This window comes from Eubalaena glacialis, chromosome 12 (assembly GCF_028564815.1).
Source record: "Eubalaena glacialis isolate mEubGla1 chromosome 12, mEubGla1.1.hap2.+ XY, whole genome shotgun sequence".
NCBI classification, from domain to species: Eukaryota; Metazoa; Chordata; class Mammalia; order Artiodactyla; family Balaenidae; genus Eubalaena; species Eubalaena glacialis.
The window spans coordinates 59526768-59648663 of NC_083727.1; the positions used below are offsets into that span (position 1 = coordinate 59526768).

The 121896-nt window shown below is 36.8% G+C and overlaps 3 protein-coding genes across 4 annotated transcripts; 2 read left to right on the forward strand and 1 right to left on the reverse strand.

Annotated features, from left to right (window-relative positions):
- Positions 1-13800: 13800 nt before the first annotated feature.
- Positions 13801-39719, forward strand: CCNC (cyclin C). 2 transcript variants are annotated; one of them, XM_061207006.1, is made up of 12 exons: positions 13801-13973; positions 19580-19686; positions 20882-20966; positions 21168-21237; positions 23922-23973; positions 30262-30317; positions 31209-31244; positions 31920-32011; positions 32781-32848; positions 35955-36034; positions 36869-36987; positions 38484-39719. In XM_061207006.1, exons 1-12 carry the CDS (start codon positions 13942-13944, stop codon positions 38536-38538), a joined length of 852 nt encoding a protein of 283 aa, XP_061062989.1. In that variant the 5' UTR covers positions 13801-13941; the 3' UTR covers positions 38539-39719. The 2 variants fall into 2 exon arrangements, with proteins under 2 accessions (XP_061062989.1, XP_061062990.1); XM_061207007.1 differs by lacking the exon at positions 38484-39719 and adding an exon at positions 37848-38005.
- Positions 39720-41711: 1992 nt separating this feature from the next.
- On the reverse strand, positions 41712-47265 carry TSTD3 (thiosulfate sulfurtransferase like domain containing 3). Its single transcript, XM_061207008.1, has 4 exons — positions 47151-47265; positions 43936-44109; positions 43680-43839; positions 41712-43375 (listed from the first exon to the last, which is right to left on the reverse strand). The coding sequence occupies exons 1-4, from the start codon at positions 47221-47223 to the stop codon at positions 43303-43305; spliced, it is 480 nt and encodes a 159-aa protein (XP_061062991.1). The 5' UTR covers positions 47224-47265; the 3' UTR covers positions 41712-43302.
- Positions 47266-53640: 6375 nt separating this feature from the next.
- Positions 53641-119767, forward strand: USP45 (ubiquitin specific peptidase 45). Its single transcript, XM_061206900.1, has 18 exons — positions 53641-53949; positions 55879-55988; positions 59409-59581; positions 60834-60937; positions 64770-64870; positions 77345-77484; positions 77877-77972; positions 83150-83280; positions 90790-90877; positions 100385-100466; positions 102342-102433; positions 103921-103977; positions 104685-104828; positions 112373-113045; positions 114672-114769; positions 117861-117947; positions 118475-118628; positions 119217-119767. Exons 2-18 carry the CDS (start codon positions 55889-55891, stop codon positions 119345-119347), a joined length of 2451 nt encoding a protein of 816 aa, XP_061062883.1. The 5' UTR covers positions 53641-53949; positions 55879-55888; the 3' UTR covers positions 119348-119767.
- The last annotated feature ends 2129 nt before the right edge of the window (positions 119768-121896 follow it).

The window sequence follows — 121896 nt, forward strand, 5'->3', positions numbered from 1 at the left end:
AATTTGTGGGGTTGTTGGGGGCTCCGCCGCTGTTCTGGTTCGCAGCCTGGGGATGGGGGGAGCATCGCTCCCTGGAGTCCCGCAGGCCTGAGCCGCAGCTGGGACGACAGGTGTGTGCTGCCGAACCCCGGAGCACCGGGAAGCGTCTGGGAGCGAGAGAGGAACGCCCGGGCGCTAGTCCGTCGGGAGGAATCATCTGGCATTCAAGCAGCTCCCGGGTCTGTTGCTGGCGCTGCAGATCGGTCCGCGCCGCTGGAGCCAGAGGAGCGCCAGGCCAGACCCTGCAGACGCGCACGCCACCCAGCGCCGCCTTGCGCTGGTCTCAGCCCGGAGTTCTTTCCCTCCGTTAGGCAGAACACTTAGCGCGTCTGTTTTTGTTCTCTAGTGCCCGCCTCCACAGGAACCGCAGTGTAGTCGTTACCTCCCTGTTCGTAGCTCCTAGAGTGGTACCGGCACACAGAAGCTCAATAAAATGAATGGTTCATTCATTTAACAAGTATTTGTTGAGCGCCCACTATGTGCCCATGTGCCAGGTACCGATACAGAAGTGAACAACACAAACGAGGCATCTGGCCTCAGCAAGCTTTTATTTCCAGTTGGTTGAATGAATGAAAAAAAAAATCAGGTATCAAGAGCAGCGCCTCTGAACAACCTTCCCATTGACCACCTCCAAAAGGACAGGAAAGGAAAACAGGACCAGGGAGATAAAACCAGAACTATCCCCCCCCCTCTTGTGTCTCTAGGGATGATTGAAGGGATCTTCTTTAATGTGTTCAATGGGCAAATTACCTACTTTCTCATGGTATTCAGTGCTATGGTCTGAATGTTTGCATCCTTCCAAAATTACTATGTTGAAACTTAATGTCCAATGTTATGGTATTAGGAGGCGGGCCTTAAGGAAGTGCTTAGGTCATGAGGATGGAGCCCTCATGAATGGGATTGGTGCTCTTACAAAAGATGCCCCAGAGACACCCCTTCCTCTTCTGCCATGTGAAGAGAGACACAGGGAAAAACTGCTGTCTATGAACCAGGAAATAGGTTCTCAACAGACATCAATCTGTCCCCAGTCTTGATCTTGGACTTCTCAGGCTCCAGAACTGTGAGAAATAAATGTTTGTTGTTTTTAGGCCATCCAGCTTATGGTATTTTGTTACAGCAGCCTAAGTGAACTAAGATGTTCAGTATATTTTCCATACTGAGGAGAGAGCTTTGTCTTTTAAGTTCTAAACATAATCTGTCATTCTAGTCTCATGGAAGAACACCCAAAGAAGACAAAGACTTAATAAATAAGGTGAATAAAAGGGGGGTGAGTACCCAAGCAGTTCAATGATTAGAGACAAACAAAAAGAATATTGGGGTTAATTAACATCAAGTCCTATTTTCCCTTCTCACAAAGAAGCACTGTGAGTTTAAGGCATGTGAACTCTGCACTTTTTTTTTTCTTTTAACATAGATCAAAATCTGCCAAGTAAAGGAATTAGAATCATAAAATAAATATATCCTGATAACCTTGCCCTGAAGTGGAAGTCATTATTTGATAATACTAAGTACTCTTCTTCCTCTTAAGGTACTTTAGCTTCTGGCTTTGAGAAGACCTGCTGGCCTGTGTTCTGTGCCTAGGTCTTATTTATAAAGGGGACTGAGTGACACCACAGAGAGGTCAGTGCCACTGAAAGAAAAGTTTAATGTTACTCACGATTTCCCTAGAAATAAGAGGGGCAGCTCACCACACAGGGCCACAGAAGCAACACCAGATCTTGATCATGAAGCAAAGGCAGGAGTGAGCAATATGTTTAGGGCAGACTTTTTATTAGGGTTCCTGTGAGAAAGGTAAGGCAGGGCAGGGTGAACAATTTAGTTTTGGCTAGTTTGAATAGTTTCCTTGAGTTTTAGGCTATAGCTGAAACCACAGAATGCATTTCTGGATTCACTTGAGCGTAGGTTCTGCTGTGTCGGTGCAGAAAGAATTCGGCGAGTGGCAGAGTGACAGGTAAGGAAATAGTTTATTAGTATAGGACACTTGTGAGATTTACAAGCAGGCAGGCAATGGAGTGCTGCCCTGAGGACCAAAGGAAAAGTGGGGAGGGGAAGAAGACCACCTTCCTCCTCATTCTTGAGTAGACATCAAGCTTCCATCATCAGTTCCTCCTCCACATCGGGCAGGGGAGTTTTCTTGTCCCTACATGGTCAAACTGGGGCTGTCATGGCGCAATGGAAATGAGCAAAAAGGCGGTAACATATACTAAAATGTGGTAAATCATCTCAAATTTCAGTATAACGTCACCTTTCCCTTATATTTTTGTTTTTAGTGTGTGCAGAGGAACATGTCCTAGGAATCATTAACTTACTGACCTCGCTGGGCAGGATGGGGGTCTCATTCCACCACTGTTTTATTGTTTTGGGGCATGTCTCATGCTTCTACTGCACAGGTTTTGTTGCTAAGCAAGTCTGCTTGGTTTTGTTGTTAAGCAAACCTGCTTTCTTGAGTGATCATTAACTTACAGGGGTCTTCCATACTTTTTTCTTTACTTACGATTCCCTAGGAGGATTAACTATTTAATCACTACCTTGTCCTTTACTCTGTCCCTATCATAGGGGTGGTCCCTAGTTGCCTGGCACCTAGCCCTGTGAGGATTAAGGCAGAGGAATATTGCCTCTGGGGGTGTATGGGCCGGATTGCAAAGGTATGATGGCTCTGGATTCGTTAGTTTACATATCAGAGGCATACATCTCGTTGGACCCTTTGCATTCTCTAAGAATTGGCTAGCCCTGATAGGGGCAGTCTCTCTCCAGCCAGAAAGATTTTTTAAGATGTCAGAATGTCATAATATACTTTCTTCTCTTCAGCTCCAGAAAATAACTTTGGAAAAGAAGCTGATTAGTTTGTGTGGAAGGGTCATAGAGTCAAATAAAAAATTCAGAGAAATAGGTTCAGAGAAGTAGAATCCAATGAAGGGATGAAGTTATTAGCTAGGCTTATGGTGGGCTGTTGAGCTTGGTTTACACCATAATCAAGTCTGTGTAGCAGTGGTTGAGCTGACTTTTCCAAAGGAGTGGGTTCGCTATCAAATGGGCCTCTTTGAACTTAGAATTTGAGACTGTAAAGACTTTCATTTGTTCAACAAATCACGTTTTCCAAAGACTGCCTCCATATGTGGTCCCAACATTGGAAAGTAGGCCCAGCAGGTATTGATATTCTGGTTTGTTCCTTCTTGGCAATGTTGGTTTAATACTGAAGTCGTACCCACTCTAGACTCACAGACTGGTATTGCATCCTGCCTGGCTCCACCATACCACATTTGTAGATCTGGGCTCATTGTTTAACCTTTCGGCCCAAGTTTTCCCATCCATAAAAAGAGCATAATAATACCTACTTAATAGGCATGTTAATAGGATTAAGTAAAATATGTACATGTAACTATTATTAACTATGATTTCAGGTAGCTGAATTTGATTTTATGGAGATAGAAGATCAAGAATTGATTACCCAGCAGCTGAATAAGGATTTCTGTATTCAAAAATGTGCATTTAAAAGACTGCTCATATTAAGTGTTTCTAATCATTATTAAATGTACAGCATGTACGGAGAGATAGCAATAGAGCATGTGCTCACCAAATTCAAGTATTTTACGATACTGTGTTAATTTCTGCTGTATAGCAAAATGATTCAGATATAAATATATATCTTTTTTATATTCTTTTCCATTATGGTTTATCACAAGGAAAACTTTTTTGGCTGTGTTGGGTCTTTGTTGCTGCGTGTGGGCTTTCTCTAGTTGTGGTGAGTGGGGGCTACTCTTCGTTGCGGTGCGCAGGCTTCTCATTGCGGTGGCTTCTCTTGTTGCGGAGCATGGGCTCTAGGCGCGAGGGCTTCAGTAGTTGCAGCACGTGGGCTCAGTAGTTGAGGCACGCAGGCACTAGAGCACACGGGCTTCAGTAGTTGTGGCACATGGGCTCAGTAGTTGTGGCTCGTGGGCTCTAGAGCGCAGGCTCAGTATTTGTGGAACACGGCTTAGTTGCTCCGCGGCATGTGGGATCTTCCTGGACCAGGGATCGAACCCGTGTCCCCTGCATTGTCAGGCGGATTCTCAACCGCTACACCACCAGGGAAGTCCCACAAGGAACACTTTTAAATCAGCTTACCCAAGACATTTCTCTTACTGGCCATGGATGCCTGAATCTCTTGCCTCCAGTGTTGCCACTAATCATCTCTTATTAAATAGATAGTTTCCATAAGATCATTTAAAGCTTTTCACTATGCTTTGTATTCCTTGATTTCCTCCCTCCTATCACATTAGAAAGAGAAAAAGGAAAAGAAAAATATGGTAATGTTTTTCTTTCTCCATTTTTTTCCTGCTCCCATTGTTTTAATAATTAACATAAAAAATTATTTTCCAAGTTCAGTTCGTACAATTTTTCTAAGTTGCAAATTTAAAGAGATCATGCTATTTTTTCCCCTTTTCAGCATTTTAAATGTCTTTGAACAGAAAAGTTTTGGAGCTGTTTCCTCAGAGAATATATAAAAAGTATAATCCATGCCTCCTAATTTCAAGTCACAAATAAGTTTTATTCTATTTTCTGAGAAGTAGAACAAATAAAATCAGTGCAGTTTAATGTGATGGAAGTGCCCAACTGAGCATCTGAACGACAGTTGGAACTTGTTTTGGAGGTCTTCCCAGAGCAAATAAGATTTCAGAGTCAGAATAAGATTGGCCATTTCCTCCTGCCCTGGGAAACTCTGTGCTTACAGCCACACCACATTTTTTGTCCTAATACTTCTTCTCTCTCCTTCAGTGTCCATTAGGATAATCTTGTCTGTGGATATCAGAAATGGCAACTGAAAGTTGTTTAAACAATGAAGGGACTTATTATTTCCACATAACAAGAAGTCTGGAGGCAGGTTCTTGAGAGTGGGTTAATTCCACAATGAACCAATTTTTTCCCCTGTCTTTTAGTTTTGTCATTCTCAGTCTGACAGCCTTGTCCTCATAAGCATAACACACCTGCCACACATTCTTCACTAAGGAAGACATCTCTTTTTACCCATTTATTTATTGAAGTAAATATTTGTATCAGTATGGATTCAGGATATTTACTTTTTTCTTTGGGTTATAATAGTACACTATTTTGTTGTTGTTGTTGCTCAAATATTTCCACCTTAGGCTATTGGGGTCTTTTTCAGGTTGACTCCTGTGTCCTTTTGATATATTTCCATCCTTCTGTATTTTTGAGCTTTTCCTTCCTTACTGGTAGTGTGACGGAGGATCATCTTGTATCTTCCCTGCTCAGCCTTAGAATTAGCCATTTCTCCAAGGATCCTGCGTTCCTTTTATTGGAGAATAGTATTTAGAAACCAAGATTTGGTGTGAGCGAGCTCCTTGCAATTGGAGTGTCACTGCTTCTAGCTTCTCTCAGTAGGCAGACTAGGAAATATATATATGCATACTAATCCATGTGTACAAATATATATCTGTCTGTGTATATAATAAGCTAAACAGAGTTAATTCTGTGATCTCTGACTCTCATTCATTACCATAGAGTTCAGTCTAGCCTTCCTCCCTTGACTGTGTGTAACTTCTTTCTCTGACAGTAAGAAACCTGGCTCCCATTATCTACTATCCATTTACTTATTTGTTCAACCTCAGCATACATGTAAAGCAGGTTCAGAATTGTTAACCTATATTCTTATGAGAAACCAATTTACAAACCAGAGTACAATGTTTCTACAGTTCTTTTTGTTTTTAACCTTACAGTTTCCAGTGGAGAACATCTTTTAATCAGAATGTTAATATAGAAAGAGGCCCCACAAAAAATTTTGCCCAAGACCCCATATCTTAGCAGTGGCCCTGTTCTAACTATCCCACTAATCCCATTATCATTTTAATGTCGATGCATATTCTTCCACGTTTTTCTCCTTGCTCAAACATAAATAAGTACACAGGAGTATAAATATATGTATGTGTACATTCGTTCTACAGAAGCTTTTGGTCTGGAAGTAAAGTTTGAGAAATACAATGTTTTAGAAACCCCCCAAGTAACTCTAAAATACAGTCAAGATTAAGGACCATCCTCCAAGCCAATCATGGTAATTCTAATCAGGACTGCCCCTAGCTGTGTAGAGTCCCAGAAAAATATTTTGTGTGTGTGACCGCTATCGATATAAACAAACAAATAAACAAAAGAAATAGAGAATGAAGTAGAGTGGAAGTGAAGCTCAAAGTTCATGATGTAGAGAAAAGCTGAAGAGCACAAAAATTAAAGTTACAATGAGCAGAGACTAGGAAGTAGACACAGAATGGGGAGATAATACAGGCTAGCTGGGAACAAGGAAACAGAGAAAACATACAGAAAGAAGTATGCCTCCATGAAAATATGTTCAACATTGCTTTTATTAGAGAAATGCAAATCAAAACTACAATGAGGTACCACCTCACACCAGTCAGAATGGCCATCATTAAAAAGTCTATAAATAACAAATGCTGGAGAGGGTGTGGAGAAAAGGGAACCGTCCTACACTGGTGGTGGGAATGTTAAGTTGGTGCAGGCGCTATGGAGAACAGCATGGAGGTTCCTCAGAAAACTAAAAATAGGACTACCATATGATCCCACAATCCCAGTCTTGGGTATATATCCAGACAAAACTATAATTCAAAAAGATACATGCACCCCTATGTTCATAGCCGCACTGCTCACAACAGCCAAGACATGGAAACAATCTAAATGTCTGTCAACAGATGAATGGATAAATAAGATGTGTTACATATATACAGTGGAATACTACTCAGTCATAAAAAAGAACGAAATAATGCCATTTGCAGCAACATGGATGCAACTAGGGATTATTATACTATGTGAAATAAGTCAGAAAAAGACAGATACCATATGATATCACTTATATGTGGAATCTAAAATATGACACAAATGAACCTATCTGTGAAACAGAAACAGATTCATGGACATAGAGAACAGATTTGTGGTTGCCAAGGAGGAGGGGGTTGGGGGAGGGATGGAGTGGGAGGTTGGGGTCAGCAGATGTAAGCTTTTATATAGAGAATGGATAAACAACAAGGTCCTACTGTATAGCACAGGGAACTATATTCACTATCCTATGGTAAACAATAATGGAAAAAGTATTTTTTTTAAAAAAGAATGTGCATATATATGTGTGTGTATACATATATATGTATATATAACCGAATCACTTTGCTGTACAGCAGAAATTAACACAACATTGTAAATCAACTATACTTCAATTTTAGGAAAGTATAAAATGAAACTTAGCTCAAAAAGGCAATAAAAAAAATGCCTCAATACTGTATAGTTTTCTAGTTACAATTCTAGTGTCAATCCATATTTCTTTTTATAGTGAACTGTAAATTTCTGGAAGTAACATTAGCAATCAAAAGCATCTAATTAAAATATACAGATTTGAAATAAGAATGACTGAAAAGATGGAAGGAAATTGGTCAGTGTTCCAGGGATAAAGTGTGTGATGGGAGCAGTTAGGAGAGCATTCAGTCCACAGCCAGATAATGAGATCCACTTTGAGTATCAGTTTGAAGAGAAAAGTATATTAAAGTCAGATTTCAATCATTTGGGAAGACCACTGAGACAGATGGATTTCCTCAGGGTCTGAGGATCTGCCTTTTTTTTTTTTTTTATAAATTTATTTATTTATTTTTGGCTGTGTTGGGTCTTCGTTTCTGTGCGAGGGCTTTCTCCAGTTGCGGCAAGCGGGGGCCACTCTTCATCGCGGTGCGCGGGCCTCTCACTAGCGTGGCCTCTCTTGTTGCGGAGCACAGGCTCCAGACGCGCAGGCTCAGTAGTTGTGGCACACAGGCCTAGCTGCTCCGTGGCACGTGGGATCCTCCCAGACCAGGGCCCGAACCCGCGTCCCCTGCACTGGCAGGCGGACTCCCAACCACTGCGCCACCAGGGAAGCCCAGAGGATCTGCCTTTTATTCTTACAGGTTCAGAAACCTGAGCTGCCAGCTTACCAAGTCTAGACCATCTCTTAGGTTTGGACACACACTAATCAAGCACACAGAAATTCATATATTAAAAGGCCAATATAAATTTATTAATCTGTGAGGATAATAATAATTACCAAATTGACCAGATACTTTTGTTCACTGCTCAGAGTATTATATTTCTATAGGCAAATCCATGTGAAAAGCCAAATTATTATTGGAAGATTGCTTGGTAAGTATACAATCAGATCAATAGGAGTTAGCGCTATCAAGCTATATCACTCTGAGGCATTCACTTCTATTCTAAGCACATACCTCTTGAAGAGCCTAGATATTTAACTCCGTGAGCCAGAGCCTTTGAACAATCTGAAGGCACTGCAGAAGTCAGAATAACGCACCCCCTCCAAAGATGTCCACATCCTAATCCCCAGAACCTGCGACTAGGTTAGGTTACATGGCAAAAGGAAGTTAAGGTTGCAGATAGAGTTAAGGTTGTTAGTCAACTGAATTTAAAATAAAGAGATTGGGACTTCCCTGGTGGCACAGTGGTTAAAAATCCGCCTGCCAACGCAGGGGACACAGGTTCGAGCCCTGGTCCAGGAAGATCCCACATGCTGCGGAGCAACTAAGCCTGTGTGCCACAACTACTGAAGCCTGCACACCTAGAGCCCGTGCTCCGTAACAAGAGAAGCCACCGCAATGAGAAACCCGCGCACTGCAACGAACAGTAGCCCCCGCTTGCCACAACTAGGGAAAGCCCAAGTGCAGCAACGAAGACCCAACACAGCCAAAAATATATAAATTTATTAAAAAAATAAATAAAATAGATTATTCTAGTTTATCCAGGTGGGCCCAATGTTGTAATCACAGGGTACCTCAAATGTAGAAAAGGGAGGCAGAAGAGTCAGTGTCAGAGTGATGCTATGTGAGAGTCAACTGGCCATTGTTGGCTTTGAAAATGAAAGGGGACCATGAGCCAAGGATTGTGGGCAACCTCTAGAAGCTGGAAAAGACAAGAAAAACAGATTCTCCTCTAGAGCTTTTAGGAAGGAACACAGCCCTAGTGACACCTTGATTTTAACCCAGTGAGACCCATGAATTTAGGACTTCTGACCACTGGAACTAAGATAATAAATCTGTGTTGTTATTTACATCACTAAGTTTATGGTAATAAACAAACAGACACCTTGCTAAATTTGATCTTCCTGACCTCCAGTTATATATTCCACAAATTTCCCTTCCTTAAATACCTTCTTTTTTAAGCAAAATGATACAATAACTTGGTGTAAACTTTTAGTTACAATCACAATCCAGACAAGCTTCCCTAGTTGGCTCACCTTGACTGGGCTTAAAATGTTTATTAATTATTCGGCCATTTTTTGTTCTGGACGATCTTCCTGGAAATGTTCCATTTCCTGGTCCTGGGAATTTTCAGACAATAGGGATATTTGGGCTCTGACTCTAACATTTATAACTGACACATTGTGTTCTCTCAAAAGCCATTCCAGACTAACTGAAATCAGACTAACTGAATTCCAGAATCCCCCAAATTGTTTGGGTATTCCAAACCTAGGAGTGTACAGGGCAGAACAAATGACTAATGGTATGAGTAAACTGGCACATTGTAAATCAGCACATTTGGTTATTTTCCCTGTGGAGTACAAATGCATTAAAGTGTTAAGGGTTAGTGTTAAGAGATAGAGTACATCTTTCTTTGCATCAAAGTAGCACTATTTTCCTTAACTCTGAAAACAAAGTTCTTTATAGTCCAGCTTGTAGAATCTAAACTTATTTTAAATAATAAAAACTGAGTTTAAAAAAAAGGTAAAGGGTAAGAGTTATTGAGCTCTTACCATGTACCAGGCACTATTCTAGTTTCATTTAAGGTTCATTTAAACCTCATCAGAACCCTATGACTTAGGAACTACAATTAAACCTGTTTTCACAGATGACGAAACTGAGGTTAAAGTGGCTAAGTAGTTTGACCACAGTTACTTTTATAGACTGAACATATGTGTCGCCCCCAAATTCACATGTTAAATCCCTAATCTTCAGTGTGATGGTATTTGGCAGAAGGGCTTTGTGGAGTTAATTAGGTTTAGATGAGGTCATGAGGGTGGGGCCCCCTTGATCGGATCAGTGTCCTTTCTTTCTCTGCTATGGGAGGACTCAGAAGGTGGCCACCTGCAAGCCAGAAAGCTGGTTTTCACCAGAAACTGAATCTATTCGCAGCTTGATCTTGGACTTCACAGCCTCCAGAATTATAAGGAATAAATGTCTCTGTTTAAGCCATCCAATCTATGGTATCTGTTATAGCAGTCAAAGCTAAGACAGTTACACAACTAGTTTGTGGCAGAGTTATTACTTGAAGGTTCAAGTAATCAGTCTAGTTTAGAGACTGAGTTCTTAACTAGTATGTTTACCATAAGTTAGAGGTTTAGCCGTCGTCAACAAATACAGATATCCATGAATTAAAATAAAGGGAGGCACAGTGAATGACTAGATAGAGTAGAGGACATTTTCACAATAAAGACTGTTAGTACCAAAGCAAATTACAATAGTAATTTAATTAAAAGTGAGCGGATAGTTTCCAATAATAGTGTTTGGGAAGAGAAACCTCTACTAGGAACCTGGAATAATGTGGGTTTTTTTAAAATATAAATTTATTTATTTTATTTATTTATTTTTGGCTGCTTTGGGTCTTCGTTGCTATGCATGGGCTTTCTCTAGTTGCAGCAAGCGGGGGCTTCTCTTGTTGCGGAGCACGGGCTCTAGGCACGTGGGCTTCAGTAGTTGTGGCACATGGGCTCCGTAGTTGTGGCTCGTGGGCTGTAGAGCGCAGGCTCAGCAGTTGTGGCGCACGGGCTTAGTTGCTCCGTGGCACGTGGGATCTTCCTGGACCAGGGTTCGAACCCGTGTCCACTGCGTTGGCAGGTGGATTCTTAACCACTGCACCACCAGGGAAGCCCCTAGAATAATGTGTCTACAGTACTTTTAGTCATCACAGTTTTATTGACGCTGTATATTTGGGTGAAAAGCTCATTGCATTGGGAATCAGAACTGTATTCTAGCTGTTCTTGACACTAACTAGCTAAGTAAGCTTGATAAAGCTGCCAAATTTCTAGGCTCTAGTTTCCAAGAAATAGTATTCATGCTGCTGGAGAAAGCACTGCAAGATAAATGATAAATACTTTCTTGTCCCAAGATAATCAGTATTAGTATCAAGAATTTACTGTTCACATCCCTATGTGAAAAGCACAAAGCATAAATTAGAAGGGACAAGATTGATTGATTTCAGTGAGTTTAAATTATGTGGGTAGCGAGGACTGAGAAATAATACTCCTAAAATCATAAAGAAAAGTTTTTTTTTAAAGTATCAGAAAACAAAAAAGCAAACTAACATGGCTCATCATCTTTTGCATCCAGGTAAGGTGAGGTATCTAGGCATTCTAACAGCCTTTGTAAATTGCTGTATTCCACGAGAGATATCCTAAAATGAATTAGCTTTTGGTTCAAGTCAATTCAATTCAACCTACATTTATAGGGTCCCTCAGAGACGATTTACTTTGAAACTAATGAAGCCTAAGCTTCATGCCCCTGACTTGCACAGCCACTGTGTGCACTGCAGGCTGCTGGACATTTGGAGTGCTGGGGAGGAAGCAGAAACCAAGCTGCACACAGGAAGCATTTCTATGTAGCATTTCTGGTAAATTGCCTATAAGTTCACAGAAGGAAGCGACCTGAATCTCCAAGGCTCTAGTACTTTGTTGTGATTTCTTTTTCTTTCATTCTTTTGCACTCACTTTTCAACCTAATTTTGTCCATAATATTATATTCTTTTTTCTTTAAGCACACAGCGCCCGCCCCCCCCACCATTGTATAAGTCAGGTTCAAATACCAGTATCTGCTGTGCCTAATAAGTGTTATGCCCAGAACTAATGAAGATACAAAAATGAAGGGGCTCACAGTTTTGTGGGAAGAAGAGTGCGGAATTAGTTATGAAACAGAATGCTAGTCTAGTGGTAGAAACCAAGTGTTACAGGGGCACACAGGAAAAAAACATTGAACTATGCTACTTTGTTGCAGTATCCTTATCTTCTGAAAGACATCAGGCTGACCAAAAACTCAGAGAGTTTAAGAAATTCTGAACTTCTGTAAGTAGCCTGTGGCCTGGTGTTTCTTCAGCTATTGCCTTTCAAACTTTCTTGACTATGATTTGCAGTGTAGCAGACAGTAGTGTTAATCAGTCATGCTACATGCTCCCTACATCTCTCAGCCTACTTTGAAGTTAAGTTAGAGGCAGCTGCCTATTCTGGTCAACAGGTCATAAGAGGAGGTGACTGCGTTGTTTCAGGTTCAAGTCTCTTATCATTGATTAAAAGCCCCAGTAGGAGTCCTCTGCACTCTCTCTAGAAAGATTTTAAACCTGGAATCAAAGATCCAAGATGGAGTATTGTTGACCCTTGAAGAACTCAGGGGTTAGGGGCCCAGAGCTTTCCCACCCCCAGCCCAGCAGTTGAAAATCAGCATATAACTTTACAGGAGGCCCTCTGTATCCTCAGTTCTGCAACTGAGGATTCAACCAACCTCGAACAGGTTCTGCATCAGAAACTTGAACAAACTGCAGATCGTGTAGTACTGTAGTTTGTATTTATTTTTTAAAAAATCCACCTATAAGCAGACCCCTGAAATTCAAAGCCCTGTTGCTCAAAGATTAACTGTAGTTGAAAGATGGAAATATACTAGATTCTTGAAGATCTGGAGGAGAACCACCAATGAGAGCAGTCTAATCCACATCAGACTTTATGGGAATGACATGTGACATAAAATACTTTTATGTTAAACTACTAAAATGCATTTCACATCTTGATCTAGTACACATATACATATATAACTGAATCAAAATTTTAAAATAATACCCTTGCTATTTCTGACATACCTGATATTTTATTTCATTTAGTAAAATGCGTATCATACTCAATTTCACAACCTAATTGGTTCCCCCCCCCCGTGTGGAAAATACTCTTAAGCTACCTCAGAACACTGATCGTCTGTGAACAACTTTCAGGTGTGTCAAATTATTAGATTAGCAGCTTTACAATAAATGCAATGTTACGATAATAGAAATGTTAAATACAGATTTCATCGCGTAAAATTAAATTACTGCATTTTTGGCTCTATGTTTCTCCATTTGGTACACATATGTGAATATACACACATATATATGTAATAAAGGAAAAATGTTTTAGGCTGTTCTGCAAAACTGCAAAACTGTTCTGCAAAAAAAAATGTTAGTCTGTAACATTAAAAGAAAACATTGCTGCTCTAAAAGTTTGCGCTTCATTCCAAAAGAACTCCATTAAGAACGTATTCGGCTTGGTGCCGGTAGGTTTTGGTAGGTCTTTGAGGCCAAAATAATCTTTCTCTCTCTTTCCAAACACAGGAGGAAGAACTGAAGTCGGGAAATCGTATACTTTAATACAAAGCCATTGTGCTGCTTTGGAAGCCTGCAACCACGCAATAACCAAAGCCCGAACAGGGCGTCGACCTTCCCCATTTCACCCCTTCTCGACGAATTGGAGCTCCAGCAGAAGACCGAGCCGCGCGGGGTCCCGGTCGAAATCCACGAGAAACTCTCGCGAGAGCCTCCCGACAGCCACGAGCCTTCGTGGGAGCCAGTTCCCCTCTCCTTTCTCAGGCCGCCCGAGGGCTGTCTCCTCCCCGTCGGCTTCCTCCGCTACCGCGGGGCGGGCCGGAACTTTTATGCATAGGAACTGATTTACACAGTAGAGTGTTGCCGGCCGGCGTCAAGGAGAATAGGGTGCCCTCCTCTTCCTCTCACCGTCGCCGCCGCGGAGCGGAGCCGTGCAGATCAGATCGAGGAGCGCGGTTACCGGGAGGGCTGGGTCTATGGTCGCTCCGCGGGCCGCTCCGCCGGCTGGTGCTTTTTTATCAGGGCAAGCTGTGTTCCATGGCAGGGAACTTTTGGCAGAGCTCCCACTAGTAAGTGATCTTCCGTCTTCTTGTCCGGGGCTGGCTCTTGGGGGTGCTGTGTGGACGGGGCCTGCGACTCCCCTTGGCCTGGATCCCGGCCCATGTCCCGAGCGCCGCGGAGTCTCCCGGGAAGCGGCGGCGGCCGGAAGCGGGATGAGCTTTTCTCGGACGAATCCCCTCACCCCGCCCCCTGGCCGGGTTTCGTTGGGGGGAAAATGTGTTGCGGGGAGGGAAGGGGGTTCAGTCTCCGGAGAAGGAAGGCTCGGGAGTTGAACTTCTGATTGTTGGTTTAGCTAGGCCGGGGGGTCGGGGGAGGAGGAGGAGCGGAGCCGGTGAGGGTTGGGATGGGATGGGCACAGGTATGGGAAATGTGACACAGTACGGAACTGTGAGGCTGGCTCTTCAGGACAGTTGTGGTTCGCTTTTGCCTGGTATTTCTAAAGTTGGTCGGCATCGTAATCTTTTGTCATTCATCTTCTGTCTTGTGCGGATTTAATATTACTCCGAGGAGAGAAGGGAGTCAGGCTTGTTTCTGCTCATGAACCGCTTTCTGCCACTACCTTAAACCTAGATGGAGTTTTATGTTTGTAAGGTATAGGACAAGTGCTCTCAACATTTGTCCATTTCGTTAGTCTGTGTCTCATATTTTGTTTTAAAAGTGTATTTTCCAGGGACTTTGCCAATATCTTCAGCGTTTTTTCATGAATTTTTGTTTCTGTCAGTACCATGGAAGAGCTAGAGTAATATTGAAAACATTTCTCCCTAAATACATCTGTTTAAGCAGGTAGGAAGGTGGGTGATGGGACTAGTTGAACTTTGGGTAGGCTGTACACTGTATACTTGAAAGACGAACAGAACCTGATAAAGATGCTATCTTAGTGTAAATAATTTTTAATGCTAAGAGAGCATTAGTAACTAAATTTTGAGTGTGAAGAAGATGGATTCCTATAGTGTTCATTCGGTTTTTTAGCCTTTTGCACTAGAAAAAAGAAACAATGGGCTTTGAAACCTGTTTTCAGAAAAGCAGGTTTTCTTCTTGCTATAAATGATTCTGTGGAGATGTGGTGCTATAGAAGCTTCACTTCTGATCATATTTTCATTTTGCACTGTGTTCACTCACTGAAATATTTGCTTGGGCAAAATTAAAATATGGAAAATTTCGGTAGTGAAAAAGAAGTATTCTGGTAAACTTTAAAAGAAGCTGAGAGAATTGACAGGTAGCCAGCTGTTGATTATCAGAAGTTACAGCCCTTTTTCAACTTAAAAAAAGATCCTGCCCCCTTTTGATAAGCATTCTCATTATGCTTTCATTTACTGTCAGCTTATCAAAAGGGGGCCAGGATCTATTTTATAAAACCAATTGTTTTTTCCCTTGTCAAATATAAAATACTATAATATTAAATGTGCTTTTTTTGAAAACTGTCCTTGCCTCCCAATTCAAATAGCCCTGGAGGAAGGAGCCACTTTGTCTTGCTCAGATCCCTTGAGAATCACGGAGTCCCTCATCTGCAAAAGGTGACAAATATGAAAGATAAGACAATCAAATATGAAAGACAAGACAAAACAAAAAGATTATGAAAGCCATTGTTTTAGGTGGTGATTTTGGTGAAAGAGGAAAATTGACATGAAATATGCTGTTTTCATGGCTTTAAATTGCCCATTTTAACATTTCTGCTATCAGCATGGCAATTTTTTTCTTAGTAACATATGAAATAATGGTGAGTCTTACAATCAGTGTAATCTTTTTTTTAAAATAAATTTATTTCACTTATTTATTTTTGGCTGCATTGGGTCTTCGTTGCTGCGCGAGGGCTTTCTCTAGTTGCGGCAAGCGGGGGGCTACTCTTCATTGCAGCCCGCGGGCTTCTCATTGCGGTGGCTTCTCTTGTTGCGGACGACGGGCTCTAGGCGCGCGGGCGGGCTTCAGTAGTTGTGGCTCTGGGGCTCTAGAGCGCACGGACTTAGCTGCTCCATGGCAAGTGGGATCTTCCCAGACCAGGGCTTGAACCCGTGTCCCCTGCATTGGCAGGCGGATTCTTAACCACTGTGCCACCAGGGAAACCCAATCAGTGTAATCTTAAATTTGATGATATATGGTGTTAATTGGTTTATCTTCCATACTGCGTGCTGTGAGGAAAAACTTTAAAATATTTGTGAAATTTATCTTTTTAAAAACATAAAATGACTGTGGAGAAGAAATTGATGATAATTCTGGAACAGAGAGAATCCTAGTATTTTCCAGAAAGTTAAAGTAGAACACCACACATTCTTTGATCGTGATGCAGTAAAGCTAGAAGGACACTAAACATTTGCTGGTCGACTGAAGTAATGAACAGGTAACAAAAGTAAAACTACAAAAGCAACTCTGTGTAGTTTATTGTATCAAAGAGGAAATTGAAAACAGTTACATATTATCTAGGAAATAACATAATGAAATCAATGTATATTTATGTCTATGGGAGGTGGCCAAAGCCAAATTTATAAGGAAACATCTTGAATAACTGAAAAAGAATAAAAATTAAATATTTTACTTAAGAGTATTAAAAGGAAACTGAAATAAACCTATGGAAAACAGACTTAATAAAGTTAACACTGATATTAATATATTGAAAGGGAAAAAATAGTCAGAAATTATAAGAGCTGGTTCTTTGGAAGGGAAAACCAAAACGGTAGACTAAACTATGCTAGCTGAATAAAGGAAAAAAGGGATGATACAGAAATACAAAATTAGGAATAAGAAAAGTAAATAATCGCAGATATACCTTTGGGTTATCTCCATTTTCAAAATAAATTTGAAAGCCAAAACAAAGTTACCAGAGAGCTACTTCTTTAAAAATTGCTCCAGGCCCACATTATTTCATGGGTAAGTTTTTTCCCACTTTCAAGAGAATCTGCTATTAAAGTTGTTCTAGTTCACACACAAAGTTTTCCAGTTCCTTATGAAGTCACGATAACACTGATAAAATCTAGCAAAGATAGCACTAAAAACAGTCACTTTTGAATATTGATGTAAATATAAATTACTATCAAACGGAGTCCCAGATTACGTTAAAAGTATAAAAAATGACATTGATTTTGTAGAAATGTAGCCAATATTGGGAAATCTGTTAGTAAACGGTAAAGGAATTAAGAGGACACCTAATAAAATTCGACATCCATTCTTGACTAAAGCTCTTACTAAAACAGTAATAGGATGATTACTTAACATCATAAAAACATATCAGAGCACTAACAAGAGATATTTAATGGTGAAACATTAGGAAAATTAGGATGCTTCTTTAACATTGTTCTGAATATGCTACTCTCAATGTAATTGATAGGTTAATGAGATATAAAAATGACAAAATTATCAATATATGGAGATAAAATTAACTAGAAAATTCAGTTAATTGAAAAATTATTAGAAATAGTAAAGGTTTGATAAGATGACCAGTTGCAAAATGTAAAAATAGGAAACTTTCTTTTACTGTTGATGGAAAAAAATAATTTACAATAGCAATGGAAAATATGAAATACTCAAGAATAAACTTAAGAAATGTGCAGGACCTGTAGGAAGAAAATTTTTATATTCTGTGGAGAACATAAAGATCTTAATAAATGGAGTTTGAATTCCAGCATTGTAAAGATACCATTTCTCCCTAATTGATCTTTAAATATAATGCAATCCCAAAGAAAATTTTGGATGAATTTCCTTTTTGGGGACTTGATATAATGATTCTAAAGTTCAGGTCTTAGAATAATAATTATAATAGAATTGCCAGAAATCTTCTGAAGAATAGTAGCAAGGGGGTTTTTCCATACCAGTTTTTAATTACTCAATTTTATATGTTTTAAAATAGCATCGCAGCGACTTCCCTCATGGTCCAGTGGTTAAGACTCCACGCTCCCAATGGAGGGGGCCTGGGTTCGATCCCTGGTCAGGGAACTAGATCCTACATGCCACGACTAAAAAGATCCCGCATGCTGCAACGAAGATCTTGCATGCGGCAACAAAGATCTCGTGTGTGGCAGCTGAGACCCGGTGCAGCCAAATAAAAATTAAAAAAAAAAAAAAAAAAAGGATGGCATAGGAACAAGAAAAACAAATTAAAAATAGGAAATTATAAAGAAGATCCAAATATAATGATAGAATTATACTTCTTGAAATTCTTTGGTGACATTTGGATAACCATTTAACAAAACATTTAGCTGGATCCCTACTCTACCCTGTATCAAATTCCAGATTGATCACAAATTGAAAGAAAAAAGCCTTAAGGGTATTAGAAAATATGAGGGAATTTTTTTTTTTTTAAATCATTTTGTGTCAGGGAAGGCCTTCCCATGTGTGATAAACACAAAATCAAAGTAAAATATAGATTTGAATAAATACGTGATTCAGATTTCTGCATTGCAAATCATTAAATATTGAGAGATCATGCTAAACTTGGAGAATGTCTAGAGCATATTTGACAAAGAAATGATTTTTTTATCCATAATACACAAATTTTAGATCATAAGATTATCTTAATCATAAAAAAGATGACCATCCCATTAGAAAAATGGTCATATTATAGTTACGATGTACCAAAGAACTATATTTGACCAATAAAGGCGTGGAGAAATGTTTAACCTTAGAAGTAAATTTAAAAAAAGAACAGTGAGATACTAATTTGCCTTTAAGTTGTAAAGTATTTAAAAGATTGGCAGTGACCTGTAAGGTTAAGTATTTTAAGACACCCTCATGTGTCACTCCTGTGAATGGAAATTGGTTTGCAAGGCAAGCTGACAATGCATATCGAAATTACCAGCAAAACTGACCCATTAGTTCTAGGAAATGATTCCAAATATTAATCAAATATACAAGGGTGAATTACAAAGATGTTCATTAAAGCATTACTTGTAATAGTGAAAAAGATGATAACTTACATGCCTATCACCAGGGATTAACTAAATAAATAATGATCCATCCATAATGCTGTGCAGCAATTTAAAAGGATGCTGAATAACAAATTCATTGATGTAAAACTTCCAATACATACTGAGTGACAAAAGCATGATGCAGAATATTTTTGGGGATCACGTCAATTACGTGTCTGTTTAAAAATAGACTAGGCAGGAGGAGGAGGCTATTGGTAAAATAAATTCTGAAGCAGCTTTTAACATGATTGGAGTTTGTGAAGTAGGAATATTACTCTAGTTACTCATGAACATCTGAGAGAAGATATACTTCAAATCTAAGGCATCGTCAGTCAGTGTCAATTTCACCATTATTTATCACTAAGAACGTGTAAACATTACTGCCCATTAAAATGCTAGGCATCACTGAAGATGCATCTTGATTTCAGTCTTAAAATCAATGAAATACACTATGATAGTGACAGAGGTGGGGGTGGGGAGAGATAGACTGAGAAGGAAGAGAGAAAAGATTAGAGCAGATTTTTTTCAGGGCATATTTACATTTATTAGTGAGGTAATTCTCAGTGTCAAAGTTTCAAGAAATGTGAAAAATATTGTCTTTCAAGGTTACTTGTATTTTGTACTTCTCAGAATATTAACAACCTCTTCAATCTTAGAATGTTTCCTGTAACTTTGTTAGTTGATTTTCTGTAGGATGTCTGAATCTTTGCTTTTTTTAGTTTGCAGTGGATTTTGGATAAACAAGATCTGTTGAAGGAACGCCAGAAGGACTTAAAGTTTCTCTCAGAAGAAGAGTATTGGAAATTACAGATATTTTTTACAAATGGTAAAGTTTTTTTTTTAATTGGTTGAATTGGTACAGTTGGTTACCTCTGAATTAAAATGCTTTTCTGTAGTAATTTGTGATGAACTGTTTTATTCCCTACTTTACATTTTTATTTACATGTGTATTCTTTTTACAACTTATATATATATTTTTAAAGTGATTTAAAGTCTTTTGTGAATCTTACATGTCAGAGACACTCAAGACGGTTTAAAAGTATTAATCTCCCTAAGCTTTGTAGTGCATCATTAAACCCAATTTAAGATTGGCTAAAGCAAAGTACTTTGAGGATAAATGATTTTTTGGATTGACATCCTGTATTGGTCACTTCTAACAAGTTTGCTTTGGACGGAAGAGTTTTAGAGTTAAAAGATCCTTGCTCTGCCACGTGGTAACTTTGTCACAGGATCTTTCTCACCCTCAGTTCACTTTTATGCAAACCTACCTCTCTGTTGTTTTGAGGATTCATTTTGGATTTTTTATAAACTTTATTAAGCAGTAGTTATAACGCTGATAGGGGTCTAATAATAGTAATAATATGAAGAGCATTGAAAATACTTAGAAGATAGAGGGGAAATACCTATCATTCAACCTCCTTGATTCAAGAATAGATTTTACTATGAGGCAGTTTCTGTTTTTTTGTTATTGTTTATGCGTACCTATATATATATATATATTTTTTTTTTTTTTAAAGATTTTTTTTTTGATGTGGACCATTTTTAAATTAATTAATTAATTAATTTATGGCTGTGTTGGGTCTTCGTTTCTGTGCGAGGGCTTTCTCCAGTTGTGGCAGGCGGGGGCCACTCCTCATCGCGGTGCGCGGGCCTCCCACTAGCGTGGCCTCTCTTGTTGCGGAGCACAGGCTCCAGACGCGCAGGCTCAGTAGTTGTGGCTCACGGGCCCAGTTGCTCCGCAGCATGTGGGATCCTCCCAGACCAGGGCTCGAACCCGTGTCCCCTGCATTGGCAGGCAGACTCTCAACCACTGCACCACCAGGGAAGCCCCCTATATATTTTTTAACAAATTTGCAATCCTAGTACTAGACCACTGTGATCCAAGTAGAGCTTTATAGCATGTGTAGGTTTTTCTCTTTGTTAAAAATGAATCTAGTCATGATTTAACTGCATGGAAGTTATTGTTAAATGTTAATATAATGATATCAGAAATACATTTAACTTTATTATTTTTCTTTTAGTTATCCAAGCATTAGGTGAACATCTTAAATTAAGACAACAAGTTATTGCCACTGCTACGGTCTATTTCAAGAGATTCTATGCCAGGTAGGGCTGTGTTATTTTGGGAATATGTTAATGCTTATTTGAAACTCTTATCTAATGTTGATGAACCTTATATAAGTGAATCGTGTGTTTGCCATAGAGTTGTCCTGATTTTTTTCCATATAAATGTTTTCTATATGAATTCTATTTTCATATATGTTTTTCTATATGAATGACATTTAACTTTGTTTAATCATATTTTAGGTATTCTCTGAAGAGTATAGATCCTGTATTAATGGCTCCTACATGTGTGTTTTTGGCATCCAAAGTAGAGGTATGAAATAATTTTCTGGTTTTTTTTAAAAAATTAATTAATTAATTTATATTTGGCTCTGTTGGGTCTTCGTTGCTGCGCGCGGGCTTTCTCTAGATGCGGCGAGCAGGGGCTACTCTTCGTTGTGGTGCGTGGGCTTCTCACTGCGGTGGCTTCTCTTGTTGTGGAGCATGGGCTCTAGGCGCGCGGGCTTCAGTAGTTGTGGTGGTGCGTGGGCTCCAGAATGCAGGCTCACTCATTGTGGCGCATGGGCTTAGTTGCTCCACAGCATATGGGATCTTCCTGGATCAGGGCTCGAACCCATGTCCCCAGCATTTGCAGGCTGATTCTTAACCACTGCGCCACCAGGGAAGTCCTAGTTTTCTGTTCTTTATCAAAGTATAGTCAACGTGTATTGGTTAATCTGCCCCAGTTTTCACATTAACTGTGTAAAAATAGTAACAGATGGTGATTTATATAAAATATTGAAATTTATACAAAATCAAAGAAATATATACATATCTCTATATATTCAATTAACAAAAACTTATGTAGCACTTTACTATGTACCATGTGCTATTCTGACTCCTCTTACAAATTATGACTTAATCCTTATAACAAACTATGGGCTACATAGTTGTAATCTCATTTTATAAGTGACGAAACTTAGACACAAAGAAATTAAGTTCATATAGCTGATAAGTGACAGCCAGTATTTTAACCCTGGGAGTCTAGTTCCTAATCCCATGCTCTTAACTGCTTTGCTCTTCTGCCTCTGAGGCATTTACTGTTTGGCACTAAGGAGTATTCCATGAATGCCACAGCTTGTCTACTATAACCTGAGAATGTTCTTCCTTCTCCTCCTTATGCTTCCTGTGTTCTGCTGTCTTCCCTTCCTGCCTCCTGATGATTGGCTGCCTAGCAGGCCGTAGGGAAAGCAAGAGGGAAAGCAAGGATTGAGGTGGCTATAGCAATATATGTTCTAACGAGGAATGGTTTGGGTAGTGAGGGTTGAGAAATTAGGTGAGGGAGAGAGAAGAGAGATGGGAACTTGCAGCTGAGACCAAATCTCTGCCCACCTTATTTACCTTTTCAGTATTTTTGAGAGAGCTCAGCTAAATCCAGATAATAATAGCAGATATTATTAACTGGTCTTCATAATAATCCATGTAATCTTCAGTAATATGAATCCTTTGTATTATGTTTCTATTTTTAGATGATGTCTTTAGATTAGTAATTGTATTCCTGAATATTAAATGTAATTTAACTGTAAGTGGTAATTTAAGGAGGCAGAACCAGCTCTGTTGTTTTTAAGTTCTTTAATGGAAAAGAAGGTGTTTATAAAAGGCCCGTATTATGGGGTGGCTTTTCCAAATATTACCATGTAATTTTATGTATCTGAAGGACAACCAGTATGAGAAACCAAGACAAAATCTTTATAAACTTCTCGTGCAGATTAACTTGGAGTTTTAATTTGTCTTGTGTGTTAAATATCTTTTCTTACATGATTTACTGAATAGAAACCTATTTTATGATTTATTAGGTGAAAGTTTTTCCTTTAAGAATTTGGGGTAAAGAATTATTCCTGGAAAAAGGTGTATCCTTTCATATTTGGTTATAGCATTTTTAAAACTCTTTAGCTATGACCAAATCTTTCTGTGTTTTGTCCAGTTGTGTGAGAATTGTATTGAAATGGCATTTAAGAAGATGTCTCAGGCATTTAATTTTCAGTATCAGTTATTATGGTGCGAGGTTTAAATGTAAATATAAATACATACACAGGCATACATATCCCACCCCCACCCCCAAACACACACAGTTAGATAAGGATGTAGGTTGAAGGTTTTTGAACAGACTGTATTCAGTTTAGTTTCTTCTGTTGGCTAAGGAACCAATTCTTGATTTTTCAGCTTTAAAAATGAAGGCTTTGGGGAAATCCCTAGTGGTTCAGGGGTTGGGACTCCACACTCTCACTGCCAAGGACCTGGGTTCGATCCCTGGTCAGGGAACTAAGATCCTACAGGCCACACCACACCGCAAGGCCAAAAAAAAAAAAGCCTTTAATAACTTTATAAGGTTAATCAAATTAAACGAGACTATATGTAAGGTGGATCACCTCATAAATTTTTGTTATTTTTACAGTGGCAGTATATTAAGTTCAAAGAGGAAATGGGAACTGACATCTGAAGTCTTATGCTAATCATTCTTGTCTTCCTGTTCCGAAAAGAAAAATAATTGTTAGTACAGTCTTTTGAGTTCTTTTGGTGATATTAAAGTTTATTTTCTTCAGAGAGTCAACTGTTTTATTACTAAATTCCCTGAAGTACCTGTTTGTTAGTCCAGGTTCAACTGAAAGGAAGCATACTTAATACTTATTCTGGCAATTAAGTGTAGAATCTAAAAACTCTTGGAAACTAACTTGAGTGCAAAAAACTGGCACTGTCACTTTAGGGTCTGGTTTCTAATTTGGTACCTTCCAATAATATTAAATTATAAAATTATTTAAGCATTTGTGTTAAAGTGTAGTAATTTTAAGGAAAGGTCATAAATTTAGAGATTTAAGTACATCATTCCTCAAGTAGGTAGATAAACAGACTGCAAACATCGGAGGAACATAGGAAATGCTCTGTTTTGAATAGACCTCAGATATACTTAGGTTCATTGGGTTACTATGTACCTAATCTCTTTTACTTTTCTTTTTCTAGGAATTTGGAGTAGTCTCAAATACAAGATTGATTTCTGCTGCTACTTCTGTATGTAAGTGCAAAAAATATATCCTGCTTTAAGATTGTAATTCTAAAGAAAGCTCCATAGGACATAGATGTTTTTCAGTTTATGAGACCTGTGAGAGATTAGTTGGGTCTATTAAATCTCCTGAGATGAGATCACCTTTATGCCTAATGTATTCGGCTAAAAATTTTAAAATACAAAAAATTTGAAAACCACTTAAAGTATTATCTCTAAGACATTACTTTTAATGCTAAAAATGGGTAGTAACTATTGAGCCAAAAACATCAACTCTGTGGCTCTTAATTTTATAATAAGGTTAAGAAAGAATTTTTATTTTTCTATTTTATTATACTTTATTGCTTCATAACTATCTATTGTGTCATTCTTGTGGGTGAAATAAACTCTTTCTTTAACAATTGTAATTATGTCTTTGATGGGGATTGTGTTTTTTCCCTCTTTATGGAAAAATATGGCACAGAAAAATATGCTGACTCTTTAGTCTGTAGAGCTGATTCTAAGCACCAGTTCTGTCTCTAAGCAGCAGCTGTATAACCTTGAACAAGTTGCTTTACCTTTTGGCCTTAGTTCTTTACCTAAAAACATGGGGTTTACGTGCCTGTGAATCATGGCATTAAAGGAAATAACATTGTAAAGTAGCAATCGTAAAGTATTGTACACAAGGTAATAATATTATGCTGTGTTCCATCTTCATAGGTTAAGCAAAAAGATATCACCTAACAAAAGATAATTAAAATTATTTTTTTTTACTTCTGTGATCTTACACAGAAGAGGCAGAGGCATTTTGTATTGTTTCTGAGCCAGAATTTCATATTTTTGGGGTCATTTCCCTTTCTGAAAGGAGTGTAATAATCTAATTCAATCTTTTTCATGTCATATCTTATTTTGAGGATAGAAGCGTAATAATCAGTTTTGCCATAGAATTTAATATGTCAAATATATCCCATTGGTGAAGTATTGAATTGCCCTCTGGAAAATCAAAATTATTAAAAAAATTGAAAAATGACTTCAAGGAAATCTACCAGAATGTTAGCAGTGCTCATTTCTGAGTAGATTATAGGTGCCTTATTTTCTTCTTACTTCAGTCTCTGTTTTCCAGATTTTTTAGAAGGTGTATATTTTTGAAAATGTAAAATACCTATTACCAAGGTTTGTTTTTTATTTCTCATGCAAAGGCTAAAAGGCACACTCATATTCATTTTACCAATGAATAGGGAACTTTATAGTAGACTGTTTTACTTATTTCATAAATTTTATGGTGTATTATATGGCCCAGACAGCTTATGTTTCAAATTTCAGCCCCAGTGCTTTCAACATGACAAATTAAGCAAAATATAATCTCTCTGTTATATGAGGATATTAATAACATCTATGTCATACGGTTGTTGTGAGAATCAAATAAGTTAATATCAATAAAGCTCTTAGAACCGTGCTTTGCTCAGTGTGTTAGTTTGCTAGGGCAGCCATAACAAAATGCCAGAGCCTGCATGGTTTAAACAACAACAATTTATTTTCTCATGGTTTTGGAAGCTGGAAGTCCAAGATCAGGGCGTCAACAAGTTAAGTTTCTCCTGAGGCCTCTCTCCATGGCTTGCAGATGGCTGCCTTACTGCTGTGTCCTCTTATGGCCCTTTCTCTGTGTGTGTGCATCCCTAGTGTTTCTTCCCTTCGTAAGGATACCAGTTCTGTAGAATTAAGGCCCCATGCTTATGACCTCATTTAACCTTAATTGCCTCTTTAAAGGCCCTGTCTCAAAATACAGCCATATTGGGGGTTAGGGCTTCAACATGTAAATTTGGGGGGGGGCATAATTCAATTCATAATACTCAGTAAACTGTAGTGGTTACTATCATTGTCATCAACAACAGCATCATTATCACTGGAAAACACCATACTGGATGCAGTGGTGGATATAAAAATAAATACAAAGAATTTAAGGACAAGAAAATAAGACATCAATATACAAATATTAATACAGAAGAAAATAAGTGGCGTAAGAGAGTAACAGAGAATGTAATGAATGTTTTGAGTGGGAAAAGTTGATTTGTTAGATGAATCCAAAAAGGCTTAAATGGAATTTGGTGAAGGAAGAATTTGAACCTGGGGAAATGCAGGGGAAAGATAGTCTAGGAGCATTGAACAGTTTGATCAATATAAGGAAAAGCTACTGAGTTACATTCAGTGAATGGTGAGTAAGGAAATAGTGGGAAATAGCCCCCCTACCTGGCTAAGGCCAGATAATAGATGGCCTTCCGTGAGGAATCTGCAGCTTGTTCTGTTGTCAGTGGCGGTACCTATGAAAGCTTTATTTTTCAACATGAGGGTGATGCCAGAGTTGTGTATTAGGAAGATGATTCTGGCAGAATTATGTAAGATGAATTGGAGGAGAGTGTGAGTCGAAGTAGACAGACAAAGTTTGAAGTTTTTCATGTGATACAGCATGGATGAACCTTGAGGATATTATGATAAGTGAAATAAGCCAGTCACAAAAAGGTAAATACTGTGTGATTCTACTTATATGAGGTACTTAGAGTAATCAAATTACTAGGCATAGAAAGTAGAATGGTGGCTGTCAGGGGCTGGAGGGAGGGGGAAATGGGGAGTTGTTGCCTAATGAATATAGGGTTTCAGTTTTGCAAGAGGAAAAGAGTTCTGGAGATGGACGGTGGTGATAGTTACATAACAGTGTGAATGTAATTAATACTACTGAACTGTATACTTAAAAACGGTTAACGGCAGAAACTAACATGCCATTGTAAAGCAATTACTCCAATAAAGATGTTAAAAGAAAAAAATAACGGTTAAAGATGGTAAATTATATGTAATGTATATTTTACCACAATTTAAAAACCACCGGGAGTTCCCTGGTGGTCCAGTGGTTAGGACTTGGTGCTTTCATTGCCGTGGCGCTGGGTTCAACCCCTGGTCGGGGAACTAAGATCCCGCAAGCCACGTGGCATGGCCAAAGAACCCCCCAAAAAACAAACAAAAAAACTCACCGAAAAAAACCCTTTCTGAAATAGTTTTATATATACAGCAAACTGTAGTGAGTACTGTCACCACTGGGTGCTGTAAGAAGTAAAGCTAACAATTTTAAGGTAGGAAAAAACTTTTAAGTTATTGAAATAATGAGGTAAACACTAATGAAGCCTTAAAATAATGTTTTGGTAGCCAGCAAGGAGAACAAGCAAGCTAGGTTTGAATGATAGAGTCAGCAGGACTTTTGAAAAGAAAAGATTTAAGAAGAGTCAAAAATGATTTTTGAGGTTTCATGCCTGGGCATTGGGAGGTGAAGGTGGTACTGGAAGAGGAGAATGAGTGGGTTCTGAAAAGAATTAGATTTACTCTTCAACATTCTGAGTGTAAATGTATCAGTAGAACATCCTCTTAGAAATGTGAAGCCAGTGATAGAAATTTGAGACTTGATACCTTTTAAGAAAGAGAGCTGCATAGTGTCTTTCGCTGCAAAGAAGATGTATACCAAATAAAAAAACCAGACCTTTGGGTTTGTGATCAGGCAGGAAATATACAAGGTGGACCCAGAGCATCTTATAGTGCCAATAAGTAAGTAAGTACTCAAAAAAAAAAAACAAAACCCAAAACCAAACCCCTCATTAATGGCGGTATGTCGAAGACATATAGGAGCCAACTAAAAGAGCTTTCAATGGCCAAAGCTGGAAGAATTTGAGCAACAAAATAAAAAAGATTAATACTGCTTTATAACCCAAAGTATAACCCAAGTATAAAATAAATATTCATGTGTCCATACTGATATAAATAAATGATAGCATAAATAAATAAATGGGGGGGGAGACAAATCTCCCATATAGAAGAATTTCAAATAATTTATATAGCTAACTCCCCCCTCAAGTAGAGGAAGCATAAATTCCTACTCCTTAGGTGTTGGCTATGCATAGTGACTTTTCTTCTAATGTGTACATTATGAAAGAAGGTGGGAGTATAATTTTACAGTGGAGAAACCTGACAAACACTGTCTCAGCCAGGTGATCGAAGTCAGTATCAACAATGATAAACGACATTAATAGTATGTACTTTTGCTGTAATATAATGAAATGGCACTTCACCTCTGTGGTCTTCCTTCTGAAAACCCCAAACCCTGGTCTAATCATTAAACATCAAATTCCAATAGGGAATCAACCTACGGAATACTTGACTGGTTCTCCTAAAAACTGTCAAAGTCATCAAAAATAAGTTATGTCTGGAAAACTGTCACAGCATACAGAATCTAAGGAGACGTGACAAGTAAATGTAATGTGGCGTCCTGGAAGAGAGCCTAAAACAGAAAAAGGACATTAGGTTAAAAACTAAGGAGATCGGAATAAACTATGAATTTTAGTTAGTAATAATGTATCTATCTTAGTTCATTAATTATAATAAATGTACCATACTAATGTAACATGTTAATAACAGAGGATTCTGGGTGAGGGGGCGTCTTGGTCTGCTTCAGCTGCTATAGCAAAACACTAAAGTCTGGGTGGCTTAAACAAGACATTTATTTCTCACAGTTCTGGAGGCTGGGAAGTCCAAGATCAAAGTGCCTGCCTTGATCAGTTCCTTGGTTGGCCATGATTAGCTTCCTGGCCTCCAGACAGCCTCCTTCTCAGTGAGTTCTTACATGGCAGCCTACTCAAGAGTCTACTTTTAAAAAGTAGAGGAATATAATTTGGTAGAGGTTTCATTTGTTTTGCTTTAAAGGGAAATTTGAGCATATTAGTAAGTGATAGGACAGATTTATTGGAGGAGGAATAGTTAAAGGTACAAAGGAAAAAAGGTGACTGTCAGTTGAGTAGATGAAAGCAAATGCACAAGTGGTAGGGGTAGCAATAGAGAGGAGAGATGCATTTTCCTCCAGGTCAGAAGAAAAGAATTAGGAAGTAGAAAATCAAAACGCAGAGCAATTTTATCATGGAATAGGAGAGAAGTTGACAGCATCAGGTAAAATCTAATTCAGTAAGTTAGGTGTCAAGGTCCAGGGGTTAGGGATGTAGATTTGCTTTATATACAGAGATAATTTTACCTTGTTGATTGGTTAACATTATGTAAGTACCTGTTTTGCTTGTACACTTCATATCTTGCTTACATTAAATGGATTTGTGGGGACTTCCCTGGTGGTCCAGTGGTTAAGACTCCGCGCTTCCACTGCAGGGGTGCAGGTTCGATCCCTGGTTGGGGAACTAAGATCCTGATGCCCCCGCGGCATGGCCAAAAAATAAAAAAATTATAAAAAGGGGGGGATTTGTAAAACTCAGTAACCTTGATGGATACATTTTTAAATTAACTAAAAAGAGAGGAAAGGAAAGGTTAAGTAGACATTTCCTAATGTCAAGTTTAAATGGCTTAGGTTTCGAATCTTGGCAAATGTTACCTATCTAAATTAGCTGTTAGAATAGTCAATTCCTACCATTTTTGAGGAGATAGAGGATTAGCAGTTTTTTCGTTTGTACTTTCTTAGTGACTAAGAGTGTGTGTGTATATATTTGTGTGTGGTATGAAGAAAGTCCTAGAGACCTTTGCACATATATTCATGATTTTATTAAAATATGTCTTTTGATAAAGAAATACCTATTATAAAAAGTTTAGAAAGTTCAGATTAGTAAAAATCCTTAAATCTCAGAGATAACTACTGTTAACATTTTTTGGTTGTATTATCCTTCCAATATTTATATATATAGTTGACCCTTGAACAACACAGGGGTTCGAGGTGCTGACCCTCTGACCCTCTGCAAAGTTGGAAAATCTACATATACAACCTTGGTTCATGTAGTACCTATTTATTGGAAAAATTGTGTATGCGTGGACATGCACAGTTCAAACCTGTGTTGTTCAAGGGTCAACTGTATATATTTACAAATATAAACATATATATATATACTTGTGAACACATATATAACCCATGTTCCTTTTAAGCTAAATTACTAAATAGAGCAACACCATTCTAGAGCTGGAAAGATTTTAGAAATGATAAAAGCCAGTGATTTTTTTTTTCCATTTCCTTTAGTTTTTAAGCAGCAGAACTCTTTCTTAATATATTAAATATATCATTGAAACTCTTTAATTGTAATATAGATGGGGGCCTAGGGCTTTCTGCTACTTAGTCTTTCCCCTTGCCTGAAAACAAAAAAATCTGCGTCCCTAAGCATATTCAAGAGCTCCTACTAAAAATTAAAAATGATTTAGCTCTACCTCTAATATTTTACATTGTATTAAAGAAGTTTTGTGTTCATTCACTCCCCATTTTCTCAGTTTAAGTTTTTTTTGTTTGTTTGTTTTCTGCAGTGAAAACTAGATTTTCATATGCCTTTCCAAAGGAATTTCCTTATAGGATGAACCATGTAAGTATATTGTAAAAAATAAAACTACTTGTTAAAGCTGTATGTAAACTAGCTACATTTTATATTAAAATAAACGGAATAGTCTCCTAGAAATGGCAGTTTCAGATTCTACGAGAATATGGATTTTATTTCTAAATTAAAGCTAAAGTGCTTCTACCATTTAAAAAAATACTTTGTAGCAGTGGTTATCAACCCTGGGTGCCCATTAAATCACGTTGGGAGCTTTTTTAATAACATTGATGTCAGGGCCTCTCTGGATCAACTAAATCAGAATTTTCAGGCTTGAAACCTGGACACTGGTATTTTCTAAAGCTCCCAGGTGGCTACTAATGTGCAGCTGGGGTTGAGAATTACTATAATGGAACAGAATGAAAACCATACTTGAAATTTTACATTATTTTAGAAGATGCATTTCTATTGCCATTTTAATAGGCATGTTTTTCTTTTTCCACCTTGCAAGGGATTTTTTCATTCTATTTAAATTGTATTTTTGTTTCATTTTCAGTATTCTATTATTAATTTGTAATAGAACAAGAATAACAGTTAAGTGGAGATAATTACATTTTTGCATTTGTTGAGTGGGAAGTATATTGGAAAATCTGAAGTTTATACAGGATTATTTTAAATAAAAAAAAGTAATAAGAATACTTATATGAGGCTGGCTTTTCCTTACAAGGATTAAAATGTTTCATAATCCCAGTTGCATGCATTGTATAACAAGTAATTGTTTATAGCATATGTTCATTCTGATATAAGCTATTGTGTTTTCTTGATTTAAAAAAATTTTAGTAAAAATTTTTGATAAATGTCTAATTACATTCTTAGGTTAGACTAAGTAGACTCATCTAATTTGGTTTCATGTTGACATTTACAATCTTTTTTTTTTAACAGATATTAGAATGTGAATTCTATCTTTTAGAATTAATGGTAAGTATATTTCTTCCTTGTGAGTAATAGAGTAAAACTTACTTTCAAATTTAGTGAAGTCATAAATTTAAAGAAATAATTGTAGGGAGGTGCATTTTAAAACCATCCAAGTGATATGTGATGGTAAATCATAGTACCTAGTGGCATCATCACCTATATGCTCTTGGAAGCCTGTAAAATAGTTTGTAAATACTACTTAGGATGGGAAATTTTTTCTGTTCTATAGTAACTATAATAAGAGGATTACAAGCAAACCAGTCAGGACATTAAACCACTGTAAATTATTTGCACAATTTGTGTATGTGTGTGGTGTTATTTAAAGATAGATTATGTCTTTGGCAGAATTCTGCTCCTCCAGTTGGGAATTACGGATTTATAGGCTAATAAGAGGTTTCAGTGTGTTGCAGATGTGACACTTTGAGTCTCTAAGGGAATGGATGCTGACTGACTGCCAACCGATTTACCAAGGTATATTTCAGAGAGAGCACTGCCTTCACTATTACAGTAGAGTTTAGGGCTGCCATACTGCTTGCTTAAGAGAATAAGAGGGAAGCAAGCATGAGTTAGAAAAATACATTTTGAAATACACAATTAAAAATCAGTTGGGTAATGGTAAGGTTTTTGTGTTATAATAAATCTGTTTTTATACATACACATTTTTTAAACTGTTTCTAGGATTGTTGCTTGATAGTGTATCATCCTTATAGACCTTTGCTCCAGTATGTGCAGGACATGGGCCAAGAAGACATGTTGCTTCCCCTTGCATGGTAATTAGAACAGAAGTTATTCATAGTGTAACATGTTATTAGCTAGGAAGGTTGACAATTAAATATGAAGTTTAGTCTTTTTAAAGTAATTAAACTAGTGCCCCAAGATATTTTATGTTGAGTGAAATATCTGCTTGTTGAATTCTAATAACTATACTGGTATAAATGCTAAAATGATAGATCTTTAAATTATCTATTTGATGAATATTTCCAATAAAATTTGATTCTTATGAAAAACAGACTGTTTACATGAAAATTAAGATTGTTATCTTTAAATTATGATGGAAAAGAATATGAAAATGTAATATATGTATAACTGAATCACTGTGCTGTACAGCAGAAATTAACACAACATTGATTTCAACTATATTTCCGTAAAATAAATTAAATGTTATCTTTAAAATAATCAGAATATTTTTGGTGGTATTCAACATATATATTAATTCATTGTATAATTTATGGTTTCCTATCTGATTTTCTAATTTTTGGAAAATTAGAAAAATGTTTATCTTATATTAAAATTTATTGTGAGGTTTTAAAATTTTAAATATATTTAGCTGTAATTTTATTCATTAAAATATGCTTATTCATTGTCACATTCATGTATCCATCTTTTTCCTTTGATGTTCACCTTTATATCTGTGTTACGGTAATATAAAAGAGATATAAATATATACAGATATGGGAAATCGGGCCCTCTCTGGAGGGTAATGTACAATCATATGAGGTAGTTCTGCTTTCAGTAATAATATGATTTACATTTCTATAGGAGGATAGTGAATGATACCTACAGAACGGATCTTTGCCTACTGTATCCTCCTTTCATGATAGCTTTAGGTATGTAAATGTGGTGTACCTTTAGTAGCTAAATTGTTGTATACCTATTTAGGTCATCCTAAAAGAAATTTCACCCTGTTGTACTTTATGTTTTTATGTTCCTTGAAGTAATAGACTATTCCTTGCATGTGAACTTTCAATAATATGAACTGCAAGTATCACAAATCAGGATTATTGTCCCCCCACCCCCCTTTTTTGGTAAGTTTTTTTTTGAAATCGTTTAAAATAATTTTAACCAGTGTCTGAATAGAACATTTTTGTTTGTTTAGCGGGAGAAGTTTGGAATTAAGCCTTCTAATACTGGTTGTAACTTATATAAAATAACTAGGTCTTCTTTTATTTCCTGAGCCCAATTAGGTCCTCAGCAGTCAAGTAAAGGAGCCTTTTGTGGTCCTTAATGCCTTGCTAGAGGGAAAGTTAGCCACCATTTTATTATCTGTGGAAGGCAGTACTGTCATGAGTTAGAACAGATGGTCCTAGGTTTAAACTTTTCTTCCTTTACAATTGTGGGAAAATTATCTAACCTTTCTGATTTTGTTTCCTTAATTGTAAAATTGGGGGAGGGTACTAAAAACTCAGTATAGAGTTGTTACAAGAATTAAATGAGTTATCTTTCAAATAATGCCTGCCATATGTTAGGCACTTGTTAGTTTCTGTTCCCTTTCTGTCTTGTATTCATTTCTATGACTCTGTCTTCTTGATTTTCCCCCCATTCTTTTACCAGTCCAGACTAATTTTTGTTGGTTTCTCTTTATTCAGTTACCCCTTAAATGTTAATGTTTCTCCGCCTTCTTACATGAGGGGTGGTAAATAGGTTATACTTTTGTAGTACTGGAGGCTCCCTGGAAGGATTCTCAAGTGGCATCTGGGTTCAGTGGGAAGGAATACTGGGATCTGCATGGGTACGAAGGCCATGTGCCACATCTTTGTCATCCCTGCTGTTTTTGTTCTTCCCGGGTAGCCTCACTGAGGCCCATGGCTTCTGCTATCTCTATGTGTTGAAACATTTAAATTTCTTTATTTAACCAAGATCTTGCTCCTGAACTGGTGTTTATATCAATCTCTGCCTTTTGGATAGCTTCCTTTGGCATCTCACTGGCCTTCAGACTCGTGATTAGGACTGAACTCATCAGTTTGCCCCCAAATATACTCTTTTTCATGTCTTTGCTATGTTGGTGAATAGCACTAGTTACCTTAGTTGGAAACCCAGTAGTTAGGCTCTTTCATCTTCCTTGATACCTACATCTAGTTGGTAACCAACACCTGTTGTGCCGCACTCTTTAGTAATCTCATAGCCACCTCATTTTTTTTAAATTAATTAATTAATTTATTTATTTACCTTTGGCTGTGTTGGGTCTTCGTCTCTGTGCGAGGGCTTTCTCCAGTTGCGGCGAGCAGGGGCCACTCTTCATCGCGGTGCGCGGGCCTCTTACTGTCGCGGCCTCTCCTGTTGCAGAGCACAAGCTCCAGACGCGCAGGCTCAGTAGTTGTGGCTCACGGGCTTAGTCGCTCCGTGGCATGTGGGATCTTCCCAGACCAGGGCTCGAACCCGTGTCGCCTGCATTGGCAGGCAGATTCTTAACCACTGCGCCACCAGGGAAGCCCCACCTTCTCATTTTTATCCAGGTTATCACAGCAGTCTCCTTCCTGGCTAGTTGGCCTCCAGCATCCCTGTTCTCAGAGAGCCAGTCTATCCTGCACACTTGAGCAAGGCTAGCAGTTCTCAACCAGGGATAATTTTGTTCCCCACAGGATTTTTGGCAATGTCGGCAGATGGTTTTGGTTGTAACAACTGGGGTGGGATGCTACTGGCATCTAGTGAGTAGAAGCCAGGGATGCTGCTAAGCATCCTGCAGTGCATAGGGCAGTCTCAAAGAATTGTCCAGTTCATAATGTCAGTAGTGCTAAAGTTGAGGAACTCTGAGCTAGAAAGAGCTTTTTAAAATGCAGAATTTGTGCTTCAATTAAAATCTTTCAGTGCTCCTCCCAATTTCTGGATAAAATCCACAGCTTCTTTTTACCATTTATGTATATATCATTCTCTGCTCCCACTCACACCTTTTTTAAAGACTTGGCTCAGATATCATCTCTTTAGTGACACCGTCCCCAACTCCACACTCTCTGCATCACCTCAGTCTGGGTTTAGGATGTCTCTTTCCCTAATTTACTCTGTGTATGCCCTGTCATGGCATTTTCCACTGTATTTTTATTACCTGTTTTTATAATTTGTCCTTTAGCCTCTCAATCCTTCCTGAACCTAAGCCCTACTTTATAAATAGCTTTCTTTAACTTGGGGCAACCAGAATGTCCGTGCACGTTTGAGTTGCTGTTTGCCTAGAATGTCATTCTTAGCAAAGTCATATAGGTAACCAGACCAGGGAATATAACATTTAACAAGCTTGTGTGGGATCAGGGTAGGCAGGCTGCTTGGGAGGAATTATATTAGGCAAAGTTATGATGTAGACTGTTGTCTTTGGGCTCTTCCACTATCTTTGTTAGTTTATATTGTAAGTAATGTATATAATTACATTGTATGCGGTGCATTACGTTTTTTTTTTTCTCAGCTCTGTTTGATTACAACACTGAACTCTGTACTAGGGTGCCCAGTTTTCACCTAACTTGATCATGCGCTAATAACTTTAAAAAGCAGAGGCAACACTGCTTTTAACTGAAATACCAAAACACAGTAGTGTTGAAATTTATCAGTATATTGATTGGCTGGTTTTTTGGTTTGTTTTGTCACTCTGACTTTTGGGTGCATTTTGACCACTACTGTGTACTGCTATGCCGGGATCCTTTCCCTGCTCTGATTTCCTCAGTGGACTTCTTCCTCTCTGATGTGCCCTCTCAAGGCAACTGCATCATGGCTAGCTCACAGTGAGGAGCAGATGTCAAGGACCTTAATATATATATAGCCCAGTAACTTTTCCTCCCTGTAAGATTAAGTTGATGGGATGGTCAGTGATAACTATTATATGAATCTATATAATTTTTTAAAAGAATATAAGAAAATACACATAAAAATTTAAGTGAATATCTTATTCTGAGTCCATACATTCCATGTTTGCAGTTAAACATGGACCTTTGTCTCTCATTTCCTCTCCAGCTTGCCTGCATGTAGCCTGTGTTGTACAACAGAAAGATGCCAGACAGTGGTTTGCTGAGCTTTCTGTGGATATGGAGAAGGTAATCTTTAAAATTCCCTTAACTGAATATAACTTGAACATTTTAAAGTTAATGTCATATTTACTTACCATGAGCCTAAAATTCTTAGCCAGGCTAAGAATATTTTTGGTAAAGAAATGGTAAGAAATGTGTTGGCAAGAAGAACTGATGTTGACCATTTAGGTTATATTTCTCTTCAGTTTAGGATTAAACAGAATGGTAAATTTATGTTTGATTGGTTGCAAAGTAGCCTCTAATTGCCAGGGTTATTTTAAAAGCTACCTAGTGACTACTGTAAACTTCTGTAACACAGACTATCTCCTGACAAAGTGATTTTTGCCCTTCTGCCTTTTCTGCTGAAATGTTCTAGAATCAATCCAAGGTTAGGTCTACTCAGATGAAGAAGAAGGGCTAATTTGGAAACTGGATTTAACAGATTTGTATAGCTGCCGGTTTTTGAGCACCTTAACGCATGTGCAGAGTAGTTAGTAGAGAATCAAAACAGTCTTTTGTGCACTACCTCCCATTGAATTGTTTGAAACAATTGGTGTTAGCGGAGTGTACTCTGTAGTGGCATACTCTTTCATGATTTAGACCTCTATTCCTAGTACCTCACTATTTTGTTTTGGTTTAAGATATCAGTAGGTAGAAGGAAACCAACTGCAGAGATGGATGAGGATAGACTGAGCATACATATGCTTTCACATTTATCAGGATTGTCTAACCTAACCTGAAGGATAGAGACTATCTTTTCACAGTTTTCTAAGGGATGTCTAGGATATGATGTGTGTTCTTTGTATACTAAATGTTGCTTGATAATTGGCCATTGAGAACTTTTCAAATATTTCCTTCTAGATTTTGGAAATAATCAGGGTTATTTTAAAACTGTATGAGCAGTGGAAGAATTTTGATGAGAGAAAAGAGATGGCAACTATTCTTAGTAAGATGCCGAAACCAAAACCTCCTCCAAACAGGTACTTTGTAGACTTTAGTTATTGATTTTGTTTAATTATATATTTCATATGCATTATCGTAATTTTTCATAGATTATGTTGTTTTGTTTTTGTAAAATTTCTTCCAAAACTTCATGACATATTTTTTCTTTTTTCTTAATTTGTGACTTGATAGATTGAGAACGTCTCATTTAAAAAAATACATTAATCTGATCATCTGTTAAGTAACTTTTCCTAATGCAATGGCAGGTCTATTACAGGTATCCCTCAACATATGATTATATACTGTACATAAATTTAAACAGAACAGAGAGAGGCAAGTTCATCTAAAATTCAGGGATAAAGAATTCTGTAGTAGTTCCATGTCAGTTTGACTTTTTCCCCCCACTACTGGCTGTTATCCTATTTATAAATTTCAGTAGCATTTTTCAAAAACGTAGATGATTGATCTGATATTGTAAAGGTAAATAAATAATTTTGGCTTTTGAGTGACTCAAAGATCCATTGCAAACAGTAACATAATTTTGCTAAGTATGAGTCACTTGTCCTAACAAGGTTTTTTTGTTGTGGTGGGTTTTTTTGTGTGTTTTTTGTTTGTTTTGTTTTTTTTAATAGTATCTGTTCATTTAAGTTCAGTGGTTCTCAGCTCTCACTGTACATCAGATCGTTTGGGGTAGGGAAAAAAGGTCAGAAGGGAAACAAAGAAATGCTACCCATCTTAATCATTTATTAAGAAAAATAAATAAGTTATATAACATTAAGATAGATTTGTAGATCTGATATGTTAATGTTACCATTTGGAAAAAATTAATACTTGACTTATACAAGGAGCTGTTTAAGGCAGTCATTCAAACAGCTGCCTTTGGATGCATTTTTTGCAGAAATTCCCTGAGTGATTCTTCACTAGTGGCAGGGCCTGAAGCTGCAAGATGATGATGGACAAGATAAGGCAATAATCCTATTGCCACAGTTACTGGTATTTTCAGTTTTAGTTTTTATTTTAAATATTCAGCGTTTTCCAGGAAATTACCATATTTCTTTCTGACTTTTAATTATAAAGGTTTGCTGTACTTACGTATGGTTTTATTATGCCTTTGGACAATAATTTTTTTTGGAAGAACACTTCTTGATTTTCATAATTAGTAGGAATAAGATTTTCTATGTACAATTTAATTTTATAGGAAATTTGTCTAGAAGAAGCTCTAATCTCTATGTTGAGTGATACCTGTAATGACAACAAAATCCCATACCCTAATTTAAATTTTTGAGTGTAATGGACACTAACTTCCAGAATGCTTGTTATGTGTGAGGGCACTAAGTTACATAAGAATAAAAACATAAAACCAAATGTTAGTCTTCTGGATTTTAATTTTTCCACATCTGTGTCTTATAATTGGGAATGTCTTTGTTTTGTAGAGTTGTAGTGCGGAATAACTTTAAAAATTAGTAGGTTTATCAGGGTGTTGAAAACGAGTCTTTTAATTGGTGTAAAATCTCTTTCTTCCCCACTTGAACAGTGAAGGAGAGCAGGGTCCAAATGGAAGTCAGAACTCTAGCTACAGCCAATCTTAAAACATTCCGAAGAATTCTGTAGTGGACCAGTTGGAAATAAACCATTGGACAGATTTCAATAATGTCTTCAATGGAACACAAATGAAAATGAATAGCTTGTTTCTGTCAAGCATGTTGGGAAGTGATTTTATTTTTGCAAAATAAGTTTTTCCTTACCGAATTTGATTCTAGTACATGATTGATTAAAATCTATTGTTTATGAAAGTTTGGAAAGGTTCTAAGGGGACCTACAGACAGACATACATAGACATTTGAAAGTTAATAGCTTTTGATTAGTATAATTTTTCTTAATTTGGATAATAGAAATTGTTGCTTTTTATTAAGCCAGGAAAGATGAAGCATAATTTGTTTAAAATTCTCTTTGGTCATTGAGCGACCAAAAAAGGAAATAAAAAGTCAAATATATGAGGGTTTTTTTTTCCCTCCTTAAGTTAAACTTTAAAACTGTATTTAAGGAATCAAATCTTACAAAATCCTGGAAGGTTTTGGTAATGATGATGATAATTTCAGGGAAATTAATCAAGTACCTATTGATTTTAAAGCGTATTTTATTCAGTAGTTTTGGTATCTTGCCATGGAGGATACTAGCCCAGCCTAGCAGAAAAGTGCAATATGTATAGCATATTTTGACATTTTAAAAGTTATATTCCATAACCATTTTGAAATGCTGGGCAAACATAAAAAAAAAATCCTATACAAAGTTATTTACATTTAATTCAGTTAATCAGGCATTTTGAAAGCTAATTGGATAAAACACCGTAATATTGAAATTTGGTAACATTTTAATGTTATTTTTACTCTACTGTGAAAAGTTTTTTATATGACATACACACCCTAGTTTATTTTTGTGTCTTAGTGTGGACTTACAAATTTACTACAGGTATCCTGAGCCAGGAACACAATCAGGTTGCAGGCCAGTTTGATACTGGCTATTCTTAATTCTCATATGAGTGTAGGACTTCAGACTAAATGTTATGTCAGTGGGACTGTGCTGTCTGTGGAAGTTAATAAATTACGTGATCATTTTCTTCAGACTTGAAGGAGAGTGATAAATAAGATTTGGAATCATAGGATATTGATGTACAATTTAAGGATTAAAAAATTTTTTATAAATCAATTGTGAACAATGGATTATTAAATGTTGACTTCCTAGTATAAAACTGCAAGAATAAAAGTAAATTCTCCAGCTATATTGACTAATGTCTTGAATTTATCTTTTTGAATCTGCCTTATGTTGTCTTCTGAGTCTTTCTTCCTTTGGATAAGTATTAAAGCCTTCATAGTTTATCAAGTGGGTAATTAATTTCAAATGGTTTCTAACCAGACTTTTAGAGTTCTGCTTCCTTGTGGATAGTATCACACAAGCTGGAAAGAGAGATTATAAAGTCAGTACCAATGACAGAAGTAGGTCTCCTAGGCTTATGAAATAAGAAAAAAAAGCTCTCCTCAGGTCTGAAGGAATTAAGATTGGGCTTGGGTTGGAAGGGCAGAGTGATTATATATTACAATCATTGACTTAACCCTAATTTTTCCTTTAAGCTTACGTATATTTCTAAAAAATTTTTATTTTGAAAATACATATGCCTTGTAGTTTTATTTTCAACCTCTTATTTAAGTAGAAAATTTAACACAACATATACAAGAGTAGATAAAATATTGTAATGAACCTCCATATACCTATCACTCAACTTTAACAATTATTGACACATGGCCAATTTCATCTAAACTCCCACCACTTCCTCCAACATGCATATTATTTTGAAGCAAATACAAGATATCATTTTGTCCATAATTATTTCAGTATGTAATCCTAAGAGATAATGGCTCTTTAAAAAACAAAACAAAACAAAACCCTCAAAAAACCCGATAGAAGTCTTACTGTACCCAAAAAAGTTAGTCAAAATAATTTTGTAATATCAAATATCCAGTGTTTACATTTTCAGTTATCTCATTAATATCATAAATATTATTAAATAATTCTACTTAGGATCTAAATAAAGACCACACATGCAATTCATTGATAAATCCTTTAAATCTTAAAATTCATGGATTTCTCCTTTATTTCATTTAAAAAATTCCCCATTTTGGTTTGCTTGTCCACTAAGAATTTCCCACCATATGTATTTTGCTGAGTGTATCCTTGAGGTGCTACTTAACATGTTCTTTTCTTCTCTGTATTTCTATAAATTGGTAATTGAATGCAAAAGCTTGATCAGGTTCAGGCTCAAATTTTTTTTTTCCATTATAGACTACTGTATAAAGTATCTCCTATCAGGAGGCATATAATGGCTGGTGTCTCTTTCTGTGATTTAGCAGCCATTGATGATGTGTGTTCTTTCTAAACATCAAATATTACCATAGGCTGCACTGTCCAGTGAGATAGCCACTAGCCACATGTGGCTATTGAACACTAAAAATGTGGCTAGTCTGAATTGAAATGTGCTATAAATGTAAAAACACACATTGGATTTCAATACTTGGTAACAAAACAAAAGAATGTAAAATATCTAATTTGTTTATATTGATTACATGTTTTAAATGATGATTTTTTAGATACATAGGACTAAATAAAACACTGTTAAAATTAATTTCACCTGTTTTACTTAAGTGTAAGAAAACTAAAAATCACATAATGGCTTGCATCATAATTCTTTTGGACAGTGTTCCTATAAGACATAAGGAAGATGTTAGGTCCCAGTCCCATTTTCCCTGCTTCTTATTCCTGCTCCCCAGAGCAACTTTTAGTCATTTCTCTGCTGTTGTGTTACTTCCACACTTCCAAGTAACAAGCTTATAATTATAGCATTTATTGAGCACTTATTATGTGACAAGTATATTCCAAGCTCTCTACATTATGAAGTCATTTAATTCTCAGAACAATCATTTCAGAGATGAGGAAACTCAGGAACAGAAGGTTAAGTAACTTACCCAGTCACGAGTCAAGTAAGTGACAAGAGCTTGGATTAGAATCTGATTAAAACCTGGGCATCTGGGCTGCAGGTCCCAGGCTCTTAAACACTTTACTATACTCCTCTGCTTACCCTCCAGTTTCCTTTTTTTTTTCTTTTGATTTTTTTTTTTCACTTGTAAATATTATCTCTTAACTTCCTACTATGGAAGATGAAGATTTTACTTTCTCACACACCTCCTGTTCTCCACTTCCAGCTCCCACCCCCTCCCCGCCCCCAAACTTGTTCTACCCGGGAATTATACTCCCATCATCCTCCCAATTTAATTGCGTAATTTTTGTTAAACTCATATTCAGTATATATTACATATACATAGATAATGTTGTGTTCTTTAGTATTTGCTTTCTTTTAGAATATTTTTTGTCTTTCTGGAAAAGCCTGGTGTGTTTCCCCAGACTCTATACCCTGGTGTATTTACCTATTCCTGGTTGGGCCCAGTACTTCAATGGTGGTTCACTCTCTATAGCTTTTCTTCTCTGTGAGCTTGTGGCTCTTCAGATCCTCACTTCCTTAATGTTATATGCCCTAGTAATATTTGTTTATATAAATATATAAATAAAATTTGTTTAAAGGCATGACAGAATTACTAAGGCAGCGAGGATCTGAAGAGTCATGATCCTGGGAGAAGGAAAGCTGTAGCGGATGAAACAACATTGAAAAGCGTGTGTGTGTGTGTGTCTGTATTATGTGTATTTTCCAGCTTTTCTAGTTCTTGTAGGGAGTTTGCTAGAAACTAGACTGACATATCAGAAATAGAAGTTCAAGGTGATAATATCACATACCTACCACAGATTCTCCAATGGCTTAATAAGTCATTTAGGACAAAACCAAGTCCTTATAGTTTACTTGCCAGGCCTTACATGTTCTGAATGACAATATAAATGAGAGTAAAAACAGATGGGTCTGAAGAGACATGGATGGAAGAAAGCACAAATTTGTTTTACCACTCACCAGTGCACTAGTGTACTAACAAGTGTAGGACTTAACATTCCAAAGAAATATGCTAGTGGGAGTCATTTGCATTTAAACTTTTTTTAATTTTCATTATTTTTAATTGAGATGTAATTTCAGATAATGTATAGTTTTAAAGTGTTCAATGAGTTTTGGTAAATGTATATACCTATGTACCAACACCTCAATCAAGATATAGAGCACTTCCATCACCCTAGAAATTTTCCTCCTTGATTTTCCTGTTAATTTCCTTCCTTCAACAGAAGCAACCACTGTTCTGATTACTATCCCCAAAGATCATATTACTTTTTTAAACTGCAAATTATATCACTACCATGCTGGTCACAGTGCCATAAGTCTTTGGATATTGCTAATGTTGTATTTTCATTGTTCATATTTCACCTACTTTTCTGCACCCCAGATTCTTGGTGTTTTAAGGTTAAGTCTTAATCGACTGGTCTAGTTCATAGCCTCTTTGAAGAGTATAGACACTATATTAACAGAAGTGGTCACACATTATGATTAGGTAATACAAGTAACCAGGTCTTTTGGAATACTATTGAACTATACTAAACTATTTAAAAATTAATTTTTAGAATCCCAACCCTTACGTTTCCATGGCAAGTCACATACATTACAGCAAGCCTCATTAGCCTTTGGAAGTAGGCAGGGGGAAGTGGTATTCCTAGTTTATAGGTGAGAAAAAGATTCAACAAATAATTGACTTACACAAAATCCCCTTCCCATTAACCAGTGGTTCCAGGGCTACATTTTGATTCTTTTGCTTATTCCGCTATCCTAGGCTGCACGTACACAAGGAAAGGGCCAGCTTGTATTCCAAAATTCAATTTCCTTGTTTCTTCTCCGAAAATTCATAGGTTGCCCATTCCTTCCATCCTCCAGCATAGTGTTGAGCACTAAAAACATACATCAAATAATTAGTTCTCCTGCTTTATAGCACAAGGTTCATAGGAACTTTAGAGATAAGAAATTTAGAGATTTAGAGATGCAATGGCGTCTCACCATACTGTTTAGACTTTGAGCCTATTTGAAAGATTGTAGGATGAAAAGTAGAGACTCTTAGTCTATAAGAGTCTATAGTCTATCCTGCCATTACTAACATAGTAATTATAAGAAATTCTTCAGTAGGCCAATAAAAATATACCCATGAAATACTGCAATACATACTCTTAAACCCATTTTTATCCTTCATCTACACACCTGTTAAAGCCCAGAGATATTGCTGTGTCCATAGCCTTCTTGCTTCTCACTCCGGCTAAACAAGAAAACACTAGACTGTCAGATTTGGATGGCTTTACTTCATTGTACTTCTCTTTGAAGTCTTTTGGGTTCATCTGTAGAGCTTCATCTACATTATCCACTGAAAGAAAATGTTAAGAATTTCAATTAAATTTTAGATACAGTCAGTTACTGGATATATATTTCTAATGAATAAGTTAAGACACATGTCACTTACATGGTATATTGACAGACCCGGGGATTTTTCCATACTCAAGAATTTCCCATGGTTCTCTAACATCAATTAACATAATTTTTTTGGACTTCAAGAGGTTCTTAAGTTCCATATAAGTGACATCTTTACAAATAGCAGTACAAAAATTGTTGCAGCTTCCTTTTATTGACTTCAAACCTGGAAAGAATAAAATAATTTAGGTACTTTCAAAATGACATCTCTATTAATATCTGGAAAGAGTAGGTCAAAGGAATTTTCCCCATTGTTCCAGTCAGCTAACCATATTGATCTTTTGACTTTACTAAACTGTATAATCAATGTATATATTTTGCATACAGTCTGACTGAACAGTAAGATGCAGCCCTATCCTCCTGCCCTGCATACTTACGGCTGGTCTTGGGCCACCTCCAATATTCTACTCTCTCCAAGCCCTTTAATTGGGGGGAGAGTTTATAAATACACATTCAACATTTGGTAACTGAATTTTGCAAATAATTTGTAAATCTTACCCTAATCTAAGTTTTTCTTGTATAGTAGAGTCATATTAAACCGACGTTTAACTTTCTCTAATTCAGCAAGGAGTGGGGTGGGGGGGAGGGGTGGAGAACAGGAAGAGTAATCAGTAAGACTGGATTTCCTGCCTTTCCACTTGGTAAGCAAAAGCCTGAAGCAAGCATGGTCCCTTTCTTAAAAAAAATTTATTTATTTATTTATTTATTTGTTTGTTTGTTTGGCTGCACCGGGTCTTAGTTGCCGCCTGCGGGATCTTCACTGCGGCATGCAGAATCTTTTTTTAGTTGCGGCACGTGGGATCTTCGTTACAGCATGCAGGATCTTTAGTTGCGGTATGTGGGATCTAGTTCCCTGACCAGGGATCAAACCCAGGCCCCCTGCATTGGGAGCGCGGAGTCTTAGCCACTGGACCACCAGGGAAGTCCCAAGCATGGTCCCTTGATGAGTCTCAGCTCCCCCTAGCCTCTCACGGTGTGAGTCTGTACTCCACACTAATTATTTAAAGCTATAGTGTGTGTGTGTTTTTGTACAACATGGCCTCCACTTGTAAATTAACCACTGCATCTGATGCTCAACCAAAGAAACAGTGAACTGCTCCTACAGTGAAGAAAATCTGGCTGTTTGGGATCCTTGAGAGATGATGTGTGGTTCTCCTGAGGGATTTTCAAGAGTAATACACGCTATACCTAATTTTCACTTTTTGAGCTTAAACTTTGAATAAACTCCAATTTTGCTGTTTCCGCGCTGGTAAATCCAACCTCACCTGGTTACTCCCTACTGCCTACATTACAGGATATACAGTCTAAGCTTCTTAGTATGTTCTATAATGTCCTTCAACCCCCCCTTACCAATATAACTTACCAAACCTCCTCCTCATTCCTTCTCTGCCCCAATTATCCTACCCTCCAGCAACATCAAAAGTATACATGTGCTCTAATCTCATTTTTATAGTGGAAAGAGCAGGGATTTTAGAGTCAGATAAACCTAGGTTCAAATCCTGGCTTGCCCACTTGGCTCTGTGACCCTGGGCAGATTACTTAAACTCTCTGGTACTTAGCTTCTTATTTGTAAAATCGAATAATATTATTTAACCTTTTAGAGTTGCTGTGAGGTTTGAATACTCTATACAGTGCACAATAAATATCTATTTTCCCATTTCCTTCATGATTTGTGGACATTGTTCCCTCTGAAGGGAATACCTTTCTCTCTCATCTCTACCTGGCACTCTAAGTCTCCTTTATGACCCTGTTAAATGTCACTTGTCACCTCCCCTTTGATACAATTCCACTTCTAGGTATGTATTCTTGTAAAATACTTGTACATATGCACAAAGAAGCATGTACAATGATAATTATTGAGAACTTTTTATAATAGCAAAAAAATTGGAAACCAAAATATCCATCAATAAGGGACTAGTTAAATAAACTGTGGTAATTCATAGTAGGGTATATATGCAGTGGTTAAAAGAGTTATATGTGCTGCCATACCTAGGTGAGAAAAAAATTACAGAAAAGCAAGCACAGTGTAGATCACATTATATATAGATATCTATAGTATATAGCATATATATCTATGGTATATAGTATATATACAGAGAGATAGATACTATAGATATCCATATATATACTAATCTATTATATATATTAACATATGTAGTATTTTCATGTGTACATTTATTTATGTATACTCATATCTGGGGAGAGTGCATAAAGGGGACTCATGCTGTGCTTTATTGTTTGTTTTAATATAATGAGAATATAATCATGTATTGCAAGTAGAATTTTTTAAGTGAAACAGGCACCTTTTCTCTAACACCTCCAACTCAGTCCTTTCCATTGCAGTCTCATTCGACTGGGCTGTGTGTGGTGATGGTTTGTGTGTGTCTCACCCCAAAATGGTGAAGTAAACTGTATCCCCAGCAGGACGTCTGGCAGATTAGGAGCTCAATAAATGATTGCTAATTAAAGGTAAAACCAAATAACGGAATTTGCAGGAACGACACCTCTTCAACTACAGAGGCTGTACCAAGAGTTAAAATGGGATAACTGGGGCGGGGCCGGGGCGGGGGTGGGGGGAGAAAGTGTTACGCTGGGGCCTCTGTATCTTTATCCACAAAGGTTGTTGCTAAAGGAGAGGCAGCACTTAAAGCAAAGAGAAGGGACTGGAGGCCTGCTCTGGGTTCTAGACCCACCTCCTCCACTGACCACCTTCGCTTCTCTGGCTTCTGTTTCGCCAGCTGTAATTAGGCGTGGTACTATTACAGCCCTAACGTGGTAACTGTAGGTTTCATCAGCCCATGAGTGCTGCTCTCTAGTGGGTCACAAGTGTAACTCGCAAGACTGGGCTCCTCATTGCGACTCTCCCGATCAGGAACTGGCCACTGAGCTCACTTCTCTGCGTCGCGAATTGACCTTCATTGCTCAGTCAAGCACCCATACCTTTATAACTGCCTTCCCACGCGAGCTCCCTGGAGCAATGGTTGCCCCTCTCCGTGCGTACCCCGAGAGCAACCCCAGACCCCAGTAGCCCGGAATCTGAAGGAACAAGAACTGCAAGGGGGTGTTACATTCCCAGGGGCCAAGTGTACTGGGTCTGACTTTTAACTGGAAGCCTTTAAAAAAGAAGCGATCACCCTCACCAACGACATCCCTTCCCAGGGGCCCGAGGTTAGGCGTTCTCCCTTTCCCCGGGGACCCCGAGCTCACCCCAGAGCGCAGCCTCTGCGAACCCGAGGATCGCCTGGAGCCCACTCAAGTGCAATAGTCGCAGCAGCCTCATCTCCGGGTCGAGCCTCAGGGCTACTAACCACTTCCTCTTCCTGCTCCTCCTCCTCCTTCCGCCGCCGGGCGAACCGCGCCGGGCTCTCGAGCGCCCTCCAGCCGGGCTCCCGCCGAACCGGGTAGTGCCACTAGGAGTAATCGCGGACGGAAACGTGCCCTGCTGTAAAACTTAAAATTGCCTGGTAAGAAACTAAGGGTTGGGTTTGCTTTTTTGTTTATGATTATTATTTTTTTAAGGAGAGACAAAGTTTAAAAGTGGAAAGAGAATATAACAAAGATAATATTTAAATATATAAAGTAAATAAATTTCTCCAATTTACTTCATAACAGGATTCTCATGCATTGAATTAAAGCAAAGCACATGTGCACTTTTCTAAGAATTGCTCTTCACTCCCATAGCTGGTTCAACTGATGTCAGCATTAAGATAATCTCATGCTGTCATCTTTTCCCCCCAACATGATGATATTTGACTATATTTGATGATAACTCTGTCAGAGTCAGGTCCAACTAATTTATAAAATGTGTTAGTTTCCAATTGCTACTATACCACAAACTTATTGACTTAAAACAATGCAAATTTATTATGTATAGTTTTGAAGGTCAGAAGTCACTAGGCTAAAATTAAGGTGTCAGCAAGCCTGTGTTCCTTCTGAAGGCTGTAGGGGAGAATTTCTGTACTTACCTTTTCTATCTAGGAGAGGCTGCCTGCATTCCTTGGCTATTGGTCCGTTTCCCCATCTTCAAAGCCAACAGTTTGGCATCTTCAGATCTCTAATTCCGACCTCTGCTTGTGCTGTCACATCCTCTTCTCTTCCTCTCACCCTTCTGCCTCCCTTTCATAAGGACCTTTGTGATTACACTGGGACCACTGGGATAATCTTGATTTAATCATATGCACAAAATCCTTTTGCCATGTAAGGTAACATATTCATAGGTTCCAGGAATTAGAACACCTTGGTGTGTGGTTGTGGAGGGAGCATATTCAGCCTACAGCATATAAAGTTTCTTATTACCTTGTTTTTACTTTATTCTCAACTTGGTTCATTACCTTATTTTTAATTTATTCTCAATTTGGTTCCCAAGGATAATGAAAGCCATATTTAACTGCAAATGGATTCACAGTGAAATTTTTTTAAATTAGTTTCCAAATGGCATTATTAAAGTATGTGTTCAAGGAATAATTTCATTAAGCGTGCACTTTTAAATTATTCAGCTTTCAATAGTTTAATAATTAATAAAATGACTTCAGATTTCTATACCAATGACAACATTTACAGTTATGTTTTCCAAGTCATTTGAAGTTTAACCATAGTCTCTGTGTAATCTACTTTGTGGATTGACTTTGAACTAAGATGTCATTAAATATTGTAGATTCATGTACTCTCTGTGGCATCTACATCATAAACCACAGGTAGTATGGACACAGATATGGAAACAATGTACTTGGCCTCAATGAATCACATTTAATCTCATTTACACTTTTGCAAGAGCACATATTACTAAACAATTCTTTTCAAGTGTTCATGACTGATTATTTGAGAAATATTTTTCTGTAGGATTTCTTTTTCTGAAAAGATGAATATGTCCTCCTATAACTAGCACAGTGCCAAACTTGGTTTATTTAAGAGGGCTTAGAGCAAAAAGATCTTGTCAAACAGGAGTATTGATCAGTACTCCTTGGACAAATGTCCAAGTTCTTCCTTCAGAGTCAGTGTGACAGAGGCAAGTAAGGCTTGAAGTGGAATGAAAGGCAGAGAAATAATGCAATGTTTTCTGGGAAAGGTCTACTAGTGCTGAGTTGATATGAGTCATTAATTCTCAAACAACTCATTTTATTTTTCACCACAATGCAAGTGAAAGACAATTGGAAAGGAGAGGATTTTTAAGAGACTTGGGATTTTTCCCATTTCTTTCTAAATCCACATCAAGCCCCCAGATTTTAGACAAATCAAATGAAGAATTAGGAAATGTATTGCCTTTCATGCAACGTTTTTTCCAAAAGTTTATCAAAACTTGAACATCTGCTTTTTTTAAAAATTTTTATTTATTTAATTTATTTATTTTTGGCTGTGTTGCGTCTTCGTTGCTGTGCGCGGGCTTTCTCTAGTTGTGGCGAGTGGGGGCTACTGTTCATTGTGGTGCGCAGGCTTCTCATTGCGGTGGCTTCTCTTGTTGCGGAGCACGGGCTCTAGGCACGCGGGCTTTAGTAGTTGTGGCGCACGGGCTTAGTTGCTCCATGGCATGTGGGATCTTCCCGGACCAGGGCTCGAACCCGTGTTCCCTGCATTGGCAGGCGGATTCTTAACCACTGTGCCACCAGGGAAGCCCTTGAACATCTGTTGACTCAGCATTTTCACCGCTAATAGTTTATCTACTGAAAATATCTGCACAAGTAGGCAAAGATAAATGTACACTAACAGGGGACTGATTGGGAAAAAATGATACATCCATTCACTGGAGTTCTAAGCAACAAGTAAAAAGAATGAGGCTGGTGTGGAGATATGTCCAAGATATACAATCAAGTGAAAAAAAATCAAGTTGTAGAATAGAAAATAGACTGTAATCTAAGCTGACTGTGTTCTCTTTTAACAAATGGCAATCATATAAAAATGTCGTACAAAGGCATATTGTATGTGCAAAGACAATTCCTGAAACTATACACAAGAAACAGAAAATAGAGGAGAGGAAATGTTACCTCTGAGGAAAGCAAATGGGAATGAGGGAAGGAGGAAAAGGTGAGGAACTTTATGTGAAACTTTCATGTATTACTTTTATAATAAAAAATGTATCTTTTAAAATACACGATAAAAACTTAATATATGTATAGCCTATAGCTTAGCAAAGTATTCCATACATTTTCAGACAGAACAATGATGGTAAAATTAAGATACTTAACATTATTTGAAATGTATACAGAGCTGACCTTAAGCACATTTATATTTCTATTTGATGTTTTGTCATAATGTCTTTGCAATAGCACTAAAAATATACTTACTAGGTACCATTTAAAAATAATTTCCTTCCTTTGAAGAATCCATCAAATAGGAATCCAAGGCTCTTTCCATAAGGCCACACCTGTTCCCTGGCTGAAGAATTGTGAAAGATTACAAGAATCGTAGAGTTTATCTGTAACTAGTTTTGATGTCTGCAATATCATTCAAACAAAGTATTTCTCAACCAATTACTTTTACTAAACATATGCAAAGTGCAAACCACTTTAACGGGTAATCGAGCTTTGAAGAGGTCTAGGTATAGGTCAAGAAATTTTCTAATAAAGAAGTGAAGGGCTTCCCTGGTGGTGCAGTGGTTAAGAATCCACCTGCCAATGCAGGGGACACAGGCTCAAGCCCTGGTCCGGGAAGATCCCACATGACAGGGAACAACTAAGCCCGTGTGCCACAACTACTGAGCCTGTGCTCTAGAGCCCGAGCTCCGCAACAAGAGAAGCCACCGCAGTGAGAATCCCGTGCACCACAAGGAAGAGTAGTCCCCGCTCGCCACAACTAGAGAAAGCCCAAGCGCAACAACGAAGACCCAATGCAGCCAAAAATAAGTACATAAAAATAGATTTTAAAAAACATTAAAAAAAAAGTGAGAACGACAGGTAAGACAACAATAATGAGAAAAAACAAGAAAATATATGATGTCTGATGTGATTTTATTGCACAGAAGAATGTGACGGCGAGAAGTCGGAGGCTGTCCGGGCACGCTGTCCAGCAACAAGTGGGACTTAATCCTGACTCCGAGAACACCCCAGCTGCGCGAACTCCAGGCCACTGTCAGGATCCAATTAGCAGTCTACTTAACATTTTTCTAAGATTTAGCCGGGGCCTACCTAGTCCTGCAAATTTACAGGACACAGGCGCGACGCGAGCCGGCCCCGCCCTGTCCACGCCCAACTCCGGGTGCGCGGCCACGCGAGGGGCGGCCCCAACCCCCCCGCCCCAAACGTGGGGGCGGGCACACGAGGCCCCGCCCCTGCCAGCGGGAGGGGCGGACGCGCAGGCGCAGTCTCTTCCGGTTGTAGAGGCGGCCGCCGGGCCTGGCAGGGTGAGTTGGGGCTCGGTGCTGGGGTCGCCGCAGTTTTTCCGTCTTCGTTTCCGCAACCCCGGGCCCTTGTGGCTTGACTGGCTTGGGAAAGAACGCCCCCCCTCCTCCCACGCTCCCTCGCCTTCCCGATCCTTGGGGGCTCCAGGCGGTCACCGAGGGCCGCGTGAGCGTGGCCGGGCTGGCCGGGTGTCCGGGCGGCGGCGTGAGGAGCCGGCGAGGTGGGGCGGGAGAGGGGCCGCCTCACCTTGACCAGGGTCGCGGCGACCCAGCACCCTTCCGGCCTCCCTTCCGCGCTCATCCTCACGGCGCATTTTCTCTTCAGAAACTTGGGATGTTTTTGTGAGACCAGAGGACGAATCTTACTACGGGTTTCTGGCAGCATCGTGTAGTATTAGGAACCCTGGAGATGGACTGCCTGGGTCCAAATCTCCATCCACCGCTTACTGGCTCCTGGCTTCTGCAAGTCACCTAACTACTGTGTGTCTCAGTTTCAAGTATAAAATGGGAGAAATAATAGTAACCTATCTCATAAGGTGGTTGGTGGTTGGGAGGATGAAGTGGGTTAGTATCTCTTCAGTGCTGAGAACCGAGTGTGATGCACAAAAAAGTATGTAAGTGCTGGTCATCTTTTTGAGCCTCTAAAAAAGAGAGTTTTGTCTCTTTCTTCCCTCCCCCGGCGTCCCCGCCGAAAATAATCGCCCAAGAGTAGGAAAAAAAAGATTTTTTTCTTTTTTGAGAATGTGGGCTTTTGTATGCACGGCCTTTTAAAAAAATTAAACATTTCTAAACAGTTTAGTTGCACATCCTACATTAGAGAAAAGACAGGTGTAGGTAAACGCGGAAGTTGAAAACGAAAGTTTTGTTTGGGAAACCACGTGAGAAAAATGGCCAGAATTTATTTGTGCTGAAAGGACTTAACATAGCATGCCTGAGACTGCTGTCCTTAGAAAGGTTAGCCCTTGCTTGGCATCTGGGAACAACATGTTTTATGTTGTAGGGTACGGTTTATGCAGAAGTTACTAGCCCCCCTAAAAATCCTGCACCTGTGAGTCTGTAATGGGCTTCCCTGAGCAGAAACATTGCACAGACATTACTGGATTTTACTTATTGGGGGAAGAGTGTGGTGACCCCTCTTGGGAGGGAGAGAATGGTAAGGAAGCCTGCACTTGGATTCCTCTAGACTTCACCTGTGTCTTTTTCATTACGATCAAGCTGTATGTCCATACTGCATTGCTGAAATAAATGTTAGCCATGAATACAACTATATGCTGGGTTTTGTGAGACCTTATAGTAAATCTCCAAATGAGAGGGTGGTCTTGGAACTCCCCAGACACAATATTGTTGATGGACAGTATTTGAAGCTCCAATAATCGGACTTTCATTTTGTCTCTTTTTGCCTAAACGGGGAATTGAAGAAGAAAGCTATACAGATAAGTGACTGCTAAATAGTGGGTTACCATCCAAAATGACTCTGTATGTTTAGACATAGTACATGTGTCAGAAAAATCACTGGAAATTGACTCTACATTGCCAAGTTAAGTATGAGTCAGTGTTTTTGAAAAAAGGCATAGGTGTTTTTTAGATTCTAGGTCAGCTACCTGGTTCTTTTGGTTATTCTGCCAGTATTAGCTATGTGTTAATGCTCATCTTTATCAAGAGTTTACCTGTGCAGGGGGTGTAAAAATATGACCAGTTTCTCATGGGCCATTTTTCTTGGATTCTCTTAGTTATGCCTATCTCTTTTCAGGACATCAAGTTAAAATAGTTGGAGGTCTAAGTTTGTAAATTTGGGGGTAGAAAGATCCGATTTGCTATTTGATTACATCTCTTTTCTCTCAATCAAGTAGAAGACCAGATGATAATTTGGAGGAGTAGGGAGAGGAGGAGTTGGAGGTTTGGGAGGGTGAAAAAGATTTCAGAAGGCTGTGTGAGGAGTATATAAGTGAGTTGGCCAGAAGGTGTAGTAGATAATGGGGTGTCTTGATCCGTTTGCAGTTATGATTATGAATTTAGTGGACCCAATCTCCTTTCTTACAAGACTTTCTCCAGCCTGATTGGATGCATTCATGGAGAAAGTGGTTAATTGGATTTGTCTAGGATTGGGGTTCTGTTAGAGGGGTGGTGTGGTAAGTCATTAAGGCTGTGCACACATATTCTGTTCTTTCTGGGTACATGTTAAGGTTGTCCTCTTTGTACACTGCCCCCCCGTGCCCCTCCCCCTTTTGTCTGTTTGAAGTTAAATGTGGCCATATGACTTGCTTTGGCCAGTAAAATATAAGCAGACATGTGTCACTTGCAAGTGAAACTTTAAGAACCAGCACTCGATTTGCCACTTCCCTTTCTCCCTTCCCTGCTACAGTGATCGTGGAAGCACTTGTTGAGATGCAGCCTCTTGTCAGCCTGGGCACTAAAGGAGGATTGGAGTGGCTGATGAAACAAGCCGGCAAAACTTGAAGTTGTGATCAGAGAACAGAATACTTGAATTAGTGATTTTGCAAGGTGGAACTGTAGGGATAAGTGGATGAGGCAGTCTGGAGGGTGAAGGCAGTCAGAAATGAAGTGGTCAAGGAACTTGGAGACCTTCTGCGTCTCCGTAACCCCGAAGGCCTTAATTTATTGCAGCCTTGTTCAATAGTGATGATCCTTGGACTTAAGGAAATGGCTCTTAAAATGGTAAACTCAAAAGCTTCCTTAGGTGGAACATAGTACGACTAAATCAGGATTCAGAATTTGTTATTGAATTGAAAGATTCTTCCACCTTGATCAATGAAAGCAAAAAACAACCACAAAAATTACAGTATAGCTTAGCCATGGAGTAGCATGGTATTAGGTAGGATTTAGGATATAGTGGTTTAAAAAAATGCATTAACTTGTATCTAAAATCTTTAGAATTAACTTTGAGTTTTTAAGAAATAGAAGGGATTTCTTAAAAATATATTTAGAGGAGCTTCCCTGGCGGCACGTGGTTAAGAATCCACCTGCCAATGCAGGGGACGCGGGTTTGAGCCCTGGTCCGGGAAGATCCCACATGCCGCGGAGCGTGGAGCAACTAAGCCCATGCACCACAACTACTGAACCTGCACTCTAGAGCCAGTGTGCCACAACTACTGAGCCCGCGTGTCACAACTACTGAAGCCCGTACACTTAGAGCCCTTGCTCCACAACAAGAGAAGCCACTGCAATGAGAAGCCGGCGCACCGCAACGAAGAGTAGCCCCCGCTCGCCACAACTAGAGAAAGCCCGCGCGCAGCAGCAAAGACCCACCACAGCCAAAAAAAAAAGTTTTCCTGTGATAAACCATAATGGAAAAGAATATAAAAAAGAATATATATATATATATATATATATATATATATATATATATATATGTCTCTGAATCACTTTGCTATCCACATTTTAACAAGATCTCCAGTTTGACTCATGTACTGGCCTGATCTCAAAAAAAGCCAGTGTCTTAGGAAAGTAAGACAGTATTAGTTCTCCATTTCTTATGGGAAGAACAGTTGTAGATTAAAAGATACTAACTGACATAACCAGTACAAAGTGCAAACCTTGATTAAATCCTTATGCAAAAAACCAGTACAGATGATACTTTGGGTCAGCTGAAGAAATTAGAATATGATAGGATATGAGATGATATTAAGGAATTACTGTTAATTTTCTTAGAAGTGATAATGATAGGACTGTATAGGAGAATCTCCTTAAGGCAGTGGTCCCCAACCTTTTTGGCAGCAGGGACCGGTTTCGTGGAAGACAGTTTTTCCATGGGAAGAGGGGGGATGGTTGAGGTGATAATGCGAGTGAGGGGGAGTGGCAGATGAAGCTTTGTTCATTCGCCCCCCCACTCACCTGCTCTGCGGCCCGGTTCCTAACAGGCCGCGGACCGTTAGCAGCCCAGGGGTTGGGGACCCCTGCCTTAAGGGATATATGCTCTCTGCAGCTTACTTTTAAATAGTTCAGCAAAAACAAACAAACATACTCACATACATGTATAGCTATGTCTATATACACATTGATTTTCGATAAAACCAATAGGGCAAGATATTCTAGATGTGGGATCTAGATAGTATATGGGTGTTCGTTATCCTGTTCTTGTAACTTTCTTGGAAGTTTAAAATTTTTCATAATAAAAAAGTGGGGAAAAAACTCACAAAAAATGCAAGAGCTTAAAGAGATAGAAATGTATTTCTCTGTCAGTCGTCCAGTGCTGGGCTGCTCTGCTGTGCTTGGCACTAGGCCTCCACCCCTGGCCCGTTACGGCTCTTCCAGCTCCGCCTGTCTTCTAGCTGGTGAGACGAGAGAAAGGGCCAGGGAAGCACAGGAACCAGAAGCAGCGTCCACTTCAGGTTGTTTTTATTCACCTGGACATCATACATGTAGGGAACCGTTGGTAAAAGTCAAATGTAGTTTGACTTTTTGTATAAAAAAAGTATATTGGTTTAATAAAGATTTCTTTGGTTTCAGCTGGTGCTCCCTTCTTCCTCTGTGAATTTACTAGGCCCATTAAACTTGAAGTCATTTCCATTTTAATATACGTTAAGTAAAATACATCAAATTTTAATTTTGAGGATTAATGTGTATTTTTACCCCCAACCTTTTCAGTAAGTAACAGATGCGGGTGAAAGAGCCATCCAAAGCTTTACCTGAGAAAGCCAAAAGAAGTAGAAGGCCTACCATACCTCATGATGAAGACTCTTCAGATGACATTGCTGGTAAATTACGATGTCTGGCATCCTGAATAGTGTTGCAGAAGAGAAACAATAATATATGTTTTTAATGACCATTTTTCTGCATGAACTTTAAAATCAGCTTGTCTAGATCCTGTGGGCATTTTTATTGAGATTTTGTTTATTTTATATTTGACTTAGAATTGGCATCTTTTCTTGTTGTTGTTGTTTGTTTCTCCTGGCTGTGAAAACCAAACCCTCAAGCCAGTGAGGTTGGCAGATGACCGTGGGGAGCTGCTAGCTTCCTGGCTTGCTTTTTTCCTTTTAGCCTCATGTCTTGGGTTTTAGCTTATGAGGATTTTCCTTACTGACTTACCAGTTCAGTTCTCCATTTAAAAAGAGGTTTTTAATATATTATTTCCATTTTTAAGTGTTTTTAACTTGGATAATGTTTCAGGATAGATTGCTGTATTGAAGGAAGTCTGAATTATGTCTTTAAATATTTGTTCTATTCTGTTAATAAGGTTTCTTCAGGGATTCTTATTATTCTTATGTTAACTCTCTTTTGCCTATCTTGCATAGTTATCATTTTTTCTCAAATCCTCTAAAACTCCTATTTCCTTTTCCCTTTGCGTGCTGTTTTCATTTTTAGTTTTTACTGTGTGTTCAGCAGTGTTGCTTTCACCTTACACTCTTTTAAATTTTGCATTCGTTTTTGTGGTTTTATTTATTTATTTATTTATCCTAAACTGTGCTAGTCACTTCCTATTGCTCTGCCACCTGAGCCTAAAGTGTTTGCTTCTTTTTTGTGTTTTTATTTCATGGCAGCGATTGCTCTGCCATTTTTCCTTTTCCTTCCTTCCTTTTTCTTATATTATCTTAGCATAGAATTTGTGGCTTTGATTTTCTTTGATGTAGGGTTGCTTTTCTTGGGCTAGTTCGTTTTAGAATATTTGTGTAAGAAGGAGGGCCAGAGCACTGTTGAGACCTAAGTGTTGAATTTGAGCTCATATAGGCTTTACTTCTTTCCAGCTACCAGGATTATGCAGCCCTGGGTTTTTTTCAGAATCCAAATTATCTCTTCTTTCCGACTGCCACAGAGATAAGGCTGTTCCCTGCGATTATGGCTTGCTTTTTTCTTTTCACTTAGTGAATGAGAAATCCCCTTCTTTCGATTCTTCTCAAAACAAAATTGGATATAGGGGTGCTCCTGCCACTGTTGTTGCAGCACAGAGATTTAGGTTTTGTTCTGTGTCTGCAAAGCATGCCTTGTTCTCTGTGAAATCTACTGCTGCAGTGTTCTCTCTGCTTCCTTCTGTGCGCACCCCTGTTTGATCTCTGCTGCTTTGAGGTGGGAGGCTTTCCACTCAATTTGTGACGTGGGGCTTCAGCTGTCTCCTGGTTTCTCTGAAAATGAACTTTGTATTTTTGTTTTCTGTTCTTTTTGCCCTTGGATAGTTTTGGGGAGGAGAAAGGGGAAGTGTTAATTTTATGCCACCATTGGCGAACTGGAAGACTCCTTGTAAAATTTTTATTAATATTTAAAGTAAAAAATATGGAGATTTTGATTATTGTTTTTGATTTGTTAATGTGAAACAACTCTAGACTTTAATACATTTTTATATTTTTATTTAGGAATCTCTAGAGGACCTATTTGTCAAATGAAATTTAGACAATTATATGAGTAAATGAATTGCAGAAAACTGAGGAAATTTACTTATTAACGTAAAAGGATATTTTTCACATTTTTCCCCCTCACAAAAGATAGTGAATACTGTTTAAACACTGGTTAGCTTTTGTAGGAAAACCTCAGACTTTTTAATTTACTTATAAAATGTATATATGGTTGAGATATTTAAAAGCTAATAGATTTAATTTAGGGGCCTAGAAGCTTTTTTGTCTTGAATTCACTTATCTCTGAATTCATTAGCAGTTTCAGTTTCATAAGTCTGAATTGTAGAGTCAGAGAATGGTTAAGTTTTACTCTGGCCAGATCCCACGCCAGAGATGATATAGAAAGTGTGTGGAATGATTTTTCCCTTAGAATTTTAAAATATAAAAACTCAAAGCAATGACATTTGGTAAACCATTTCTAGGTCCTGTACTTGTGTGGTCATTTTTATCAGTCTTCCCCTGAACAGCCCTTTCTTTAATGGCATGCATCCTTGCTTTTCAAACATAGGACTTCAGAATTACTCCTTTTATGTCTATTCTTATAACTTACTCTTGGTGTAAAATTAGAAGTTTTAATCTTTTATCAGATTTACATATTATTTTTGTTGAAACTATTTATTATAAGTAATTTGTCAGGAATCACATTCTTTATCTTCAGAATTAAATGGAACCAATGCCTAGTCCCTAGTTAACCAGTAGGTGAAAAGGAATGCTTTGCATTCAGAAAGGGAAGTGGAGAAAGTTGAAATGTACATACTCCTTTTGTTTCCCTCTTCAAGGTATTCAGTCTCTGCCTTTGTTGTTTGGTTTTGGCAGATGAAGATTTGGTGTTTGGGATATTTGAGGGGTAGAAATTGAAGTGTTCAGGTATTTGGGGGGAATGGAAGTGTTATTGAGCCCTTGAGAGAAGAATATGGTTATTTGATAAATTAAGAACATATTTGCTCATTTTGGCCATTTGTCTCCACACAGTGCACACAGTAAGAATCTGTTATACAGGATAATGAAGGACCATGCAAAATCATTTGTTATCTGGGAATAGTCATTAAGGAGAATTCTGAGAATTCTTGTTCCTGCAAATTATGCCTTTGTTTGTTCTTCTCTTTTCTTTCTCGCAACCATGGTGAAAATAGTATCATAGCAGAGCTAGCCCATGGGAAGATTTTACTTGTGTATCTTAGTGAAAGAAAATACATTCAAAATGCTTGATACATAGTAGCTGCTCAATAAATAATCTTATTTATTAAACTTTTAATTTTTGAATTAATCTTAGATTTACAGGAAGGTACAACATGTATACAAGGAGGTCCCATTCACCCTTCATCCAGTCTCTCCTGATTTAACATCTTGTATTTCTATAGCACAGTATCAAAACCAGGAAACTGACATCGGTACAATCCTTAGAGTTTATTCAGGTTTCACCAGATATTCATGCACTTGTGTGTGTGTGTATGTGTGTACGCAGTTTAATTATATGTGTAGCTTTCTATAACCACCAGTCAAGATACTTGATTACAGTATCACCACCTTGAGTGCTACTTACTTATAGCCACACCACTGCTCCCCATCTAAAGCCCCTGGCAACTGCTAATCTGTTCTCCAACTCTATAATTTTGTTATTTCACAAATGTTTTGTAAATGGAATCATGCAGTATGTATCCTTTTGAGTTATTTTGTTTTTTGAATCTCTGTGCTTCTTAGTTATAGCATTTTAATATTGTTGACTTTTGCTTGCTAATGGTGTCACTTTGGTTTAGCAAAGAAAATGTTCAAATTTTTTGTCTTATTCAGTAGGTTTCACTTGCCAACATGTAAGTCATGCTATCAGTGTGAATCATGTGAAAAAAGCAATAGTTGAGAATCTGTGGTCAGTTTGCTTGGAATGTTTAAAAGAAAGAAAATTCTATGATGGACAGCCAGTACTTCCTTCTGATATTTGGTTGTGCCTCAAGTGTGGTTTTCAGGTGAGAAAAGTCTCTTTTATGTGATAGTTTGTCTTAAATATTTTCCTTAAATCTTACTGTGAGCTCTGACTGTTGGTAATGCTTAGAACTTAAGATTAATTTATTCTGTGTTTAGATAGAACTCTCCAAGGCCGAGCTTAGAAATGTTTAAGGTAAAGTAAAATGTATGTATGTTCAGAAATTAATCATGTGTGGTTTATAAATACTTCGAAAGGGAATCCAGCCCACTTGCAGTAGTTCTCATATGTGGCCCTTCCTTTACCTATTTGTATTTACTTAGGAAATGGATCCAAGTTTTTGGGTTTTTAAAAAATCTTTTTGGATTCATTTTTTTCTCTATGAAAAGTGATTATTCTGTCTTTTCTTTCTTTTTTTTTTGCAAAGTAATTTCTCTTAAGAGCTTAGAAGCTATTGGTATCTTTTTTTTTTTTTTAATTGGAGTATAGTTGCTTTACAATGTTGTAGAACCTATTGATATCTTTAATAAAGGAATTTTAAAATAAAACTAAAAGTATTTTTTTTTTTTAGAATAAGAGGCATCTTTATTATCTCACATAGAAAGCCAGAAGTAGGGCCACTTAAAGTTAGTTGCTTCAATGGAAAGAACATTAAAAAACTGAGATTTCTTCCATTTTTCTGCTGTGCCATCCTCAGTTTCATGGTTTCAGGATGGTCAAAGATGTTTCATGCACTGTGTATCACACAGCAATCCCCAAAGGCCAGTAAGAGGGCAAAAAGTACATCCCTTCCCTGTGTTCTTTTTTAAAATACGTGAAACTTTTACAGAAACATCCATTAGGCTGCCCCTCATGGGACATTGACTGGAATTGAATCTCATTTCTTTACTTACCTGGTGATGGAAGTTACTGTGATTGGTCTGAGTCTCACTAGTTTTCAGTGGAGTTGGGTGGAGGTGTGTAGGGTATTAGGAAATGTGTGTATAGGGGAGGGGCACTACTGGCCTGTGAGGATGCTCAGGGTCCCACCATGCATAAGACAGCGTGTACATTTTTAAATGGTATGGAAATTAACTTGGCTCATGACTGTTTTACTATGTAACAAGAAGCAAGTTAGCCTCTTTGCAAGAAATTGAATTTAATGAGAATCCATATTGTTTTCTGAAACTTTTCCCTCCTGCTTGAAACTAAAAACAAAACAAAACTTCTAGTATGTTTGAGTATGATTTAAGTTTTGATTAATTTGAAATAAACTTGTGTGTAAGTCATACAAAGAGTGTTCTGTTTATCTTTAGGGATGTGGTAAAAACTCAGAAAGCCAGCATTCACTGAAGCACTTCAAGAGCTGGAGAGCAGAGTTTCACTGTATTATAATTAGTCTGAGCACATGGATCGTCTGGTGAGTTAGATTTCGTCGTTAGTACTTGTGTTCACTATAAAATCTGTCTTTGAGTTTTATAACGTACGATATTTAAAGATGATATACCGGCTTATACTTTTTAGCCTAAACACAACCTGTGGAATCATTTAAGAAAATTAACATTATCCATGAATATAAAATTTAAGTAAGAAAAATTTAGTCATCCCTGTAGTTTTCTTTAACACTTTCTTTGTACAATAAAGAAAAATTGTTGCTAGTTGATTTTTTGGTAATGAACTTGCTAAATTAGAATGTCAGAGTTTTAGTGGAGGAAGGTACTTCAAGCAGTCAAGTCGTTTGGCGATTCTCTGCAGGGGACAAGGAAAGCCTAGGCATAGATAGTTTGTAAAAACTTCTCAGGGGATTCTACTACTTAACCCTGGTTGGGAGCTAAGTCCAGTTCCCTCATTTTGTGTGTAAGGACACTGAGTATCATTTATTTACCTTTTTTGTGGTTACAAAGTAAAGATCCAGGCACTAAAACAAGTCTTTTGATTCTTTAGTCCCTTACCAGCATACCACACTGCTTCAGTGGTTTAACTGGACACTGTATTGAAAAGCTTTTCCTATATTTTACAGCAAAAATTTTCTCACGAATTTATAGACTCCTAGGGTTATTCAGATGAATTTTCAGGAGTTTTCAAGTTTTAAGACAAAAATACTTTAACTTTGTGCTTCATTTCAGGGTTCTAAAATTAATATAAGGATATTTTGGTTTGTAGGAGAGCCCATCATCATATAATTTAATTCAGCCACAGGGTTGGATGCCTGCTGCATTTGTGTTTTTGTTGTTGGCCCCAAGTAATAAAATTGGGGTGAATGAGGAAAGAATTGCTTGAACTTAATATGTAAATGAAGCATTGGAGCCAAGGGAGAGGGGGATGATCCCACAGTGTGGCAGCTCAGTAAACATTTCCCTGTAGTCTGAATAGAGCAGTGGTCTGCAACGATAGGGTGTATCAGAATCACTGGGAGGCTTGTTGGAATAGATTGCTGGGTCTCAGGCTTAGAGTTTCTGATTTACTAGTTCTGGGGTAGGGCCTGAGAAATTGCATTTCTAACAAGTTCCCAGGTGTTGCCAATGCTGCTGGCTTGGGACCATAGTTTGAGGACCACTGAAGTAGAAAAAGATGGTGGGAGAATTGAGTGGCACCTGGTAAAATAGGTTCATCTCAAGTGAATCTGAATTGGAACGTCTGTTGTAGCTCTTATGACCCCAATTATGGTATGAATCATGATTTAATTTCAGCAAAAAAGCCTAACCTAGCATAATCAATTAGCATTGTTAGTTTTAATTTAATTGTTTTTTAAATTTTATTTTATATTTAATTGTAATTTTGCTTTCATAGTTATATAGAGTTACAAGGATGGTGAATTCATTGAGTTTTGTGAGATGGATTTGTGAGATTTATATTATACTGAAAATAATTTTAAGTCATATTTGGGAGTCCATAGAATTACTTCTCTTTCAAAGAAAGAAATTCAGGTTTGTCACATGCATTTATAGAAATTTAAAGGTTGTGACTATTTTCTTTTTCCCATCTAATTCTTAAACCTTAAAAAGTTTAACAATATCAGTAGAAAACTTCACTAATCTGGATTAGAGAAGGCCAGCTGGAACTAGAGGAAAAACCTGAAAAACATTAAAAAAAGAAAGGAATATTGTAGATTTGATAATTTAATCCCAACTAACAAAGTGTTGCTGGATAGTGGATTTAATGCTGCTTAAACAGATAATTATTAGTATAATAATATAGCAGCTTCTTACCTCTGACTTCACATCAGAATCACACAGGTGGAATTTGAAAAACCCATAGGTACCAGTGTTCCTCTATTAAATCAGGGCTTCTGTATTTTTAAGTTCCATAGGTGATTCTTATGCCTAACCAGGGTTTAGAGGCACTGATTTAACACTTAAAGATAACATGTAAATGTGTGCTTTTAGATCATTCAAAAGTTTGTTGAAAGGTTTAATATTTCCCTTGTACTCTTATTCTGTTACTGATTTGCGAGCCCTGTGTCTGTTTCCCACCCTTAAAAAGAAAATATTACACTTCTATAAAGCTATTTATTTTAAAATGATAATACTTTTTTGATTGTTGTGAGGAATTAAACCAGAAAATGCATGTAAAGTTCTTAGAACAGTGCATGGCACATAGTAAGTGCTCAATTATTTTTTTGGTTATTTCTAATGGAAACAGGTAGAATTAAATTATCTTGAGCTCTCCTCTTTTCTCCAAATTCGCTGCCATTGTGCAGTTTTTATTTATGTTTTTTTTTGTACTCTTAAAGTTACAAGAATATATTTAATAACAAGTAAAAATTAAGTCGTAATCTCAGTAAAAATTTGACGTTTCAATATTTTTCAAATGAGCAATTATATTTTTATTATTTTTGCCAATCATTACATCACTAAATACTGAACATCTATTATAATGGAAGCTTGATAACTGTAATTGCTTAAATTCCATCATGATCTATTGGAAAGGTTGCTTTGGAAATGTTTTTTGTGACTCGATTCCTTCACAGATTCCTTCTATGTATCTGTGTATTTCTGTGTGCAAAGTGATAGAGTGAACACTCAGTAACCATTTGAATTTTGAGCGCTGTTTAGAAAAGGGACCCAAACCCAGTTTACAGCCATTGATTCCAGGACCACTAATAGTTATAAGCAAGAAGATTGTGAATATGTAAGGTCATGTTGGTATAATGCATTACATTTATAAAACACTTTCAATATGATCAAACACTGTTCTTATTTGATCATTGGATCTCATTAAGATGATAATAGATAGAAGAAACCTTTATTAACTATATGCACTAATGAGTAAACTTAGTGGAGAGTAGTTTTCTGAAAAGGAATGTGCTTTTCAAAAAATCTCTTCTCTAACCCCCTGTTCACAAATAAACTCCAAACAAAATAAAACACTTATTTCGTCCAGTCTTCCCTGTTTCTATAAGTGGAACCTCCATCGCTTAAGTATTCAAGCCAGGAGCCTGGCAGTTGTTTTCTTACCCTTTTTATCTTATTTTATTTTTCAACCTTTTAACAAAAGTAAACATATGGTGTAATGAATTCCTCTGTATCCACCACCCAGCTTTAAACACTATCTGCTCACAGGATATCTTGTTTCATCTAGACCAGGATTTCTCAGTCTCAATACTGTTGTCATTTGGGTTGATAATTCTTTGTTGTGAGGGGGACTGTCCTGTGAGGGGACAGGATTAGCTCTGGCCTCTAACCACTGGGTGCCAGTAGCAGCTTTCCCAGTTGTGACAACCAAAAATGTCTCACAGCTCTGCCAAATGTCCCCTGGGGGACAAAACTGCTCTTGTTTGAGAATCACTGACATACCCACATCAGCTTCTCCCTTTCCTCTTCCTTATCTTTTATATCCAATTCGTTACTGCTTCTACCTGAAAATATATGTCTGTTCATTTCTCTCCAGATCCACTGCATCTACCCTGATCTCTCTCTATTCCTGATGCCATCCAATCTGACATTAGTCAGAGTGATGTTTTCAAAATGTAAATTGGATCATATCACTCGCCTGCTTATAAGCCTCTCATGGCACTCCGTTACACTTAGAATAAACTACCAAAACTCTAATTTGAATGCTAAGGCTCTGTATGAAATGTCCCCTGCTTATTTCTGTAGACTTATTTACCTCATTTCTCTTGCCTCACCCTATGTATCCCCCTTACCCCATGACTTAAAGACAAAAGTGGATAAATACCAACTTTATTACCTGATGTGCAAAATTATTGAGGATGCTTTCATAATATTTGCTTACATTTTATATTTTTTCAGGTGTTATGAGTGCGATGAAAAATTATCAACACATTGTAATAAGAAGGTTTTGGCTCAGATAGTTGATTTTCTCCAGAAACATGTTTCTAAAACACAAACAAGTAAGTTAACAGCAGTTGCTAAAGAAATTTGTATTAAAGTATGATATTTTATAATTCTTATAAAGAGATAATAAATTCATAAAGAGTACTTTGGATTTTACTGTGACCTCTCAGTACGAGTGCCATGAATTCTTAGGTAGCAGTTTTGTGATGTTATCTTGTGTTGTATTTACATAACTAATAATGAGAAGCTGGAGAGGATAGTGACTGGATTGTGGGCTTTTGAATCAAACAAGGCTGAATTTGAATTTAGGTTCCACCTAAATTACCTGCTGTCTGTGTGACTTTGACTCCTTAGTTTCCTTATGTAAAAAATTAGTACGATAATTCTGTCAAGTGGGAATGTTGTGAAGCTTAGGGATGTTTTCTAAAGATTTAGAAATAATGTGTGTAAAAATACTTGCATAGTCCCTGACACATTTATGAAATGATATCTGTTATTTGTTACATCATTGGAATACTGTTCTGACACTAATTACGTGTAATTAGGCTAACCTTGCAGATTAAGGGCTCAGTTCCCCCAAAAGATTGCCCTCACTTCAGACACCATTCTCAAGCTAGGGGTTCTCAGGACCCCCCCATGTCTGACCAACTGGCTACAGGGGTTCCCACTGTCCTCTTAATTCAATAATTTGCTAGAATGACTCAGAAAACACAGGAAAGTGCTATACTTACAATTACAGTTTCATTATAGCAGTAACAACAAAAAGAGAAATCAGGACCAGCCAAAAGGAAAGACATGTAGGGTGAGGTCTGGGAAGGTACCAAACATGAAACTTGTCTGTCTTCTTCCTGTGGGGTCAGGATGCATCACCTTCTCAGCACATTGATGTGTAACAATACACACAGACTGTTGTTAACCAGGGAAGCTTACTGGAGTTTTGGTGTCTAGCGTTTTTATTAGGGTTTCATTGCATAGGTATGGCTGATTGAATCATTGGCCACATGATGTAACTCAGTCTCCAGGATCCCAGCCCTCTAATCACACGTTTGGTCTTTCTGGCATGGCTGGCTCCCATCCTGAGCCATCTCATTAGCATACATTGTCTAAGGTCCCACAATGAATAAAAAAATACTTTGTTAACATAAACTATCAAGCGTGGTCTGAGGGGCCCACCATGAGTAAAACAGACACTCCTGTCACTCTGGAAATCCAAGGATTTAGAGGGGGCTTCTCAGGAACCTGGGACAAAAGGCAGCCAAATCCTTTATTATACAATAGTAACGTATTATATATTGTACTTTGTTGTCTAACATATAAGCAGTATATAATACATGTTAATATAAATTACAAATATATAGGGAAGGAGTTTCTTCATTCAAAAATATTAAGTGCCTACCACATGCCATGCTTTATACTTTATTTGATATGTAGTGGTAAAACAAAAACAGTTTTATGTTGCCCTCATGAAGTTTAGAGCATAGTGGGAGAGACAGACAGAAACATAACACATATGTAACTTGTGATAAGTGCTACAAAGGAAAAGAACAGATTGCAGTGATAAGTAATAATCTCATGGTCATAGTGATCAAGAAAGGCCAATATGGCTGGAGTGTGGTTTGCTGGGAGAAAGCAGAATGTGGTAAAGTTAAGATGTGGGTGGGCAGGTCATGAAGGATACTGTAAGGAATTCTGTGGTAAAGAATTTTTATTTTATTGGAAGTGCAATGGAAGCTATTAAAGTGTTTTAAGCAGAACAGTAATAGTCATTTCATCTTTTTAAAAATAAAGATAACTCTACCAAATGGAGAATAGACTGTTGTGGGTTAAGATTGGAGGTGGGGAGATCCTTAAGGAGGTAAAAGGAGGTTATTGTGGTAGGGCAGGTGAGAGATGAGTAGGGGTTCTGGTGGAGAGGGGGTGGACTAGGTGTAATGAGTGAGGGAAAGTAGGAGGAATCAAGTACATAGCTCAGGATTTTGATGAACTAGGTGAATGGGAATAAATGGCCATGGTAATTTGGAAATGCCTTTAGAGCAGGAATTGAACTGCTTAGTAGGTGGTGTCAGAAACTGAAAAATTATATAGAAATATCGTTTTCAGCTGTATTTTCTGTAGCTCAATATAGAATGATTTTTGGTAGCTGTTGCTCTGAGACAGTAATGATGAAGACATTGGAGGAGGAACTAAAGGAGGTAAACTCAGGTTCTTGGACAGCAGAAGAAATGATTAATTTTATCACTCATTCATTGGAAAATATGGTGGTTATAGACATTTAATACTTATAGAACAGAGGTTGGTCTTAATGCTGTCTCCTGAAAGCTGCCCATTAGTTTTGTTGGCCATAAGAAGAAATGTAGGGGGCTTCCCTGGTGGCGCAGTGGTTAAGAATCCGCCTGCCAATGCAGGGGACAAGGGTTCGAGCCCTGGTCCAGGAAGATCCCACATGCTGTGGGGCAACTAAGCCTGTGCACCACAACTACTGAGCCCGCGCTCTAGAGCCCGTGAGCCACAACTACTGAAGCCCACGTGCCTAGAGCCCGTGCTCTGCAACAAGAGAAGCCACTACAATGAGAAGCCGATGCACCGCAACGAAGAGTAGCCCCCGCTCGCTGCAACTAGAGAAAGCCCGCACACAGCAACAAAGACCCAACACAGCCAAAAATAAAATTAAAATTAAAAAAAAAAAAAAAAAAGAAATGTAGGATATGATGGCAAGGGTGGCAAAAGTACAACTGTAGAAATTATTTTCTCTGGATTTTTTACGTTAGAGATTCCTTGAGGTTAAGAACAAAGCCAGTCTGATTCCATTCAGTTTTACAGATTTCTTGAATATTTATTATCACAAAGGATGTAAGGTAGGGAGCGTGGAATGGTATGGGAGAAAAACCATGGGTTTCAAGTCAGGGGAGTCTGGCATTCAAATTTGACTCTTTCAATCACTAGCTCTGTGACCTGGGGCAGATTACAGTTTGTCTGAGCCTCATTTTCCTCAGCACTTTCTCCCTGTTTCCCATGGGAAGAGAGATGATAAGACCTTTCCTAAAGAAGTTTAAAAAAGGTGTGAGATTAAAAAAATAATGATGTAAGTCGAATAGAATTTGTTTGTATTTTGAGTGATGTTCAAACAGAGTCCTTCAAATATTCAAAGAGGGATGCAGTGTTCAATTGAAAGGAACTCAAAAGGAATCGTGGATGAGCTGGCTTCCAAGCCGACCCTTAAAGGATGAACTTTAGATAGGTAGAGAGGAGAGAAGAAATCATTTCAGGTGCTGGGAAGGAAACACCAATGTAAGCTTTAATTGTGTTTATGGAACCATGGGTAGCACCTGGAATGGGGGAAACAGGTTCTTGAAGGAGTTTGAGAGTGTGTAGAGCCTTTAAAGTTAGGGCGAGACATAGTTCTGAATCCAGGGTTTCCAGAAGTTCTAGGGCAAAGTGTTAGTATCTTTGTGTTCCAAGTTACAGCAGCTCTCAGGCAAGTTTGATTTAAAATAATATCCCTTGGTATTTTAGAAGTAAGTTTTTTGGGATAGTAATATTTTTATAAGATACTTTACAAATCAAATATGAAAGTTGCTATTGAGGTTTGTAAGAATGCTGGAAATGATTATGTAGCTATTTTAAATGATAATGGTGAAGATTGTAGAAATGTAAAAATGTCTGTATATGGTAATTCAAAAAGACTATGAAACTGTATATATTGTGTTCAAATGGCAGGATAAGAGTGATTTAAATGGAGCCTTTTTATATTTTGCATTAAGTAAAAATAACTACTGAGAGGAAAGCCTGTACCTGTACCTTAAACATGTTTTTAAGTTATACGATGCCTGGGCTAATTTCATGTCTGATACATCTAATTCAGCTTCTCTGCTCAGTGAATCTCAACTTTTGTTCCCAGTAGCCCTTTAGACTCTTAAAAAATTATTGAGGACTTAAAGAGCTTTGGTTAGGTAGGGTAGATCTATTAATATTTATCATATTAGAAATTAAATCTAAAAAATTAGAATATTTATTAATTTACTGAAAAATAGCTGTAATTCCATTACATGTTAACACAAATAACATATTTTTAGAAAAGATAACGGTTTCCAAAACAACACAAACCTAATGAGTGGCATTGTTTTACATTTTTCCAAATCTCTTGAATGTCTGGCTTAATAGAAACAGCTGGATTCTCATATCTACTTCTGCATTCAGTCTGTTCTGATATCACATGGCCTGTAGCCTCTGTAAAACTGCATTGTATAATTGAGAATGAATGAAAGTAAGAAAACCAAATAACATCTTGGGCTTATTATGAAAATACCTTGGAGCTTATGGACACCCAAAAGAGGGGGGTTGTCTTCAGATACACTTTGAGAACTGCTAAACTAGCACATTTCTGTCTTTATAGTTTCTGTCTTCAGTCTTTCTTGCCCTAAGGCTCAGCTCAGATCCTACTTCAGTGACACTTTCCCAATCCTTTGTTTTATCTCTTCTTCTATGTAGCATACTTTAGAATCTTAACACTTGATTTTGTGGTGTTCAGCTTTCATATGTATCTGTGTCTTGTTTATAAAACTGTACATGCCTTGAGGATTGTACCCTGGCTTATATTCTTTTTGATTCTCATATGACTAGGTAGTAAATACTGCCGAATTGAACTGAACTAGCATGTGAGCAGTTTTTACTGAGGAAGTAGATATGCTTTGCATTTTCTACCAAAACACCCCTGAATATTATCAAATTATTTTATTTATTCATTCAGTCTATTAATATACTTGAGTTTCTACCTTGTGCCAGACACTGTGCTAGATATTGGAGATACAGTGGTGAATGAGACAGATCTGTTTCTCAGTTCCTGCCATTATTGATCTTTTGGTTAGTGAGGGATATTGACAAATCACAATTATAACTGCTGTTTAAATAGTACCGTGAGGAGCCAGTACAGTGGACTGTGAGGACACTTTGGAGTGGTATCTAGTCTGGACGAGAGGATCCAGGAAACTTTTATGTACAGGAAGAGATTTCTAAGCTGGGATCTGAAGGATAGCTAGATGTTAGGTAGGCAGAGAGGGAAGGGGTGTGTGCTCCAGGCAGGGGAGATAGCTCGTTGATGAGGGAGCCTGATACGTTCAGGGGATTGTATAGAGCTGCAAGGTTGAGTTTTGTGATGATGGGGGCGTGGTGAGAGGTGAGACTCTGGAGGTAAGTAGAAACAGCTATTGAAGGGCCTTGTAAGTTTAGAGTTTATCCTGGAGGCAATGAAGAGCCACTTACAGGTTCTAAGAGGAGAAGTGGATGATCAGTTTTGTATTTTAGAAAGATCACTTACTGTACTATGGAGATATATAGGAATGCCTTAATATGTATACCTGCCCATTCATATGTCAATATCAATTTATTATATGACCAAATAAAGATTTCTAAGGCTAATGGTTAACTAGGAGTTAGTGGAATTTTGAGAACAAACGTATGAGGTAATTCTTATTTGGTTCCAAAGTAGACAAGTAGTGGGATAGCAAGTTTTTCCTTTTTACTCTTTAAAGATTAAACTTCTTTTCAGCTGTAGAAATGGGCAAATTACATTAATACTACATGACTGGTTTAGGTAATTGCATTAAGCAGTTGAGGGAATCCCAGTGCTGGTTCCCAGAAGAATGCTTACAGCTGTGTAGATCCCACATCTGATGCTAGGATTTGCTTTAAAAAGAATAATCTCTCCACACTCTCCCCCTCAAACATATACCAGAAAACTAAAAACAACACATAAAATCCCCATATAATGAAAAGGTCATATAACACAAGATTGAAAAAGAGCAAGAAAACTTTCTTGTGAGACCCACCCAGAAATATGTATTGTTAAAAGTGGGCCGATATTCTCTGAAGGGCTTATTTCTCACTTTGGTAGTCTAGTAAATGTCATGTAAGTGTTCTACAAACACTTACAGAGTACGGGAATTCCTGTTGAAATTATATCATTGAATATTGGTTTGCTATGTGTGAACTAGACAGATGATAGATAGTCCCACATTCTTTTCTAAAACAATAAATTTGGCCCATATTTTTAATACTGGTGGGATGCCATTTTCAAAGAACTTAAAGAGAGCATAAAATATTATATTCTGTTAAATTCATTAAGCTTATGCTCTTGGTATAAAAAAACATGTTATGTTGGTTCTTTTGGTTTTATTAAGTATAAGTTTGCTGTATCTTTTTGTAATAAGAAAGTATGGTACATTTGGGATCTGAAATAATGTATCTGAGAATAAATAATATTGTACCCGTTTACAGTAACAATTCGACTGTAATGTAATACTTTGACTTTTCTTTATAAAGTAATACATTTTGTTCTAGTATAAAGTGACAGTCCATATGCCTAAGAAATTTGCATTTTCATAAATAAGTACTAAAAATAGTTATTTCCATATATAAAAGGGGTTAGGGACAAAAAATGTTGAACACTTCAAAAACAATTTGTTTTACCTGTAGGGATGTAAATCTGGGGTTCCTCATCCGAACTACAGAACACAAGAGTTACTTGAATGACTGTTTTCTCAGTTCTCCCCAAAATGGCACTAATTTGTGGATATATATAGGGAGAAGTTAATTGGATACAGTGGGTACCTATGGCATTAGGGCTTAAATTTTTTTGAGGAACCCTTTGAGAAGGGCTACTATAAGCTTTAATGAAACTATAAATTCACACACCAAAGACATCCAGCAATTGATTACATCCAGCTTTTGCTTAAAAGAAGTGGTCTTTTCTTTCATATCACTACTAGCATTTCAGTAGTGTCTTAACTTGTCACACTTACTAACCTTATTGTCCATTGTTATACAGACAGATAGCAGATCATAATGGTTAAGTGTGTGGATTCTGAACCCAGACTACCTGGGTTTAAATCTACTCCCTACAACTAGCTGTGTGCCTTCGTTTGATCATCATCTTTACAGTGGGGAAAGTTATCAGAGGAGATGGTGCTCTCAGACTTTTTCTTTAAATAAGCAAATTGCAAAATAAGTTTGCTTTCCCCGTGCCTATGAGAAACTTGGGATGCACCAGTGTTCCGTTTCTGGTTTAACCAAGGCAATTCACAAATATTTATACCTTTGAGAAAAGAGAGACATTTAATATTACTTGGCAACAGATCCACTATTGGTTGTTTTCTGTTTTCTCCAAGATGAGCAAAGCTGCATCTCTGTGTACTTATTCTTCTGTTTCTGTAGGTTAAATTTTTTGGAATTTCTGGCCAATTTATAAACACATCTTAAATTTTGATTACTGTTGTTTAGCTGCCCTCCAGAAAGATTATACAAAGGGTATAGTTGACAAGAATACTTGTTTTTCCACGTTTAACTGTGTTTATAGTTTTTAGGTTTTTTGGTTTGGTTTTGGGGGGGCAGTAATGAAGTTTTTAGTGTCATTGTTGCCAAGTCCATCAGTCTTTTCTGTAATGGTTTTTTAGCCTTTGGGGTCATGCTTTGAAAGTCTTTTGTACTCCACGTTTATAAAGATATTCACCCACAGTTTTCTGGTACATTCAGGGTTTTTTAAAAAATTTATTTATTTATTTATTTATTTTTGGCTGTGTTGGGTCTTCGTTTCTGTGCGAGGGCTTTCTCTAGTTGCGGCAAGTGGGGGCCACTCTTCGCGGTGCGCGGGCCTCTCACTATTGCGGCCTCTCTTGTTGCGGAGCACAGGCTCCAGACGCGCAGGCTCCAGACGCGCAGGCTCAGTAGTTGTGGCTCACGGGCCTAGTTGCTCTGCGGCATGTGGGATCTTCCCAGACTAGGGCTCGAACCCGTGTCCCCTGCATTGGCAGGCGGATTCTCAACCACTGCGCCACCAGGGAAGCCCCATTCAGGGTTTTTTAAAATTTATAATTTAATATCTTTAAACTTGGTTTAAAAAAATAATTAGAGGATCTTTGTGTTGGAGTCGTTTTTATGGTAGAGAAATTTGAGGTACTTAAGGTTACTTTTTAGATAGGCTTAGTCTTAGCCAAGTGTGGAAACAGTGTTTTTTTTCTCTATTTTGGCTTTGCTGGTGCTTCAGCGAGTTTTCTGTCTTATAAGACTTGAGTTATGTACAAAGCCCATCAGGTCTACTCAATTAACCAACTATTCTTTGGGTACTCAGATTATAGGCTTAAAGGTAAACTACAGAGATATAAAAGACCCATAAAAAATTTATCTAGAATGCCTGAAGTTTCCTCTTAATGTTCTTTGCATTCTGGGGTCTATGTTATTTTATTACATAAGTGCAATACCTGACGACAGTGTTGGTAATATAAAGGAGATAAGTAAGGTGAGATAATGATATATATGTTTATATATTTTATTATAAATATATCTTACATATATAATATTTATATATGTGATATATATTATTGATAACCTTCTAACCCCGAAATTCTGTGAAGATTCTTTTTAATTATGGGCATTTCATGGGTTCAGGTAAAACTTGAGGAAAACAAAACAAATGATCAAAATTTTGTATAGTTTATCTTTTTGGTTATTGCTGTAGCAGCTTTGTCCTTTTAATTATATCATACTTCAAAACATCTTGAAGTTCAGTCCTTAGTGCATTCATTCTGTGTTTGTAAAGGAAGAGTTCTTAAAGTGAATATGATCTAAAATCACTGCCATATTGAGAAAGCTTAGTTGTCTCTAAAGACAAAATGATCAATAATTATTCTTCACTGGAAGTAATAAATTGCATTTTATTAAAACGCATACCTGTTTGTAGGTCAAATAATTGAGAGACTGATTCAAACATGCTTGTTTTAAACTAGAATCTTAAATTCTCAGCTGACAGTTTCTTAGTGAGCAAATGTACATAAATACTTAGTTTCTGAAAGTTTTACCAAAGTGTTATCATGAATTTAAGGCTTAATGTCTCTATGCTGTTCACTATATGTCCTTATACTCTAGTCATAAATCATAGGCAATTAATTATAAATAATTACAGATAGTGGTTCATATAGTACCTGGTATACAGTGGACATTTTTTTTTTTAATATTGTGCTTTTTTTTTTTTTTTAAGCAATTTCATGTATCTTTATTTATTTATTTATTTATGGCTGTGTTGGGTCTTCGTTTCTGTGCGAGGGCTTTCTCTAGTTGCGGCAAGTGGGGGCCACTCTTCATCACGGTGCGTGGGCCTCTCATTATCGCGGCCTCTCTTGTTGCAGAGCACAGGCTCCAGACGCGCAGGCTCAGTAGTTGTGGCTCACGGGCCTAGTTGCTCCGCGGCATGTGGGATCTTCCCAGACCAGGGCTCGAACCCGTGTCCCCTGCATTGGCAGGCAGATTCTCAACCACTGCGCCACCAGGGAAGCCCCACAGTGGACATTTGATAAATCAATTTTATTTGAGTTGTTACATTTTATAAACATGCTACTTGGTATTAATAAAATGAAAAACTTGCATTTTAAGATACATATAAATAGTTCTTAGAAAATGTCATTCTATTTTCTAGTTATATTATCTGATCTATTTAATATTCAAGTCTAATAGCATAATTAATTTTGAGCATGTTCTCACAGACTTAATACATGTAAAAGTCAACAAACAGACTCTTGCCACTTGTGTGAAGTGGCTATTTAACCATGAAATAAACTATTTTTATTGCCATTGCCCCGTGGATATGTTCTTTCTGGCAGTGCTGTCCATATTTGGTGGCTATATGCATGGAGAGCCAGGTGGTGCTGAAAAGCATCGCACAGTGAAGCGTGGATATATCTAGGTTTGACATTTGTCATCCCTTACTGCTGAAGGGAAGGGTAAAATCTGTTTTTCCATATGCTTATGCTTTTTTTGCCTGCAGTTTTGACCAGATGGTCTTATGAACATTGTTTACTTTAGGATGCTATCCCAGATGTTTTGAAAACTGATGGGTAAATGTGGTACACAGATACATAAATCATTTGCATGTTATGGTTTAAAAAATGCTATTTGGTCTTAAAAGATTAAAGTATAATTTATTTCTGGAAGTATTTTCCCAAGTGAATAATAAATATATATTTATGATATATATTATATATTTATATATAGTTAATATAATCTATATAGTTTATTTTCCCCAGCCACTCTGTTTTCATATTAATAAGCTAAAAAATATTATGGCAACATTTATTAAGGATGTTAACGAAAGGAAATACTTTTGAGAAGGCATATATGTTTGTGGTTGCATATACTCAAATCTGTAAGAATCTTTCCTGCTAGTTTTTGTAATTCTTCTCATTGTGCATAAATCACTGAAGAGAAATTAACCTGGCAAAATGACAATGGATTTATAATCGAAAGATTATCATTATAACTTTGGGCAAATCATTTAACCTGTAGGAAACTGAGTTTTGTTAACGTAAAATCAGAGTAACAGCCTTGCCCCAAAAGATGGAGCACTGCTTGGATTTAATTACTCTTTCATCTTAAATCTCTTAAAAATCACTGTGAAACCATCTCGTGGCAACAGCTATAATGTGAGCCTGAAACCGGCTAATTCTGGACTTCAGTTAGAATCTCAGCTATAATTAAGAGGTGGATTGCTCTCATTTGCAAGCCCAGCCAGGATCTGTATGGGGCTTCCTCTTGTTTGTGTAGTGCTTCTTACGCACTGGCTGGCTTTTTTCATTTGCTTTTACATTCCCTTGTAGGTCTGGATACTGTCTGGCCTTTTCCTGCTTTTCCTTTTTTCTGTGCCTGGACTCTGCACCTCAGTGACCTTCTCCATGGATTGTACCAGCCTTTGTCCCCAAGCTCTGTAATGGGGTTTAATTTTTATCACTTATTTTAATATCTGGAGGACAGGAGAAGAGATCTATTTTGCTAGTTCTTTTCTATGTTAACTCAGAATTCTAGGGTTGGACGTTAAAAACAGCTCTTCATTATCTAGACAGCAGATATCCAGTAACAACCAATAATGTTTAAAGCATAAACAAACAGGAATAAAGGGGGAAAACAGGTAATAGAGTTTATGATAAACTATTGCATCACAGGATAAAAGTTATGAGTTGAAAGAAAATTTTTTTCCTTGTAATAGATTTGCTTGATGAAAGAAACATCTGAGAAACCACCAATTTATTTCTCTCAATGAGAGGTTTCCACGTGTCAGAAAGAAAAGCCAGGATCATGAAAACCACAAAGTCAATGCAAAAGGCAAAAAACTCATATTAGCAATTCAGAAAATCCAGTTAGAAATGAGATAAACTTGAGGAGAACACCCCCAGAAAATATAGGAAATGATTAAAGAGAAAAAAGTGAGAGCAGATAAACAGGGGACATGAAGGATTGTTCATGAAGATACGGTTTTTGGCACAAATAACAATTTCGGGGGCCTCTCTGGGCTGTTTTTCACAATCTTAAATAGTGCTTAGCATGCCAGGTGCTTTGCAAAGCAAATTTAACTCATTTGGGGCTTCCCTGGTGGCACAATGGTTAAGAAACCACCTGCCAATGCAGGGGACACAGGTTTGAGCCCTGGTCCGGGAAGATCCCACATGCCTCAGAGCAGCTAAGCCTGTGCGCCACAACTACTGAGCCTGTGCTCTAGAGCCTGCGAGCCACAACTACTGAATCCACGTGCCAAAACTACTGAAGCCCGTGCACCTAGAGCCCATGCTCCGCAAGAAGAGAAGCCACGGCAATGAGAAGCCCACACACTGCAACGAAGAGTAGCCCCCGCTCGCCGCAACTAGAGAAAGCCTGCATGCAGCAACGAAGACCCAATGCAGCCAAAAATTAAAAAATAAATAAATAAATTTATTTAAAAAAAATTTAGCTCATTTAATCCTTATGAAAACCATATGAGTGCTTCCCTGGTGGCGCAGTGGTTAAGAATCCACCTGCCAATGCAGGGGACATGGGTTCGAGCCCTGGTCCAGGAAGATCTTCTTTTTATTAGTTGGCATTCTCTTGTAAGGAAAAGTTTTTTCTTTTATCCTCATTTAAAAATCTATTATCAGGTCAGACTCATTCTCATTTTGTTCAGTGAATAATAATTTATCAGTACCCTTCTTTATTTTGATATTCAAATTGTTCCAGATTGGACCACTGGGAACCTGTTTAAAATGACGCCTGTGTGTTTTGACATACCATTTTTTTTTTTTGAGCACTTCCTTATTTTCTGGCATAACAAAAATGTTATAGGCTCATTTGCCTCTTTTGCTGCCCCAGGTTTAGAATCAGCCTTTCCTTCAAGGGGTCTTCATTCCTTTTAGTGGGAATGGTGTTTAGAAACCAAGATCTGGTCTTTCCTACTTTTTTTTTTTTAACTTCATTTTAAAATATTTTATTTTTAAATTCATCTGAAATTTATTCTACAATGTGGTCTGAGGTACGGATGTGTATATTAAGATGAATTAAAATTAACTGCTTTAGCAGTAGGATACAAAACAGGAGATACTTATTTGAGTTTGTATTCTTGCCCTTCAGGAACATTGATTCAGAGGAAAATCTTATTTAATTTTAAATAATACATTTAAATTATGTCAAATGATATGTATTTAATTTTAAATCTCGTGTCCATTATGTTTTCTCTAACTTAGATGCATTTTCTAGAATCATAAAACTTTATGAAGAAAAATGTGAAACAGGTGAAAAAAAGGGAAGAAAAGACAGCAGTGTAACATCTGTAAAAGGAATTACAAATTTAGGAAATACTTGCTTTTTTAATGCAGTCATGCAGGTAAGAGCCATGAGAAAGCTTTGTAAAATGTAAAAGTTTATATTAATTAATTTGTGTTTATTGGCACACCTGTGGACTGTCACATGACTGCTGAATGTTCGTCTAGAAGTCTGTTTTCTTTTTGATTGGTTAGGCTATCTTTAGCCATTGTCATACACATACATACACCTTCTTTTTCCACAGTGCTTCTGAAAGATCTCTGTATTTTACCATGGCTCTGTCAGTAGTAGTGACATTTATTAAATGTAAAATGCATTCAATTAAATTTTCTAAAACTTAAAAATATTTTTGCTAGGCCAGATGGCATTTGAAGCTTTGGGAGAGTATTTATTCTGTAAAATCAGAGGCATATTATAACTGAATCAGAAGATGTTGCTTTTGTTTTCTTTCAGAATTTGGCACAGTCTTACATTCTTACTGAACTGATGAATGAGATCAAAGAACACGGTACAAAACTCAAGATTGTTCCTTCCTCAGACTCTCCGCTGGTAAGAAGTATAATTAGCTGGTTAATAGCTCTGTTTAGATAAGCCAGTGATGTTGCTAAAACCTGTTGCCAAAACCTATCTTTCTTATTTCTCACAACTATCAGTTGAGATGGTAGTCAGAGAATTTGAAAAAATAATTCAAAAGCATTTTGTGAAAATAAACGATAAGATTTAAAACTTCTAAAGTCATAGCTTTAAGGTATGTTATAGTTCAAACATATCATGGGTCAGACAGCACAAAAAATGTTGAGTCAGCTTTCAAACAGACATACTAGAAAAGACAAACGGTTTTGCCTTTGTTGAATGAAATGTCTAGGATTCCTGTTTTGTAGTTACTGGTGACAACTACTTAAATACAGCATTTTTGTTCTTTAAAGGTAGATTTAATTTTAATAGTGACCATCTAAAAGTTTTTTGGAGCCTAATTTGATATTGGGTTTTTAAACGAATGAGAAAGGGGAAAAAGGCAGCCTTTGACATTCAGAAGCTAGCCTGACCCCCACAGTTAGGCCATGTTATTCAAACAATCTCACAGAATACCAGACTCGAGCTAGGTTACTCCCAAGACTGTTAAAATGAGACAGAGCAAGGCCACTTCATAATTTTCTCTAAACACAAACTCTACCACTTAGAAAATCCCAAACGTCCTCTTTTGGCCTAAATGAGTCACTGCGACTTTTTTTTTTAACTAGTTACAGCTTTATCCTCATTCTAGCCTCCTTTTATTGAGATATCCAATTGTAGAAATACCCTCACTTTCTGACAGCATCCAATTGAGAGCAGACCTCTGTGTCCTTAGATTATTTTCCTTAGATTAACTTCCCTAAATCACCCAACTAAAGCCCAAATTCTACATCAGTTCTTTTGAATACCCTCTGAGAGACACTCCATGGTTCCCCATTGTGTGTGTTCTCCCTCAGTGGAACAAGTAATAAACCCGCCTTATTCAACTACAGATGTGTTCCTGGTGGTCTTGGGCTGGAGGGCATTTACACTAAAAATTATGATTTCAGTTAGAAATTGATTTGTGTGTGTGTGTTTTAGAGGAACAGAGAGTGAATGTATAGCTCATGATCTGGCTTTTGAAATACTTAAGAAAGAGGAGTTCTAAAAGTTCTTAGCCCAGTGTAGTAATCTTAGATTTTTCTTCCAAGGAGGCAATTTTTAAAGACAATATTGTTGTATTTTTTTGTTGAAAAGGCAGTCTGTAAACTCATTGCCTGTTCAGCCTCTTAAAATTTTTATGTTAGAGCCCAGTGCCCTCTTCTAGATTGTAGTGAGATAGTGAGGACTACTTAACTAAGTGGAAGTTAATGCTTGTCATTTGAAAAGATTTCTTATTAACTGTGATTGGATGTTAGGTTTAAGTATTTCACATGTGGAGCTGTGAAATTACTATATATGGCAATCGTATTATAGCTGATCACTGTAGGCTTGTGTCATTCTAAGAGGGAAATTTTCAATCTTAGGTCTCAGTTTTTTAGGACATACAGCGGACCCAGGCTGTGGGACTATCAGTGTAGATCACTACTCTTTCAGTCGCCAGTTTTATTTGGTCCTTCGTAATCTGTATGCCTTTTCTTTCTTTTCCTTACTTTATTGTGCTGGCTCGAGCCACCAGTAACATGTTGAATAGAAGTGATGAGAGCAGACATCCTTGCTTTAATCCCAAAATTAGGGGAAAAACACTCAGTCCTTCATTATAAAGAGTAGGTACAGGGACTTCCCTGGCGGTCCAGTGGTTAAAACTCTGCACTCCCAATGCAGGGGGCATGGGTTCTATCCTTGGTTGGGGAACTAAGATCCCGCATGGCGAGGCCCAAAAAAAAGAAAAGAGTAGGTACAAAATAAGCTACAAGGTTATATTGTACAACATGGGGAATATAGCCAATATTTTATAACTATAAATGGTGTATAACTTTTAAAAATTATGAATAATAATATTGTACACCTGTAACTTATGTAATATTGTACACCAACTATACTTCAATTTAAAAAAAGAGAAGAGGATTTAAGACTAGACACTGCACGGAAAAAAAAAGAATGAACTTAACTGTAGGTTTTTCACAGGTGTTCTTTATAAGGTTGAGGACATTCCCTTCTATTCCTAGTTTTCTGAGCATTTCATCATGAATGGATGTTGAATTTTGTCAAGTGCTTTTCCAGCATCTACTGAGATTATCATATAGTTTTTCTTCTTTATTCTCTGTTAATGTGGTAAATTACACTGATTGATTTTCAAATGTTAAACCTATCTTGTATTCCTGGGACAAACCCCTGTTAGTTATGATGTATTCTTCTTCTTCTATGTTGCTGGATTCAATTTGTTAATATTTATATGAATATCAGCAGTGTGCTTACTTTTTTTTTTAACATCTTTATTGGAGTACAATTGCTGTACAATGGTGTGTCAGTTTCTGCTTTATAACAAAGTGAATCAGCTATATGTATACATATATCCCCATATTTCCTCCCTCTTGTGTCTCCCACCCACCCTCCCTACCCCACGCCTCTAGGTGGTCACAAAGCACCGAGCTGATCTCCCTGTGCTATGCAGCTGCTTCCCACTAGCTATTTTACATTTGGTAGTGTATATATGTCAATGCCACTCTCTCACTTGGTGAGCTTCCCCTTCCCCTTCCCCATGTCCTCAAGTCCATTCTCTACATCTGCGTCTTTATTCCTGTCCTGTCCCTAGGTTCATCAGAACCTTTTTTTTTTTTAGATTCCATATATATGTGTTAGCATACGGTATTTGTTTTTCTCTTTCTGACTTATTTCACTCTGTATGACAGACTCTAGGTCCATCCACCTCACTACAAATAGCTCAATTTTGTTTCTTTTTATGGCTGAGTAATATTCCATTGTATATATGTGCCACATCTTCTTTATGAATTCATCTGTCAATGGACACTTAGGTTGCTTCCATGTCCTGGCTCTTGTAAGTAGAGCTGCAATGAACATTGTGGTACATGTATCTTTTTGAATTATGGTTTTCTCAGGGTATATGCCCAGTAGTGGGATTGCTGGGTCATATGGTAGTTCTATTTTTAGTTTTTTAAGGAACTTCCATACTGTTCTCCATAGTGGCTGTATCAATTTACATTCCCACCAACAGTGCAAGAGGGTTCCCTTTTCTCCACACCCTCTCCAGCATTTATTGTTTGTAGATTTTTTGATGATGGCCATTCTGACCAGTGTGAGGTGATACCTCCTTGCAGTTTTGATTTGCATTCCTCTAATGATTAGTGATGTTGAGTATCCTTTCATGTGTTTGTTGGCTATCTGTATATCTTCTTTGGAGAAATGTCTGTTTAGGTCTTCTGCCCATTTTTTGATTGGGTTGTTTGTTTTTTTGATATTGAGCTGCATGAGCTGCTTGTAAATTTTGGAGATTAATCCTCTGTCAGTTGCTTCATTTGCAAATATTTTCTCCCATTCTAAGGGTTGTCTTTTCATCTTGTTTATGGTTTCCTTTGCTGTGCAAAAGCTTTTAAGTTTCATTAGGTCCCATTTTATTTTTGTTTTTATTTCCATTTCTCTAGGAGGTGGGTCAAAAAGGATCTTGCTGTGATTTATGTCATAGTGTTCTGTCTATGTTTTCCTCTAAGAGTTTGATAGTGTCTGGCCTTACATTTAGGTCTTTAATCCATTTTGAGTTTATTCTTGTGTGTGGTGTTAGGGAGTGTTCTAATTTCATTCTTTTACATGTAGCTGTCCAGTTTTCCCAGCACCACTTATTGAAGAGGCTGTCTTTTCTCCACTGTATATTCTTGCCTCCTTTACCAAAAATAAGGTGACCATATGTGCGTGGGTTTATCTCTGGGCAGCAGTGTGCTTACTTTTAAAAAACTTTTTATTAAAGTATTCACACAGAGGAGTGTACATCATAAATGTAGAGCTGATGAATTTTCACAAACTGAATACACTGAACTGAAACTAACCAACATTTTTCTCAAGAAACAGAGCATTACCAGCAGCGAGAAGCCCCCTTCAGGTTGCCTTCCATTCCCTGCCTTCCTGCCTCACAAGGATAGCCACTAACCTGGTTTCTAAAGGGCAGATTAGTTTTGCCTGTTTTAATATTATATATAAATGAAGTTATACAATATGGACTCTTTTACATTTGGCTTCTGTCAACATGTTAGTGAGATTCATCCATATTGCATTCTCATCAATAAACTTACTTTTGTTTTCAAAATTTAAGTATACTTTTGAAAACAGGTTATTTACTCAGTTCTGAAGTTTTTAAACTGTCTCAAAATACTTAAGTTGGGAGCAGGGGATACTGCACCTTAGTGCTTGAGCTTTGAAACTGCCTTAGATTTTACTTTTGACCCTTGAGGTAGCTTTCAATTCACTGAACATTGCAGAAATCACGTATGATATTCAAAAGCTATAGAAAATTATAGCCTGTCCTTTCTGTGGTTTTAGCTAGATGGCTGATTTTTAAGGATAGTTGGTATGAAATAGATATGTAATTTGTATTTCATGAGTATATGAATGAGACAACATATGTGATAGTTGTCTTAGAAGATAACATTCTATAGTGTATGAGGATTGTATTTGGGATCTGCTTTTTATTCATTGTCTGTAAGGAGAGGGGTTACTAGCAAGGATAACATTTTAGAAGATAAAACTTGGTGGGGAAAAAATTCTAGAATAAAGAGCGTTGCTCCTTCACACAGTTGTAGCTGCTTTTGTCAAACTTTATGTCTCTCTCCTTCAAAAGAGGGAGATAGTGTACCAATTTGTGACATAATTTCCCATTCCTTATTTTGTTAGTAAAATATTTGGGGAAAAGAAGAGTATGGGGTTTTGCTCATAAATGTAATTTGTGATTATTTGTGAATTTGTACAAATATCAAGTAGATGAGTAATTTTATTTTAGGAGAGCACATTAAGGGACAGTTACAAGCAACAAAAGATTGGTTTTTCACTCTTAAGCTAATAGTTTTATTAAGTAAAGGGCAGAGGATATGAAAATACCTGTATTTTTCAAGGTAAGGCATTTAATTTCATTTTTTATATATTCATCTTATATACGAGGGAATAAAGCTTCTTAATACACTTGAGGTGATTTAGTCATCATTTAAACAGAGTGTAACTTAGATTTTTAAAAATATTTTATTTAAAAATTATGTATTTCTGACATAGAGTTGATCATGTTTTTAAAGGACCCATTAGTGGTGGAACTTTCAAGCCCTGGACCATTGACCTCAGCCTTGTTCCTGTTTCTTCACAGCATGAAGGAGACTGAAAGAGGACCACTTTCTCCCAAAGTTCTTTTTAATCAGCTTTGTCAGAAGTGGGTACATCTACATTCTTTTTTTTTTTTTTTTTTTTTTTTTTGCAAGGGCTTTCTCTAGTTGTGGCAAGTGGGGGCCACTCTTCATCACGGTGCGCGGGCCTCTCACTATCGCGGCCTCTCTTGTTGCGGAGCACAGGCTCCAGACGCGCAGGCTCAGTAGTTGTGGCTCACAGGCCTAGTTGCTCTGCGGCATGTGGGATCTTCCCAGACCAGGGCTCGAACCCGTGTCCCCTGCATTGGCAGGCAGACTCTCAACCACTGCGCCACCAGGGAAGCCCCATCTACATTCTTAATACAAATAATCATGAGTTACAAAACACTAATGTGTTTATCACTTAATATGAGTAGTTTGACTCTGACTGTGACATTGCTGTTATTGCCTAGACTACCAAGAGAAAGAACTAACATTCGTTTAGTTGCAGCTGTGTGCCTTATCTAAATTATATCTCATAATACTCTGAAGAAGTGATTGTTTATCCCCATTTTATATATAAGGAAACTGAGACCCCCAGAAGTTGAGTAGCTTACCTTGTTTCATGGTGACAAAAATAGGGTTTAAATAGATATCTGTCCTGACTCAGAAGCCCATGATGTAATACCATAAAGTGAGAAAATTATAGAATTATAAAATCTAAAAGTGCTATAATAGATCATCTAACCTAGTTTTCTTATTTTTAAAGATGAGCTTTGAGGCATGCAGAATTTAAGTAAATTTCCCAAGATATCGCAGTATATTTAAAAACAAAATCCTTGTGTGCCTAGAAATAAACACATGTCATAAGGGACCTGACATTCATTTATTCCTTTTTAGAAATTTGAGATCGTACTTTGTTTCAAGTAGTTGCTAGAATCCAGGGGTACACAACTTAAAATTTATTAAAAACAGACCCTTTCAGGAGCTCATAAACTAGTCCAGTCCACAATTAGTAAAATATGTAGAAACGAAATTCTTTAAATGTGAACTTGCATTTTTGTATATCTCCAGGTTTTAAAATTTCATTTTAATTTAAGCTAGTTACCTATGCCATGGTATTGTATTATATTTTATTGCATTTTATTTTATCTCATAGTATTGTACCAATGTTAATTTCCTTTTTTAAAAAAGTTTATTGTGGAAAGAACAGAACATGAGATCTACCCTCTTAAAAAAATTTCAAGTGTACAATGTGTTATTGTTGACTGTAGGTACAGTGTTGAACAGCAGATCTGTAGAGCTTATTCATCTTGCTTGACTAAAACTTGTTCATTAATTAGTAACTCCTCTTTTCCCCTCCCCCCTTTCTAGGTACCTCATATAATTGGAGTCATGCACTATTTGTCTTATTGTAACTGACTTATTTCACTTAGCGTAATGTGCCATGGTATTTTAAATGTAGTCCAAAATATGGAGGGTTTATTATATGTTTCATTTGGTTGCCAGGTGCTGTTTTTTCAAAACCTGAAGAACAAAAAAAGCCTTTAAAAGTCTCAGAGACATGGGTGCCTCATAGAGTTAAAAAGTTTTTAGGACATTATGTACTTTAGAAATTTGTTTTTGACTCTCCCCAAAATAACTTTGTTTTGTATCTTTTTTTTTTCTGGTTTTATAGAGATTTATAAACATTTTCTAATTATTATTAAAATGATAGGTGCTCATAGATAAAAATTCAGACTACTGTTATCTGTTTTCTTTATTCTATCCAAAAGTGATTATGCATACATAGACATAAAAATAAATTGTTTGCAACTTGCTTGTCTTGCTTAATGTGTTTTGTACATCTTTCTATATTAGTACATGTGGATATAACTTATTTGATTTTACATATAGATATGTGTGTATATGTGTGTGTGTGTGTATATCATTGCACTTATGAGAGTACGTCTGTGGGATAAATAGAATTACTGGATCAAATGTTATTTGAAAATATTTTTAAATTGCATTTTCTTTTGCTTTATTGTATTTACTTTAAAAAGAGATATATATATATTAACAAAAGTGATTAAAAAAAAAAGTCAGGTGAAGATTTAAGCCATATATGTTGGGTCTGTTTTTGGACTTTGTTCTGTTCCATTGATCTATATGTCTATTCTTACCCCAGTACTGTACTGTCTTGATTACTATAGCTTCATATTAAGTCTTGGAATTGGATGGTGTGAGTCCTCAAATTTTCTTTTTTTGGGGGGGTGGGTTACTGCTCTAGGTCCTTCGCTTTTTTATGTGACTTTTAAATTAGTTTGTCAGTTGGGATTACATTGAATGTGTAGATCAGTTTGGAGAGAAATGACATCTTAACAATGTTGAGTCTTCCAGTGCATGATTATGAGATACCTTTTCATTTATTTAGGTCCTTGATTTTTCCTCATCAAAATTTTATGGCTTTCATCCTATGAATCCTGCACCCATTTTGTTAGATTTACATTAAGAATTTCATGGTTTTTTTAATGGTAGTTATTGTAATTTGGTACTTAAATTTTTTTTTCAATTTCTAGTTGCTCATTGCTAATATAGAGAAATACAATTGATTTTTGTGTATTGACCTTTTTTGTTGCTTCCTTGCTCAATTCACTTACTGGTTAGAGTAGCTTTATGTAGATTCTTTGGGATTTCTTATGTAGACAATAATGTCATTGGTAAACAAAGACCATTTTATTTCTTCTTTTCCAAGCTGTATCATTTTATATATTTTTCTTACCTTATATTGCTGGCAAGGACCTCTAGTGTGGTGTTGGAGTGGTGTAATAGACATCCTTGCTTTGTTCCTGATATAAGGGGCAGAGCATTCAGGCTTTCACACATAAGAATGATAAGAGCTGTAGATTTTTCATAGATGCCTTTCATCAGGTTGAGGAAATTCTCATTCCTAGTTTTTTCTGAGAGATCTTATCAAGAATGGGTATTGCTATACCTTGATTCCTGGCCCAGAGAAAATGAGATAATAAATGTTTGTTGTTTTATAAGAAAAAAGAATGGGTATTAAATTTTACTGAGTGCTTTTTCTGCATCTATTAAAATAATCATATATTTTTTAACCTGTTGAAATAGTGAATTGTATTAATGGATATTCTGAATAGCTTTAGTGAACATATTTGATTTACAATAAACTGTATGTATGTAAAGTGTAATATCAGTTAAGTTTTAACATATTTATACACTTGTAACACCACTGCCACAGTCAATATGATGACTGTATCTGTCACCCCTAAAAGTTTTCTTGGGCCCCTTTGTAATCCCTCTCTCTGGACTCCTTCCCCAAGCCCCGCCCCAGGACTACCCCTTACCTATTTTTTGCCACTATAGATTAGTTTGCATTTTTTAGAATTCTGTATACAGTTGACCCTTGAACAACACAGGGTTTTGGGGCACCAACCCTCCCCGAAGTCAAAAATCTGCATATAACTTTACAGTCATTCGGCCCTCCAGATCCCAGGTTCCACATTTGTTGATTCAGCCAACTGAGGATCGTGTAGTACTCTAGTACGTATTTACTGAAAAAAATCTGGATGTGAGTGGACCCATACTGTTCAAACTTGTGTTGTTCAAGGGTCAACTATAAATAGAATCATACAACATGTACTCTTTTTTTGGTCTGGCTTCTTTCACTTGGCGTAATTATTTTGAGATTCTTCCATGTTGTATGTATACATTGATTGATTTTTGAAAGTTGAGCCAATCTCTTGAAGTTTCTGTTATTATGGTGATTGTCAGACACTTTGACCACTTGTGATGAATTGTTGGGAGCAAGTTCTTCAGCCTTCCTCTGGCTTTTTTTTCCCCTTCAGTATCTTATTTTGCAATAGTTTTAAGACTCACAAAAAGTTACAAGAAGAGTACAGAGTTCCTGTGTACCCTGCGTCCAGCTTCCATCAGTGATAATATCTTATATGATAGCAGTGCATTGTCAAAACCAGGGAATTGACATTAACATAGTACTATCAACTCCGGTATAGATCTTATTTAGGTGTCACTAGTTTTTACATGAACTCTTCCCTGAAAGGTTCAGAGATGCTATAGAGTGATTCTATGTCTCCATTCTCATTCACGCCCATCTTTAAAAAATATTTATTTATTTATTTCGTTGCGTTGGGTCTTAGTGGCTGCAGGCGGGCTCCTTAGTTGAGGCTCGAGGGCTCCTTAGTTGTGGCATGCAAACTCTTAGTTGCGGCATGCATGTGAGATCTAGTTCCTGGACCAGGGGTCGAACCCAGGCCCACTGCATTGGGAACTCGGAGTCTTAACCACTGTGCCACCAGGGAAGTCCCTCATTCACGCCCACCTTTTTGCTTCCTTTATTCCTTCATGTTGCTAACTAGTATTGATGTGCTGAGCTTTCTTTGGGTTTTGTCCATAAAGAAATTACATACATAAATATATTCCTAGTTTTGTGATATTCTGTGGTGTGTCATGTACCTTAAGGATGCCATCAAAGTCTCAAGATAAGTTGAAAGTTCAGGGACTTCCCTGGCAGTCCAGTGGTTAAGACTCCTCGCTTCCACTGCAGGGTGCACAGGTTCAGTCCCTGGTTGGTCTGGTCTGGGAACTAAGATCCTGATTGCATGGCGGCACAGCCAAAAAAAAAGATGAAAGTTCAGTATGCTATAGTATTCTGGGTATGTTCTTCAGTATTATCTTCTAATTTACTAATTTACCCTTCAACTGTATATAGTTTAGAGTTTATCCTATTTTTTGTATTTTTATATCTGTAGTTTTATTTCCTTATTTCTAATATTTTAATTTGCTATCTTATATCTACATGTTCTTATTTAAATTTTTTTCTGTCTTTTGTAGTATCTGGGCTTTTATTGGCAGTTATGCCTTTATTTTATGTTTTTGGACATTCTCAACATATTTATGGCAACATCTTTGGGACAGTTCTATAAAATTTATTTGGAGTTAAGTAAATTCATTTCAGTTGTTTTTAACATTAGGTTTTTTTATGTGTTTTGTAATACTGGATTGTAGCCTTCTTTGGAGTGAATTTTTTGTTTTTCCGCTCCTGTCTTCGACTCCTTTGCTTTCTCCCATCCCCTCCCTTCCTCATATCCACCTCCTCTTTCTGCCTAAAAATTTTATATTTTATGATAGCCTCACCCCTTCCCTCCAGGCTGGCCTTGGAGATCCAGCTCTCTTAATGATTCAGTTACCATGCTGCCCTGGTTAGCAGATGGGAGAAGAGTCTGTAGAAGGCTTGGCTCAGGTTCAGGTCCCTAGGCTGTGTCTGTGTTCCGTTGTAGCCTTAGATAACACTTGCCTAAGGGCTTCCTTTCAGGCTCTTGGTAAGATCAACCATCCTTAAACAATGATCCTGGCTCTGGTCTCTGTCTGAAGTACTTTTAGTTTTCTTTACACTTCAGGGCTGAGCTCTTTCAGGCCTAGAGCCTGCCAAGTCTTTTTTTTAGTCTGCCTACAATTTCGTGTTCTAATATTTTTGTTCTGTGAGATTTTTTTGTATTGAATCCCACTTAAGCCTTTTTTGTTTGTTTGTTTTCTCTTTTTATATTTTGTTATGTTTGGAGCAGAGAGAGTTTTTGGATTATGAACAGACTGATTCATCTGCACCCAGAACACATCTCCATGAAGTCTCTCTTGTTTTAAATTTCTTTGTCTTGGCAGTCTGTTCCTGTTTTATGAGTGTGTATACATTTTCCTCTTAGAATTTGAGATTTCTGAAAGTTCTCAACTCTTTCCCACAGTAACACTTTTACTAAGGCACAGTTCCTGTGAATGTTTAGAGTTTCCCTTGTTTTGAATAGGGTGAATTTTTTCATATATTTAGTGACTTTTCTATGTTTATCCTTTAAGTTTGAAGGTCTCTTTTGGTATTTATTGGTAGCTCAGATAGGCTCCATTAGAGATTCTATAAGTCATCATATGATTTGTTCCCCAGCCCTAAGTAAAAGAAGAAAGAAAAAAAATCTAGGTTTATTAAATTTTCTTCAGTGGTTTAGAAGGCAGTAAGTGCTTTGTGCATGGTTGAGATGGAGCTATAGGTAGAGACATGGTGGAGACAGTTTCTCCTTTGTTTGGGAACTATTTCTTCCTGTGTGTCTGCTTCGAAAGGCATAAACTGTCTCCTCCTGCCTGCCACCTGGCTGGTGAGGCTCTCTGAAGGATCCCCATTTCCCCTCCCAGTCTTCTTCCACTTCACAGATCTTTCCTGATACCTACAGCCTAAGTGTAGTGTCATGCAATTTCTGCCTTTATGAATTCCAGCTGGGGAGGCCTTAAGGGGGTTGGAATTTGTATCCATCTTGGTTTCTGTCCTCACCTCTGATCTAGGAGGTGGGCACTATCCACCACACGCAGAAAGGGAAGCCCCCAAGGGAGTAAGTGAAAGTGTTCTCTACATCATGCTGCTATTTGCTACTTCTTAGCAAGAGTGAGTAACTGAAATGATGGTTCCTGTTTCAGGCTAGATTTGCTAGTAGTTCAGAGAGTGTTTTAGCACCAGGGACTCACACTAGTACATTACTAGGATGAATATTCATCATGAGATAATGAGGAATAATGCTTAAAGTACTGGACCCAAGAATCAGAAGACCTGGATTTATGTCAGTGGCACTCAACTTGTTCTTCAGTTTTCTCAAGTGTAAAACGGAGTTCGTATTACAGTTGTCCCTTGGTATCCACAGGGGATTGGTCCCAGGACCCCCGAGGATACCAAAATCCATGGATGCTCAAGTCCCTTATATAAAATGGCAGAGTATGTATTTATGAATTCCTTAACAGCATTGTTGTGTACATCAAATGAAATATGTGGTATATGTCATAATAAGACCATTGTAAACTTGTACTACCATGAGATAGTCTTACTATTTTGTATTATTTTGACAAAATTCTTTCTTCATCTTAGCTCAGAGCACTTTTTAAATTTAGTAATTGTTTGCATTTAAGGCAAAAATACTCATTTTAGCATTGAGTTAATTGCAGTAAATATTACTTTTTAAAGTTACTGAAATCAGCTAAACATTTGCTGTGCTGATTTCTCCATGAATAACCCCTTATCCTTTTATTTAATTAATACACAGGAAATCTGATTGTCAAATTCATAAAATGAAAACCTTCATAGAGATAACAGTTTATAGTTCTTTATATTAATATAAATAATCTCTTGCTTTTCTTTTGGTTATATAAGGTAGGAAGATAATAGATCACAGTAGCTTGGGTTTGAATACTGTTTTTTTACCTGCTGTGTGACCTTGCAAAATTAAATAGTCCCCCTGAACCCTCATATATAAGCTAAAGAAAATAGTACATTCCAAGCTTGTTTCAGGATTATGTGAAGCTTAACATATGTACTGTACTTGGCGTGTAGTAGTTGCTTAATAAGTGTTTAGCCATATTATTCTCAGTGTACTGAAGATCTCATCCTAATTGGAACAGTAATCACATTTTGTCTTTCTATTTATAGAAAAAGGAATAAATTGAATCTTTGAATATATGTTATTTCAAGGTGATTTTAAATAATAATATATTGTTGATAAAATGATTGTTCTATTTTTCTTTCCTGTTTTGTTTTTAAATCATAGGGCCCCTGGGTTTAAAAGTTTTCAACAACAGGACAGTCAGGAGCTTCTTCATTATCTGCTCGATGCAGTGAGGACAGAAGAAACAAAGGTCAGGTTTCTTTGTGTTTATCACATATTCTCTTTAAGAAGAGGGTACAAAACTGAAGGAATTTTTACCAAAATTTTAATGTACGGTTGAGAGTAATTTGATTTTTTTTAAAAACTTCTATTTACTCTTCTCTTCCCCCCACTTTTTTGCCCCTTCTACCAGAAGATTATTTTTTCACTCTTTCACAACTCTGTTACCCTTTATTAGTTAATGCCCTTTGGCTATAAATAACAGAAATTAATTAATACTAGCTTAAATAAAGAAAAGGGAATCTAATAATCCAAATAAAGGGGGATATAGGACAGGAAGGTTATCAGGAATCCGGAAAGTATTCTCCTTTTTCCCCCAGTTTCTCTGGCTCTATAGATTTTCTTTACCCATCTCTCTGCGGACAGAGTAGTTTCTTTGCTTCCCTGTCTGAATGGTAGCACCTGACCACCATGGCTTGCTGCTTGTGAATCCCAGTTCTAAATTCCCAAAAGAGAGAAGTCCCATTATCCCATGTTGGATTGCAGTCCACTGAGGAACCAGGAAATTGGGGTCCCAGCCTCCTGGATCAGGGGCTGTTTCTGAGTAAAAAAGGACTGGTTAGATTTCCGAAACAGGGTTTATTGTAATCCTGTCCTTTAATTGACTGGCTGTTGGTTGACTTTAATATTAAATTAGTTATATTCACCTTTTTTGGTGGGGTCCTATGCAAATAGGATACAATTTTTCAGAGAAAATACAAGATATTAAAGATGCAAGATATCAAATACACAGCACATATCCTCCACTTCCTCCCTTTCTCTCTCATAGCAGACCCTGCTAATCATTCATAACAGTTCACCGAGTCAGGGTTCAGTCTCAGAATCATTCTCAACATAGCACTCTGGGCAGCCCCTGCCAATCATAATTGTTACTAACAGGTGAAATCCTGTTTTCTGTTCAAGGTGAATACCCTTCTTAATCTAAATATTAATATGGTAGTAGAGCAACCAGGTGAAAATGAAGTGCTGATATGTTTGTGGTAGGTGTTTACTATGTTACTAGGCAGGGTGGACCCTCCTTTTTTTTTTTTTTTTTTTTTTAAATTCTTTGTTTGAATTGTACATAACATTGTAGTGTTTCTTTACTCCTACTGGCCAGTTTTCAGTGAAGAGAGAGTTATGGTTCTAATATTTTTTCGTAAATTATCTTTAAGAATGAGTTAATTACACCCTCCTGCTACCAAACAGTGTATATTACAATCCTATCCTTAATTGGCTGTTGTTAGACTTTCATATTAAATTAGTTGAATTCAACTTCTGAAGGTGTCACTCCCTTTCTGCCATCTATTTTTATGTATTTTGATTATGAACCCTACTACCTTCTGTTTAGACTTACGTCTATCATCTCTCTTAGATTGTGGTCTCCTCAAGGAATGGTATCCCATGTGCCTTGCACACAGCAGTGCTCAGTGAATGTTTGTTGAATATGTTGTCTGTGCTTACCCCCCACCCCGCGCCCTTTTTTTTTTGTTGGCCACGCCTCATGGCTTGTTGGATCTTCGTTCCCAGACCAGGGATCAAACCTGTGCCCCTGGCAGTGAAAGCACCGAGTCCTAACCACTGGACCACCAGGGAATTCCCTGTGCTTACCCTTTAAATGGACAGTATTTCTTGAGAATTTGAATTGGGAAGAAAACAAAGTCTCTTAAATGAGTTATACTAGCTAGTTACTTGGGGATTTGCAGTTATTTTGAATATGTTATAATTTGAATAAACTGTTAAATTGACAGGGTAATTCTGCGTTATGTTTTACCTGTAATTTGTTTTGAAAAAAGTCAGTAAAGAGATTTGTAATTAGTTAAGTTTTGGGACATTAACACAATCCCCCTGAGCTAATATTTGATCACATTTTCTTAGATCTAGAAACTGATATCAAGAATGGAGATTCAAACTTAAGTCTTTCTGACCTCCAAACTAATTATCTAATTTTATCCAATACTGCTTATTAAAGTTTAACTTTAATGCTTGGTCATCAGTGACTAGTATAAATAACCCATTTTTTAAGCTTGCTATTTAAAATTTAACCATAATTATTTCGCTATTTGAAAGAAGTATTAACTCTGATTTAATAACTATGGTACATTGATACTCTTATTGAAGGGGTCGATACAAGGTAGTAAGGTGGAAAGAGATGCTCTGTCTTTGTGTTATGAGTAGTAAATGCATTTTGACCTTCTGAGCCTACAGATGACATAGTAGTTACTTTAGGATTAATTCAAACCATCAGTTGCTAGAATAATTTTTTTTTCCCCTATGATTTGCAGGATACATTTGCTACATGGTGGTCATGTATCATTGTAAATGGAATTAAAAGTCACTCTTTACAATGTTTTTCTCTGTTGATATTACAAATAAAACAATAAAATCTATCCCTATAATTTTTTTTCTGTTTTACTTTTATTACTTGATGGCATTCTTTGTTACAATTAAATTATTCTTTTGTCATAATGATGCATTATGATGATTCACAGTATCTTGAAAACTCAGGCAGTACAGCAGGAAACATTGGTTTTTGAAAGCTCCTATCTTTCTTCCTTTATTTGAGGGTTTTAGATGGTGTGGCAGAATTAAAATGTCAAGTCTGTGGATCTATTCAGTCTCGTAAGCAAGGACAGTCGTGCCAGTCAGTTACAGTGAGTACCCAAGCAGGAGCTGCATTGTCTGGCCTGGGAACTCCGCAGCTGTTAATCGGGCAGCTGTTGTAGTTTGTCTCTGCCATGTGTTTTTTGATTGAAGGAAGGCTACAGCGGTATGTCTGCCACCAGACTCTTCTAGTGATGATTAAAAACTACTGACCTCTTTTCATATTGTTTCATTAGGGTCTTTTTCTTATGACTCTGAAGTTGAGGAATATAACTCGCTGAGTAGAGAGCTAAAGGGATCATTTGTGCAAAAATTCTAAATTTTTTATGTGTGAAATAAAATCAAATTCACCATAAGAACTTCTTTTATAGGCAGTCTTTTTACCTTAGAAATATATGCTTCTTCACTTTTTTCCTTTTAATTTGAGCTATCTCTAAATTAATGATAATTACATTTGCATTATCAAAGATATATTGCTTTAATACATTACTGGGTAAGATTATTTTAAAGGTAGAATATCTCAGCTAACTTAAATTATGAGTATTTGCATTATTTTTGAAAGAAGTTTAACATGGAGATTTGAACTAGTCGAACATGGGTACTGCTAAATGATTAATGTGCCGTGGTTGTTAGTCACTCCCTAACCGAAGTCTTTTTTTAAAACCTAAATGGTTCAAAGCACAACAATGAAAGGTTGGAGATGGACCTAAGCCTATTTATTTTATGCAGCTTGATGAACTACCTATTAACTAACTCTTTAACAGTTTAGAGCAGAGAATATAAATTTGTGGCTAGGATAAAATAAAAAAGCAAAAGTCTAATAGTTTAAAAGTCAATAATTTAAACAGCTTAATTGTTTTTACTCTTTTTTAAAAGTGTGATATCATAGCTTACATTTTAGAGTATGGTAAAGGCTCATTAAATTCTATTGAAAGTCATCTGAATGTTCAAAATTGTAGAATAAATTTACAGACTTCTAAGTTGAATTAGAGGCTTTATCTTTAGTGGCTGGAGAGGCTTTTTACAGTTATATTAAATATTTATAGGTGAACATGGGTATTTATTGGCATCTTTCATTTAAGTCCATTAAAAGTTTCTCTTACATGGAATTCACACCATTCTAATTTTCATATTTTAGTTTAATAAGTTCTCTGTTCAAGGTATAAAAGTCAAGTTTAGCTTAGACAATATCCAAATTATATAAATTTTCAAGTTTATTGAGTCTGAATTGGAGATTATTTCAGTATTTAATAGCTTCTGGGACACATTATTTCAGTTTCCTTCACATATAAGTATATTTCAGGAGAGTATGACATGTTATGGATGGCTGTATGTTCACTTTTATACCCTACTTTGTATATATGTAAGGTATACATTGCATTAACTTTAAAAATAACACTTGAAGAGAATAGTGAGCAGTTGTAGGAAATAAAATGTGCTGATCATAGGCTAGTTAATAAACAAAACTCACTTTCATAATTATTGGGGGAGGGTGTTAAAAACTTATTGTAAAACATATCACACATACAGAAGAACGTGTACCAATATACATATAGTTTAAAGCATAATATTATTATAAATATTATTAGCACTTCTCCCTACCACCACCCCCAGAGTTAAAAAAAAAAAAGAAAAAGAATGTTATTAGTACCTACTTCTTTTTTTCAAATACTTCTTCCTCATCAGAGGCAACCACTATTTTGACTTTTACAGACATCATTCCATTGCTTTTTCTTATAGTTTTTGAGAGCTACCTCTGTATGCTTAAATAATATATTGTCTAGTTTTATAAAACTGGGTAGCAAGCACAAACCTATTGCCATTATTGGATGAAGCTTCCCCCAAAAAAGATGAGAGAATCTCTGGAACATAGTCTGGCTTTGGCTTCCCAGAGTTTACAAGAGCTCTTTCTGGGGAAGTCAGTAGGCCAGATCATGAATGTGTCCTGAGCCACGCCTGTCAAAGTCAATTGGCAGAGGTGTAGAAGAGACCAGGTACTAGCTCTCTGATCCCAAAAGGTTGGAGACTGCTCTGTATTGTATTTTCTGCTTCTGAGTTCATCATGGCCCACCTCATGGCTGTCAGGAATAGGCCCGAGCAGAACAGTTCTGAGGGGTAATGTGTATCCTCTGCTGATCCAGGCAGCAGGGCACGGAGGGGAGAATAACATTAGCAGCTCATTCCCTGTATGTTCTGTTCTCAGATTAAAAACATGGTAGAATGGCAGAAGAGATCTTGGTGTCGACAATACGTCCATATCCTAAGTGTCACTGCTGCAATCTGGATTGGTTGCCTCCCACATTAGATGTGTAGGCATCATTCTGGAATTCTTCCTCACTGTGCTCCTGAAAATTCCCTTTGCCTCTCTTATGTGTTGGCCCTGCTGTTGCCTATAAACCACATTATTGTCTTTCTTGGTTTATGCTCTCATTTGGTGGTGTATATATATATATATATATATATATATATATATATATATATATATATATATATACACACACACACACACACATATATGCATATTTTTTCCTTTCTTTTTTCAAAAAGTGGCATTTACTATATATGCCCCTGCCTTTTTATCAGGTAGGATATTGTAGCAATCTTTCCATATCAGAAAATAGGAAGTGTCCTTTTTTTTTTTTTAACCAATTCCTTTTTAACCAATTCTAACCATTTCCTTATCAATTATCACTTATATGTTGTTTCCAGTATTTTTGCTTTTATGAACAATGCTATGATGAATAATGTATATGTTATTTTGCATGTGTGTAAGTATATCTGTATGAATATAGAAATGAGATTGCATGCATGTGGAATTTTGATAGCTATTACCAAATTGTCCTCTGTAGGCATACAATTTTCACTCTAGCCGCAACATAACATACATGGAGAGTGTTTTCCAATAACCTCACCAAAATACTGTTGTATCAAACTTTAAAATTTTTGCCAATCTGATAGGTAGAAAATGGTATCTCAGGGTAATTTTAGTGTACATGTCTCTCTTTTTGAACAAAGCTGAATATCTTTTCATCTGTTATTTTTTTGCCCATTTTTCTACTGGGTTTTGATCCTTTTCTGATTTCTAAAAGCTTTTTGTGTACTAAGAAGGGAATACGTTTCCAAGTTTGTCATTTGTGTTTTGATTTTGCTTATAATGTGGCAGTAGCTTTTTTTTAAATGTAAAGCTTAAAATTTTTTTTTTGAATTTAAAAATCTTTTTCAAATTTTTTATTTTTTTATGGCTTCTGGCTATTGAGTCATAGTTAAAAAGGCATTCCCACTCCAAGATTATAAAGGAATTTTCCCGTTTTCTTCTTTATGATTAATTTTTAGATCTAAATCTTGATCCATTGAAATTTATCCTTTTCCATGATATTTCCTTTTTTCCCATTTGGCTATCCTATCCAAACAGTATAGTATGCTTTTCCTACTAAATTGGAACACCCTAATTATACTAATTTTTCATATGTCTTTGGGTTTATTTCTCAACTTCCCCTTGTTTCTGTTTGCCTATATGTTTGAATACTAGAGTCATACTTTCAATTATGAAGATTTTAATGCATTTAGTAAATCTAGTAGGACCAGTCAACTCTTACTACACTTTCCCCTCCTCCCCAGAGTTTTCATTGCTATTCTTATTTATTTTTCCATATCTAGTTTAGAACTGATCTCTCCCTTCAACCTCTCACATTAAAACAAAACACAACAAAACCCTAAACCTCATACATACTATTGCCATTTTCGCTGGAATTGTGTTAAATGAATAAATTGGGTGGGGGTGGGGGAGGTGGGGAAATTGAAATGTTAGTAATGGTAGGACCTGTCCAGGAACACGGTGTGTCTTTCAATTTGATCAAGTTTTCTTTTGTCTCTTTCAGAAGTGTTTCGAAGTTTTCCTCATTCAGATCTTACACATTTGTTTAGTTTATTCCTATTTTCTTTTTAGTTGCTATTATAAATGGGTTATTTTCTTCTGTATCTTCTTTTTTGTTGTTTTTTTTGTTTTTGTTCTTTTAGAATTTTATTTATTTATTTTTATACAGCAGGTTCTTATTAGTTATCTATTTTATACACATCAGTGTATACATGTCAATCCCAATCTCCCAATTCATCCCACCACCACCACCACACCCCCCACTTTCCCCCCTTGGTGTCCATACGTTTGTTCTCTACGTCTGTGTCTCTATTTCTGCCTTGCAAACCAGTTCATCTGTACCATTTTTCTAGATTCCGCATATATGCGTTAATATATGATATTTGTTTTTCTTTCTGACTTACTTCACTCTGTATGACAGTCTCTAGGTCCATCTTCTATATCTTCTAACTGGCTTTTGTTTGTGTGAAGGCAATTTACTTCATTATATTTATATACTCCATATTAAATTCTCTTATTATTATTATAGTAGTTTTTTATTTCATTTGGTTCTTTTGGCTTTTCAAGTAAAAAGTCATATCATCTGCAAATAATTTTATCTCCTTTATATTTTATACCTCTGACATTTATTTTTCTATCAAATGCATCAACTAAAGCATTAGTGGTAAATAATAGTAGTGAATAGGGAATATCAAGGGATTTGATCTTATAATTTTTTTCTCAGTGTATATGATGGCTTATATTAATAGATTTCCCTAATATCCCTGCATTACTAGAATAAAAGCCTCTTGGTCATACTGTACTGTTCTTTTAATGTGCTGCTGTATTCTGTTGCTGATATTTTATTTAGAATTTTTTTCTTGAGTCATATTGATATGTGTGTGTACTCTCTGTCAGCTCTGGTACCAATATTATGCTTCATGAAGATAATTTGGAAGTTTCCCTTTCTCTGTGCCCTGGAACATGGGTTTAGTGACATTCCTCTGTGAAATTGTTAGGACCTGGAGCTTTTTGTAGGGAGTACTTAATTCAGTGACTTTAACAGTATTCTTTTTTTTTCCTCCCTTTGAAAGCTGGAAAATTTTCTGTCTCTTCTGGGTTTAATTTCTTGGAAAATTATCTATCTTTTTTCCTGAATTTTCAAATGTAATTGCGTGAGAGTTGAGCAAAGTGGTCTCTCACGATTACTTACAAAGTCTTTAATTTTGTTATAGATTTCCCTTTTTCGTGATGTGTGATGTTGGGCTTTTCATCCTTATCTTGATTTAAATTAGTTGGTAGGTTTATTCATCCCTGCTACTCAAAGAGTCAGCTTTCGATTCATTTATTCTCTTCAATTTCTACTTTTATCTTCATTAACTCTTTCCTTATACTTTTGTTTGGTTCGATGTCCTTTTTTTTTTTTAAATATGAATTGTGATTTCTTTAAGTGTTGGGATTTGGGGTGAGTTTTGTTTTGTTTTGTTTTTTAATTTTACACTTTATTTATTTATTTTTGGCTGTGTTGGGTCTTCGTTTCTGTGCGTGGGCTTTCTCTAGTTGCGGCAAGTGGGGGCCACTCTTCGTCGCGGTGCGCGGGCCTCTCACTGTCGTGACCTCTCTTGTTGCGGAGCACAGGCTCCAGACGCGCAGGCTCAGTAATTGTGGCTCACGGGCCTAGTCGCTCCGTGGCATGTGGGATCTTCCCAGACCAGGGCTTGAACCCGTGTCCCCTGCATTGGCAGGCAGATTCTCAACCACTGCGCCACCAGGGAAGCCCCGATGTCCTTTTCTAAATTTATAAGTTGGCTGCTTAATTCATTTGTTTCTATTCTTTTCAACTGATTTAAATATATAAAGCTGTGAATTTTCTTCTGAACAGTGGAAAGTATCTTGGATTCTGATATGCAAAGTTTTATTATTCTGTGGGAAGTCTGCAGTTGGGTTTAATTTCTCTGACATAATAATTTTTTAACAGCAGATTTATGTATCATTTTCACACCAAGAAGTCCAGGTCTAACAGTGGTTTCACATATATGAAAACCTGTGATTAAGACTTTACTTAAAAGATATATTTTGAAGAATAATTAATAAGCTTTCCCCTCAGCCCACTGTTAAAATGTGAATTAAAGAAGATTAAATTCATCCACTAAGTAGGACCATAATTAGTGTAAAAGATGATAATTTATTAGCTTAAATGTCTTTATTTTTGGAATATATATAGTTTTATTCTGAGAGTTTTTTGTGATGTTGGATCTTTCCTAAAACACATGCAGGAGATATGGAACCATAAACCTTATCATTTACTAAGAGCTGCTAATGACTTTAACACATGATTGTTATTGACAACTAAATTCAAATAAAACAACAATTAAGATTTGGTCTCTTCTTCTTGCTGTGGAGAATATTCTGGACTTTAGTCATCTATGTATATAAGTAAAATAATCTACATGGAGGTCATAGTGACCAGTTTAATAGCTTCTTATATATTTATATTAAGATTTTCTTCGTAGGTAAGAAATTTCCTGTGGTCTATTTGTTACTTTTTGTCCTAATTAAGGAGTAAATCATTTTAGGGACAGAGTGGGGGAGAGGGAGGGAGGGGGCAGGAGACGGGGAGAGATAGGGGAGAGAAGGGAAAAGGAGAACTTACTCTAAACCTATAAGCAAAATGAGACTAGGCTGCTTGCTTTTTGTCGACTGAGGAAAATGCTTTAAACCCAAGAGAGAACCTAAACTTGGGAATCTTGACTTTTGTTTGGGGGAGAATTTGGCATTAGAGCATTATTCATTAATGGAATTTTAGAATTAGAAGAAAGGACATATTTGATTTTTTAAAAAATTCAGTCATTTTATTTTACAGACTAGGGAACTAAGATCCACTGTACCTTGCTGTTTGAAAGTCCTCCTCTTATTAAGAGGATGAGGCTTGAGTTGATTGTCACTAAAACCAGATTCTATTTACAGGAACACAAAATAATGCTTTGAAAGAATATATTCTAGTATAGATTCTTAATAAATTCTTATTACTTTGTTTTATAGCGAATACAAGCTGGCATTCTCAAAGCATTTAACAACCCAACTACTAAAACTGCTGATGATGAAACTAGAAAAAAAGTCAAAGGTATGTTGACTCTTTCACTATTAAAACTTTTTTCTAGAAGAAAATATTGTAAGTTTCTTTTTGGGGCAGGGAAAGGAACTGAGCATTATGTGAACTAATGGCCCTAAAAGTAGGGTGTACTTACTCCTGTGGCTGCAAGATAAGTCTAATGAGTCATAGAAAGAAAATGTTAGAATCCATGTGAATTTTAAAAAGTAAAACTAATATCAAATATACAGATTGACACTGATGCCCTTAAGTGAAGTATCTTATGGGAGACTTGAAAGGTTGTTGAAAGTAGCAACCTCACTTAGAAGTTCACTTTTATCATATTGTATCATTTTGCAGTTGAAGTGTGCTTAGATAGGTGGATTTATGGATATTGTCTAGTCTTAACTAGACAAAATGCTTCAGTGCTCCAAAAATTCCTGCAAGGAAACCGTTATTTACAAGAGTACTATTAAATCAAGCATACATGTCTACTCCTAACGTTGACTCTTCATCAGCCAAAATATGAGGCAGAAACAATGATTAACTAATCAAAGATGATCATTTACAGTGATCAGTATTTAAGTGTGCATTTATATCCCATGTTATTAATGATTTACCTTGTCTGGAAAGTTTATTCTGCCTTGAGATAGTAACTAGTGGTAATGTGTAGTCATCATTTATAGAAAATGTTTAAAAATATTATTTGTATTTTAGTCTCTTTTTTAACATCTGTTTTTTTTGGTAGCATTATGTGTACATACTACACGTCTGTAATTTATAAACAAATATACATACATTATGATTGTATATGACAAAACTTTATGTGCAGTTGAAGGTTCAAGATTTTGAAAAATACAGACTCTCAAGTATACTTGTTCTCTTGTTTTCAGATAGTGCCATCTAGTGCATGTTTAGAATAACTGCTCATTTTTTCCTTCACTTCTTTCCAGTTTTGTAATCTTAACCTATTTTCAATCCCTTGTACAATTTTTATTAATGAAACATCTCAGTTTAACATAACTTCTAAATAGTTATCATCATAATTAATAAATATTTATTGATATATCCAGATAAAAGGCTGCTCTGTCATTCAGTGCTTCAAGTAACATTCTAAAATGATTTAAAACGTTTGCATGAGATTTGAAGGTAGAGATCCAAAAAGGATAGAAGAGAAGTTTGAAAGAGGAGTGAATAGGTTTTTTAATATGTTTTTCCCTATGGTTTACTGTGGAAAATTTCAAACTTCCATTAGAGAGAATAGTATAATGAAGCCCATCACCCCGCTTAAATTACATTCAATTCATGGTGTATTATGTTTCATCTGTTCTCCCCCAACTGCATATTATTTTGAAGCAAATCATAAGCATAATTTTCTTTTATTTATAAATATTTCCCAAAGAGAATAATTTTAACATTTTTATGTAACAGGAGTTACATATATAACTGAGTTATTAATTGCCATGTTAGTTCTTTATCCTATGCAGTGTTTACTTGTCCTTTACTACTCTGTTGTTTCCATAGTTATGGTCCTGGCATCTGTAGTCCTAAATCATAATCTTTTCCCATCCCTCTATCTACTGCTAGGATAGGCACAGAGGCTTTAAAGGGTTTAGTGGGAGCAGTTGAGTGTGCTATGAATAGTGGTTAATACTCTACTTATTTTACTTCTTAAGTTTAAGAACAGTTTGCTATTTCTTTGAGACTACAGTAGTTGATAGTCACATTTTTTCTGTGGAATTGTAAAGGAGAAAGACATTATAACATCATATAGTGAAATATATTATTAAATATGGTCCTGGATATCTGCCTTATTCAGATTTCTTTTGATTCAATGGAAAAAAAGCCTATTACATTGTTAGGTTAATGGTTGACATGTTTTTTGCATTAAAAGTATTATTTTTACAGCATATGGAAGAGAAGGTGTGAAAATGAACTTCATAGATCGTATCTTTATTGGTGAATTAACTAGCACGGTCATGTGTGAAGAATGTGCAAATGTAGGTACTTTGGAATTCACTTCAACATGGAATAGATTATGGTCACATTGTTTTTATTGTTTTCTTTCACATGTAATCATCAGCAGTCATTTATTTTTATTTGTCACACATGACTACATAGTAGTTTTTGAAAGTCTTTTAAAAATATATCCTTCACGCCTAGAAAATAAACATAACGTATAATTTTTTTAAGTAAATGTGTTATCTAATTTTTCCTCTTGGCACACCTGTGAAGTTCATTTAGCCTATTTTAATATGCTCCAATGTGTTAGCTACTCATTTGGATTGAAAATGAAAGAGAAACTTATGCGAAGAGAGTAACTATGTTAATATAATTATGCATTGCCCTAAATTGTAATCCCAATAGAAATAATTTAATGTCATAACATAATTTAGGCTGATCTATTTTTAAAGTTTACATTTATTTGACTTGTTGGAGTTTTTTTTAAGCAGACTTGACTCGTCTTTGAATTTAGTGATAATTTTCATTTTGAATGCCATCTGTACTTTAATAACTTCTTAAAGAATGTATAAATTTTTATAGGTTTCCAATTGCTTGGTAAGGAATATTTCTGAAAGCGTGTGGCGTATGATAGGTTTCAACTTTTGTCAGATTTTAATCGTAAAAGAGAGTCTTTATGTCCATCTTCCTGTCCCAGATTGTGGAGTACCTTTTCTCTCTAGTTTTATAAAATCAGGATTATATATTATATCTCCTTCTAGCCTGTCATACTGAAGCACAGAATGTGTCATCACGATATTACGGTTGACCCTTGAACAACATGGGTTTAAACTGCAAGGGCCCACTTATACGCAAATTTTTTTCAATAATGCTATCAATACTGCAGTACTACACAATCTGCATTTGGTTGAATCTGCAGATGCGGAACCCTGGATACTGAGCACCAACTGTAAAGTTATACTCTGATTTTTGACGGTTGGGTGGGATGGGGATCAGCATCCCTAAGCCCCACCTTGTTCCATGGTCAAACCCCACTTAAATTTTTAGTATATTCAACGTAGAAGTTGATTTCTTTTTCACAAGCTAGAGAGTATCTTTTAAAACAGAATTATCCTAAAGAATCTACAAAACACAGTCAAGCTCTCTGGCTTTTTTCATGGCTTTTTCTTAACATTTCATATTTTATTTATGTTATGGCCATAATTTCACCAAAAATATGTTTATATCTTCAGTTAATCAGTTTTATTAAACACAGTTTATTTTAAAGTTACTTTAAGTATTACAGGTTAGTCATATTAACAGTATTATAAAATTCAACTGGGTTGCATTTATTGACGTTTTGGGATATCTTGTTTTGATTAACAATATGTGTTGCTATACCCAATTAAATTACTGTTTGTTCCAGGAACGTTTTTTAACTTAAGATTTTAGTTGCCTGGGAAGTTTGATTTCTTTAAGACTTTACAAAACTACATTGTCTATATTAGAATTCTAACTGAAGTTCTCAATATCTTTTCTTTTTAAGATCTCCACAGTAAAAGATCCTTTTATTGATATTTCACTTCCTATAATAGAAGAAAGGGTAAGGAGAAAAAAACTTAAGTCTTTTTTGAAGGGCATTTATAAATTCATATATTTAGGCATTTGTTGAGTATATTATCAGATATCTGAGCGTCATTACTTTTTATATACAGTAATTGAGTTTGTACAGTGTACGTGATATTGGAGTTTGTATATGTATGCATAAAGTATGATATAGTTCTTCTTTTTATATATAAATTTATTTATTTATTTATTTTTGGCTGCGTTGGGTCTTAGTTGCTGTGCGCGGGCTTTCTCTAGTTGCGGCGAGTGGGGGCTACTCTTCGTTGCAGTGCGCGGGCTTCTCATCGAGGTGGCTTCTCTTGTGGTGGAGCATGGGCTCTGGGTGTGCGGGCTTCAGTAGTTGTGGCACACGGGCTCAGTAGTTGTGGCTCACCGGCTCTAGAGCGCAGGCTCATTAGTTGTGGCGCACGGGCTTAGTTGCTCCGCGGCATGTGGGATCTTCCTGGATCAGAGCTCGAACCGATGTCCCCTGCACTGGCAGGCGGATTCTCAACCACTGCGCCACCAGGGAAGCCCCTATGATATAGTTCTTATTCTCAAGGAATTTAAACCTTTATGCTTCATATTTTGAGAATTAATGTTTAGGAAATTACATTTCAAATGAATTAGAAATTTTAAAAAGTAGATGATATCCAGAATTTATTTCCTAAAGAAGTTTTGTGTTATATATGTGGTATCTAATAGGTTTCAAAACCTGTACTTTTGGGAAGAATGAGTAAATATAGAAGTTTACAGGACACAGATAATGGTCAATACAGTGGCACTATTACTATAGAAAATACTCATCAACCTAGAGCCACCAAGAAGCATTCTTCATCTAAAGATAAGGTAAGAGTATATGCATTTGTGAGACATCAGTTTTTTAAAACTTATTATTAAAAAAAATTTCAAAAGTACACAAAAGTAAGGAAGTATGATAAACTCCCATGTACCCATTTCTCAGCATCATAGTTATCTCGCAGCTAACCATGTTTTATCTGTATCTATCCCACATTTTCCTCCTCACCATCCTAGATTATTTTGAAATAAATCCCAAATATATCATATACTTAAATGTATATCTCTAAAAGATGCTTTTTAACGACATAACCATTGTATCATTACTGTACCTAAAATATTTAAAACTTCTTAATAGCATAAACATCTAGTCATAATTAAAATTTCTGCAGTTGTCTCATAAAATACTTGCTTTTGCTTTTTTTTTTTTTTTTTTCTTATTAGTCATCAATTTTATACACATCAGTGTATACATGTCAATCCCAATCGCCCAATTCAGCACACCCCTATCCCCACCCCACCGCAGTTTTCCCCCCTTGGTGTCCATATGTCTGTTCTCTACATCTGTGTCTCAACTTCTGCCCTGCAAACCGGCTCATCTGTACCATTTTTCTAGGTTCCACATACATGTGTTAATATACGATATTTGTTTTTCTCTTTCTGACTTACTTCACTCTGTATGACAGTCTCTAGATTCATCCACGTCTCAACAAATGACTCAATTTCGTTCCTTTTTATGGCTGAGTAATATTCCATTGTATATATGTACCACAACTTCTTTATCCATTCGTCTGTTGATGGGCATTTAGGTTGCTTCCATGACCTGGCTATTGTAAATAGTGCTGCAATGAACATTCGGGTGCATGTGTCTTTTTGAATTACGGTTTTCTCTGGGTATATGCCCAGTAGTGGGATTGCTGGGTCATATGGTAATTCTATTTTTAGTTTTTTAAGGAACCTCCATATTGTTCTCCATAGTGGCTGTATCAATTTACATTCCCACCAACAGTGCAAGAGGGTTCCCTTTTCTCCACACCCTCTCCAGCATTTGTTGTTTGTAGATTTTCTGATGATGCCCATTCTAACTGGTGTGAGGTGATACCTCATTGTAGTTTTGATTTGCATTTCTCTAATAATTAGTGATGTTGAGCAGCTTTTCATGTGCTTCTTGGCCATCTGTATGTCTTCTTTGGAGAAATGTCTATTTAGGTCTTCTGCCCATTTTTGGATTGGGGTGTTTGTTTCTTTAATATTGAGCTGCATGAGCTGTTTATATATTTTGGAGATTAATCCTTTGTCTGTTGATTCGTTTGCAAATATTTTCTCCCATTCTGAGGGTTGTCTTTTCGTCTTGTTTATGGTTTCCTTTGCTGGGCAAAAGCTTTTAAGTTTCATTAGGTCCTATTTGTTTACTTTTCTTTTATTTCCATTACTCTAGGAGGTGGATCAAAAAAGATCTTGCTGTGATTTATGTCAAAGAGTGTTCTTCCTATGTTTTCCTCTAAGAGTTTTATAGTGTCCAGTCTTACATTTAGGTCTGTAATCCATTTTGAGTTTATTTTTGTGTATGGTGTTAGGGAGTATTCTAATTTCATTCTTTTACATGTAGCTGTCCAGTTTTCCCAGCACCACTTATTGAAGAGACTGTCTTTTCTCCATCGTATATCTTTGCCTCCTTTGTCATAGATTAGTTGACCATAGGTGCGTGGGTTTATCTCTGGGCTTTCTATCTTGTTCCATTGATCTATGTTTCTGTTTTTGTGCCAGTACCATATTGTCTTGATTACTGTAGCTTTGTAGTATAGTCTGAAGTCAGGGAGTCTGATTCCTCCAGCTCCGTTTTTTTCCCTCAAGACTGCTTTGGCTATTCGGGGTCTTTTGTGTCTCCATACAAATTTTAAGATGATTTTTTCTAGCTCCGTAAAAAATGCCATTGGTAATTTGATAGGGATTGCATTGAATCTGTAGATTGCTTTGGGTAGTATAGTCATTTTCACAATGTTGATTCTTCCAATCCAAGAACATGGTATATCTCTCCATCTGTTGGTATCATCTTTAATTTCTTTCATCAGTGTCTTATAGTTTTCTGCATACAGATCTTTTGTCTCCCTAGGTAGGTTTATTCCTAGGTATTTTATTCTTTTTGTTGCAATGGTAAATGGGAGTGTTTCCATAATTTCTCTTTCAGATTTTTCATCATTAGTGTATAGGAATGCAAGAGATTTCTGTGCATTAATTTTGTATCCTGCAACTTTACCATATTGATTAATTAGCTCTAGCAGTTTTCTGGTGGCAGTTTTAGGATTCTCTATGTATAGTATCATGTCATCTGCAAACAGTGACAGTTTTACTTCTTCTTTTCCAATTTGTATTCCTTTTATTTCTTTTTCTTCTCTGATTGCCGTGGCTAGGACTTCCAGAACTATGTTGAATAATAGTGGTGAGAGTGGACATCCTTGTCTCGTTCCTGATCTTAGAGGAAATGCTTTCAGTTTTTCACCGTTGAGAATGATGTTTGCTGTGGGTTTGTCATATATGGCCTTTATTATGTTGAGGTAGGTTCCCTCTATGCCTACTTTCTGGAGAGTTTTTATCATAAATGGGTGTTGAATTTTGTCAAAAGCTTTTTCTGCATCTATTGAGATGATCATATGGTTTTTATTCTTCAATTTGTTAATATGGTGTATCACATTGATTGATTTGCGTATATTGAAGAATCCTTGCATCCCTGGGATAAATCCCACTTGATCGTGGTGTATGATCCTTTTAATGTGTTGTTGGATTCTGTTTGCTAGTATTTTGTTGAGGATTTTTGCATCTATATTCATCAGTGATATTGGTCTGTAATTTTCTTTTTTTGTAGTGTCTTTGTCTGGTTTTGGTATCACGGTGATGGTGGCCTCATAGAATGAGTTTGGGAGTGTTCCTTCCTCTGCAATTTTTTGGAAGAGTTTGAGAAGGATGGGTGTTAGCTCTTCTCTAAATGTTTGATAGAATTCACCTGTGAAGCCATCTGGTTCTGGACTTTTGTTTGTTGGAAGATTTTTAATCACAGTTTCAAATTCATTACTTGTGATTGGTCTGTTCATATTTTCTGCTTCTTCCTGGTTCAGTCTTGGAAGCTTATACCTTTCTAAGAATTTGTCCATTTCTTCCAGGTGGTCCATTTTATTGGCATAAAGTTGCTTGTAGTAGTCTCTTAGGATGCTTTGTATTTCTGCGGTGTCTGTTGTAACTTCTCCTTTTTCATTTCTGATTTTATTGATTTGAGTCCTCTCCCTCTTTTTCTTGATGAGTCTGGCTAATGGCTTATCAATTTTGTTTATCTTCTCAAAGAACCAGCTTTTAGTTTTATTGATCTTTGCTATTGTTTTCTTTGTTTCTATTTCATTTATTTCTGCTCTCATCTTTATGATTTCTTTCCTTCTGCTAACTTTGGGTTTTGTTTGTTCTTCTTTCTCTAGTTTCTTTAGGTGTAAGGTTAGATTGTTTACTTGAGATTTTTCTTGTTTCTTTAGGTAGGCTTGTATAGCTATAAACTTCCCTCTTAGAACTGCTTTTGCAGCATCCCATAGGTTTTGGGTTGTCGTGTTTTCATTGTCATTTGTCTCTAGGTATTTTTTGATTTCCTCTTTGATTTCTTCAGTAATCTCTTGGTTATTTAGTAACGTATTGTTTAGCCTCCATGTGTTTGTGTTTTTTATGCTTTTTCCCCTGTAATTGATTTCTAATCTCATAGCGTTGTGGTCAGAAAAGATGCTTGATATGATTTCAATTTTCTTAAATTTACTGAGGCTTGATTTGTGACCCAAGATGTGATCTATCCTGGAGAATGTTCCGTGCGCACTTGAGAAGAACGTGTAATCTGCTGTTTTTGGATGGAATGTCCTATAAATATCAATTAAATCTATCTGGTCTATTGTGTCATTTAAAGCTTCTGTTTCCTTATTTATTTTCATTTTGGATGATCTGTCCATTGGTGTAAGTGAGGTGTTAAAGTCCCCCACTATTATTGTGTTACTATCAATTTCCTCTTTTATAGCTGTTAGCAATTGCCTTATGTAATGAGGTGCTCCTATGTTGGGTGCATATATATTTATAATTGTTATATCTTCTTCTTGGATTGATCCCTTGATCATTATGTAGTGTCCTTCCTTGTCTCTTGTAACATTCTTTATTTTAAAGTCTATTTTATCTGATATGAGTATAGCTACTCCAGCTTTCCTTTGATTTCCATTTGCATGGAATATCTTTTTCCATCCCCTCACTTTCAGTCTGTATGTGTCCCTAGGTCTAAAGTGGGTCTCTTCTAGACAGCATATATATGGGTCTTGTTTTTGTATCCATTCAGCAAGCCTGTGTCTTTTGGCTGGAGCATTTAATCCATTCACGTTTAAGGTAATTATCGATATGTATGTTCCTATGACCATTTTCTTAACTGTTTTGGGTTTGTTTTTGTAGGTCCTTTTCTTCTCTTGTGTTTCCCACTTAGAGAAGTTCCTTTAACATTTGTTGTAGAGCTGGTTTGGTGGTGCTGAATTCTCTTAGCTTTTGCTTGTCTGTAAAGCTTTTGATTTCTCCATCAAATCTAAATGAGATCCTTGCCGGGTAGAGTAATCTTGGTTGTAGGTTCTTCCCTTTCATCACTTGAAGTATATCATGCCACTCCCTTCTGGCTTGTAGAGTTTCTGCTGACAAATCAGCTGTTAACCTTATGGGAGTTCCCTTGTATGTTATTTGTCGTTTTTCCCTTGCTGCTTTCAATAATTTTTCTTTGTCTTTAATTTTTGCCACTTTGATTACTATGTGTCTCGGCGTGCTTCTCCTTGGGTTTATCCTGTATGGGACTCTCTGCGCTTCCTGGACTTGGGTGGCTATTTCCTTTCCCATGTTAGGGAAGTTTTCGACTATAATCTCTTCAAATATTTTCTCTGGTCCTTTCTCTCTCTCTTCTCCTTCTGGGACCCCTATAATGTGAATGTTGTTGCGTTTAATGTTGTCCCAGAGGTCTCTTAGGCTGTCTTCATTTCTTTTCATTCTTTTTTCTTTAGTCTGTTCCGCAGCAGTGAATTCCACCATTCTGTCTTCCAGGTCACTTATCCGTTCTTCTGCCTCAGTTATTCTACTATTGATTCCTTCTAGTGTAGTTTTCATTTCAGTTATTGTATTGGTCATCTCTGTTTGTTTGTTCTTTAATTCTTCTAGGTCTTTGTTAATCATTTCTTGCATCTTCTCAATCTTTGCCTCCATTCTTATTCCAAGGTCCTGGATCATCTTCACTATCATTATTCTGAATTCTTTTTCTGGAAGGTTGCCTATCTCCACTTCATTTAGTTGTTTTTCTGGGGTTTTTTCTTGTTCCTTCATCTGGTATATAGCCCTCTGCCTTTTCATCTTGTCTATCTTTCTGTAAATGTGGTTTCTGTTCCACAGGCTGCAGGACTGTAGTTTTTCTTGCTTCTGCTGTCTGCCCTCTGGTGGTTGAGGCTATCTAAGAGGCTTGATGGGAGGCTCTGGAGGTGGGTAGAGCTGACTGTTGCTGTGGCGGTCAGAGCTCTGTAAAACTTTAATCCACTTGACTGTTGCTGGGTGGGGCTGGGTTCCCTCCCTGTTGGTTGTTTTGCCTGAGGCAACCCAACACTGGAGCCTACCCGGGCTCTTTGGTGGGGCTAATGGCAGACTCTGGGAGGGCTCACGCCAAGGAGTACTTCCCAGAACCTCCGCTGCCAGTGTCCTTGTCCCCACGGTGAAACAGAGCCAGCCCCCACCTCTGCAGGAGACCCCCCAACACCAGCAGTTATGTCTGGTTCAGTCTCCCCCAGGGTCACTGCTCCTTCCCCTGGGTCCCAATGCACACACTATTTTGTGTACACCCTCCAAGAGTGGGTTCTCTGTTTCCCCCAGTCCTGTCGAAGTCCTGCAATCAATTCCCACTAGGCTTCAAAGTCTGATTCTCTATGAATTCCTCCTCCCGTTGCCAGACCCCCAGGTTGGGAAGCCTGACGTGGGGCTCAGAACTTTCACTCCAGTGGGTGGACTTCTGTGGTATAAGTGCTCGCCAGTCTGTGAGTCACCCACCCAGCAGTTATGGGATTTGATTTTACTCTGATTGCGCCCCTCCTACCGTCTCACTGTGGCTTCTCCTCTGTCCTTGGACGTGGGGTATCCTCCTTGGTGAAGTCCAGTGTCTTCCTGTCGATGATTGTCCAGCAGCCAGTTGTGATTCTGGTGCTCTCGCAAGAGGGAGTGAGAGCACGTCCTTCTACTCCGCCATCTTGGTTAATCCTCTCTATCTTGCTTTTGCTTTTGAAAGCGTATTTGAATTTAGGATCTAAAAAAGATCTATAGATTGCCATGTCTTTTAAATGTCTTTTAACCCACAGATTCCACCTTTTTTTTTTTTTTTTTTTTTTTTAATAGGAAGCATTTTCTTTTTTCTTTTTTTAATTTTATTTACTTATTTTATTTATGGCTGTGTTGGGTCTTCGTTTCTGTGCGAGGGCTCTCCCTAGTTGTGGCAAGCGGGGGCCACTCCTCATCACGGTGCGCGGGCCTCTCACTATCGCGGCCTCTCTTGTTGCGGAGCACAGGCTCCAGACGCGCAGGCTCAGCAACTGTGGCTCACGGGCCCAGTCGCTCCGCGGCATGCGGGATCCTCCCAGACCAGGGCTCGAACCCGTGTCCCCTGCACTGGCAGGCAGATTCTCAACCACTGCGCCACCAGGGAAGCCCCCCACCTTTTTTTTTTCTTTGCAATTTATTTGTTGAAGAAATCTTATCATTTTTTTCAGCAGTCTCTCACATTCCCACATCAATAGTTTTTCATTTTGCATGTTATAGTAATTCATTTTGCATGCTGTGGTAATTCATTTTGCATGCAGTAATTCATCTGCATGTTGTTAAGAGGTGCCTCTGTTCCTTTTGTTTCCTCTCTAAGGCAGTTAGAGCTAGAGACCTTATTAGGTTTAAGTTTGATTATTTATTTAATCTGGGGCAAAAAAACTTTTAAGTGGTGGTGTATATTTCCATCAGGAGGTGCACATCATGTTTGATGTTTCTCTTTCTGTAATGTTATCAGTCATTGATGACCATTGTCTAGACCCATTATTTCTCTAGGGACATACCTGGTTGATGAATTATGCCGTATACATTTAAAGACATCAATCTGAGTTTGCACCTCATTAAAAAAAAAACTTTTTTACATGATATGATTTGTACTAACTTGGCAAATTGATGTATTACCAGATTTAACTTACTCTGTTAGAAGGTCCTTTAAGGGGCAAGACTACAGAGATTATGCAAAGGTTTACACTTGAAAAGCCTCCTTCATAGCACTGTTCTACAAAAGTCGTGTTCCCTCTCCATGAATAGGTAACCATTATTGTCGGTTTCTTGTGTAAAAGTTTATTTTTAAATTAGAGCTTTTTGTTAGCATATCTTCTATTGATTGTAGTTTGGGTAGATTTAGGAAATGGATTTCAGAGGTACTAGAAATAGTATTTTAGAAATTGTCGAATGTTTAAATAAGACTTATTGGCATTTATTTTCAGTAAGGTCACAAGATTCTTTTCTCTGAAAACACTATCAACTTACAGAATCAACTAATTCATGGCAAAAAACGTACAAGAAAATTGTCATCTGGAGAAGATAAAGCTGTTGTCATATACCAGAAAAATGAAAACCTTGAAATGAATAGAGACTCTTCATTGTTCGCAAGCATCGTGAACACTGAGTCGACTCTGACTGAAAGCCCTACCGACAGCAGTGAACAAGAAGCCAGCCTTTCTGAAAGTAGTGTTGATGCTGACAGTGAGGCTTCAGAGTCTGAAAGTGCTCCTAAGCAGACTTTGTTGTTGAGACCCAGCAGTGGATACTATGTGCACACAAATGGACACTTTCGCCCTCTTTCAGAGAGTGAACCACTCACCAAGGAGGGTGACGGTGGTGATGAGGGTGTGGCTGAAGCTATTTCTGAACTTCATTTGAGCAGCACTGTGACTGGAGATAGGGATTTTGACAGAGAAAATCAGCCACTAAACGTTTCGAATAATTTGTGTTTTTCAGAGGGCAGGCATATGGTGTCTTACAGCCCCCAAAATGCTTTTCAGACCCTTTCTCAGAGCTATATAACCACTTCTAAAGAATGTTCAATTCAGTCCTGTCTCTATCAGTTTACATCTATGGAATTACTAATGGGGAACAACAAGCTTCTGTGTGAGAACTGTACTGAAAAGAAACAGAAGTACCCAAAGGAAACCAGTTCTGCAGGTAAATATTTAGCTTAATTTTTTAAAAGTATTCATGGATTATCTGATAAAAAGTGATGAGTGGGTTATAGATCCCACATAGAGGAGCCTAAGAACCTTGTCTGCATACTTTAGCTGCTTGGAGGCAGGGGTTGTCTTATCATATTTGTACCTCAACACTGAAGACACTGACTGGGCAGAGTAAATTTTTCAGTAGATTTTTGTTGAAATAAATTGAAGGACAGGAAGTATCCATCTCTGCCTCGAAAATGCAAATCCACATAATCTTATTTCAGGGAACTAGCTATCTGAAATCTTTCCAGAAAAAATTTCTGTAAAACTTAAAATTACAACACTAGTGAGATTAATGTTCTTCATAAATCCCATCAATCTAGTGTAAAGTCATATCATAAGGTATAAATTTGAAGATTTTAAGTAACTGTATGTTATTAAAGCTAGCAATATAATAACTGTGTTTTGTTGACCAGAGAAAAGTAGAAAAGGGGGATTTGTCAAGTAAGAATTTCTGGTGTACCTCTAGCCTTGATTAAATGGAGAGAACACTCTGATTACTTAGTGACTAGTTGTTTCAAAATGCAGGTTTTATTATTCAGGTATGATGAGTCTAACAGATAAGGAGATGATTGCCACTGAAAAGATAGTTCATTACTTATAGTTCCCAAGAGGAGGGGGCATGCTAAGCCACGCCACACAGGGCCACAAGGGGAGGCACCAGGGTTGGTCAGGAGACAGAGGGAGCAAGGGGGAAAATGCAGGCAAGAGCTTTTATTGTGGTTTCTAAGGGAAGGAATGGATGCGGCAGGATAGACAGGCTTAGGATTGACTAGTTTTGAAAATTTCAGTGGACTCTGCGGTATAGGGGCTGTCCCTAGCTGTCTGGTACCTGGCTCTGGTGTGATTAGGGCAGGTGAATAGTGGCCTAGAGTTATTAGAGCTCAATAAAGGAGGTGGTTGGGGTATGGGCTTTGGATTGGCTGGTTTGCATATGAAAGGCACACTTAAGTTGTTTAGTATCTAGGAATTAGCTAGATCTGGGAAAGGCCCTTTCCAGTGTCAGCAAGCCTCCAGATGTCAAAGCATCAGAATAAAGACATGATTAATACATTAGTAATTAAAGAAATGTCTAGATGGGAGAGGAAGAAATGCCAGCTTACATTAATCCAAGTTAAATATGCAATTGGCCATATTCAAATCCTATCACAAGTCTTTTCTAACAACCTCTTATTGAAATGACCCATCATTCCCATGATACATGATCTCTTTTCACTGCAATGAGAAATGACCCAGTTTTTTCAACTACAGGTGTGTTTCTGTTGTTCTTTGACTGGCGGGCATTGACATAAGTCACTACTGGTCTATTTGCTTTCCAGTTTCCAAAGTTATGTTGCAAGTATCACCTCCCCTATTCTTTCTCCTTATAAGTGTGTGCCTTAAAAAAAACTCCCTTTCATATTAGTGGAGTTTTGGGAACGAGTAGAGGCTCCCTGTAATCAGAGGTCTAATTTCTTTTTTAACATTTTTGAAAATGTGGTATGATGCTTCTATTTAAATGTTTACTGTATTATAGGGTAGATAATGTATAAGATGGAAATTTACAAGTAACTTTGTTATCTTGTATTTTATGCAGAAAAGAAAGCAGGAGGGGTTTATACTAATGCCAGGAAGCAATTGCTCATTTCTGCTGTTCCAGCTATCCTAATTCTCCATCTTAAAAGATTTCATCAGGTAAATTCCCTTTAGTAGCACTATACAAATTTTCATCATATGTTTTGCAGAGCCCTAGGTCTTGTAAATTACTGTCAAGGATTAGACAGTAATTTATTGAATTTAAAAATTTGTCATATGAGGGACTTCCCTGGTGGTCCAGTGGTTAGGACTCCATGCTCCCAAGGCAGGGGGCCTGGGTTCCATCCCCGGTCAGGGAACTAAGAGCCCACATGCTGCAACTAAAGATCGCGTGTGCCGCCGCAACAAAGACTTGGTGCAGCCAAATAAATAAATATTAAAAAAAAAAAATTGTCATATAAGATTTATTGCTTTTTCATCCATAATAGCTTACAAGACTTTTCTAAATAAGATTGTTTAATTCACAATATTTGAAGATTTAGGCGGTCGGAACCTCAGTGGCGTGCGTGCGTGAGCACGCGCGTGTGTGTGTGAATGGAAAATAAGATTTATTAAGAACACTTAGAAGCAGAGAAGTAACAAGGTGCACATAACTTTCTGAGCTTTCATTCCAATGAGTGGTACTTGGGCTGGGTGTGGTTGGCCGGGACCAGTTGCAAAAAGGGCTGCAAGGCAGGCCCCACTCTTGTAGGACTAATGGGAGAGAACCTAAATATAATGTATCAAGTTTTTATCTAATTGTTTATAGTTTTAATTCAATGCCTTGTCTCTCTCTTTTTTTTTTTTTTTTTTTGCATTTGATAAAACGATTTTAAAGTTTCTCTGGAAGAAACTTTAATAATTAAAACAGTATGGTCAGAATTGTCAATAAATAAAATTTGAGTATAATTTAAAGCTCTTTTGTTATGATACAGGATGAATCTCAAATCAGTTGGGAAAGAGGCTAGATTACTCAGTAAAGGACTTAGGAAAGATGGGTATTTGAAGAAATAAAAATTTAGAGCTTCCTTCTAGACCATATATATCAATACTATTTTCAGACAAATGTTTTTTAATTGTATGAAACAAATTATCAAAAGACTAGAAGAGAACTTGATGAAAATTATTAACCTGACCTCTGTGTGAAAGATTTTATAAGTATAAAACCCTTGAAAGAAATCTCAAGGGAAGAGATTGAAAGCTTTGATTATATATTTGCAACATTTCAGGTGGGCCACAGATGGGCAGGAAGAGATTTTTCTCTATACCCCCATCCCTATCCACGGAAATTCGATTAAGTTCTTGATTTTCTATAGCCAACATTACAGAAACTCAGTGGAAATGAAATGGCCATGGAGAGCAGAAGCAGATGTATTGAGTCTCATTACATCAGAATGTGAAATAGAAGGTGTATATCTGCAGTGACTCTGTGTGAACGAGATAGGGCCATGCCAGATCTGAGAATGATGTAGCACAGTTATTTTATATTTGATACTTGCATCCCTTTTAGGAACAACTTACAGAAAGAATTCATGCCCTTAAAAGGAGATTTTTGTAGATATCTCAGTCCCTTCTTGTTCTCAGGCTAAATGTAATGTCTGCAAAGCCACGTTCTCATTCTCTGGGACTGTGAATTTTAGGGGTCAGATTCTCTAAGCAATGTCTCTGCTTCTAGTTTTTTAGTGTCCCTGAAAACCTGTTTCCCTGTAGTAACTTTAGAGTTGTATATCAGAAACATCCACAACACTGAAAGGCAAATCTCAACAAGATAGAGCTCTTTGTCATAAATATGGCAAATGATTAATATTGTAAATATGTAAAGAGTTCTTAAAGATCAATAAGAAAAATATCAAGACTTTAATAGTAAAATGGTAAAGAACATGAATTGACAGTTCATAGAAGAAGTAAAAATTCCAAGAAAGTATGAAAGAAAGGTCCACTCTTTCCAGCAAAACAAATGCAAAATAAAATGACAGTGAGATTCCTTTTTTAGCCTGTCCAAATTGGCAAAGATTATAATAGTGTTGATAGAACTCTCTTCTAATAAGGGATAATTTCTCAATAGCAAAGTACCGTCTGGGGAGGACACATTGGCCTGAAATGATCTCAGACAATGCTGGTATCAGCTGCTTATAGAGGTCACCTGATGAGAAGAAAGGAGGCAAACAAATTAAATACAGATTAAATAATTATTCCTGACATATGACTTCATAATTTCATGTCTGATATCATGTTAAGACTTCTAAAGATTACTTGAAAATACAAATCGCTATGTGGCTATATTTTGGTCAAAAAATAAGTGTTTTTTTTTTTTCTTTTCTTTAAAGGTAAGAAATAGGCAACAGATCTGTAGTAAAAGTTATGTGATTAGTATGCAAATAAAAAGACTAGTCGTTGAAGTAAGTCACGAAAGCTTTGCGTAAAAGGTTGCATCTGTTAATTTTGTCTACCCAAACATCTCAGATTTAAGTATCTTGTTATTCCAAGAGAGTCTATTTCTATTTGTGGGTTTCTTATCCAATATCTTTGGTGGTCTATCAGCAAATTTTTATCATTACTTAAATGCAAAGTGTACATTTTTCAAGGCCTGCCTTTGGAAACTAAAAATAGGGAAAGAAATAGAGCTTGCTTAACAATATGAATATTCATTTTGATTTATATAATATGTAATGTTTACTTTTACTGTTAAAATGATTTGAGTGTTCAGGTTTTTTTCTTTTTAATGAATGAATATCACTGAATTTTAGAACTGAAAGGACCTAATCTAATCCATTTATACCCGTTTTCTGCCTTGATCTAGATGAGGTTGTCTAGAGTCAGGACAACGGTTAACCAGTCGTTGAGTTAGGCCTAGAACACCAGACTCCTGACTCTTCAGCTGAGTACATTTTTATGATAGCATATGTGTCAGTAGCTGAGCTTTTATCACATTGAATTTATTTTCCCGTAAGTGTTGAAAGGCACTGTGAAAGCGATTATTTTCATATTGTTTGTGGTAAAAATACCCATGTAAATGAATGATCTTTGCAATAACAGTTTATGAAACCTAATTGAGAACTTAGTCATATATCAGTTTTGGACTGTTCATTAGTCATATTTTTATATCTATGAAAAAACTTCTAGGATTCCTCTTTTGGTTTTAATTAACAAACGCAATGATCTAGATTAAGTTTGTTACATTAAGAAAAATTTTTTTTGGTTTTTTTTTGAGGCTGGCTTGAGTCTTCGCAAAGTAAACAGACATGTAGATTTTCCACTGACGCTTGACTTAGCACCATTCTGTTCTGCTACTTGTAAGGTATAGTATATTATTAAGATATTTAATTGTCTTGCAAATAATATGCTTCAAAATATCCTATGTATTGTTTATTAGGCCATGTCTTCCAATCTCCCTCCCACCCTCTCTCTCTCTCTCTCTCTTCCCCTCCTTCCCTCCCTTTTTTATAATCCTGCAATCACTAGTCTGGTACATGTCTTTTTACATATTGCTCATGTTCCTGTGAGATAGAATCCTAGAAAAAGGATCGATAAATCCAAGAGTAATACCTGTGTAACTTAGCTAGATAACGTGAAATATCCCTGAATAGGGGTGTACCCCTTTGCGTTCCCATATGAGAGCACTCTTTTCCCCACAGCCCAGCCAACAGAGAATGTTGTCAAGCTTTTGCATTTTGCTGGTCTAATACAGGTGGGAAAGTACACCAGTGTAGTTTTAATATGCATTGCTCTTATTTTAAGTAGGACTTGCATTTGACTTAATTTTCCTTATAATAAGAGTTCACTAAATATTGCTAATTAATTTGAGTTTTTTTCTTTGTCTAAAAGAATGTAAGTGTGGGAGATAAAGTTCTGTATGGTCTCTATGGCGTAGTGGAACATAGTGGCTCCATGAGAGGAGGCCACTACACCGCTTACGTGAAAGTGAGAACACCCTCCAGGAAATTACTGGAACATATCACTGGAAAGAAAAATGTACCTGGTATGCCATCCTAAGTTTATTTTATTCTTAAAAACAAATGAATTCATTCTTCCTTTTCTGGAAGAGGTAAGTTCTTTCATGGATACTTCAAGTGGATTCACTTTAAGTGAGGAAAACCTTTAAGAGTACCTAGATAATCTTAAATATCATAAAACTGTACCCTTCAGGTCATGTGAAGTGACACCCAGTTTTTCAAGGTGTTAAGTCATCGTGTATTGCAGTGGAATAGCATTTTATTTAACAATACCAATAGTTTTTAAAGACATACCAGGTCCTCAGACTAGAGTTGGAGTTGAAAATTTGCTTCGGCAAACTGACTGTGTATTTTCTTCCTTCTCTTTTAGTGCAGATGCACTTTTCCTTGAATAAATAAATATTCATAAGACTATCTAATATTTCACTAGATATTTAAAGTAAATGATACTAATATTAACGCTTTGAAAGAGTTCATTTTGGAAGATGTTTAGCCCAAGAAGAAACAGCCTTATGCAATAAAGTCTAGCATTAGAGTTTGTGATAAATGTGTTGTCATTAATGTAAAGTCAGAACATACTTATTGTAAAATTATATTTCTTTTTGTTTTGTTAGGTTTGAAAGAACCTGATAGTGAATCAGCAGGCCAGTGGGTCCATGTTAGTGACACTTATGTGCAGGTGGTTCCAGAATCAAGAGCACTTAGCGCACAAGCGTACCTTCTTTTTTATGAAAGAATATTATAATTATTTGTTAATTGTTAATGGTGATGATTATTTAGATCACTTTTATTTAAATGCTGCAGCGATAACCATTATATGCAATGTGCCTTTGTAGTCTTTTCTGTAGGAATAGCATGTCCCTCAAATGCTCCTGAACATGTTTACCATTTTGGTGAATCCTTTTAAAGTAAATTAAATTTACTAAATGCTTTCAAAATTATATTCTTAAAATAAATGTAAACACATGTTTTTAAAAACATATTTGTCCTGGAAAAAAACCCCCAGAATTTACAGTAGTAGAGGAAACTCCTTTATAATGTGTCTTATTACTATAAGCATTCAGAAATGATGCTGGCTAAGTCAGATCATTCCTTAAAACAGTGTTTCCCAAATGTGAGTCAATACCACCTTTCTGTTTTCATATATATATGTATATATATCTCCTATGCCATTGTTTACTTATTATTTTTAAGCTTATTTTTTAGCCTTTTTAAACCATAGTCTTATTTTGAGCATATTCTACATTTTATGTGCTAGTTACATTTTTTTCTAATAAACATTAAAATAAATATATAACTAAAGAAAAATTGCTCATTCATGTAGCACTTCACTAAAAATCATCTCAGGGCTATCCAGTGGTATATTACACTGCTGTGTGGGACACATTGCTATAACATATACTTACACAATTGGCATACTGACCTTGTCATATTTTGTATGATTCAACCATATAAAAAGGTACCACTGTAGCTTCAGTAATATGGATTTACAAATAATATACTGGTTAGCTTATTGCTTTGAGGTTTTGGGAACTGGAAAAATACTGAAATATTTTATCAACGTATTATTTGCAGCCTATTCATGATGGAGTTGAGAATAATTTGCAAGTGATTAGCCAAAGTCAAAATATATTTATAGATAATTGTTACATGCAGAATTGGTAAATAGAAGTTGTTAATCCATATGGGACCATAGGATACCTTTGAAATGTAAATTACCAAATCATATTTGTAAACAATAGAGAATTCTATTCTTATTATGCTTAATAGGAAAATGTAATACATTTTCTAGTTCTGTAGATCAGTAAATATTAATCATGGTTTTGGGGTTTTGAGATCACCTTTTGTCTTCAGCAAGCATCATCAGTAAGTTCAAATAGGTTTAGTTTTTATTTTAATGGAGCATAAAGTTGGCATTTCGGATTTTCTTTTAAAATAATTAATAGCAAACATGTGGTAGTTTTTCCCCCCTAGAAAACAAATTATTAAGCTGTCAAAACTTGGCATGAAAATGTTACCATTACTTAGGCTTAAATTTTTTAAAATTGAGTACTTTGGTGTTACATTATTAAATCAAAACACGTAACGGCATGGTTCAAGCATCCTAATCATGAGGGCTAACGAATGATAGTACAGGCAGATGCTGGGTAAGTGCCTGCTCCTAGTTCATCCTCCTCTTGTTAAGGAAGGATAAGAATAACGGCTGTAGTTAATGTGTGGAAATATTTAATGAAGACTCTCACCCTTCTTAATATTTAAGTATATGTAATATTATCAAGGTTACCAGTGCTGCCTTTTGATATATGGATGAATGGAATTGTGATTAGTGTTAAAGATGGTAATAATATAAGAAATTCAGAGCTTAAAAATGTCATTGCATAAATTGTATTTTTAAGCTGTTGAAATTTCAATAATAGTGATTTTCTTGATTTTTAACAGTGAAATGATGGAGAAATGTATCTTTATAAGTTAACCTGTAAACTCAGGTTGTGTCCTGTAAAAGGTAAACAGTGTTTAAAGTGTTTTCTTTTAATTGTAATCCGTTAACATTGAAGACTTCAGTACCAGAGCAGTGAAATTTTTTGAAAACTATTAGTTAATCCTCTTTATTCAAGTCAGCCGTCTTGGTAATGACAATTACCATCCCCTCCCCCAAATGTAAATATTAAATTGTCTCATTTTTCTCCCAGAAAAGATACCATTAAGAGGCATGCACTTTTCATTGGATGGTCACCTGCTTCTTATTTCATTGATAGATGAAGAGAAAGAAAGAAAGAGGGAAAGGAAGCAAGAAAGAAGGGAAAGAAACAAGACCATTATTTTCTGTTGCCTCTTGGCTTATCCTTTACAGAGTTAAGTAGAGATGGTAAGTGATAGGTGAGGGCAAGAATCAAGGAAAGTGCCTAGTTCCTCTTTTCCTTGGATGCCAGGAAATGAACTAGTGCTAAATTTATCAGATTAGGAGATCTTTTAAGCTTTATTCTGAATACCAGTTAAGACTGATTTTTCATTAAGTGAGTGATACATTGTAGCTTCAGAACATTACCTCAGTACTCAAATACTACAGTAGTTTTTATGCTTAACTTCACATTTATTCATTAAGTATATATTTATTGAACATCTACTAAGGGTCAGGCCCTGGGCTGACACTGTTTTAACATGTTTTAAAATGAAGAGGCCTGTGTAAGTTTTAGACATTAAGACACTTTTATTTTCATTTCCACTGTGTTAAATGAGTTAATTCTGAAATCTGTTTTTTTATGGCCTAAAGTTTATGAATGCTTTGCTTGTCCA

What these genes read in the sequence shown, in the direction of transcription:
- CCNC (XM_061207006.1), top strand. Translation starts at nt 13,942, where the DNA reads ATGGCAGGGAACTTTTGGCAGAGCTCCCACTA. An exon ending in TCTATCTTTTAGAATTAATG is followed by an intron (nt 31,245 to 31,919) that starts GTAAGTATATTT and finishes AACTGTTTCTAG; the next exon opens with GATTGTTGCTTGATAGTGTA. An exon ending in ATGTTGCTTCCCCTTGCATG is followed by an intron (nt 32,012 to 32,780) that starts GTAATTAGAACA and finishes ACATTTCTATAG; the next exon opens with GAGGATAGTGAATGATACCT.
- USP45 (XM_061206900.1), top strand. Translation starts at nt 55,889, where the DNA reads ATGCGGGTGAAAGAGCCATCCAAAGCTTTACCTGAGAAAGCCAAAAGA. An exon ending in CTCTTCAGATGACATTGCTG is followed by an intron (nt 55,989 to 59,408) that starts GTAAATTACGAT and finishes TGTCTTATTCAG; the next exon opens with TAGGTTTCACTTGCCAACAT. An exon ending in TTCCTATAATAGAAGAAAGG is followed by an intron (nt 103,978 to 104,684) that starts GTAAGGAGAAAA and finishes GGTATCTAATAG; the next exon opens with GTTTCAAAACCTGTACTTTT.
- TSTD3 (XM_061207008.1), bottom strand. Translation starts at nt 47,223, where the DNA reads ATGAGGCTGCTGCGACTATTGCACTTGAGTGGGCTCCAGGCGATCCTC. An exon ending in CGGGTCTGTCAATATACCAT is followed by an intron (nt 43,840 to 43,935) that starts GTAAGTGACATG and finishes ATTTTCTTTCAG; the next exon opens with TGGATAATGTAGATGAAGCT. An exon ending in ATATCTCTGGGCTTTAACAG is followed by an intron (nt 43,376 to 43,679) that starts GTGTGTAGATGA and finishes GTATGTTTTTAG; the next exon opens with TGCTCAACACTATGCTGGAG.